A 144,179-nucleotide genomic window follows, 5' to 3' on the forward strand; every position below is an offset into this window, starting at 1 on the left:
GAGTCATGGCTCCTTAGCTTCTATTAAGAAAGTTAGCAATGGTGTTAAAGAACTGATGTATCAAGAGTTTCAGTATCATTTATGTGACAGAAGGGATTTTAGGGAATGGAGTCATTTTAATAGAGTCTGCCAGAAAAGCATGGATTCACTTGTATTTTGTAGGAGATCAAAGTATTGTGCTTAAACAAAATAACAAAACAAAACAACTCTACAACTACCTGAAAGGAAGTTGTAGCAAGAGGACACAGTCTCAAGCTGCACCAGGGGAAGTTTAGGCTGGGTGTTAGGAAAAAATTATTCACAGGAAGAGAGATTGGCCATTGGAATGTGCTGCCCAGGGAGGTGGTGGAGTCACTGTCCCTTGAAGTGTTTAAAAAAAGACTGGATATGGCACTTAGTGCCAAGGTTTAGTTGATTGGATGGTGTTAGGTAATAGGTTGGACTTGATGATCTCTTTTCCAACCTAGTCAATTCTGTGATTCTGGGGGTGGGGGGTGGGGGGGAAAGGAGGCACAGCATCAGGCTAGAGAAAATTCAACATGAAAACAATTGAAATCTTTCTTTTTCCTGCTGCTTGACCATCTGATTCCTCAGACGGGGAGGAAGCAAGAAGCAGGAGTCCCTAGGAGTACAAACTTCTCCTCCCTCTGTAAGAGAGGCTTCCAAGTTCAGGTTTTGTGGAGTATTTTATAAAGAAAAGGTCCTGGCTTCCCAAAGGAATCATGCAGTGGACAAGAATTACAATAATATTGGTGGACACAAAGTCCAAATAAACATGAAAGAAAACTTTCAAACTGTTCCCAAAATGTACTGAATTTTCTCCATGCAAACCTCCAAGGTGACCTCATTGTGGCCTTCCACTATCTGAAGGGGGCCTATAAGAAGGCTGGGGAGGGACTTCTCAGGATCTCAGGTAGTGATAGGACTAAGGGGAATGGAATGAAGCTGGAGGTGGGGAGATTCAGGCTGGATGTGAGGAGAAGTTATTCACCACGAGAGTGGTGAAGCCCTGGAATGGGTTGTCCAGGGGGGTGGCTGGGTCCCCATCCCTGGAGGTGTTTAAGACCAGGCTGGACAAGGCTCTGGCCAGCCTGATCTAGTGTGGGGTGTGTCTGCCCATGGCAGGAGGGTTGGAACTAGATGATCCTTGTGGTCCCTTCCAACCCTGACTGATTCTATGATACTATGATACTTTTAAAAAATAGTTTTGGCCAATGTAATGCAGCAAAATGAGTGTTCAAATGAAGAATGCAACCCAGAGATTTTCTGTGCTAAGCCATCAAAATTCAGAATGAATTTTCTTTTCCACAGAAAATATATTCACTCTTTTTTTTTTCTTTTTTAATTAGACAAGAAAAAAAAAAAAGAGATGGCACTATTTAAAAATTACACTTGTATATATCATAGTATCATAGTATCAGTCAGTGTTGGAAGGGACCACAAGGATCATCTAGTTCCAACGCCCCTGACATGGGCAGGGACACCTCACACTAGATCAGCCTGGCCAGAGCCTCATCCAGCCTGCTCTTAAACACCTCCAGGGATGGGGCCTCAACCACCTCCCTGGACAACCCATTCCAGGGCTTCACCACTCTCATGGTGAAGAACTTCCTCCTCACATCCAGCCTGAATCTCCCCACCTCCAGCTTCATTCCATTCCCTCTAGTCCTATCACTACCTGATATTCTGAGAAGTCCCTCCCCAGCCTTCTTGTAGGCCCCCTTCAGATACTGGAAGGCCACAATGAGGTCACCTCGGAGCCATCTCTTCTCCAGACTGAACAGCCCCAACTCCTTCAGTCTGTCCTCATAAGACATAGAAACAGGTTATAATATCTGCTGTATATATATATATTTATATATGAAAGTATATATATATATGGAATATATATATATATATGCTGCATATATATGTTTATATATGGAAGTATCCTTGCATTCTTACTCCTTGATATTCAAAGCAAGAGCAATTTTAGCTAGGCAGTTCTCTAAAATCTACCTAAAAAGTGGCAAGATAAATCTACCAGCTCTAGGAGGGGATGTAACTTACATGAACCTAACTGTTGCTATCTGGTTTATGGTGAGCTGAAGCACTCCCACGTCTCTGCCAGCTTTATGTCACGCGTAAAATAGTGGTACGGCGGTCCCCAGCACCAATGGATTTGTTATACAGCTAACATTTAGTGGAGCTAATGTCTTCTAATAAAACCTAGATATTTGTATGCTAATAAAAATATGCAAAGATATATAGTTGGATCAGTTATAAAAGCACAGCTTATATGATTCTGATAAACCAATCACATAAAACACAATCAAGCAGAAATTTATCTTGGCTCACGTGGCCCATTAATAGGAGTTCCTTAAGCTTTTTGGATCCACAATTTAAATGTGTTTTCCCATTAGGCATCTGTAGGTAAGGAGGAGCAGTAATCACTTCTAACTAAATCTGTGATGTTAGGTAGGTGACTGCCAATTTTTCATCCTCCTAACTGGGAGCATGTTTTCCAAGCATGGAGCTTTTTAGGTACCTGGCCAAAGAAGCCATAATTTTTCTCAGAATTTCTTAGTTGTTACTTTTCTGAAAGCTCTCATGAGTAATGTTGGGAAATGTTGGGAATCAATCCATGTTCTTTCTCCTTCCATTATGTTATTGTGCATCTGTGAAAATTGTTAACTGTGGGTTGTTAGAAAAGAATATTTTTTTCTTTTCACTATAAAACATGAAAATCATAAATATATTCAGATTTTGAATTCCAGTAATCTTTTGGGCCAACCACTTGCCCTCTTTCCTTCATCTCTCCCTCCAACTCTTACAATGAAAAAAAAACTCAAGCAGACAGCAACTTACCAAAGGAAACCCCACAATATTACAGACAAGCAGAAAAGCTAAGATGCTACTTTGGCATTTAAAACACTGGTATTGTATTATTTCATCAATAAAGCATGCGTTGTTCTGTGGTATGAGGACTGAGCAGGCTAAATTAAGGTACCCTGTGCCATATGAGGAAAGGCTGAGGGAGCTGGGATTGTTCAGCCTGAAGAAGAGGAGACTTGGAGAGGACCTTATCACTCTCTACAACTACCTACAAGGAAGATGTAGTCAGGTGGGGGTCGGGCTCTTCTCCCAGGCAACTAGTGACAGGACAAGAGAGCATGGCATGAAGCTGCACCAGGGGAGGTTTAGGTTAGATATTAGGAAGCACTTCCTCACAGGAAGGCTGATTAAGGACTGGAATGCACTGCCCAGGGAGGTGGTGGAGTCACCATCACTGGAGGTCTTTTAAGAAAAGATTGGATGTGGCACTTGATGGCATGGTACAGCTGATGTCATGGTGTTAGGTCATAGGCTGGACTTGATCTCAGAGGTCTTTTCCATCCTCAATAATATCTGTGATTCTGTGACACTAGAAAATTGATATTTACTGATACTCTGGTGTAACTGAAATCAGAGAAAATAAATCAAGACTTGATTGTTTCCCTTCTATTTATTGTTACATAAAATAAGGTAGTATATATTATTTTTCATATAAAAGGAGGAAAAGATAATAAAGAAATTAAAACTTGGACAATGCATCTTGAGTAAGTGTTCTGAGTGGGTAGAATCATACTTAAGTGTATTAAAATAACTTATATTTTATATTATCAGTTTCCCATCAAAGGTTCTCTTGTTCATAACCCAGTATGTAGGGAGGTAAATATACTTAGTAAACATACATGAGATACACAGTTTAGCTCAGCACAGCAGTTTCATTTACTTGAGTCAGAGCACTTAAGATCATTTGTACTACAGAATATGATAACAATTTTAGCATGTAATTAAAGTGTTCATATATTGTAAGACATTTGCCCAGCACCTCCATTAATTTGAAGGGCAAACAAAGGGCATTTTAGCTTCCTTTGGTTTTAAGCTGCTTCCTAATGGTCCTTACCAGAACTTTACTCATTTGCAGCATGATAGTGGCTGCCAGATCACCGTATGTATAATTTGTACGTACTGTTCTTTTTATTTTAGAATGTACTGTTTCAACAACATGGCTTGTGTCATCATCAGAACCACAACAAAGGCTTATCCAGACTTCATGGTAGTCAGCCAGAAAAATGGGGCTGTGAAAAAATATTGTTAATGAAAAGTTCTGAATGCAGAGTGGGAGAGAGGGCACGATACTTCTGTCCTCTTTCAATCTGCTATTGCTGACATGGGGTACACCTTTGTCAAAGGGCAAAATATGAAGTCTGGAAGGAATAGAATAGAATAGAATAGAATAGAATAGAATAGAATAGAATAGAATAGAATAGAATAGACCAGACCAGGTTGGAAGAGATCTTCAAGATCATCGCATCCAACCCATCACCCAACACCATCTAATCAACTAAACCATGGCACCAAGCACCCCATCAAGTCTCCTCCTAAACACCTCCAATGATGGTGACTCCACCACCTCCCCGAGCAGCCCATTCCAATGGGCAATCACTCTAACTATGAAGAATTTCTTCCTAACATCCAGTCTAAACCTCCCCTGGTGCAGCTTGAGACTGTGTCCTCTTGTTCTGGTGCTGGTTGCCTGGGAGAAGAGACCAACCCCCACCTGGCTACAACCTCCCTTCAGGTAGTTGTAGAGCGCAATAAGGTCTCCCCTGAGCCTCCTCTTCTCCAGGCTAAGCAACCCCAGCTCCCTCAGCCTCTCCCCATAGGGCTTGTTCTCCAAACCCCTCACCAGCTTTGTTGCCCTTCTCTGGACACATTCCAACAAGTCAACATCTCTCCTAAACTGAGGAATGTTCTGAAGGGTTCTGGCTACCTGCATATAAGCACAAACTTTACCCTTGCATCATTATTGACCCACAGGTCGTAACAGTATTTTCATAGAGTAATACCTGCTCCACTAATACTTTCTTGCTCCAGTTTGGAAGTAGTGACTCCAGGTGGGTTATTTTCTGGACATGCTTTCATGGTATCAGAAAGATAGCTCATCAGAGCATATTCTCAGGTGGGGGGTGGTTTGCCAGGTGGGGGTTGGTCTCTTCTCCCAGGCAACCAGCACCAGAACAAGAGGTGCACCAGGGGAGGTTTAAGCTGGATGTTAGGAAGAAGTTCTTCATAGAAGGAGTGATTGGCCATTGGAATGTGCTGCCCAGGGAGGTGGTGGAGTCACCATCCCTGGAGGTATTTAGGAAGAGACTGGATGGGGTGACTGGTGCCATGGTTTAGCTGATTAGATAGTGTTGGATGATAGGTTGGACATGATGACCTCAAAAGTCTTTTCCAACCTGGTAAATTCTTTTCTTTTCTTTTCTTTTCTTTTCTTTTCTTTTCTTTTCTTTTCTTTTCTTTTCTTTTCTTTTCTTTTCTTTTCTTTTCTTTTCTTTTCTTTTCTTTTCTTTTCTTTTCTTTTCTTTCTTTTTTTCTTTTCCTTTTCTTTTCTTTTCTTTCCTTTTCTTTTCTTTTCCTTTTCTTTTCTTTTCTTTCCTTTTCTTTTCCTTTTCTTTTCTATTTTCTTTTCTCTTCTCTTCTTTTCTTCTATTTTCTTTTCTTTTCTCTTTTCTTTTCTTCTCTTTTCTTTTCTTATTTTTCATGTTTGTGTGCATGTGATGAAAATGCAGGATATGTTTTTCTGGCTAGAAACACTGGTATTTCATTCTGCTAAAATATTAATGCGAAGTATTCATATCAACTTGTCATATGCCCCATTGATTCTTCCATGAAAGGTGGCTGAAAAGTAGTGTTTGTTTCCTGCTGCCACATATAAAACCTGAAGTGTTAGTTTCTGTCTGTGGTCAAAAAATGCACACTGCCACCCTAAAAAATGCATATGGGAAAGTAAGCCTCACCCTAGCTCATGCCTCAGAACAGATACAGTGTGCTAGAGGCATGGCCAAAACTCACCAGATGCTGCAAGCATATGATTCCTCCATGAGAGTTTATATGGTACAGCTGTCTTTAAATGTTTTTGTAATTGAAGAGACTTTAGCATCTGGTCCTTTGCTTATTACTCTTAGATCAAATAGTCACGATCTGAAGTCTACTTTTAAATAATGCAGGGGTAAAAAGAGAACTCGAGGCACTAAGGGTACATTTCTCTCAGACAACCCACTTTGAAGTGCTTGCAAAATCTAAGTAAACTGTATAACAATAAAAACAAAACAAGAGAAAAAAAGAAGCAAACAACTCCAGTAGGGAATGATAGGAGTTACATACGCATGCAGATACCTTCATCACTTTAAAAGTAGGTAAATAACAAGTGCTATGCACCCTTGATATTTTTTTCATCATATAAAACCAACATTACTCTTCCCCTTACATGCTATTGTGTAATTCAACACCACCTCCAACAGTTGCAGATTTGCTGTTGTCATGAGCAAACCAGGATATGTGGTATGGTACAAACACCCTGCAGAAAACCCTCACCAACCCTGGACCACCTTTCCCTCTGCTGGTAGAGTTCCCATTGATTTCAGTTAGTCCTAGACAGTTCCTCTGAAGAAAGGTAGACATTTTTCCACACTATTACTTCAGATTTATGGATGAACACTGCTACAGTTGTTTTATGATCATTGCTTATTTGAAAGAATATACTGAACAAAAAAATAATCATAATGATTTAAAAAAATTACTATTATTTTGTGTGCCTACATAAGTTTGGGAATATTAATCGATTTAATCCTCTGTGAAAGCACCTTGAAAAGAGTGGGTAATCTGACATACTACATGAATTGAAGTAGGCTGAGTCAAAGGTGGAATTTCATTATTTGTCTGTGTAAGGCTGACAAACTACTTTAGAGGAAGGTTTAGTCTAGAAATGAATTTCTGTAAAGCTAGCTAGCTTCTCAACCACATCCTAGGACTTTCATATCATGACTGGATGCCATAAAGCGAGGTCTTCATTATTTTGATTGAAAAAGGTAGCTTTAGAGCCGTTGGGTTTTTTTGAGAGGCTGAGATAGCCTTAAAGGAAATCCAAAATAAGAGCAACTGTAGTTCTCCCAAGCTCTTCAAAGCACTTTATGTAATTTATAAATAGGCTAGCATTAGCTTAAAAATGCTTGGGAATTATGTAACAGCGTTTTAATTTTTGTTCTGAAAATAATGTGTCTTGTTACCACACGGCACAGATGCATGTGTTTTACTTCAGCAAGATAATGACTGTCTTTGGTTTAAGGAGCGAGACAGATGCTTTTCACCCCTTCCTAAAGGAGTAAAGGAAAATGCTCCACACTGGATTGGAAAGAATTAGACATTTAAATGGAAGTACTATTTATGATTACATACAGCAGTACAAAAGCATGTAAAATACATGAAATCCATAGTCCAGCTCAGCCGCACTACCCAGAAAGCTCATTAGGCCAAAGCTTTCCACAACCTCCCTCTAAACCAGGCCAAAAACCCCCAGGCCTCAAATGTACCACTCCCCCACCCCTGCTATGCCTCACTATTCCCCCACACCAAACCCAAGCAACACAGCTGAAAATTCAGCTTGCTGGCTCCAGGCCACTGAAGGCCCCACTGTCCTGCAATGCCAGAGATAAGGGAACCCATGCTGGGAAAGGAGGAGGGAGAGAAGAAGGAGGCTGGACAGCTTGTGCTCTTCCTTTACAAAGGGGAGATGCAGGCATTATGGGAATGGAATAACATAATTTCCTGTGCCTACCCACTGGGCTGGACTGTTCAGCTCCTTGTACCCTCTGGTATTCTGGAGGAATCATCTCTATCCTTAGGGCACAGGCCTCAACCTATAATAATGACAAAGTTTGTTACTGGAACTGTACATTTGTTCATCATTTCTAACCACATTATTGTAATCATGGAAGTGATCAAAGAAACAGATGGGTTTGAAACAGGCACACAGATTAATTTTGTACTTCAGGAATGTCAGAATCATCATTATAATTTGGATAAAATTCTTACTAGGTCAAACCCAGACACTTCCTCCTTGAGATTTCTGGTTAGCAATTGTAAACAGTGTGCATTATTATATTGTTTTAAATACAAAAAGACTTTTGATATTACTGAAGTGTAGTACCAACAGCTCTTCACTAAGTGCTTGCAGTTCTGGGAATGAGTTCTAATATAACCTCTATAAATCTGTTTTTCTCTTCTAAGACTGATCCAAAGGTCGTTTACATTTTCCTGTCAGGATTGGCCTTCCAGTTATAGGCATCTTATAGTGATGAATGCCTCTTGGGGAAAAAAAAAAGTCCCCTTTTGCAATATCTATAATAAATTGAAGGTATAGACATCACCCACAGATAGGAGAAAGATAAGTCGATGTTCATCTTTCATGCTTGGAGAGTGAGTGTATGTCTAGATTTGGTTGAAGACTGCAGAGGAAGAACCAACAAATACACATCACTACATCCATACTTCTTGAAAGGCTGATTTCACTGCATGCTTCACTTGTGCAGAGAATTTATTTTATGTATTACTTGAATTCTCATAGTTTAAGTAAATATGAGCAAGTGGCACAATTCAGTGTGAGGTGAATATTAAGTGCTGGGAATAACCTGCTAAATCCATGTGTTGTATGACTTCATACAGTGTCAGTTGATTGTATCATATTGAAGCTTATGCCCTCAGACACCTATATGTTACCTAACAACAATAATTTTAACAAATATTCCACAGGCACAATTTTTCTGTTGCTTGTCCAAGATTCCTCATTTTGTAGGTCTCTTGTCTACGCAAATATGTTCCCTAAGGTTAAGAATGAAAGACGTCTCTACTACAGACACTCCTGATTGAAATAGCAACTAAATGGCTGCAGTAATGAGAAAATTTCCTCTTCCCTTGATAATTCAGCTGCTTAGCATTGAAAAAAAAAATGTTGAGATACAGGTCCTTCATGAAATAAAAAATTAAAGAGTACTTCTTTACAATCAGAATTTGCTAATGACCCCACTATGGAAATGAAGAACAAAACTTATTGTTTTAATGGAAGAATGATCAGGCTATATTAGGAGACATGTCTTCAAAAAAGAGACTTTATAGACACTGTGACATGCAGTAGCCTTAGAAAATGCTGCTGCATTTCTGGAAGAAAGTGGTTAAAAAATACATGATGATGAAGTTAACCTAAATCTTTCATTGGCTTAAAAAATAGGTCAAGTAACACATTACTAGCTCCGCTGTAAGCCTGTACACAATCCCTGCATTCCAAAGTGAAAAAGGTTTTGCTTAGCATTTCTATATCTGCTTTCATTCATGGTAACTCTAGGTTAAAATAGTTGGCTTTTCACAAGCATGACTTCCTTTTGCTTTCTTTAAAGTGGTATTTCATATGTCCCTTAGCGATTAGTCTTACACTAACAAGATGCTTGAATAAGCCATTTATAATTATTTTACATGAGCTTTATAACTAGAATATGTTCATGCAGGTGTTATCATACAGTTTATAAGCGACTTGTAAACAAATTTGTTTCTCTTTTCTCAGTCTATAACTTCTAGAAATATCATGAAGCATTCTGCAAAGCATTTGGCAAATGCCATGCAAAGTGTCGAGACATTTGTTCAGCACAGGTAAACAGAAGATGTGAAGAAGGTCACCCGCTTTGTAGACTCGCCTATACAGCCAAGTTCGTCTTGTATCTGGATACTATCTTCTTTGACAGGAATGAAGGCTTAAGAACAACTTGACATATAATGCAACTTCTGACAGAAGAGGTTGTGAGGGGTGCCACCTACCAAAATGGAGGGCTCCTCTTGGAAGCTCTGCCCAAGGCTGGTTTATCTCGAATTGTATTTATTGCCTCGTGGGCAAAAAAACATAGCTTAGATAGTCGTTTTGTTCCCAGTTATCCCAGTTCCGCGCGGGGGGTGGGGTGACAGTTTCGGAGCCCTGTCTCTCCTCCCACCGCCATCCGCCGCACAGGGACAACGTGGGGCCCGGCTGAAGGCGGGACGGGTGCTCCCGTCGCCCGGGCGCCGTGGCCGACCCCTGCTGCCCGGCCTGAGGGGCAGAGGCCGCAGGGTAACGAGGCGTGCCGGCAGATGTGCGAGCAGGGCCGGCGGGGTGAGAAGCAGGGAGCGGGGGAGAACGGCAGGGCCCTTTCGGTTCCCCCGGGAGCAGCCGCAGGTGCCAGGCCACTCTCTGCCCTTTCCTGGCGCCGGCAGGAGCCTCTCGGCTTTTCGGTTTAAAAAAAAATTTAAAAAAATTAAAAAATAAAAGGAAAGCAATAACGAAAAAAAGAAAAGAAAAGAAAAAAACTTTCTAGAGCCTGTTTTTCGTAAAAAACAAAAACTAACAACAACCAAAACCCCCAACAAAACCCATCAAACTGAAAATACAAGCTCTGAACCGGCAAAAATGCTAAACTGGAAGCGTACTTTCTCCCCCGCCCCCCATTACTCTCAGCAAGCCGACAAAAAAATCAAAAAGGGTTATTTTTAAGCCGCTGCTGTTTTCATTAAATACGGGTCCTCCGGTGCTATCGCTCGTAAGTTTGTTTCCCGGGGGCTCTGCGCTTTCAGTTAGATTAATTAGAGAGGGCAGGAGGCGACGGGACTTGCGTACGTGCGACGCGTTTAGCGGCAACCTGCTCCGCAGCCTCCTTCCCCAAACGGAGCGGGGGTAGTGTTGGCGGTGCGGGAACATCCCTTCCTTCTGCCGCCTGCCCTCCCCTCACCCGGGGTTAGAAAAGGGTTAAGAAACTTGGCTGGAGAGATGAATGGCGCGGCGCGGGGAGGGGCCGGGCCGCGCCGCGGCGGGCGAGGTGGAAGGCGGGGAGGATCGCGGCTGCGGGTTAGGCTTTGAAAGTCAGCCTCACAGGCATTGCAGCAGAGCCCCGAGCCCCGGAGAGAAGCCAAGTGCAGCTCGCCGTGTATGTGCGCGGGGCCGGGCGGGGGGGACGGACAGACGGACGCGGAGCAGGGGGGTGGAGGCGGCGCGTCCTGCCCTCCAGCCGGGGCACCCAGCCGCCAACCTCGGCTTAGGGAAACACTGCCGTTTCCTGGACTCCCGCGCCGGGACTGGCCGCCGGAACCTTCATCTGCTCTGGCCTCTGGGCCGGGGCGGCGTGCGTGATCGCTGCCTGCGAGGGGGCCGTCGCCGAAGTCTATCTCGGAGGCGAGGTCGGTCGGCGGGCACTAGGCAACCCGCCTGGGAGGTGCTGCCACCGCTGCCGCGGCGGGGGGGCGGGGTGGGGGGGGCGATTGCGCGGGCCCGATGCGGGGTGAGTGCGGTGATCTTCCGCTGGCAGCCGTGCTGGCAGGCGGGGGAAATGGCCGAGCGGGGCGGGCCAGGGCCGCGCTGCCGGGCGCGGGCGGGCGGGGAGGCGGCGGCGGGGAACAATGCCCGGGTGAGCCCGGCGCGGGGCGGCCGCGGTAGCGGGGGTTGTTTCCGGTGACGGCTGCCCCTCCGGCACACGTCAGCCCTGGTGCGAGTTGAAAGTTTGCCTAGCTAGGGTGGGCTTGAGGGAACTGGAGGGGTAGAAAAGTTAGTAGCCTTTAACCCTAAGGCCGGTGAGTGTTTTCTCCAGCGCTTGCTGCAAGTCTCGGTCCTCATTTCGGAGGGACACACGCTTCCTCCTCCCGGTGTGCGTGTGAATTATTTAAAGAGCCGCAGGCTCGGTGCGCAGTGGCTGCGGTGGCCGGGGTGGCGCCGGCGGCCGCCCGGGGGTGCGGAGGGACCCGGCCTCGCCGGCCGCGGCCTCGCTGGCCTCCCGCCGCCGCCCGTCTGCTTTCACCGCAGCTGCTGGCAGGGCCACGCTTCCTTTCCTCTTTTCGCCTTGCCCCCGACTGTTTGTTGCCGCCCGCTCCACCGCTACCTGCGAGCGGGCAGCCTTTGCCTTGGGTGCCTATTCGATCGGCTGCTGTTGGTGGCACACGCTCGGCTCCCTGCTTCCCCTAAAGATGCCTTCTCATCGCTTCGGCCCCTTAGGGACGTCGCTGTTTCCTTTCTCGACTAAAGGTTACTTTTCCAGACGTGTTTGTGTGTCCGTGAAGCCTTTGTAAGGTGATTTTTTTTTTAAAGTTGGGTATTTTTTTCCTTTTCTCCCTATAGACCATGTTATTTGAGGCTGTTCTTTGTAAGCGTCAGTTGGTGATTAAGTTGGAAGGCAGCGAAACGTAAAGAAACGTAGCATGGGCAAAATAGGGGACAGCTTTGCAACGTGCGAACAGCCTTGTGCCTGTGCTGCACCTCTCTTTTTTTCCTTTGGTACTGCAGATTCTGGTGATTTATTAGGGTTTTAGTTTAAAGAAGATTTTGGCTAAAATGCCCAATGCATGTCGAAGATACTGGCAAAAACAATGACTTCTGGCTTTGGGGTTATGTTGTTGCTAGCAAAGCTGAACTGGAAGCTGTCCTCTTGTGCCTCATCTCTCTGGAATCTGGACACTATATTAGCACTGATTTTATTTTGAGGGAACCTGCATGCAGTGTCTGACAGCTTACAGGCTGATTAGAATTTAACTGAGTCATGGCACTATAAACGTTCAGAGATACTGTAAAGCTTTATTTAACAAAGAGTGCAAATCCATGCTGCGAAGACCTGTGGGGAGGAGGTAGTCACTTGTGGAAAGAGGATGGTCTGTCCATGAGTGAGTAGTAGAAAACTTTTTAATACTCAGGTGTGATTTACTGTTTCTGGGACTGACTGAATACACTAAAAAGTGACACATCAGGATGTCATATAACAAAGTTTTCTGAGTTGAGGCTATCTTGTAGTTAAAACCTGATTTAATGCTATCTGTGTAATTGCTGCTATACAAGCAGCAAGACTTGACATACGAGACAAGCAAAAGTTCTCAAGCAGAACGACATTCAGGCAGGTTAGGGGTTTTGGCTGCCTGGGGCAGCTGTCTTCCAAATTTGTGTTCAAGCAATCTGACTTATTTTATCAGTGGTCTCTTTGGCTATAGTTAACATTGGCTACAAAGTAAGACAGAACTTTGGCCTGAGCAAAATGCCTGTGTAAAGGGTGTACGTTTTCTGTTGAGTGGGATAGAAGCCGTAACAAGTAGTGACCGCATGTTTCAGGTGGGGGTGAAATCTGATCTCCTGTTAGACTGGCCTACAGTTCTGAGTTACCTAACGAGTGAGAGCTGTCAGTGGTTTGCAGACCTTTGCAGACCATGCATGCACAGAATACTAGAAACTGTCAAGTGCTAAACAGTGCTGGATCAATTTATTATTATTTTTTTTTCTTTAGGCAAAAAATCACCAGATGAAACTATGCTCTTCCTCACTGCTCCCTGTGCTCGTTTCTTTTTCTGAAGTGAAACATGCTAATCGAAATTGGAGGAAAATAAAATAACCAAAATTTAGTAATGCAAAACTATGTCGATAAAAAAAGTAAAAGTCAGCTAATGGTTTTATGTTGTAAACTTAGGTGAGTGATTTAAGCACTGGCTGTTGCAACCTGCAGTGTTTGATGGCTGTGTTTAGGGTGAATCTGTTCTGTAAAAGGCACCAAGGAATCTGTCTGTTTTTAAAGCGATGCAGTAGAGATTACAGAACTCAAACATGAATTAACTTTATGTTGAGTGTATTTGCCTGTAGGTTTTGCTTAATGTGGGATCGGTTTAAAAGATTTGACAAAGGCTTGCTTGCTTAAAGCTTGTTTTGTCTTTTCAGAGCTAACTTTATTTTTCTGGCTTTGAACACTGGCAAAAGGTTTCTGCAAAACTAGCTGCATTATTGTCAGCAGCAAGAGCACTGTTAATTTTACCAGGGACGGTGTGGGACAGTAAATATTAAAAAGACTGTTTTGTGTTGTGCCAAGCATATGTATAAACTTGCCCGAGGCAAAGCCAAAGAGTTGCAGTTCTCCTCGTCAGCTGAATTGCTCAAGGGCTGTGCTTGACACCTCCTTGCAGGGCTATCAACACAGACATGAAAATAAAAATATTTTATTAATTTTAAAATCGCTCTTCAGAACTTCAGTGAACCTCAGACACCAGATGATGTGTGGTTGTGGTGGGTTTTACTTTCCGTTTGGTTGTTTTCCCCTGTATTGGAATGTCTAGGGAGCAGGGGAAGAAGGTGGGGGAGGCAGTCCAGAAGAGAGACAGAGAAGGTGTGGGGGTTCCAGCTGGGCACCTGATATGGGGGGCACAGCTTCTTTTGAGCTTTGGTGGCTGACCTCCCCACAGTGGGGCTCAGCTAGGCCCCTCTTCCAACCTCCGGGCAGCACATGCTGAGCAGCAAGCTATAGGTGGGATAAACAGGAAAACTGTCCTGTGGCTTAAAAAAAGGATAAATACCCTTTTGGGACAAGAGGTGCAGATTTTGAACTATAAATCATTACTTCTCATCAGGGGTTTAATGACAGGCAAGTGGAAAGATAACACAGGCAGGGAATAAAGCCTGAACAGGAGGAAAAGTATAGAAGAATATGCACAAATGTACCAAAAAGATAAATGTAAACTTAACAGCCTGTCTAAACAGTCTTAAACTAAAGGCAAAGAGGTTAATGGTAACAGCTTTGTGGTTTGCTCTGTCTTGCTGCCAACAGGCCAAAAGGATAAGAACACTAGCTATCTGAACTGTGCTGGCCTGCTGTTGGCAAACGTGAGGAAAGCTATGAGGAAAGTATTTAAAAGGCTTGTGACATTGCTTCTGGAGATCATCGTGTTTGTTTTGCTGGTTGCATTTGAAAATACCAAATTAACAAATAAGGTGCTGTGGTTGGCAGGAAGTACTTTTGGTGGGCATCTGTATAAAAACTTTCATGCCTTCTACAAGGGGAAGATCTGCCTCAGGAAAAGCTAGCCAAAAGATTCCTTTTGGTAAAGATGAATACCTACACTTAAGTCTTTCTGGATTATTTATTTCGAATACTTAGAAATGCTAACTGACCTATTTAGCACTTGAAAGCATTAATTTGGTAGTTTATTTGGCTGTCTGTTGCAGGTCACTTGGCTTGATGGTTGGAGAAGGAGAATAGGACTAAGACTCATGTAAATAAATAGTAATGTGTAGAAAGGGAAAAAAGCAGTTGCTTAGCCATCTTAGTTTGGGTCAAGTCCCTCCTGGCATAGTCTTCTCATGTTACTGGAGCTCATCGCTCCTGTTCAATTGTCTGTCTTGAAAGAAACTTTTCATACCACTTATTTCTAAATGCTGTTGTCTTCAGAAGAGGATAAATCAATTTTACTTATAGGCAATATCAGATGAAAACCAGAAGTTAGCCATCTCCTAATAGTTTTCAAGAGGTTGTGTTTAGTGTAGAAAAGAAGATTGGTGTTGGGGAAGACTTCTGGAGGCCTGCTTTTCCTCCTCTGGAGAGAAAGTTATAAAGGGAGTCATCCTGAGAGATCAGACACTAGATATAAAAAGTTGCAGTCCTGATCATAACTATTATTTGAAAACAAATAAGTGTATGTTTTAATTCCCCTCCCCGCCCCCGAGTGCCTAATGCATGTCTGTGTTATGTGTCTTCCTCATAAAACAAGAGTACTTTTTGTTCTTGTTAGTGATAGGCTGATACTGCTCTGATGATGATTCCCCCCCAAGCAAACTTTTAAGATTCATGGCTATGGGCTTTTTATTTCTTCTGTGCCCTATACCACTGTGAAAAAGGAGTGGGAAAGGAAATTGAAAAGTCTTCTTCAGTGATGTAAAAGCAGGGCTTGCCTTAGAGATAGAAATGATTATTCTTGCCTCAGGAGATAGTCCTCTTGGAGTTTTGATCCCACTTTCAGCAGTTTATAACATGAAACAAATCAACATGCAAAACCAAAAAAGGAGGTACAAAGCAAGTGATCCAAGTATGAAGTTTTGAGGAATAAAAGTATTGTAGAAAAGTGGGATATTTTCTTTCCTTTTTTTCCTTCTTTCTTCTTTTCTCTCTCTCAAATATTACTGAAGAAATATTTAATTCTCCCTAGAAACAACAAGTTCTTGTGTTCTCTTTTCTCTCAACTCTTTCAAACCTTTTGTAGCTGTTTGGAACACTGCAAAGAAGGCTGTTTAATGCTGACCTAAAGGAAATTCTGTCTATATGTTGAACCTCGAAGGCAATACCTTGTGGAGTGTTTGTTGTTTTCTTTTCTTTTGAATTCCTCCCCCCCTCCCCTTTTTATTTCTCCTCTTTTTTTAATCCCCCTTTATCCTATTGGAAGTCTACCTTCTCCTGAAAGATGCAATGCTTTTCAAAACCACTTATTAGTAATGGAAAATATCTTGTCTACACCTGTATTATAGAACAGAAATACTGGAATGAAGGATTTTTCTCAAGTTAAGGTGACTCAAGGTGAATATATATTCATATATTTTAAATTTTTTTTTAATGTGGTGTAGAGAAGGCTTTGAACTATGTTTAGTACCACCCTTGTATCCCTAATTTCTCTGTTTATTTTGACTGTAGGTCTTTTTCTTGCCTGCCTCCCCATCCCCTGAACAGAATACAAATGTTGAGGATTGCTACTGCTCTGCTGTACAGAATGCCTTTTTATTTTGTGAGGTATATAAGGGAAGGATTTGAAACAGTGTCTGCATGTAGTATTTCAGGGTATTTACATATTCTTCAGTTTAACTGGATATGTTGCTTTGTTGGGTCTAGCATGATTCTGTCATTTCATGTACCTGAACCTTTGAATTGGTCTTCATTTGATGACAGCCCATTGACTATCAACACCTGTATCTCTCTTTTCCTCTCTTCCCCACCCCCACTCCTGGTAGCACATTGCCATCAGAGTTGAATATTTTCTCTAAGCTGGCTTTTGCCCAAGTGGTTTTGCTGATGGGGGGAACTGCTGAGAGCTGCCCCCAGTGCAGACGCTCCTCACTCTGCCCCTCTCCCCGCTGTATGCTCTTAGCCACCTGCAAGGTCCTCTGTGCTAGGGAAGTTGTGCGTTTGCAAAGCTTTTGTGTGCAGGTTTGTGTTTTACAACGAGAAGCCCAGAGGTGTGGAAAAGAGGAGAGGTGCTCTCCCTCTGACAAGCAAGAGGAGAAAGTTCATCCAAACAGAGGAGATAGTCTATCATTTGTTTATTTGTTTTATGGTGCTGGGTTGTTGCAGTTTGGTGTGGTGGTGTTTTTTTTGCAGGGGGATGGGGGGGTTGGTATCTTACTGTAGTAAAATATGCCTCTTAAAGCATAGTAAACATGCTGTTTGGGTGGTTACTTGGTGACAGAAGAGTGAACATAACCTTTCATGAATGAAGCTTGTCACAAGAACAAGCCTGCAGTAGTGTAAATAAGCGATCTGGGCTAGCTCTAAGTTTGCTGCTTTTAGCAGAAGCTCACTTAATAAGGAAGAAGTTCTAAGGCGTTTTTAAGGAGGTGTTAGTGATAACATCATCTACCTGTAATATTGTATAGGTTTTTATTCTCCAAGGTGAGAAAAAGGACTATTTAATTTTCTGCTGCTTTGGTTTTTCCCGATTTTGTAGACCCTAACATTGCCATCACCAGTTACATATATGCACACTGTGCTCTTCCTTGTGTGTATACTTAAATTAATAGCAGCTCTTTGCAAAATAAAGATTTGCTGTTCAGAGGTGCAAGTTTGAAGTATTATGTAGCAATTGCTTAACATGTCCCAGGTGTTTTTTTAAATGGAAGGAAGGGAAAGGACTGTGGCATAGAATCAGAGTTGAATGTGGATTTTGTTCTTGTGGAAATGCATCTAGATTTGAATTAAGAAGACAGTAAGTTTTTCCTGCTTGTACTGCTGGTTCTGTTTGGTAGATTTTTATTTCTGAAGTTCGGAGCCATATGTTTCATTTGAAATAAAAATGTTATCTCTACTTTTTACTAGTCAAAAAACATGGCTTTCTGTTGCACAGCTGAAGCTGATAGAGGTGCACTGGCTAGCAAAGCTGGTATGCAGACTTTCATAGGGTGATTTCTGCTGTTCTTTTCAGATCAAGCATGGAATTGTTGAGGAGGAAAATCGTTGTATCCTTTAACTCCTGAGGAAGGGCTTTCCTGATGGGACCACTTAAAAGGTAAATAGTTTGTTTGGGTTTTCTTCTTTGACTTGGGGTTTCTTTGTCTTGCCGAATTTGTCAGACAACTGTCTGCCATGAATAAGTCCTTGAGGATGATAATATATTTTAAAGCGATAAACTTACAACTTAATCCCTCTCTTTTACTATAAGCCTTTGTTTAGTGACTTCTGATTAAAGAGAAAGAAGCATTTTTGTTGGTGTTTGAACTTGTATGGAACTCACTGTGAGGTCCTGGTTGTTTGGGAGGCAAAGAGAAGAACTTGAATTACATGTAATTTCAGAGTCAAAGAGTAGACTAAATAATACTTAACATATTGAAATCTCATTTTAAAAATAGATCCAAATTGAGCTTTTGTGGCAAGGGACTGTCACAGTAAAATCATTATTAGATATTCTGTTGCAGTGGCTTGTAGGCACTGCTGTCAGTTTGTTTGGATCTGCTCCCTTGGTTCCCATTTCCTAAATCCTATTTTGCTTTGATACTAGGGAATAATTCCCCAAGTGTTGTCCAGTGATTGCTTATATATATATGCACTTTGGTTTGTGAGTAATTTTATTCACTTGAGTAGCCCCACTGTACTCAGTGGGCCTACATGAATGCCTAAGAACTTGAGAATGCTGATGAGCATAAAGAATACAATTTGGGCATGTAATGGTTGACAAGCAGTTGTTGTTTTGTTTCTGGTCTCTCTTAGGACTCATTTGCATTGCCTCCAGTGGCAACTTTTGTGAGCATTAGTAGGGAAGGTCTAGAAGCCGGAAGCAGTCTATCAAATCCCAGCCTGCAAAACTCCTCTCTGGTCCATTATAATGGCACAGATTGCAAATGGAAAGATGTTTTCCTTTTTTCTTTCTTTCTTGTTTAGTAGTAACTGTTACTTGGCTTCATTTTAATGTAACATTGATCTGCATGCTTCAGTTTGAGTGTCTCCAACACGGTAGAACATGGCAGAGTGAAATCAGTAGAAAATATCTGCGCTTTTTAAAGTTGAGGAGATACAGATTTCTCCAGAATTGGTGTTCTGAAAGTAAAGAGAATCCTGTATTTCCTATTTAGCCACTTAATAAAGAGATTTTTTTTTAATATTTATTTAACATTGCTATAGTGCTGCTTAGCTGTCTGAGCAATTTCATTTACAGGAAAGTTAATTGTGTTGCTTACTGGTCTCCGAGTCAGCAAGATAAAGCACTTTGCAACTGAACCTTAATTAATTAGCTATTTAAAACTGGAGAATTGTGATCAGCAGCAGATGGTCACTTAGGCAGCCTTAACAGATCTTAGTAGGCAGTGACTTTTGTGGCAACAAGCTTTTGAAATCGTTCACATCTTCAGAAAGAGCTTAAGTAATTCAAAGCTTTGTTTCAAAATCGTTACCTCTGTTTAGAGGCAATTCACTTTAGGCAGTGCTGCAGAAGTTTAAGCTGTAAAAAAGGGTCTTGACCAAATATTCAGCTTGTCAGTAAGGAGGTTAAGCTAAAGAGCTGAGAAAACTTGTTTGCCTGTGTATACATGGCTGCTAATACTGGCACACTTTGCACTCATGTTTCCTGTTCTAACCAGCATTATAAAGCTGTTATATGCTATGTCTTGATTAATTCTTTTTCTTTTTGGGATGAGGGAACAACTCTGGTTGTAAGTGCTAATTGTAGAATACCTATGTTGGCATACAAGTTGGCATTGCATACAGCTGCAAATAGCTTAAGTGTGGAGTGCAGTAGAGCCCTGTCTGGATCAGAAGTTTTGGTTTTGTCACTGGAATGAGATTTCTTGTTTTGAGTTCTGGATTGGGATAGTCTTTCTCCAAAAGAGTGCTGCTTGGCAAATGTAAGTGTTGATCCTGTTGATCAACAAGGAGGAAGTTCAGTAAGGGAGCAGTGTGACTCCGCAGTAGGCTGCCCTGGGAGGTTGTGGATGCTCCTTTCCTGGAGGTGTTCAAAGCCAGATTGGATAAGGGCTTGAGCAGCTGAGTCTAATTGAGTGGTGTCCCTGCCCATGGCAGGGAGGTTGGAGTAGATGACTTACAAGGTCTCTTCATCTAGTTTCACCCTCTACCTCCTCCCCCATTACCCCCTTTCATTTTCCCAAAGCAGCCACTGCTCCTCCCCACCACTCTGCTTCATCTTACTAAAGCAGCTCCTGCTCCCTCTATGCTATGCTCCACCCTGCCAAAACAGCTTCTGCTCCACCACCACCACTTTTGCACCCACCCCAGAGCCAGGGACAAGACCCTCAAACAGCCAAGCTGCCCCACAGAGGAGCTCAGCCTCAGTAAGGAGGCCCAGAGAGCACCTACGGATGATATTGGAGTAGTCATCAATCCTATTCCTACCTAGCCGGGGGGCCACCAGGCCCCCCGGCCTTTGTTGTCGTCACCACCACCATCACCCAGTGTGCACCATGAGGACTCACCAGTGATGAGAGGAGGATCCTCAGCCCAGATGGGCTCAGCTTAGGGCTTCTCCCTTACCTGGGGGGGGATTAAAAAGGGGAGTGGGTGGAGAGGGCAAAGTGGCTCACACCTGGGGTGGGAGGAGACTCCAACAGAGCCCAGGTGCTCTGGGATTTGAGGGGAAAATGGGGCAGGTGGGGTGGAAAAGGGGCAGATATGGTGGGAAAGGGGAGGTGGCAGGAGGGGATTTTAAAATAACTTTATTTTCCATAAATCTCTCACAATGTACAACTGCAGTTCATGGTTTGCTTTGCCTCCATGCAAAAAGAACAAACCCACCAATACTTCATAAAATAAAGCACAATGGTGGCTATTACAATGAAATCTTTCCATCGTTATCATTGTGCTTGGCAGGAAAATCTGTGCTTTTCAGATAAAGATAACAAGTTTTAACCAAAAAAAGAAAGTTCTGCAAGAGTGAATTTTTTCCCTGGATACCAGCAGACAACACCAGGATGATTAAGGGACTGGAGCATGTGCCTTACGAGGAGGGGCTGAGAGCCTTGGGGCTTTTTAGTCTGGAGAGGAGAAGACTGAGAGGGGATTTAATAAATGTTTGTAAGTATCTGAGGGCAGGACAAGGGGCAGTGGATATAAACTACAGCACAGGAAGTTCCACCTCAAACTGAGGAGGAACTTCTTCACTGCGAGGGTCGCAGAGCGCTGGAGCAGGCTGCCCAGAGAGGTTGTGGAGTCTCCTCTGGAGACTTTCAGGACCCATCTGGATGTATGCCTATGTGACCTGTGCTGGATTCTATGGTCCTGCTCTGGCACGGGGGTTGGACTTGATGATCTTTGAAGGTCCCTTCCAACCCCTAACATCATATGATCCTAAGATAGAGATGAGGATTGAAAACTAATAGTTGTAACTAACTTCTTAAAAGGAGGAGGTGGTGAGCAGGGTTGACAGAGGCAACCTTTAATTGATGAATTGGTTACTGTAAACCAATTAAGTCCTATTTTTAACTATAGGTTTCAGAGAAGAACAAATGGGTGTCTCATGATCTTTGGCTGATAGTATGTGCTTTTATTTTTGGATAAAACCCCCAAAGCCTGAGGCTATGAAGTTGCAAACAGAAAGGGGATTTTCTGCTGTTGTTTGGGTTTTTTTCCTCTTTCTCCTCCGAAGAGGGAGAAGTAAGTTCCTTCATTCTATGAAAAGCTCTGCTTTGCTTTTTCTGTAAAGCTGATTAATGTTTGGTTATATTTCATCTTTGAGGGCCAACGTAGTGCTTCTGTCTTGTCAGCCTAGGAAATTTGGTGAAGGGATTGGTAACTTGCAGAGTAGAGAAACATTCCTCATTCTTTCTGTAGCTTGGCATTTAATATTTTACAGCAAACTTTTAAGTTTAACATATTTGAACTGGTACTAGATAGGGTTAATAGGCTAGAACAAAAGGTCAAAGCATACGGCATTAGGCTTAATTAAGGGAGAGCAGGAGTGGCAGGAGTATGTGACAGTTAAATGGGTTTCCCACAGACTAATGTCTGTTACAGTGCAACCATGCCTCAACTTAAGTGGGTTATTTTGTGCAAAGGGCAGCAGTGATTAGCAGTTTGACACGCCAGACGTTTCTGGCCAATCCCATCTGTTTTAGAGGTTAAAAAAGCACACCTTTATGAGCTGATAGATTGATTTGTGTGCCTGTCTGGTAAAGATTAGAAGTCCAAGGCCGATGCTGTAAATGCCAGTTATAGAGCATTGTACTTTCTTCGTTGTTCTTTGTTTAAACTGGTAACTGTGTTGTAATGGGGCTAACAGCCATAAAAGTGACCATGCGACATGAAGAACGTGGCAGGGTTGCTGTGGCAAGAGTTTGGAGCCAGAAAGGTCTGGGAGGATCTTAGCCTCTTTCATCAGGTTTGCTTTGAATGTGAGCCTGTAGGCTTCGGTCATCATGCAGGGCTTTGCATGGAAGGGGAATCTAGCTTAACGCACTCCTGTGTAAGGCTCGCCCTTCTTCTGTACAGCAGTTGTTAGTTTACTTGTCCAGAGGTTATCTGCCTCGGCAGGAGCAGTTTTCCAGTTCCCAGCACAATTGGCTTGGGGAGCATTTCAGTACTTACAACATTTCAATATTGAACTTCATTACACTCTGTATCCTTCTCACTCTCCTGCTGAGCTGCAATGATACATGTGTATCCTGGTTTGGATTTTCTGGGTTGTTTAGGTTTGTTTTTGTGGTGTGGGGGGGTGGTTGTTGGTTTTGTTTCCCCCTTGTAGCTGTTACACTGTGGATAGTTTTTTCTGATTGTATCATGAGGTTGCCTGAAGCCTAAAATAAAATAGGTAGCGCAATAAGTCTTGACTGTTTCTTGTCATCTTTATGACTTTGTAAAGTCAAAGTTACATTACTATTAATATAAGACTATTAATAAATCGTTGATGCAATAAAACTGTTTTTGATAATGTTCAAGGTTCATGCATAGTTGAAGGTGATTATCCTATTTTAAAATCAAGTAGAGGTCAGACAGTATTGTAAGATAACTTACTGTGGCCCAAATGATATGTGATAGCTTCAGAACCAATGTTAGTTATAAATGTATTTTCTTGTAACATCAACTTCCTTTGTGTTTTATGAATAGCACTGAGGTGTATGTGCTCCCTTAAAAGTATTACTTAAAGCTGTCACTTTTAGATGACATTGTTTAAGTTTTATCTAGCCTTTCTTCCCTTCAAGCAGTGACACTTGTAGCTAAATATAACTGAGGAATAAACCTGCATGAAATTAACATTTGGCACCTTGCATTTAACATCCCTGCATTAACTTTTGGTCACCTGTTTCAAATTTTTTTGGCTTTCTTCTTCCAGACATGATTATCTTCCTCTTAGTCCTTATTTAAAGTAAAAACCAACCAACCAAGCCCCAAAGCAAACCCAAACACCCCCAACAAAAACTACTGTAGAATAATGACTTGATATCTGTACTGTAAAGACTTCATGTGCCTGAGCTTTACTTTTGCTGTAACAGATGTGGCCTGTTTGTGAAGACATTAACTTACTCATAAATCTAGAATTAATAGTCTTCAACTTAACTATGTAAAAGCCACCTTTAGTTTTTTCTTATGTTTCCATGGACGTCTCTTCACTTCAGTTCTGTTTGAAATGGCTGGAAATATTTTCAGTGTCCTTTAAGATGAGCAAGGCAACATCATTATCTTGAAGTTTATTTAGTAACATGGAGCTGAAATGGGCATATGCAGCATCATGTTCTCTATGGAATAATATCTATTTAAATGATTTGGATCTAATACATATTTACATGGGGGGGGGGAACCCATCTTGCCCTTCTCTGTGGGGAGAGAAGGTGAACAAGCATAAATTTTGTAATACTCATTGCTTCTCTTGCACTAAATCATACTTCAATTGCAGAAGGTTGTTGGCTTGAGACTTTTGTAGAAAGTGCTTGCCTAGTAAAGTGAGGATGCAAGGATATTTATCTAATTTAATGCAAGGAAAGTGTTGTCAGCTGCAGTGTATTGATATGGAATTGCCTAAACCCAAAAGCAGCCTTTCAGGTTATTTTATATACATATCTGTAACATTTTCATGGCTATAATATTCAAAATACAATTCTGAAGCAATCCATTAGGGAAGTGTGCATGAATGCTATATTTTTGGCTAATTTGATTGCTATTGATCATACCTGAGCCATTATCTAATATCTTGGGGAATGGGATGGGCACTGTGTCTGCTTTTCTGCTGTTTCAAGGCACAGCATACTTCATCAAGTTTCTTGCAGCGATCATTGTTAAAATCTTTATAATTGCTGCCTCAGTGTAATTAGCATTTCCTGCTCTAAGTGTAGCACAGACTCAGTAATAGAGTTTTGAGTATCATGCTAAAGATATATTAAGGACTGAGTACAGGGTATTTTCTTCTCATAACTTAATGATATAGACCAGTTCTGTTGATACAAAGTGGAAGTCTAGGCAGTGATACTTAGTTATTAAAAAAACCCCAAAATTTAAAGGGGCTTGGGCTTCTCTTTGAGTCTGTATACTTCATGGAGTACAGGGACATGGAGCTGGTACAGTGAGTCCTACTGCTCTGCTTTCATCATTGAATAAATCTCAGCAAAACTATTTAGAATCATAGAATCAGTCAGGGTTGGAAGGGACCACAAGGATCATCTAGTTCCAACCCCCCTGCCATGGGCAGGGACACCCCACACTAGATCAGGCTGGCCAGAGCCTCATCCAGCCTGGTCTTAAACACCTCCAGGGACGGGGCCTCGACCACCTCCCTGGACAACCCATTCCAGGTCTTCACCACTCTCATGGGGAAGAACTTCTTCCTCATGTCCAGCCTGAATCTCCCCACCTCCAGCTTCATTCCATTCCCCCAAGTCCTATCACTACCTGATATTCTGAGAAGTCCCTCCCCAGCCGCCTTGTAGCCCCCTTCAGATACTGGAAGGCCACAGTTAGGTCACCTCGGTGCTGACTTTTCTCCAGACTGAACAGCCCCAACTCCTTCAGTCTGTCCTCATAGGAGAGGTGCTCCAGCCCTTTTTGCTCATCCTCGTGGCTATAAGGACACTGCATGAAATATTCTGTAATTGTCAGTGAAGCAGCTGCATATTTTGTTTTAAATACCTCTTATTTTCTATTTTTGCCTTTCAGTTAGAATACTATAAAGTATTTGCATAGGATATTTGTATACCTTGATTTGCCATTAAACATGGAAAACAATTATGAAGTGTCCATTGTTTTAAACTGTGAGTAGCCTTAAAAAGAAGGACACACTCGCAGTCTTTGTTGTTTCACAGGACTTGCTTTTCTCATCTGATGAAAAGGTGAGCACTTGATTGCTATCCCTGACCCTATATGAACTGGGTAGAAAGGATGCTGCACCGTGCTTGTGTGAACTGGCCCACCATGGATTTCTCCTTATTTTCCATTTCCATACTCTTTGACCTTGTAGTTGTTGACTTTGGTCTGGAACAATTTCAAAGTCATGTAAATGAATGTAATTAAGGTATTGCTTATCATCTTAGAGTTCACAGAGATGCTTATTGGCTAGAAAGGTTTGTTTACTTAATATGGAAGGTTAATATAAGGTTAAGTTTTACTGTGTAAAATGGCTTCATAACGTTTTTATTCAGCAGCTGAAGAAAACAGTGTTTGAAAAGGCAAATAGTTTGATTTGACCTCCATGTGTTTCCTGCAGCATGCATTATTGGGAAAATTGTAGCTTCATTGCATAGTTTTGTTATAGTTTTCCTTTCTTCTCATTCTACAAAGGGGACCTCTCCAAACTATTTGTAGGCCTTTGTGTAGGAAAGGAGCTACATTTAGGAAGGAAGTGCAAAAATATTTGGCAGTAATTGCTATAAGTACCCCATCCACTTCCACTTAGGTCTTTTGTTCCCCCTTCCTCTTTGCCAGAATGGGATTCATGCTCTCTTCTTTGCTTCTCTTTTTTAACTCTGCTGCTGAAATAAGGTGAAGAAGCAACACACACAAAAAGGCAGCTACTGGTTTCTGCCTTCATTTCTTAGGCATTAGAAAGAACGGGACCTAATCATCCATTTTCTTTTCTGTAGCTCTCCCACACCCTTTTAATCTCCTGCTCTGCTCATGGGCATTTTTTAGACGTGCACCTCCCAGCTGGAGAAGCAGACCTCTGATGGGTGGGGAAGTCCAAACAAGTGTGTTCTGCCAGGCCTGTCTGTGGCTGAGAAGGAGAAAGCTACATGAAACTTAGAAGCTTCTCCTTCTGGAAACATTTGGTCAACATAGCCAGCAGTCCTCCTTGCCCATATTTTGCAGAGTATTTGCTATTGTAGTTTCTTTCTCATGCAACAAGAGTTTTCCATGGGCTCCTTACTGAGGTAGTGAAACTCTGCTTGCTAGAATTGTATGTGCTAAATTAATTATGCAATAATGAGAATATCTTTTAAAACATTCATTAATTCAGTGAAAAGTCTTATCTATTTCTGGCTTGTGAAGATAATCCCTATAACTCATACCCAAGAGCATCTTTCCTCTTTTGTCTTTGTAGGAGCTGAAGGCTCCAGGTTCTGGTTTACGCTTCATAAACATGCAGCTGGGACAATAGCTTGATTTATTGTATTTATTTATTTATTTTCCTGAATTTATAACAACAGTCATAACTTGAAGTTGTATAAAAGTGCTCTCAGAAGAGAGATAAGCAAAGTCTCTCTTGGGCAAGATGTGAGAAAGATAAGCTGAAGTTCAAAACCAGGAGGGTGGGTGGCTGGGAGGAGGAACACCACAGATAAGTGTGGAGTCTTTCACCTTTGAATTTGGAAAGAAGGGTGGTGTTGACTTCAGTAAGGCCAACATTTTGAATTCCAAGATCATGTGTTAAAGTCCTAGAACTCCCTGAATAATGGAGGTGCGTGGTTATGGGGTGGAAAGGCAAACTCAGCTGAAAAATGTCCTTTATTTCAGGCCCTATTTATGGTAAAGGAAGGATCTATGCACCGTTGGCATTCACTTTTGCTCAGCTAACACAGTAAGAGCAAATCTGCTTCAAACTGCTTAACAGTGACCATGTTAGGAGAGTGCAAAACTTCTTGAAGAACAATTTGCTCTTTCTGTTGGAGGTCAAGATGATTTCTCAAGCATACATTCTGGTCCTCTTAAGGTTCTTCTACCTTAAGTTTTCCATTGCTACAAAATAAAATGCAAAAGGAACAGCACCTGAACAAGAGGACACAGTCTCAAGCTGCACCAGGGGAGGTTTAGGCTGGATGTTAGGAAGAAATTTTTCACAGAAAGAGTTATTGGCCATTGGCATGGGCTGCCCAGGGAGGTGGTGGAGTCACCATCACTGGAGGTGTTTAGGAAGAGACTGGATGGGGTGCTTGGTGCCATGGTTTAGTTGATTAGATGGTGTTGGGTGATAGGTTGGACTCGATCTCAAAGGTCTTTTCCAACCTGGTTGATTCTATTCTATTTTATTACATTGTTGTAATGACATTTTGTAACCTCTCTGCACTCTCTCTCAGGTTTTGCTGTTGAGGTGAAAAGATAAGTTTGTGCAGGGTAACTTGTACTGTTGACTGAACTCTGGTTTGATCATGTCTTCTGGATATAGCTCTTCAATACAGCTGTCCTGAGTGTTTGCTCAGTAACATTTTTTTAAGTTAGTCATATGCCCAAGGCTATCTCAGCATGCATATGACTGAACTGGTTTTTGATCTGAAATGTGTAAAAGGTCACTTTCCCAAACTTTGTCTTCTGGATGTCAAGTTTTATCATTAGTTTTCTACTGGGAATTCCCTTAATGGGAAAAGGGTCTGTTCAGTGTGCCCTTCAGGCTTTCCAGGCAATTTCACTTTTGCATTACCCTGTTCTGGTTTTGTTTTCAAAGTATTTCAATGTGCAATAAAGGACCTGAACAGTGTTTGGACACTTCTTTTAGGTAACACTGGATATTTTGGATTATAATTCTGTGTGGTTCCTCTAGGTCTGATGCTTTCAGAGCCTTGTCGAAGTAAATACCAGCTATATTTTGTCCCTCCAAAACTGAACTTAAGCTTTTAAGCACATCTTAAAATACCCTCTTTGTGCTGATGACCATGCTATTTCTGTGTCTTCTACCTTAAGACTTTGTTGTTTTTGAGGAGAATCACACATGCTTCATGAGATACCAGGAGCACTGGAACAATCAAATTTCCTCTGTTGCAGCCTTTTAGTGCTATTGTAGGCCATTGTTTCTCTTGACTGCTTCAGTAGATAATCAGTTACTCTTTTGGATAATGGATTGTATGAATTTAACATATAAACATGCTCATCTCCTCTTCCTGTCCTCCTTAAAGGTCACTGTACAGGAGGGAAAGTTGAGTCATGGACTATAAACACTTGTAGATTGGCTATCTCATCTAATTGTTAATTTGTTGCTTGGTGGTGTGGCAGGTGGACTTCCATCAGGTTTACCCACAGCAGTGCTACTGACCTCAGTGATCTGCTCCATCCCTTCCCTGTAGTAGGATGGCATAAGTCAGGGTGTTACCTTCTCACCTGATGCCCTTCCTCACTGAACAAAGAGACTTGCTTGGAAATGCAGCTGTTCTGAGTGTATCATACAGCTTATTGCTGTGAAAAACTTGCCTTGCTTTTTTTTTTTTTGCCAACTTACTCATGTCTTGTGGAAGTCAGAACGCTGACAGGATGCCCTAGATTGTAGAAATAGCAGTGGTTGTTTAAATAATTCACAAAAGTAATGTAAAATACTGGAATGTTCTTGAATACTGCAGTTATTGTGCTTCAGTATCAGACTGTAGATAAGAAACAAACCCATTGAAAGGGCACGTGACAAGAGAGACACTGGAGCTGGTGATCCCAGGAACATCAAATACTCTTAAGACTGGGAGGGAAGTAATGAATGTTGGGTTTGTGTTTTTTTTGTTTGGTCACTTCCTGAACACCTGTTGTGCTGTACTGGAGATGATGCATGTAGTGTCGGGGTGGTTGTGTGGCAGTTGTTGTATTCTATCTGGACTTCAGCAAGGCCTTTGACACCATTCCCCATAGCAAACTCCTGGCCAAGCTGTCAGCCCATGGCTTGGACAGCAGCACTCTGAGCTGGGTTAGGAACTAGCTGGAGAGCTGAGCCCATAGAGTGGTGGTGAATGGTTCCACATCCAGCTGGCAGCCAGGCACTAGTGGTGTCCCTCAGGGATCAGTTCTGGGTCCCATCCTGTTCAGTATCTTTATCGATGATGTGGATGAGGGGGTTGAGTCCGTCATCAGTAAATTTTCAGGTGACACCAAGTTGGGAGCAGGTGTTGATCTGTTAGAGGGTAGGAGAGCTCTGCAGAGGGACCTTGACAGGCTGGACAGATGGGCAGAGTCCAACATGATGACATTCAACAAGTCCAAGTGCTGGGTGCTGCAGTTTGGCCATAACAACCCCATGCAGAGCTACAGGCTGGGGTCAGAGTGGCTGGAGAGCAGCCAGACAGCAAGAGACCTGGGGGTACTAATTGACAGCTGGCTGAACGTGAGCCTGCAGTGTGCCCAGGCAGCCAAGAAGTCCAATGGCATTTTGGCCTGCATCCGAAATAGTGTAGCCATCAGGAGCAGGGAAGTCATTCTGCCCCTGTACACTGCACTGCACACCTTGAGTACTGTGTCCAGTTCTGGGCCCCTCCGTTTAGGAAAGATGCTGAGCTGCTGGAACATGTCCAGAGAAGGGCAACAAAGATGGTGAGGGGTTTGGAGCACAGCCCTGTGAGGAGAGGCTGAGGGAGCTGGGGTTGCTTAGCCTGGAGAAGAGGAGGCTCAGGGGAGACCTTACTGCTCTCTACAACTACCTGAAGGGAGGTTGTAGCCAGGTGGGGATTGGTCTCTTCTCCCAGGCAACCTGTGACAGAACAAGAGGACACAGTCTCAGGCTGTGCCAGGGGAAGTTTAGGCTCGCGGTGAGGAGAAAGTTCTTCACAGAGAGAGTCATTAGCCATTGGATTGGGTTGCCCAGGGAGGTGGTGGAGTCACCATCCCTTGAGGTGTTCAAGAGGGGATTGGACGTGGCACTTGGCGCCATGGTTTAGTAGTCATGAGACAGGTTGGACTTGATGATCCTTGAGGTCTTTTTCAACCTTATTGATTCTGTGATTCTAATACAAATTTCAATTCTGTATTTAAGACCTCTTATCAAATGGTCTCCTACATTCCTGTTTGGAAGCTTTAGGGCAGAGGGCCATATATAGAAACTTTACCGAAAAGTAATGAAAGAAGTCCTGGAGAGGGTAAGTTGTGATGACTTTGTGTACTTTCCTGTCTTTCTGATGAGTGAGAGCCTTACACTTCCTGGGTAAACCAGCTGTCACTCAGATCAATCAAATGTGAAATTTCTGAATGTGTCCCTTGCAGAAAACAGTCCTGCAAAAATGATGCTTGGAGGCTTCTCATGATTTGAAAAGTACAAATGATGCGGTGCTTTGCTGCTGCAATAAAAATGAGATGGAGAGACAAACACAGGCTTTCAGCCTGCATAAACACACTTACTAATTAAGATAAGGGCAAATATCCCTATGATTTTCTCTGTTATCAGTGGGCTGTATATTTAAAAAGTGCAGCAGTAAACATTATTCATGAACTCGCATTTCTAAAGTCTAGCTCCCCACACATGCACTGATGGTGTATTCCAGCACTGTTCCTGTAGCTGTTATTTACAAGTGAATCACTTGGGATATGTAGAAATAAGTGGTTATTACTAAAATGAGATCACAGAGGAGAATTAAAAGGTATAGTATCTTCTGTATGCTTTTATTAACTCCCTGGTTACTGTTTATGCTCTTTAGTCTTTGCAGATTGCACATGCGCTGCCCAGGGAGGTGGTGGAGTCACCGTCCCTGGAGGCGTTCGAAAAAGGATTGGACGTGGCACTTGGAGCCATGGTTTAGTTGTCAGGAGGTGTTAGGTAGTAGGTAATAGGTTGGACTTGATGCTCTCTGAGGTCTTTTCCAACCTGGTTGATTCTGTGTGCATAATTGTAAATATTTCCCCTACTTGGAAATGCCTAAGTGGTTGGTTTGAGTTTTCAGTGACCATGGCACAACCAGGAGGGTGGTCTCTCATTCACTTTGACCAGCACTGAGTATTCTGATACTATGTGATCTGTGCTGTTAGCCAGTCAGCAATGTGTCTGGACTAATGTCAGGACTTTTTGAGGACTTTTTGAGGTAGCTGTCCATAATTTAAATACTTTTTATGTAAGAGGCTTTAAATAGTAGTATCATAGAATCAGTCAGGGTTGGAAGGGGATCATCTAATTCCAACCTCCCTGCCATGGGCAGGGACACCCCACACTAGATCAGGCTGGCCAGAGCCTCATCCAGCCTGGTCTTACACACCTCCAGAGACGGCGCCCTAAGCAGCTCCCTGGACAACCCATTCCAGGGCTTCACCACTCTCATGGTGAAGAACTTCCTCCTCACCTCCAGCCTGAATCTCCCCACCTCCAGCTTCATTCCATTCCCCCTAGTCCCATCACTACCTGACACCCTGAGAAGTCCCTCCCCAGCCTTCTTGTAGCCCCCTTCAGATACTGAAAGGCCACAATTAGGTCATCTCTGAGCCTTCTCTTCTCCAGACTGAACAGCCCCAACTCCTTCAGTCTGTCCTCATAGGAGAGGTGCTCCAGCCCTCTGATCATCCTCATGGCCCTTCTCTGGACACCTTCCAGCATGTCCTTATCCCTCTTGCAATGGGGGCTCCAGAACTGGATGCAGTACTCCAGGTGGGGTCTCACCAGAGCTGAGCAGAGGGGGAGAATCACCTCCCTTGACCTGCTGCTCTTGATGCAGCCCAGGATCTGATTGGCTTTCCCGGCTGCAAGTGCACACTGAGAGCTCGTGTTGAGTTTCTCGTCCACCAGCACCCCCAAGTCTCTCTCCTCTGGGCTGCTTTCCAGCCAGTCACTGCCCAGCCTGTATTTGAGCCTGGGATTGCCTCCACCCAGATACACTATAAAGTTTTTTTTTTTTATTTAAAAGAATCAGCCTTTCTTTGTCTTGGTAATAATATCCATGCCTGCTCCCTCCCAAGTGTAAGATAAACTTGGTAATTTGTTTTAATATATTCCACAGCAATCATTTTCAGGCATTGTCTGTGGGCATATTAGTAGAGCAATCTGATTAGAAGAGATGTGAAGAGAAGCTTGGCTTGCCTTGAGAGTATATTGAGAAGATGCCTGAGCTGTGCTAGTCTGAAGAACTTGCTATTTTTTCAATGTTTAGGAGAGAGTGAGTGGATGAGGTGGAGGAAGAATGAGTTGGGTCTGTCAGTGGGTGCTCTTTTAGAGGCATGGGGTTTCTGTGGGTTTTTTTTACTTACTAGTCCCTAAGTTCTTGGAACTTGGAGGACATTGTTATTTGTGTCACTGGAAATACCACTTGTTGGAGAAATAAGGATGTTGTCATAATTTGACACCTACACTTCTGTGTGGGCAAGAGGGAAAAGATCCCTTTGGGCTTGCTTGAGTGTCCTTTAATTCTATAACTTGTTAAACAATTCCGAAGAAAGAGCAACCATCTTGAGGGAAAGGTGCTGTGTGAAACGTGCATTAGCAACAGGACTGTGTGCAAGGCTTCTGAGGGTTTTTTTCTCTTGAGGAAGAAGACAAGCTGCTGGAACCCTCTCAGTGTCCTGAACATTGAGTCTGCTCTCATTTCTGAGACTGCATACTGCTAGGAACCAGTGGGAAAACATGCTACTCTGGGGCTGAGAGCACCACTGGGAGAAAGTTGTGTAACTGTGGTGTAGTGTAAAAGGTAAAAAACGGGATGTTCTGTCTTGTGTGAGCTGTCAGCATTGCACAGGACTTGCAGAGTCTCTTCTGCACCACTCCCTACCCCCACAGGCTGCACACCTCTTTTTTGGTACTTTGTTGACATGACCGTAGCTTCAAAACATGTCTAGGGTATGAACTCTTACAAGTGAAAAACAGACAAAATGTGAGGTGTGACCAAAAAATACATAGTAGTTCTAGGCAGCAAAATAAAGCAAGAGATCCATGCTGTACCTCCCAGCTCTGTGCTGCTGTTGTGTTTTCTTTTTATAAGCCTTGCAGCATTTAATTAGATGGCTTTATGTCCCCAACTGTGGCACAAAGTACATAGAATAGCATGCATGCTTGTAGGAAGTTGCAGGTCTTGGCCTGTGAGTGCTGTGTTCTGCTCCTGTATACAAGGGTGACTCTCTCTGTTTGGTGGTGGTTTTGGGGGTTTGTTTGTTTGGCTTGGTTTGTTTTGGGGGGGTTTGTTCTTTGTTTTTTATATGTGGAAAGGGTATGATGCAAGTCTGTGGCAGACTGACTTCCATGTCCTTGCTGCCTCCAGTAGTGGAACAGACAGGCTCAACAGGGATATCTGGGCAGAGAGAGGGTAACAAGTATCCAGACTTGAGTTTAAAAATTAATCTGGGAAGGACATTCTAAAAATAGATTACAGCATGTGACCACTTACCTGTGAGAGAGAGAATGTGGAAGGTTTTGGTCCTAAAAAGAGACTTTTTCGAAGGATAGCTCTGTGTCTCTTTTCAACATGCCAAATTACCTGTTTGTGATGCTTGAAAATTCTATTCCTGTAATGAGGGAAATCTGTCTTGCCTTCACTACCTCCAGCTCTTGAAAGTTTTGATGCTGAGTGTGAGAGAGCAACTAAAGTGTAACACCTCCAGATTTAGGGGAGATAGCCTTGCTGTGCTTGCAGAAAGTGGGCTGCTCGTTAAAGGCTGAGTTTGTACCCAAGCAGTTAACACTTCTTAAGTATGCTAACAAACATGTAAGTACTGCATTTGTTTAATGGCTATATTGCACTAAATGTGCCTTCTCCAGGGAGGATGGTCAGTCCCTTAACCATACTGTGCACCGATTCCATTGTGAGCTCAGCATGAGAACTGGTGAAACTGCAGGATCTTCTGCAAGCTGGTGCTTTGGTTATTGTAATTTGCTGTAAGAGGAACAAGTATATTCTATACAAGGAAAAAGCTACTTCTCCCCTCCCAGGTCTGACTATGGTTTTAGTTTTGTATGCTGATGATTGTTTTATAATACAGAAATTGTAAGAGGAATTAATACTCCACTGTGTTTTGGAGGACAAAACCACAAGCACACAGGAAAACAGAGTGAAAATGGGATTGTTTACATGTGTGGGATTAAAATATGGGGACTTAAGTTGAGCTGAACATCCAGAAAGCAGGTCTGTGGCAAGAATACACCCATTCCAGAGCCCCATAGCCTTACATCACCATTGCTGGATGTATGTTCAGTCCAGCACTGACGAATACCTGACTGTAGTTGCATGGATGAGTTATTGAAATAGAATAAAAAAGTATATAAGAAAAGATGCTTTCATAAAACTAGGGAGGAGAAGGACAACACCTTTCTAGCAGTGCACTACATTAAACTAGCCTGTATATCGGTGAGAGACAAAGGTAAGACCAGGTAAGGCAACAGGCAATCTTCTCACTAGACAGTCTTCACTGAGAAATACATAGAGTAGATATTCTTAGTTACTTTTTCATCTTTTTCTCTCTTCTTGCTAGACTTATGGAATAGGTGGCTCCTTGCATGACTTGTGGGATGCAAGAAATTGAAGTATTTCTCTTACTTGACCTCCTAGTGTAGAGGCAAACATTGTTGCCTGTGCATGTGGCCAAGGCAGTTAGGCTTCAATGTGGTTATGAGCGGGGGTTATCAAAGTAGAAGATGTTTTTTGAGTCAGACATATGAGATATTCTGTTCTAGTTTTGCTGAAGGAAATCTTACTAAATCAAGAAGCCTGACTCCTGTTGCATTCTTTCATTGTAAAATGTGACTCTCTACAGTTAATAAGTGACTCTCTTAGCCTAGAATTGCATGAAAAGGCACATTCTACCACAGTAACCTCTGAATGCGTTGAATCATCTAAACTAATCAACAACAACAAAAGCTTACATCCCCTCCCCCCCAAAAAAAGAGAAAATTAACAGTCTTCCTGAATTCAGCTTGTAAGTTTTTTCATACCTGGTGAAACTTTAAATGACTTAGAAGTTAATGTGCAGGACACAAAAGTTTTAACAAACTCAGGCAATTGGTATTTCACCTAATAAGCCATTCTGTTGTCCAGAAGTACTCCATAGCCAGAAAGAGCAGATAGGCATGGAAATGTTAGCAGCATTTGGATGAGAGGCATCAATTACAAGAAGCAGATTAATGGCATAAGTTCAGGTTCCTAGGACTTTCCTGACTTAAACTGAATTAACAGTAAGGAGAGACAATAGAAATACACTGTTTATTTTGCCACTGTAGAGGTTTTGTGTTTGTTTTTGGTGGTGGTGATGGGGTTTGTTGGGTCTTTTTTTGTTTCTTTTTCTTAGGAGCAACTTCATTCTAATATTGAAGTGTATCAATTTATTTAAGTTCAGAAAACATGCACTGCTTCTTAGGGAGGTATGGCAGAAGCAGGCATTGACAGTTTTTTCAAGTTTTGTGTAGGAGTTCATTCTCTACTTCATCAAATTTGTCAAGAAATGCTGATGGGCAGAGTCCAAGGCCATGAGATTGAACACATCCAAGTGCCGGGTTCTGCACATTGGCCACAGCAGCCCCATGCAGAGCTACAGGCTGGGGTCAGAGTGGCTGGAGAGCAGCCAGGCAGAGAGGGACCTGGGGGTGCTGGTTGATGGTAGGCTGAACATGAGCCTGCAGTGTGCCCCAGCAGCCAAGAGGGCCAATGGCATCCTGGCCTGCATCAGGAACAGTGTGGCCAGCAGGAGCAGGGAGGTCATTCTGCCCCTGTACACTGCACTGGTTAGGCCACACCTCAAGTCCTGTGTCCAGTTCTGGGCCCCTCAGTTTAGGAAGGAGGTTGACTTGCTGCAGCGTGTCTGGAGAAGGGCAACAAAGTTGGTGAGGGGTTTGGAGCACAAGCCCTATGAGGAGAGGCTGAGGGAGCTGGGGTTGCTTAGCCTGGAGAGGAGGAGATTCAGGGGTGATCTTATTGCTGTCTACAACTACCTGAAGGGTGGTTGTAGCCAAGTGGGGTTTGGTCTCTTCTCCCAGGCGGCCAGCACCAGAACAAGAGGACACAGTCTCAGGCTGTGCCAGGGGAGGTTTAGGCTGGATGCTAGGAAGAAGTTCTATACAGAGAGAGTGATTGCCCATTGGCATAGGCTGCCCGAGGAGGTGGTGGAGTCGCCATCACTGGAGGTGTTCAGGAGGAGACTTGATGGGGTGCTTGGTGCCGTGGGTTAGTTGTTTGGGCGGTGTTGGATTGGTTGATGGGTTGGACGCAATGATCTTGAAGGTCTCTTCCAACCTGGTTTATTCTATTCTATAGAAAAGTGGTTTGAAGCCTGCAGCCTCTCAGCTGCTGAACAAACCCAAGCATCTTGCTTTTTAAACTCATTGCAATGCTTCACCTGAATCAAAATGAGATAAATGCCCCTTTAATACTCTTGGGGTTTGTGGGTTTTGTGGTGGTTTGGGTTTTGTTGTTGTTGGGTTGTTTGGTATTTTTTAATGTGTATGGTGTAGAAGCATCACTTAACAGCAGGAGGAGTGGGTTGAGGGTAGGAGGCTCAAGGATTAGATTGCACTAAACTAATAAATCTCTGAGCAGAAATGGGCACTTCCAGAGAGATGAATGGCAATAGGAGAGGTGGAGTTGTGTATGTTGTGGTTTCAGTGGTGCATTGTGTGTTCAGTGCAAATGCATTGGGTTGAAGCAACTTTTTCAGACATCTTAAAGGGCCCTGGATAGTCTAAACATTTGGGTTCTCTGCTTGATGCAGAAGGGCAACTTGCAGCTGTGCAGAAGAGTGAAACCTTGGCCTGTCCCTCCTGTAGGTTGCTGGAATGTAGCTCACTGCCACACATGACAGGAGTGAGCAAAGGGCATTGGGATCTGCAGTTCTGGGGGCATTTTTTCTTTAACATGGTGTGGTGGGTTGCAAATTACCCCCCAACATTAAATATGCCAGACCAGCTCAGTTGGAAGCTAATGAAAGCTGTATTTACAAGCAAAACTGCAATCTACAACAAAATGCAATGAATATGTACAAAACATACAGTACTCACAATTAATGAACAGCACAAGGATCCCTCCTGGTCAAAGACCAGGTGAGCTGCTAATGGCTTCTCCCTCCCTGCCTCCTCCTTACCACCCCCATATACAAAGAGACAAGAGCAGAGAAGTTAGAACTTAGCCAAAACAATGCAGCCAAGGTCAAGCAGAAGCCAGCAGAAGCACAAAGTTAGTATCTCCCAGAGTGAAGAGGCAAGGAGAGAGATTGTTTTGCAAGGTAGTTTAAGTCCTTTATCCCTTCCAATGGGATTTAGAGTTACCATTATTTTCCTTCTTACACCCAATAGTGATTTATTTACATTTTATTACTTTCTGCTCAAGATCTGTGAAAATTTTTTAAAGGCATAGCCTAAAACTACCACACATGGGAACTGGACTGGCTGGTTGGTATTCTTGGTTCCTACCATCAATCTTTAATCTGTGCAGCTGTCATCTGCACTAGGAATTCGTGTATGTAATACCTGTTCGATGTGCTGTGTTCCAGAGCTTTGCCCTGGAGGCTGTGGGAGGCCTATCCCAAAGTATTGATGTCCTTAGAGGAATGTGAGAGAAAGGGCATAATTGCATATTTTCAAACCAGGAGAGCTCTTGTAAAGTACTGCTGGGCTATCAACATCTTGTTGACTGCAAATATGGGTCTAGAAGCATAGAATAGCTCAAGTTGTAAAGATCCAGTCCAATTTCCTGCTCCTTACAGGACTACTATATGACATTCAGATGCTCCTTGAACTCTGGCAGACTTGGTGCCATGACCACTTCCATGGGAATCCTGTTCCAGTGACCAACCACCATCTCAGTGAAGGACCTTTTCCTAATGTCCAAATGGGTAGTTCATCATTCCTGGGAGATTTACCAGGCCTTTTCCCAGTAACACAGGCAGACTGTGGTGCCTCCTGTTGGCTTACATTGAAAAATGTCATGGTGCTCATTTTGCAGATACTAGTAGGGTTAATTTTGACTGTTGCTGTGTTAGGCATAAAATACTCAAATGTGGCTGGTGACAGTATCCACTGGCTAGGATTTTAGGAAATGGTCCTTTACACAGTTTTGCATTTGGCATAAAACTGCTATTCAGAAGGTTTGGACCAAGTATTGGGTAACTTTATTGGCTAAAGAGGCTGTATTTGGGGGGGGGGGGGGAGGTCTTTTTGCAATGTCATTGGACTAATGAGCTGTTGATGGCCCACAGTGCTGTCCATGCTGTAAATGTCAAATAGTTGGCTTGAGTAATACATTACTCCTTTCAAATATCTTTTCCAGCTTTGAAAAGTATATTTTGTCACCTGTATTCTTATACTTCTGAGTAAACTAATACAAATATTGTTGGACTTGCAGCAGACTTTGGGTTTTCCAGCTGGTTCTGAGCCTACATGTAGTTACCAGGTTGAGTGTAAATACTAATTCAGGGTATGTTGCTTCGATTGTTGTATGACAGCACTGTAAAGAAGTTTGTTAGCAATCTATATGGGCACTTAACCCATATGGGGTTAGCAGGGAATGTCAAAAACTAGTCATGCTCTAATATAGTCATAATAAAATGATTTTTTTTTCTGGCATATGGACCTTTAAAGAGCATTAAGACTCAGCAGTGTTTAAATGCAAAGGGAAACATTGATTACAATTTGGAGATCTGCTATGAGTTATGGATACAACTCTATATTTTCATCTGCTACTCTTTAAAAATTAATCTGTTCCTTTTATGTCTGTTGTATAAAGGGCTGTGTTGTTCAAGCTGTGTGGATAAGTAAGATGAGCCCCTGGTTGTTTTCCCATTTCAGCTGTAGCTTTGAAAAATGCATTCATTGCAAGGGCTTGTCAAGTTTCCTCTTCTTTACATGAATTCATTATGTAATATCTTTTTCATCTTGTTTAAGTAATATTTTGAAAATAATTGGAAGAATGTGTGGAAGGAGATATCCCTCAACATGAGCAATGGCTCCAGAATCTGACCACCTTGGCATTGGCTGTGGTGGTAACTCGGGAATTGAAAATGCAAAAACTGTGTTCCTGGTTTTCATTAGTATCACAGAATCACCAAGGCTGGAAGAGACCTCAAAGATCATCAAGTCCAACCTGTCACCACAAACCTCATGACTAGACCATGGCACCAAGTGCCACATCCAATCCCCTCTTGAACACCTCCAGGGATGGTGACTCCACCACCAATCTGGGCAGCACATTCCAATGGCGAACGACTCGCTCATTGAAGAACTTTCTCCTCACCTCAAGCCTAAACTTCCCTTGGCACAGCTTGAGACTGTGTCCTCTTGTTCTGGTGTTGGTTGCATGGGAGAAGAGACCAACCCCCACCTGGCTACAACCTCCCTTCAGGTAGTTGTAGAGAGCAATGAGGTCTCCCCTGAGCCTCCTCTTCTCCAGGTTAAACAATCCCAGCTCCCTCAGCCTCTCCTTGTAGGGCTTGTGCTCAAGGCCTCTCCCCAGCTGCGTTGCCCTTCTCTGGACACATTCAAGAGTCTCAATGTCCTTCTTAAATTGAGGGGCCCAGAACTGGACACAGTCCTCAAGGTGTGGCCTAACCAGTGCAGAGTACAGGGGCAGAATAACTTCCCTGCTCCTGCTGGCCACACTATTCTTGATGCAGGCCAGGATGCCATTGGCCTTCTTGGCCACCTGGGCACACTGCTGGCTCATGTTTAGGCAGCTGTCAATCAGCACCCCCAGGTCCCTTTCTGTTTGGCAGCTCTCCAGCCACTCTGACCCCAGCCTGTAGCTCTGCATGGGGTTGTTGTGGCCAAAGTGCAGCACCCGGCACTTGGATTTGTTGAATGCCATCATGTTGGACTCTGCCCATCTGCCCAGCCGGTCAAGGTTCCTCAACCTCAAGTAAGGTGCATTCTCAAAATTACTGCTCTTCCTAAGTAATCATCTCTGAAACAGAAAATAATTAACAAAGACATGATATTTTTCTCTTTTCATAGTTTATCAGATGATTGTTTAGGAATTTTAGTGTTTGTTTTGCTCTTTGCCTCACCAACAGTGATAGCTCTGGCTGCTTTGTTATTGGATTTCATGTCTGTTGTCTATCCATTCCCAAATACATGGTGTGTTCCTTGGTGGCTCTCTGAAGTGCTGATCTTTCTGTTTCCTCTGGATTCTTCCTCAGTGCTATTACCTATTTAGCCTTAAAAAAAAAAAACACAAGTAATTTTTCTTTCATATAATAATCTAACAGAACTACATTTGCTGGTTAAAAACCCCCATAAAACCAAGAACAAGGAATCCTTCTCTTTGGGAGTGTTTTTTGTTGTTGGTTGGTGGTTTTTTGTAAATTCTGGGTTTAGCCAGCATTTTCATGCATGGTATTATAAAGCACTCATTGAGAGTTACCCAGTCCTGTGCTTTTGTCATCTTTCCTTTTCAGTTGGACAATGTATGTGATTTGCCATCAGAGTTTGTAGCAATAAAAGTAGCAGCAAACAGCAGTAAAGCACTAGAGGCAGGTGATAACGAGTTTGCTAGTAACTGGGATGTTTCATCTGTCCTTTTAAAGCAAGTTGGATCCAATGCATTTGGACATCTCTTCCAGCTGAGGCAATTCTATGATTCTAAAGTTGGGCCAGATGCTCTATGATTCTAAGTTTGGACCTTTTGAGTTCTCTTCCAACTTGGTATTCCATGATTCTTTCTCAAGCATTTTGTAATTGCTGTGTTTTTGAGGCATGTACAGACAGCAGTCTCCCTGCATCCTGCATAAGGACACATAAGAGGGTTTTGTGGGCTGGCTCTGTATTTGTGACCTCTGTGTAAGGCTACAGGCTAGCCTGTTCTTTAGGCTGCACTTGATCTGTACTGAGAAGTAGGCAGCTGCCTGTGCTGAGAGGGCATGGGTGGCAGGAACATGCTTGGGCAGTTCTTCAACAGCTGTGTTGGCTTCCTTTTGGCTTCTAGGTACAATTCAAGGTTTTGTCCTTGGCTGCTTTTAAGTCTAACATGACTTGAGCTCTGGTGGAGAGACTGTCTGCGTTTTTGGTCCAGCATAGCAATTAATGTCAACCAGGATACTTGACCTAGATCGTCCTAGTTTTTAATGTCAAGTAGCCACTGGCAGGAAGCTCTTCAAGAGGGACTTTTGACCGTGGAATGTGCTCCCAACCTGGTCTGGTGGAGTTGGCTTGCTGTGCGGGCTCAGTGCCAGGCCTATCTGATTTCCTTGCCTATGGAGATGAAGAATTGTTCCGTGCTTCTCCTCTTCTCCTTTGCCCCTCAAGAAAGGCAGGTTAATGTGGGTTTAAAATCACTACACTAAGATTTTCCACTTCAGCTATGTGGGAAGACAAGTGAAATATATTTTAAGGAAAAAATAGCACACATGCTGCCTTGATACATGAAAGGGCTTTTTTTTCCTGAGAGAATTTAATTGAACGTTTTGCATGAAATGGAAGTAAGAGATGTGTCCTCACACAGAGCAGTTTGAAAGTATGGCAAGTTAAATTTAGAGAAGTGTTGTTTCCTTGCAGCTTTGTGGAAGTCTCTACAGTTCACTGCCAGACACAGAAAGATTTCTCAAGCCATTAAAACCATTGCCAAGTTCTTTAAACCTCCCCAAGCCTCACAGCTGAATTGACTGTAATAAGGCCAGCTTTACCTCACCAGGTGTTTGATGCTCTTTTTTTTGGTGGTGGTTTTTTGTTTTTTTTTTTTTCCTAGCCATGCCAGTTGTGATGAGGTTGGTTAATCCAGTGAACAAGCATTGGGGAGTACAAGTAATCTTGAGAAGGAAGGTTTTAGTCAGGAGTGCTGCCTGACAACTGCACCCCGAAGTTGGAGTGAGTTGTTGAAATATAAATACAGTCCTAACTTTGGCCTGGAAAAACTCTGCTCTCTTACTGTGAGATATCTGAATGTTTATTGGCAAATGCCCAAGAGCCAACCGGGATAACTGTGGTTATAGGAGGATACAAGGGAGGAAGAAGGGAGATAAATTTGATCTAAAGCCTTAAACTTTAGTTCAGGCAGCTGGGATCAATTTATGGCTACGCTGCTCCTCTTTTTGCTCAAGTGAGAGACTGTAGTCCTGCAGGCCAGGCAGAGTTCAGCTTGCATGTCTGCTTTGGACAGAATAGAAAAAGTCACTTTCCTGAACACATTTTAACCCTTTTCCAGTCACTCATGTTTCTAGAGAGTTTCAAGAACACAGAAGAAGAAAGGAGAACTGAAGAGATTAGAAATGAGGAGAGAAGTTACTTGTTTCCAGAAAGGGTGACGAAATAAACCAGAAGTAGAATTGGAGAACTTGAGAGTATCTATAATATTAGTTCTTGACACCAAGAATGATAAACCTTATCAAGTGGTTAGATTCAAAGTCAATTGAAGATTCACTGATTTCAGTAAATTTTTGGATCATTTTTTAATGTAGAAGAAAAGGGGAAAAAAAAAACCAACAACCTAACAAAATATAAAACTTAAACTGCAAAAAAAAAATAGGTTACACCTAAGGGGAAAGATTGATAGAATGGTTTACATTGGAGGGGACTTTGAAGATCATCTAGTTCAAACTGCCTTAGCATTGGCAGAGACACCTTCCACTAGACCAGGTTGCTGAAAGCTTCGTGCAACCTTGCCTTGAACACCTCCAGGGAGGGGGACGTCTGTGACCTTCCTGGGCAGCCTGTTCCGGTGTCTCACCACCCTTATTGTAAAGAATTTCCTTTAATATCCAGTCTAAATCTATTCTCCTCAAGCTTCAATCCATTCCCTCTTGTTCTATCCATAGCCCCAACTCCTGTAGCCTGTCCCCATAGGAGAGGTGTTTTAAGCCTCTCATCATCTTCATGGCCCTCCTAGACTGACTCCAGCGGTTCAGTGTCCTCCTTATGCTGGGGGGCACCAAAACTGGATGCAGTATTTGAGATGGGGGTGTCACAAGAGCAGAGTAGAAGGGGAGAATTGCCTCTCTCATCCTGCAGGTCATTCTTTTGATACAGCCCAGGATACAGTTGGCCTTCTGGGCTGCAAGCACACATTGCTGACTGGTGGTGGGTTTTTCATCAACTGACACCCCCATGTCCTTCTCCTTGAGACTGCTATTGAACCACTCCTTGCCCAGCCTATATTTGTGCTTGGTATTTCCCTCACCCAGGTATAGCACCTTGCACCTCCTTGAACTTCATGGCCAAAGATCTTTGGTTGTGACTTTAGTAAGTCTGTTTTGAAGACTGGTAGCAAAGAGAGGCAATTTCTGTTCTAATGAGAAGAGTTACTACCTGAATGTAGCAATTCTTGTGACATCTGAGGGGAGAAGTAGTGAAAGAGTAAGTGCAAGCTGCTGAATATGTTGAAATAAGCATGTCATGTAACTAAAAGCAGTTATGTGAAGGGCTGGTGTTAACCCACTAGGAGGCATCCACTGTGGTGAATAGGAAGCTACAAACTCGTAAGATCACTGTTTGGTTAGCTATTCTTAAATGGAGAGGATTAAGCTAGCACTAAGTGTGCAGAATTTCTTGCCTGTGCTATAGATGTTTACCTCTTGAGTGGAAGATGGCAGGAAGAACCTATGTATATATTCAGCAAAGAGAAACAGGAACCCTGTAGAGCTTCTAACAGGTAGGAGTCAGAAATAGGCACTTTCAGAGCATGATTCATTTGACCTCCTTCAGATGTGCTATAGGATGATTTCAGCAGGAGAGCCTAGTTTTTCCCATAGGCTGTAAAGGGAGACCAAAATGACCTGTTCAGATACAGACACCTACACTGTAAACAACTTTATTTGGTCAAGTGAATTCTGGCTTGGCATCCACATCTAAGAATGGGAAGACAAGGGCGCACGGTTATTATGGTTTGTGGTGAAGTGTCAGATGACCTCCATGCTAGTCGAGTAAAGACTTGACACCTTTTCAGAATGGAAGCTGGCATTCCTGGGCCTCCAGAGATCTGCCCAGGCAGGGATAACAATTCATATTCTCGTGTTGAAAGGGCATTACCTCTGTGCCACCTCTTTATGGGCTGCAGATGAAAAACTGTTGTGCGTCCTTGCTGATCTTACGTCAGTGTATGAGGACACCAGTGCTGGATTGAGCTATGAGACTGGGTCCTGCAGCATCACTGGCAAGAAGTGAGCACATGTATGGTTCACATAGCTCTGCAGCAGGAAGCACCTTCAAAGAGCTGGAAGCAGTAGCCTGTTGAGTCGTTTCTGTCTAGTAGTGATTGATTTGCAGGTGAGCTTGTGTTGATGTGACAAGTGGTCAGATGGTGAGCTCCACAGGGACACTTCCTGGACAGCAGAGTATACATTCTGGTGACAGGCTTGGTGGTTACCTGTAAATCACCTAGCATGCATTTGGTGGGCCATGAAAAGTAAATGACTTAGCGATGCTAGTTCCTGGTTGAAATTGGAGTCTTGTGCTGTACTATTAAATAGGTGGCAGAAAATGCAGAATCCATGTTTTGTTCTTACTAAAAGTAATTTTAATCTCTTGTTTGGGACTAGAATGTGCAGATGGTATCATTCTCTTACTTGTTTCTATCATATCTGTACAAATCTGCTTTCATCACTTCAGGGCTTTGAGATTTTTGTTTATAGTGTAGAGTTCCTAATGTAACTGAAACAAAAGATGCATTTATTTACTTATAAACTCCATTTAATTTTTTTCCTGTGGTTTACCTGAAATCCCAGCATGTTGTATGGTGGATGCAGTATTATTCCTCTGGGTGTGCAGTGTAATGACTGTCTCTGGACCAGGGGGTTCTGGTCGATGGTGGGCTGAACATGAGCCTGCAGTGTGCCCAGGCAGCCAAGAGGGCCAATGGCATCCTGGCCTGCATCAGGAACAGTATGGCCAGCAGGAGCAGGGAGGTCATTCTGCCCCTGTTCACAGCACTGGTTAGGCTGCACCTCGAGTCCTGTGTCCAGTTCTGGGCCCCTCAGTTTAGGAAGGATGTTGACTTGCTGGAGTGTGTCCAGAGAAGAGCAACAAAGTTGGTGAGGGGCTTGGAACACAAGCCCTACGAGGAGAGGCTGAGGGAGCTGGGGTTGCTTAGTCTGGAGAAGAGGAGACTCAGGGGTGACCTTATTGCTGTCTACAACTACCTTAAGGGAGGTTGTAGACAAGGCAGAGTTTGGTCTCTTCGCCCAGGTGGCCAGCACCAGAACAAGAGGACACAGTCTCAGGCTGTGCCAGGGGAGGTTTAGGCTGGAGGTTAGGAGGAAGTTTTACACACAGAGAGTGACTGCCCATTGGAATGGGCTGTCCAAGGAGGTGGTGTAGTCACCATCATTGGAGGTGTTCAGGAGGAGATTTGACAGGGTGCTTGGTTGCATGGTTTAGTTGGTTGGGTGGTGTTGGGTGATAGGTTGGACACGATGATCTTGAAGGTCTCTTCCTACCTGGTCTATTCTATTCTATTTATTTGTTTTTAAACCATTTTTTAAATTGTTTTTAGAAACAAAAAGAACATTAAATATTCTTGTGAAATGTGCTAAACTTAATTCTCAGGAAACTTTTGGCAGCAAAGTTAAAGAATGGTTTTGATTTGAACTTACATTGATGTTCAAGGTGCTTGGGCTTACACTTTTATTGTTATGGTTATTATGGATTGTTTTATTAAAGTAGTTTTTAAAAGGCAGCCTTGCTCAGAGGGTCTTCATTTTTACTGAAAAACCCCCATAAACAGCTCATTCCCATTATTGCACCTATTTTCTCAATGTGCTCATTGTCTCTGTGCAGGCTCATTTTATAATGTATGCATCTGGTAATGAAAATAATAATTAAGCTCTTTCACAATGAAACTGATTGGGGGAGGGTGGGGGTGGAGAAAAGTCAGTAATGCTGGCAGCTGGATTCATACCCAGTAAAGCTAGCTAATTGACTAGTATAGGCTGATTCTTCACCTACTGTGTTTTAAAGCCTAATGTTTTATATGTTCAAGTGGTGTTTCTCTTTTTCTAAGAGGCATTCCATGTTTGGAACCGCCACCTTTCCACCCCCCTTACTCTTTCCTTAATTTTTTTTCTCCTTTTTTGCCATCATCTTTCCCCACCCCCATATCTTCCATCACATACACATTCTGACCTTCAGCCATTGAGGAATTGCTCATGTACTGGGACAGTGACACAGGCACTGAGTTGGGAGTGTTTGCAAGTATGCTGCTGACGAGGTTGGAGAGGTCTGAGAGAAAGTGGTGCTGTCCAGGAAGTGTACAGGGTGATGAGCCATGCCATAGCCCAAACCCTAGTGAAGTCTCACAGTCCTGGAAAAGACAAGGATGTAATCTAGAGCTGAGTAGCAAAACCAAACTGAGGTGGATTAAGATAGAAGTATTTCAGTGTTTGCTGGGTTTTATGGTCTCCATTTATACCACTTGGCCCAACATTATCCCTAAGCATTGTTCACTTTCCTGTATATCCTCTGCATTTCTTTCAAGGCATATTCAAACAAGTTTTCTGTTGAGTTAGGTCCTGAGTATAACAGAGGCAGCGTCAAATATTTTGAGAGTTTAGGACAAGTTTTTGACAGTGCCCAAGCTCAGTATAGCCCCAGAGGTCTGTATTCAGGTCATCCTGCAGGCACAGATTAAAGCTGAAATAGTCTCACAGCCTCGCACTGCGTAATGATTCCCCTTGTGTAACCAAGGGGAGGAAAATGAGGTGGAGGAAAACGTCAGACCTTGTTGGATATGTGGGTTTCAGCTGGCAGCAGCTGTCGTTCCAGGGAGCCTCTTTTACATAATGCTTCTGTCATATCTGAGGCTTGGGGTGGCCTGAGTCCACAAAATGTATAGTTTTTGGGAAGGCTGGTCCAATCCATGCATGAGTGCTGCATGTTTGGTATGACATCAGTTTTTCCCTTTTGGGTTTACTCACTATAGTGTTTTAATAAAATGAATGCACAGCCTACTTTATTTAACAAGGCAAGTGCTGTACAATATTAAACACCTAAAAGATGCACTAAAACTATGACATAGTGTTAAGACTTGCAGGAACAAAACCCAAAGTGACTATTTCTGAAGCAGCTGCTCACATTGGAAAGTAAGTTTACGCTTTCTACTTCAGTCAACACCCGCAGTAGTTCATTGTACTACCCTTACTGTTAATACTTCTGCAGGAGCTGTTTACTTGAATTTTCAGTCATTCACTTCATGTAACTTTGAAAACCTCCAGGTCATCTAAGAGTATCTTCTTCCTTGATAAGAAATGAGCCTGGATCATTTAGCCTTTTCATTACAAACGTCTGAGCTCATGTTTTGCCTTTTATTTTTTTAACCTTTTGTTGACATCTCCACCCTGGCTTAAATTAAAAATGAGAACCACAACCATTTTTCTTACTTGTGTGCAATAGCTGTACCTTTCAGGCTTTGTAAAGTGTTACTTATTTGAAATATACTCCTTCTCATCTTTTCCCAGAGTTAAGGTTGGGTTTTTTCCCCAGTAACTTACATGGAGAAAAAAAAAGTAACTTGGTGATGAAAAATGAAGTTTGGCATGGCAGAATTGGAGTTTGAGTGGGGAATTTGTAAATATGTGTACCAGTTGCAAAACTTACATGCATGAGACATAACTTGATGGAAAACTGCAACTGCAGTTTGATTTCTGCTTTTCTCTTTGCCCTTTACAAGAGAAGAAAGCAACCCAGATGCCTAGCTGGGCTGGTGGTGCGCTGGAGGGGTGGAGTAGTGGATGCCAGATCTCACTTCTTGCCCCACCAGCCTCAGCAGGAAGCAACTTCATCGTTGGGTGTAGCTCCCCTTTCCAAGGAGCAACTCTTTCCCTTCTCAGGGGAACAGCAGCGTTCCGCTTCTTGCATTCTCTGGCTCTGTCACAGACATCACAGGAGTGTTTTGGAGAAAGAGCTATCCCTACTGGAAAAAAAATGAAGAGCTTTGGCATCTTTTTCCATATCAAGTTGTCATGTGTGCATCAGTGTATGGACTGCCAAGAACTTTTCTCAAATGAGTCATAATTTTGAGGTGTGCAGTGGAAGACTGCTTATTCAATTGTTGTAGTGGTGGTGCTTCTTTTACATCTACAGAACTAAAGTTTTAAGATGCTATATCTGACTGAAGGCAAAATATCTTTTATGGGGACATTAGTGAGTTCAACAGGCTGTAAGCCTTACTTTTTGGAACTACATTTTTAAAAGAGTATGGGAATGTTTTGTCTTGTGAACCTGTTTTAGCAACAAATGGAGCGGTGAGAGCAGGGACAGAGAAGAAGGTCGAGTATAAATGCCATGTGCAACTGATGGTAGAAGTGGGTAAGGTCTTTTTCCTCTATGTAGCAACAGACCCAGAATAGAGTAGAATTAACCAGGTTGGAAAAGACCTTTGAGATCATCAAGTCCAACCTATCATCCAACAATATCTAATCAACTAAACCATGGCACCAAGCACCCCATCCAGTCTCTTCCTAAACACCTCCAGTGATGGTGACTCCACCACCTCCCTGGGCAGCACATTCCAGTGGCAAATCACTCTTTCTATGAAGAACTTCTTCCTAACAACCAGCCTAAACCTCCCCTGGCGCAGCTTGAGACTGTGTCCTCTTGTTCTGGTGCTGGTTACCTGGGAGAAACCAGAGTTCACGTTCGTGTCCAGCTTTGTACTATTCTTTTAGTGAACCCATACAGACTACTAAGAGTAGTTAAGGTTTCTGTTTCTGAAGAAGGAGCTCAACTGTGCAGGCACTGAAGAAAGCTAATCAGAGGATCTTGCCCTTCCTTGCTACTTTTCTTGTGGGTGTTGGTAGTGTGTACATAATGCTTGTAAGACATAACCAGTGTTTCTGTGTTGGTGAATGAGACTGTGTTACATTTGTATGCTATGTTAGTGGTTGTAAGAAAATATGACTTCAGAAGTGGCTTACATTTAAAGTGCTTTATTAAAATTATTTCCTGTTGGAAACAACTGAAGGCAAGAAATTGTTGTTTTGATGGGTGGATTAAAGAATTTTCTGTCTTCTTTACCATCATGAAAGACCAGTAAATCCTGTTGTCATATGGATTGGTGAATTTTCATGAGTAATTGGTCAAGTGAATTTAAATGCACATTTTGGTGGCTGTTGGTTTGTTTTTATTGGTCTGGTGGGTGGTTTGGTTTGGTTTGGTTTCTTCACATTGCAGATACTCAGGTTTCTAGGATGAGTATGTTCCTTTCAGAACATATGATCTAGTTCATCCTCAGGAAAAACATTGGGAAGGAGTTTGGTTTGGCTTTTTGAAAAACAGAATACAGTGCAGAAGTATATGTGCTTTTGGAATAAACAGTGAGCCTCCACCATTGTTGAACTGATGCCTTTTTTTCTCCTTTGCATTCTTTGATTTCATTGTCTGCCTAAGGAGTGGGGAGATCTTCCTCTCTCTGCTGGTGGTTGTCTGTGCTTTGTCGGTGGTGTTTGGTTTTGGTGTTGTGGGTTTTAGGCTTTTTGGGGTTTTTTTCCCAATCTTGGATATTAATCTGCTCTTGAATTTGTGGACTCAGTTTTGCAAGTTTTGTATTTGTCCCATCTCTCATCTGTCATCCCACCTCCTCATGTCTAACTAGTTTTGAAGCCAGTAGTTTGATTCATGTCATTAGATCTCTTCTGCTCAGGTTCAATCATTGTTGTCTGTGTACTTCCTGATCCATATTCTTGTGGTTAGGCTCAGTAATACAGGGAGGTTGATTCCATAGGCAAAATCATGTTTCTGTATTTTGAAACAACCTGCTGATAAATGGAAATACTGTGGCTAGAATCTGATCTGATCATTAGAAATTCTAGCTCTTGCATTTCAGAAAAACTGTTAAGGTGAAAAATAACTCAGTGCAGTTCCTCACGTCTGATGACAAAGAAACATCTGCCTGAAGAGCTTAGAGTGACCTAGTTTAAATAGTCTGAACTGTGCTGAAACCAGTTCCACAGTATCAGTTGTGAGGTTTTTTTTCCCTCATTTTGAAAGAACCCAAGATAAATGTCTTGCACATTAAGGAGATGAGCTATAATAAAACACATATGGGTAATATGGCAGCAGTTCAGAAGTATTAGTATGCATGCCTTGATCGAGTTGTGGTGGCAGCTAGCAGTCCCTCTCAACTTACAGTTAAATGTTACACAGTGAGCATGGAGAACCTTCCTCAGTCAACTGTGTACTCTTGAAAGCTAAAAGCTAGGATGGACCATTTATGTGTGGTAGCAGAAATGTATGGATAATGTACAGTCATGCTGATACAGGAATCATAGAATGGTCTGGGTTGGAAGAGACCTCCAAAGGTCATCCAGTCCAGTCTTCTCTGCAGTAGGCAGGGGCATCCTCAACTACATCAAGTCATGCTAGCAGGCATGGAGCAAAATTCCCATATATGAACAGGTATATGACATGACCATCATCATTACTGCATGATTTCTGCAAAGATCTTTGGTAAGAGTGGAGGGTGCAGGTTCTTAGGAAACGGAGTGTTGGGAAATTACATGTGAGAGTAACTGCCCTGGCCCCTGTCTGCTTCCTTCTCATATGTAATTAGCCACTGGGGAGGACACCAAGGAGTGGGCAGTTGGCCAGATAAATCGTTAAAGTGGATTGGATCTGGTCAGCAAGCTGCAGCTTGGGCATTCTGGTTTGGATTACCAAAAAAAAAAGAGAAATAATAAATGTTCTGACCCGGCTTGTCTTGAAATGTGTACATTAAATGTTGACAGCTGCTATGTTTAAAGGCCAGGTTCTGTTTCTGTTCCTAAATTAGAAAGCTTTGGAAAATCTTAGCAGTTCCTTTTCCATTACTATTTATTCCCTTTGCTTAGGGAGGGAGTAATCTTTACTGCTTCTCTGCATTATTCCATGCTTCTTGCAATTGTTCAGGCTTTTACTTTATTATCCTTTGGAGACTCTTTCACAGTGAAACAAACCTTAATGTCACATGGTAGTGAGCATGAATATGCCAGAGCCAAATTGCCCCTGCTATGGAAAACCTCATAGATAGGAAGAAAATTAAGAGAAGGAAGTCTTCCATGAGGTGCCTCCCTCAGCCCTTTCTTGTTTGTTCTTTGTATTCTGATGGTGAATGCAACAGATAAGAGAAGGCAGCTGCTTCATGGGCACGGAAGATCCTTCTGGTAATGTTGAGATGCACGATGTAGAGCCCTCTGTGTAGGTGAACAGTATGTACAGTCATTAGATTTATTGTTGTCTCAGGCTTCGGTGAGAGTCCTGTAGTGTTAATTTGGCTGAAGCAGGCAAATCAATTAGATCCATTTATTTTTTCGGTGGCCAATACTTCATTCGTTGATGATACTTGCTTTGATGCCTGTTAATATTCACTCAGAGCATTGCAAGGAGGACAACTTTAGGGGTTTGTGGTGGTTGTTTCTCTACTATGGCTGACCCATTAGCCACTGAAAATTGAAACAGCCTATAGGAAGACTTCTACCTTTTGCCTATGTAACTGTTTTATAAAGTCTGTAAGTTACATTTAGAGTAGTAACCAGAATATTCCATCTCTCTCTTTTTGAAATGGTTGCTCACTTGCTATTTCCCAGTACTGTGTGTTGTGCTTATCCATGATTTCTCAATAGTAGTTCATATAGAAATTGACCAGGTTGGAAAAGACCTTTGAGATCATCCAGTCCAACCTATCTAATCAACTAAACCATGGCACCAAGCACCCCATCCAGTCTCTTCCTAAACACCTCCAGGGATGGTGACTCCACCACCTCCCTGGGTAGCACATTCCAATGGGCAATCACTCTTTCTGTGAAGAACTTCTTCCTAACATCCAGCCAAAACCTTCCCTGGTGCAGCTTGAGACTCTTGTTCTGTTGGTGGTTGTCTGGGAGAGTTGTAGAGAGCAATAAGGTCTCCCCAGAGCCTCCTCTTCTCCAGGCTAAGCAACCCCAGCTCCCTCAGCCTCTCCTCACAGGGCTGTGCTCCAAACCCCTCGCCAGCTTTGTTGTCCTTCTCTGGACACGTTCCAGCAACTCAACATCTTTCCTAAACTGAGGGGCACAGAACTGGACACAGGACTCAAGGTGTGGCCTAACCAGTGCTGAGTACAGGGGCAGAATGACCTCCCTGCTCCTGCTGGCCACACTATTCCTGGTGCAGGCCAGGATGCCATTGGCCTTTTTGGCCACCTGGGCACACTGAGCCCACACAGAGCAGGAAAAATCGCATAACAGGATAATGTTGTTTTTCATCATTGTGGACGTTATGTACATTTCTAATGGCTCAAACCAGTTTTGTGATGTTAATGAATGTCTGGAAAGCTGAAAAATCAAGTTGCTTTTTGGTTTTGTTTGAGGGAAGCAATTGTTCTCAGTGTTTGAATTCAGGAAATCAGTGTTTTTTATGTAGATTCGTAGCTCTTAAAGACTGTTTTATGTTTGTAGTGCACAGGCACTGTTAGTCATCTATAAATTAAAGTAACTGAGAAGTGATAAGGGTCTTGTAAATGTTTGGAAATCTTTGAGTGCATTAAATTTGTGAAAGCCTCCTATTTCAGATTCATTAAATCAGTCAGCCTGGAGGCAGTGGTGGGGACAGTTGTACTCCTGGCAGAATAGTAAGAACTGGACAAACTTAGGTGGACTCTCTTACACTTTGAGAAGCTGGAGTTACATTTTGTGGTGTGCACTATTTACAAACATAATGTGTCTTCTGGCAAATCAGAGCAGTGTTAGTGTGCTCCATATTTTTCTAAGCTAGTAGTTTGTCAAGATCTGTTGTAGCTACAAAAATAGGAGCATGGAGCAGTTGTGCATTCATTTTATTATGACAGTGCGTTTGATTTGAGGGTTTATGTTTACTGTAAGACAAATGAGAGGCTTTCTGCCTAAAAGGGTCTGTCTGGTGTTTTTCAGAAGGGGAAAAGAATAGTTCTGAGTAACTGCAGAAGAGTTTTCTTACTATTTTAATTATTATTTTGTATTGAAAACATTACTGGTTCTGATGATGTGGTCTATACTTAAGCTTATGGCACTCACTTTGACTCACAACAGGGTAAATCTCACTTGCTCCTCCTAAAGTTTATGTTGACTGTGATATTTAATAGCACTTTTAAATTGTATGGTAGGAAACAGTCAAGAGGTCTAAAACTTACAATGGTATTGGGAATACATAAGCATTTGAACTTCTAAGCTGGTGGAGGGAACAGAAAAAAGATAGCGTAATCTGTTGCAAATGTAGATGTATTCAGTAAAGTGGGAATCCCTGCCTTCGGAATAAGGGAAAGCATCTGCAATCTTAATGTTGCAAAGTAAAATTGTAAGAGAATAAGTGTGACAGAAGGATTTCTGACACTTGCTAGCTGGAGAGAAGAGTTTTGAGTCGCTTTATGACCTAGAAACTAATGTCATTGAAGATAAACAAAACCAGCTATGGGAGTTGGCAGTAAGTACCCAAATACACTTGATAACCAAGAATCACAGCTGACTGCTGTTGGCTTCAGCAATTTTATTGGACAGAACGGAAACAGTATTATAGGGTGATCCTTTCTGGAACTGTACAAATGTTAATTATTCTTTTGGGCATATCTGGTTGTCAGCTTCTTAGTCTCATCTTGAAATGGCCCAAGGTACCATGACAAAGTTTACATGTCTAATGTAGAACGTAAACACATAGCAAAGTGTACAGAAGATGATTGCCTGACAGACACATGTAGTATTTCACTTCTCATAACTAGCTGTGTTTTCTGTAATCAGAATGCTGCTTCTTGCTTTGTAATGACATGATATTTCCAAAGACAATTGGAGTACAAGAGTATTTAAAGGTGACTATTGGCAATGCAGTGTTTTGGTGATGATATAGGGACAGGCAAACAACCAAAAAAGCCCCACAAAACCAACCAACCAAACACAAAAACCCCCAAACAAACAAAACCCCAAACTTTTTTGCCCACCCAAGCTTGTAATATTTCTTTAGTAATCAGGTGCTAACAAAGTATTAATTACTATAGCATAATCAAAAGTGTAAACTGTTTACTTTCCCCTCCCCCTTAATCCTACATCCTTAGTTCTAAGGAGGAAATAGTGATACAGCTGGGGTTGTGAAAGAGGAGAACTGGGGAACAGGGAATCTTCTTTAACTTCATAAAACATAACATAAACAAACTTGGGTATTTGGGTTTTTTCAGTCTGTTTTTTGTGGGGTTTGTTGTTTGTTTGGTTTGGGGTTTTTTCAATATGGCAAGTTATTGTTAAATGTAAGCAGCTCACCTCCTTTTAAAGTGCAACTGTGGAAAAGGCTGTGTCTGGTAAAACAAGGAAGGAGCTCAAGGACCTGATTTTATACTGGATGCCTCCAAAGGCTAAGAGTGGGAGGCATATCTTGGAGATTGCAGGGGGTGAAACTGGTTTTTACATGATGCTCATACCTTCTAGATATGGGTGGCTGCGGAGACTGAAGGCTAAATTAAAGCTTACAGTAATAAAGGTAGTCTAGTAGAGTTATTAATAGACAACTGATTAAGGCACCTCTAAAGGATGTTTTTCACCATGTAAAAGTGTTTCCAGACACCACTTTTTTTTTCTGAAATGCACTTTAAAAGAAGAAAGCTCTGCAAATGGCCAAAAAGCTGTGTTTGTGACTGTTAAAAATGACCTTGAGCAGAAGAACTCAAAGGTGGTTGGTGGCTTTGATCTGAATAAAATAGACTGGCACAATGAGAAAAACCTGCATTAAGGTTCAGGACCCTGATTCAGCAAAACACAATCTTGCACATGGGTGGAGTCCTAATTCTGCAAATGTTCATGTAATGCCTGATCAGGACACAAATAAAACGTGTATGAGTGTATGTAATAGGAAGCACTGATAATGTCCTATTTAGATAAGTATCTGAGATGTCTGAAGCAAGAAACTAATCCCCCCAAACAAGTAGTACTATCAGTACAAGTAGTCAGTTTCACTTCCTTGAGATCCACCTTGCAGAGAGGTGTCCTCACACTTGGAAGTTACTGGTTTTTGTCAAAAGCAGAAGATTGTTGCTATGATTATTTGAGAGTTGTTGGGAGACGACAACTCGCGTGGTGCTGAAGATGCCTGGGTATCAATGGAGATTTCAGTAGAATAAGGTTATTTCCTTTGTAACTCTATAAGCACTAATAAACTTCTTTTTTTTTTTCTTTACCCCTGTGGACATGGAAAGAATCACTGTATTGAATCACTTCATTCAGTACTTCTTGCTCTTAAGTGTTACTCTTAAGCAGTACTTCCAATATTGCTTTCTGTTACATGAGTATATTGCATACTAGTGTAAGAATGCTAAACTAGAATGAGCATACTTCAAACCAGCACACTAATAATAAGACTTCTCTGTCTTTACTTTTTTACATCTAATTTCTGTGACTTCAGTTAACATGGGTAGAATTGATACAGGCATTAAGCAGACAGGAAGTGTTAGGTATATATATCTTCATTCTTCAGCTATGTTTTTCCATGTTAAGATTTATCTGTGCTCATGTTCTATTATTTCAGTTTGCAGTTTGTATGTGGTTGATGCATTTCATGAAGCAAGACTTGTTTTTACTATATCAGCACTATAAAGAACAACTTACCAATGTTTCCATTTAGTCAAATTATATCAAATAAATAGCACCTCTTACCTCATTTGCACTTGAAATCATTGTTGCTTTACCTTATAACTGTCTCATAAACAGTGTAACTGAAAGTATAATAATGAAAGCATTATTTTCAACTCTTCTCTCTATACAATTCTCACGTGGTGTTACTCAAAGGGCTGGTTTTGAAGATGCTGGGGAGTTCAGTCAGCAATGTTGGGTCACATGGTGTCAGGACAATTGATACTGTTCCTTGTTAGTACTAGTAGCGATGGGACTATCTGTGTTTGCTCCTAAGAGAATATTTTTGTCAATAGCATCTTTGCTTTAGCAGATAGTCTCATTTAATAATAGGGTCCAGGTGGGAAGATAATAGATCATACTGAATTCCAACATCTTTAGCCTTTTATTTATTTGTTTCTGTGCAGAGGAATACTGTGTATGAGATAACTGCCTTATGCCTAAAGACACGTTGTATATTCAGAATCAGCAGTTAGAAGACAGCAGAATGAAGATTGTGTGCTTGGATAGGTAAAATGCTTGCCCTACCTGTTCTGGGGCTTGCGTGCTTTTGTGCAAGCATGCCCATGTGAAGAGCCAAGCAGGCAGAAAACAACCTTCCTGTCTGCAGTTGCTGACCATGAGAAATCATAACTGCAAAGACCACTTTTTCTCAGATGGTTAGCAGTGAATGACTACCTGACTTCATAGATGTTGTCACGATGGCTGTGTTTTGGGTCTGTGGGCATGCAGGTTTGCTGCTGTAGTTTTTGAGTGGTGGCTGTGCTGAGTAACTGCACTTGCTGCTGCTGTCTGATGTTCTTAGGACAGCCTGGTCTGAAAAATTTTAGTTGGTTACTGTGGTGGCCCTGGGAGAAAGCTGCTAATTGTATTTTTGGGGTTTGGCTTCCACTTTGTGACAGAGCCATGCTTCTGTCCCTTACTTGGCAGCAACAACCACCTGGCTTAAAAGCTTTTGTTGCGTCTTTAAATCACCCTGCTAAGATGGAACATTGCAACACAAGTTCTTTGCTTTTTGTTTTGGGAGTTTTCACAACACTTGGTGTTTGGAAAACCCATAATGTATTTTTATCTTTTTAAATGTTGGTTAAACTTACACTGCAGATGTGTGGTCAGCTGTGTGTACTGTGAAGATACTTCTTAGTATTTTCTCCTAGGCTGATGTGTGATGTACTTAACATGGGCTCTCATAAACCCTTTTCCTGGTAACTCTGGGGTAAACTGGAAAGTCTTCTAGGAAGCACAATGTGGGACCCAGTACTGCAATAATTGTGTAATAGGGTGACTGTGACTAAACTCTTTTTTTTAAGCCACAGCTGGCTGCCTTTATGATGCCCTGTCATTTGAAGGCCACAAAAAGGACCCATTTGTACAGAAAGATCAATGAACCCACATATGTGGATCTACTCAATCTCCATTTGCCAGACGCCCTGGGGCGGTGGTGAAGGTGGTGGTGTGCCACCTCTATCCTCCCACTTCCCTGTGGCTGAGGAGCAGAGGCAGGCTGGGCCTGTAGGACAGAGCAAGCCTTGGGGACCACTCTGGGCAACTGTGAGGGTTGTTCTGACATCCAGGTGCTGTGGGAATGCTATGGCTCTCTGTCCAAGTATAACAAATGCCTTGGAAACTTTGGTAGGTCTGTGGAAAAGCCTCTGCATGGTAGGAATTCCTCCTCTGCTGAAACAGGAGGAGTGGCCACTCTATTACTGAAAACTAGCAGTTACAATTGTTAAAGCTGTCTAACAGGGAGGGTATTTTGTGAAGAGAGTCATGGCTCTCTTGGAGTGAATCTGTTTTGGTGGTAGGTGGATGGTAGCGCTCTAGCAGTTGTGACATAACTGCCAAAGCTGTGTCCTTCTTCAGTAAACGTAAATGTGTTCTGTTCCTACCTATTCTAGTAGGTAAAAAAATGACTATACAAAACCAGACTAAACTAAGTCCTCAGTGCTCAGCCAGAGAAGAATTGCAACACCCTCTGCTGGCATGATTGGCTGCTCCTACTCCTCAAGGACTTGCCTGGCGGTTATCCTAGAAATAGTAAAAGATAGTTCTGAAGTGTGATGCTGGCTTTTCTCAATTAACCTGAGGCTGTTTCAACCCATTTGTATTTATTTATATGATTTTCTCTTTTTTTTTTTGCCAGAAGAAATTTGATAGTTTAATCTGACCAATAAACCTGCCACTAAAACAGATGAGAAGGTTTATGATGGGCTTTCATCACTTTAAGACGGGAGAATCCATGCTGCTTCGCAAGTAAACATACTGAAGGCTATTTCTGACTGGCAGACTCCTCCTAAAGCAAATGTCTCTGAAGAAAATGGCCATCCCTTTGATGTGCTGATAGTGCATTCGAAAACCCTGCCAAATCCATTGGTCCAACTCGTGGTTTCATAGCTTAGCCAGGTGTTCCTGGGGCCTTCCTTAGAGGTTGTCTCTGCATGCTTGCTGAAGTTTTTAGAAAGCCTGTGTGTCACTTGTCAGATGATGAGCAGTCAAAAGGAGGCAAGCTGGGTGATTAATTTTTTTGCTTCCCCAGTGCATACAGTCATGCTCTCAAACTCTTGGTAGGCCTGTCGCATATTAATATCTTCTCTGTTTCCTTCTTAGCTCAAAGTATGAGAAGGAAATCACAGGTTAGGATGAAGAGTGAACGCTGCTTAATGTCTGCTCATTAAACGTGTCTGGTGCTTGCCAAAACGGCCCTCTGCGTTTTCCTGGCCCCCACCCCAACCCTGCCACCTCCTCTTACCTGCCCTGCCTTAGCATACAGTATATTGTGGTAGGTGCTGCCACTTTCACTCAGAAAAATCGTCTTCACCCACAATACTTCTGGGGAGGCTGGGCCAGTGGGGTGCCCAGCACCCCTCTCTCAGTGAGCCTGCAGAGAGCTGGGGCATGTCATTGCAGTGCTCTGACACAGTGTCTGGTGCTGGATAGAACAACAGTTTAAGTTTGGGGGGAGGAGCAGGGTAGGGAAGGCTGTGTGGGGAGCCGGCTAAATGTTAAATTAATAAGAGCACTGTCCCTAGTAAATGGTCACTTACATAATTTCGTTATGAAATAATGCTGGTGGTGGATCTGTGCTCCTTTCTGTGGCTTATTAAAGTGTCCCTTCAGCACGGCAGTGAAGCGCTGCCTCCTGCATGAGAAGGGTTAAGAGGAGACAACATCCTGTCAAAGACCTTGTTTTTAATTTTGCCTCTCACACTGGCACAGATCCGGCTAAGAGCAGCCCAGATTAGTTCGGAAAACCTTTGAAGAGATTTAAGATGTCCTTCAGCCAGTTTGAAGGTTTTTGTCTTGCAAATCCAGTACAAGGGCGCCTGCAGGCATCTCGACCCTTGCTGTGCTGCTGATGCAGCTCAAGGTCACACTAACCCGCCCTGTGACATTCAACAACACACACACAAAATTATGCGGTGAAACTGCTTCAGCATTCAGCCAACCAACAACTTCCTCAGTTCCTCACTAAAGGAAGAAGTCTGTTTTTTTTTTTTTCTTTGTCGTCTTCCCCCCCCTCCTTTTTTTTTTTTCTGGCTTCGTAGATTTTTTGCTGCAGGAAATAATCCAGGATTTCTGGTGTGTGTGATGACAAGGTCATTTCTTAATTAGAACACATGTAAAGAACAAAGCTAAATGGCTTCAAAACAGCTTTGTAGTTGATGGAGAGGATTTAAATTATTTAAAGAGATAGTCACACAAGTATGATGGAAACAGAATTCTAAACACATTAACTCTTTCAGACCGCTACAGTTTCCATATGCTACTCAAAAGAAAATGTCAAACTTGATGAGCATTATTGCAACTACTGCTAAATGAACTTTTTTTCCCCTACATCTGTTTGTACTAAGGGCTGTATTATGCTTTCTCTTCCCCGAGTTTTGCAGGGTTGGTTTGCTGTTTGGTTTGGGGGTTTTTGTTGTTTTTCAAACAGTGAAGTGTTCTGTGCTGGCTGGAGATCAAGACACAGCCATAGGAAATTGCTTCTTGGAGATCAGCGACTTAATTTCAACCCCTTTTCTTATTTTGGTGACTCCATTAGCATAAATGTGTGTGTGTGAATACGTGCATGAATGCAGCACAAGTGGATAGGTGTTACTCAAGAACTGCTGCTGGGAGAAATCTGGACTGCTGTCCTCAGGTACTCAATGTGGTTGCAAAAAGCATAAAAATACAAAGAAGGTGGATTTGAGATTAAGGAATGGATATATGAAAGGAGAGAACTGACAAGATAAATGGCAACTTTGCTTAGTTTGAAATGACTGAGCTGGCTGGAAAGATTAACTGTAGGAGGCATCTTGGAATTTGAATTATTTCTCAGATTGTTTTTTTTTAGTCAAAGCACCTCAATATGAAGACATTGGTCCAGTTGTCCTTTTTTTTTTTTTAAACAAACCAACCAACCTGCTGTTTTCTGTTCTGTAAAAGCCTGGGGCTAGTAAAATGGCCACCCTCCTGTAGTTGCTCTGGGGTTGCCACAGGCAGTGCTTGCTCCTGTAGCTCAGCACCTTCTGCAGGAGAGGCTTGACCCCCAGCACAACCCTCCTACCACTGGAGAAGCCAGGTTTACTGTAGTCTGCAGGATCTGCCTTTCGGTACCAGCACACAGTAACTTTCCCAGTTGGCTGCTTAGGAAAATAATCGGAGGTGGTGGGAAGGCAGGAGAAATACTTAGAAATGATTTGCCGAGTTGTAAAAAGGAGGGGAAGAAGTACTGAAGAGAAACTTTGCTGGCAAACTTAGGGCTCCGTATGTGCTCAGAGGTGCCACTGCATGGATGCATCGGAGAACTGAACTGTGGAGAAGTAAGTCTTCCCCCTGTAGTCAAAAGTCTAGCACTTAACTCGGGTTTAAATGTTTCAAGTGTAAATGACACAATTTACTGAGAGTTTATCACTTGTTTTGGTTCTTATTTTGTTCCTTGGGTTGGTTGGGTTGTTTTGTTGTTTGTTTGTTTCTTTCTTTCTTTCTTATTTTTTTTTTTCCTGGAGTGAATCTTGTTCAGCTGGAACATGAGGCACAGCAAATGTCAAATGTCGGGCTGAAATGGAGTATGCTTACTAGAGAGATTGTGCTGGCTCCGAGGACCTCCTTGTGAGAAAGGAGGAAACTGCATTTGCCAGCACGGAGGGAGGATCAGACGCTGCAACTTCTTTACGATTTGAGTTGTGCTTTTTTTTCTTTCCCTCTGCTATGCAGCTTGTGAGAAGAAAACGATGGAGGAAAACAGGCTCCTCACAGGAAAGATGGATAGGATAGAACTGATGTGCTCTGTGAAATCTGTACATTTCTGCCCTTGCCTGGGGTGTGCTGTGCCCTTAATATTATGGAAGACCTAAGATCACCTGCTAGTAATTTCTAATTTACTGTCCTAATTCATCGATTTGTTATCACTAATTGTACTTCATTTACTTCTGTGTAGTTTCCAGTACCTAAAGGGTTGAAAGGTTGCTGTAATTGGCACCCGCAGCTGCTCTTTCTTTTGACAGGGGATAATTTTGCAGCCTATGCTTTGTGTGACAGCTGCCTAATTGGGCATTCTCCCCTTGTAGCAAGCCTGCCTCCTCCAGCCTCCCTGCTGACAAATGGTGGTGGATTATAGATGAGGACACGCTGACCCGTTCGACCTTGCTGAGACAGCGGGGAGGGGCCTCCTGCTACTTAAGGGAAGCTTTGGGTCATTTAAAGGACAAGGTCATGAGCCAGGTGGGGAAATGACATGATATCACATGACAATAGCCCAATGACACGGTCAGTATGTCAAGGACAAACTCATCAGTATTGATTAATGCTGCTTTTTCCTGGTGTCTCTGCAAAGCCAAGGATATTTCCAAAATGTTTTGCGAATTCATTCTAGGTGAAGTGCCAAACGTTATTTTTTGGGGTTATTTTTGGGAGCATTTGTACACTGCTCTCTCCTCTGCACAGAGAACATGCAAAAGCAGTGTTGTTAAAACTCCACCAGTGATAAATTTTAGGCTCATCTGGGTGTTTCTGGTAGAATGTATGCTTGCATGTACTGTCAGGAAAATGCCACTTAGGATGCATGACAGGGCAGAACTTAAGGAGGGGAAAAACTCCCTTGTTTTAGGTTTCAGTGTTTTACTTTTCACTCCTACTTGAAATGCACATGTCTGAACCTTTATGAAAACACATATGTCCACATATGGCTGACTGTAATGTGGCAAGAGTGCTTAAATAAAGAGGAAAAGTTGAGTATAAATTGAATATTAAAAAGAAAGTCTTATATTACCACAAGGCTGATACAGTTGAGATAATGCCTCGCCTGTTCTGAGAACTAATGCAGTATCCAGCTATGCCAGGCAGTAAAAACCTGCTAAGTGGGTTTTTGAAAATGCTGTGAGTACAAGTGACAGTATTTTGAGAGTATCTTCATGTTGCATTTCTATGCTAATAAACTTCAAGGTAAATGAACAGCTTGTTTGACATTTGCGATGTTAGACTGTAATAAAAAGCTTTCTTCTGAAGTAATTAGACTTGATAGATTGATTACATTAAGAGGTAAAGATAATCAAAAAAGGGAACTCTTGAAGGGAGCTTTTGCCAGCTTTTGAACTTTGTTCAACATTGTTGTTCTGTTTTAGCCAGTGCCTCGTGGCCCCTCTCACATGCATGTGCACACGTGCATGCGGATGCAGACATGCATGTCATGCGCTGAGTTTCTGAAACAGCCTGCTAAGGGGGGAGTGTTCACCTAGGAGCACAGCTCCCATTTCTGAGATCTGATTTGTTGTTGGAAGCTGTTGTGTCTAAACCTTGTCAGTGCACCAGGATGTAATTTTACTCCCCCGAGGTAAAAAGCCGTCAGTGGTAAAGTGTGATAAATTAGTTCACTCAAGTAGATGCGCGTGCGTGTGTGTGTGTTTAATTCTGACCTTGCTGTGCATGTGTTTAGCTGCTCTCAGTGCCCGAGTCAAGCCTGGTGGAGGTTTAATCCTATGCCCTTGTACACGTATACTTGATTAGTAGTTGTGGTTATCTCATCAGAAGACATTCTGCCCTCCTCCTTGTGTTGGTCGGGACCTGGGCATTGGGGAGTCAAGTCGAAGGAGAAAGAAAAGAGATTTGGCATTAGTATTCTATGAAAGCCTTACTGTCTGCAGAACAAATTGATTGCTACGGTGTACCTGTGCTTGGCACCACTGCTGTGAAAGAAAGGTATGGTTGTAATCTGTTTTATTGTATTACATATTGTGGCGCTCCAGGAATGTTTAACGTGTGGCTCTTCCATGGCACATGCTGGAAGTCTAAGTAAAAGGGGGGGGGGGAAATAATGAAAAAAAGGAATGAATGAATGAAAAGTATGTGAGGCTGGTGTATTGGCAGCTCTGTTTACTACAACGAACTTAGTAGCCCCTGCTAATGAGACAAATTTATTGTATGTGCCAATGGCAATGTAAGGAGGTGGATAACTGAATTCCCTGTATTATACTCGGTTATTCACACCTGTGTCAGTAGTTGCTACCTATCTACATAGATAAAATTCTAATCGGTGTTCTAAGGTGGGGGAGTTGGCTCCTAGCAGGGTTGGAAATGTGAAATTTACTTGAACCCAAATGTGTTTGCCTTTTAAAATGCAAACATAGGTGGGTTTTTTGCTGCACTGGTCCTACATGGTGGGGCTATGTGAGGAGCAGTATATAAACAGGAAAATCTTTAGATGTGCTGCTGTGATAAACAGAACAAGAACAAAGCTGAGGAAAAGTCTTGCAGGGTTTTAGCCTTCATGTCTCCTCCCTCCCCCTCCAACATGTAAATATGCACTTGTATTTTAATGAGCAAGCTAGTGCTTTTCATTTCCTTAACTCTGCTGCAGACTTTACACAGCTGATTCTCCGGTGTTTTAGATGCTCAGCTGATGTCAGTTCTGTGTTCAGGAAGTATAAAGCACTCCATCAATAAAATTCAGTCTGTTTTACAGAGAGCTGTGGCTGGTGCTTCGTTCCTGGCATCACTGAAGTTGTGTTGGTGATTATTTGGATGTTTGCTTGTGGTGGCTTGCAAACATCTGAAGTGTCTGCTCTTGTCATGCAGACATAGCCGACTAATTAAGTTTAGGACAGGTGGCAGACTTGTTCAAGACATTCAAATCTGCATGTAAAGCTAATGTAATAGCTCGATGAGAAAATGAAAATCCATCTTTCCTGGTGCGTTATCACCATGCACAAACCACTTTTTGTCTTGGCAGGTGACAAGCAAATGAGTTGCTTTAAGGAAATGAGGGACTTAGAAAATGCTGTATGCTGAGGAGTGGTCATGCACTGCAATAGTTACATCTGTCATGTGGCCTTGCCGATTGAAGATTTAACACTTTCTAGACGTGCAGTATGAGTGCACCCTTGAGCTTACATTTTACACCCTGCAAAGACTGTGAATACAGCCTTATGCATGTAAGCTGCTGATCTTTGAAATGCTTTGACAGCTAAGAAAATTTCGAAGAACCCCAGAGAGGGAGGCTCTGTGATGTGACTATGCTCAAATAACAACGACTCTAATTACCAGCTAATCAGTAACAACATACTCACTTACGACAATGTTTTGTAAGTGAGGTATTATTCTCCCTGGATTTTTTTGTTGGGGGGGGGGGGGCGGGGAATATAAACACATCACAATAACAAAACTGTAAAAACAGTTGTGTAATTTACAGCACATCACAAGAGCAAGGAACTTGACCATATCTAACAAGATACTGAAAGGTAATTGCAGTAATGCTGCAGAAATGGTTAAATCTCATCTTGAATTCTGCGCTGAGGTTTCATAGTTTTTAAGCAGTTAGTGGTAGGTGGTTGAGCTCTGAGGAAGGTGTTAGGTAAATACAGGGCAATACTGCATTTCAATGCAATTAACTTTTGTTCATAAATAATTCAACCTATGACTTTAAATAAATGATTAGAGAAGAAGAAAATGACATGTGATTAAATCCAAGTCCTTGAAAGCATTCTACCAGTCAAGATTGTTGTGACTGCTTTGAGACTTCGTGTAATTCCTCTTTCGAGTAGAGCTGGCTCTGAAGAGTTGTGAAGTTTCTGGTTTGGTTTGCCTTTTTTTGTCATTTATTAGTGTATCAATGGGGATATGAAGGAGATTTAGATCACAGTTAAAAGATTACTGAGTGTGTGGTTCTGATATCTCAGTTTTGCTAGTAACATAGAATATTACCAACTGAAGTAGCGTGCAGTTTTGGGTTGGGTTTTTTAACTAGAAAGTGGGAGGGTGTTTGAAGAATTAAAAGCTTTACTGCTGGCTATACTGAGTCAGCATGGCTGATAACCTTAAAATCTTGAAGAGAATTTTGGAATACAACTTGTCCTGAAGTAGACTGCTATATTTGGCTGGGGGGGGTGGGGAGGGAACAAACCAAAGGAAATTAATCAGATTTTTAAATACACTCTCACATCAGAGGCATACAGTTGATTCTAGCATTAGTTAACTGCAACACCACCTTTTACCTAGAAATATCTAATCAAGTTTTAAGGGTTGATGCCTGAGCATGTCATCAACACAGGTTAATTTTGGAGGCAAATTCTAATCCAGGTAAATTTTTGAAAGGTAGTGGTACCCTGCCTGAGATTGTGCAAGTTTTATTCTCCATCTCCACTCCTTTTCTTTCTGTTACCATGCTGTTATCAAGAAGAGAGGAAGCTGAGGTGTTTCATAGCATCTGTGTAGATACCAAAGGCAGCCTTTACCAGTGCTGTAGCTAACAGATTCCTAATTTGCTACTGCTAAAGGCAGTTGTGTAATTAATGGCCTTGTGTATCGAACCAAGACTGCTGCAAAACCTAGTTGAGAGGGAATTATTTTGTCTGTTGTGTTGGTTAACTTTCCTTGAAAATTAAAATTGTTGCTGGTACTTTGTTGGGGTGATGGGGAAGGGTTTTATAAGGCCTGGTGAAATAAGCTCTGTACCCTGACCACTGGACAAAGCATCTGCAGCAACAGAATCAGATTCAAGGTCTTGAATGGAGCTGCTAATAAATATGTGTTCAGTTTTACTTGGGGGGGGGGGGGGGGGGGGGGAGGGCAAGTGTGGTAAAGAAAGCGGAAAGCTGTACTTAGAAGTGTTTGTGTGTTTTTAAGATGTTCTCTTAAACTGTAGAAAGAATTGGGAACTTATTTTTGCCACTAGCATGCTAGCCTGTTGCATTTGTGATAAACGATGGAGATGGGGTTATTAATCTTGTGTTTTCTAACCTAGGCTCCTGAAATTATTGGAGAAACTGGGGTCTTGTTCAAAGTTCCAAACACCGGTTTTCTTTGCTTGGATCTTTGTGTCTGCAGCATCAACCATAGGTGGCACAGACTATTAGCAGTTACAAGGCTTGGAATACCAACCTTCCTCCTAAACTTATGTTTTCTGAAGTCATTGATATCCCCTTGATCTGTTTTTAATCCTGCTCAGGGGAAGAGTACATGTGGCAAGTATCTGCTCATTAGATGAATGAGTAAGTTATAGGAGCTAAGTTTAATGATCTTGGTCAGTTTGTGAAGATGGAGTTTGTGGGACCTCATCAGGAAAAAATGTTAATACTCATCATTAGGGGATTATTGCTCTTATATGTTTTGTCTCTGTTTAAATGGGAGGGAAACACGGGTCCGCGGTCACTAGTCTGACTTGTGAAGGCTGCTCAGTCATGTTTGGTATAATTCAGGGTTCCAGAGTCTGAGCATCGTAGAGCAGTTTAAGACATGCATAAAAACTGCCCATGTGGATTGACTTGCTACTGCAGCTACAGTCACCTTTCCTTCATTGCTTTGCTTATAGCAGGAGCTGCTGGAGGTTTATTTATACTCCAGTGTATGTGTGGATGAATGCATGCTGTTTGCTAGTCCATCCAACCAACTCAGTGTTGTGAATGTGTTGCAGCTGAACTAAACTAATAAAAAGCAGACCTTGACAGCTTTTTAAAGCAAAGAAATAAAAATGCACCTGTTTGGGAAGGAAGTGCTTAGATGTGTGTATACACATTTATATACACTTCAGTATGAAAGACCCTTACATCAGGAGAATAAGAACGTTTTTGTTCTTTGGAAACAAAGACTGTGCAGTGGATAAGAAGAGCTACTACTGGGCAAAAGTTTTATCTGCTGATGCTGTGCAGTGGTCTTTCCAGCTCTAATCAACTGAATAGTTCTTGCCTGCTTCATTAAGACTATTTCAGCATGTAGGATCTCTGAAAGTAGCAAAGTTGATGGAATTTATTGTTTTAAATCCTAGTGCCATCATTCATCCTCTTAGTTCAATACCAACAAAATTGTTTCTTGAAGAGAACTGTGTCAGCAGATACAGTGGAAAACCTGTATTGACTGTACCTGACACACATCTCCCCCTAAGGGTGGTAGCAGTAGATTGCCTTGCTGGTGATTTTTCTTGGGAAGATAAAAGCATTTCCTGTGGTGTTGCAGGTCCTATTCCTTTAGCAGTCCCCATTGTTTCCTCAAGTTGTGTCCACACAATTGTTGTTCTGTTTCGCCAGTAGGGGGGAAAAAACCTCAACAGCTCCTCCCACACACTGCAAAAATTTTCATCTGTGCTTGCTGTTCCCTGTGTAAAGTGGCAATGCTCTGAAGGACTGACACACTGTTCATTGATGTTCATAGAGTGTTCTGTTGTGTTCAAAGATCAAATCACTTTTTTCTTGCCCTTTTGACAGTGCCCTCCAGTGTGGTTTAGACCCACACAAGTGCACGTAGTGAGAGGTCCAGATGAACAGCAAAGCAGGCAAATTAGTGTGATGATCATTCTGTAAAGTGCAGCAGACATCAAATGGATGTCAGAATGAAATACATCTTTGGTAACTGAAATGTCTTATTTGTAGTTTGTTTGTGGGTGGCATTTTTTGACTTCACATGATGTAAAAGTAATGTGCAGTTGAATGCTGTAGTTAAATCAGGCCTGAAATAGTTTGGCATTTTCCAGATGCATATGGTGGATTAAAAATGTGTCCAGAGAAGGGCTGGTGAGAAGCTGGTGAGGGGTCTGGAGCACAAGCCCTATGAGGAGAGGCTGAGAGAGCTATGGTTGATTAGCCTGGAGAAGAGGAGGCTCAGGGGAGACCTTATAGCTGTCTACAACTATCTGAAGGGAGGTTGTAACCACATGGGGATTGGTCGCTTCTCCCAGGCAACCAGCACCAGAACAAGAGGACACAGTCTCAAGCTGCACCAGGGGATGTTGAGGCTGGATGTTAGGAAGAAGTTCATCACAGAAAGAGAGTTTGGCCATTGGAATGTGCTGCCCAGGGAAGTGGAGGAGTCACCATCACTGGAGCTGTTTAGGAAGAGACTGGATGGGGTGGTTGGTGCCATGGTTTAGTTGATTAGATGGTGTTGGGTGATAGGCTGGACTCGATGATCTCAAAGGTCTTTTCCAGCCTGGTTAATTCTATTCTATTCTATTCCAAAATGCCCTCTATAGTCAGGAATGTTGCCCACTGTCTGCAGTTCGGTAGAGGAGTACATCAAGGCCTGTTTGTGGTTTTGGTTTGGGTTTTTTTGTTTGTTTGTTTGTTTGTTTTTATTATTATGGGTTTTTTAAATCATGGTTGTATGATGGATTGAATAAAAACAAGATACTTAGTCAACCTCAAACACTTTCTTCTCAACTTTTCTACCTGTTACTATCATTTTAACAAAAAATAATTTCATGGAAGAGTAGTTCAGATGCATATTTTGTGGTGTTTGCAAGTGGTGGACTCCTGCATATAGTTCCATCTGACAAGAGAGCAGTCAATGGAGGGAAAAAGTCTCTTGTCAACAGTTTCCTGCTCCTATAAGAGCAGTTTGAGGTCTCCATGTCAGAGTTCTTTGTTGCATTCATGTAGTCATGATGGAGTGCAAACCAATTTGAAATTAAGAATGATTGGATGAACATTACTGTGCAAAAATTAAACTGGTAATTGGAGTTGTCCATCAAATAAAGAGAAATGTTTACTGAGAGATTTCAGTGGCAGCACTTAGAACAGCAAAGATTTTGCTTACCTAACACTTGCTTATCAAATCATCTGAGGTTTTTTTTGGACGTGTTAGAAACAGTGACATAAAGACTACTGCCTTTCTTGGGGTTGTTACCTGTGAGAACATAGATCATGTTTGCTCTTTGAAAAATAGCCCTTTGCTTTCAAGCAGGATAATTAAAGATGAGTACAAGATTTTTGAGGAAAACTCAAGCAAGTTCTTCCTGTAGTATGTTCGGATGTATCAACAGAAAGGAGCCCGTTGTTATTCCATGTTCCCGTTCGTGTCTTGTCACGCAGCTGACAGAAATCATTTACATTCAGTGCACACTTTTGCTGCTCACTTGAAGTGAATTACAAGAATAGTTTAGTCTATTAATTTTCATTTTGGAATCTTCTCCACCCCTCAGTGCATGTGGAGCTTTTTGGTCTGTGTGGTGATGGATAGGGAGTAACTACTGGTTTGGGGGTTTTTTCCCTTTATTTTAGTTTTCTCCTTCCCTTCCTCCCACCCTTTTCTTAACAGATTTATAGAGCCAAGATGTTTTAGATCTTCCAGTCTCATCTCTTGTTCCATTGGTCAAGATCACTCTACAAATAATGTAACCACTGAAGATTTTTTGACTTCCCACCTGTATGTATTGTAACAATGAAAAGGGCTTGGAACACAAGCCCTATGAGGAGAGGCTGAGGGAGCTGGGGTTGCTTAGCCTGGAGAAGAGGAGGCTCAGGGGTGACCTTATTGCTGTCTACCAACTACCTTAAGGGGGGCTGTAGACAGGCAGAAGTTGCTCTCTTCCCCCAGGCAGCCAGTACCAGAACAAGAGGACACAGTCTCAGGCTGTACCAGGGGAGGTTTAGGCTGGAGGTTAGGAGGAAGTTCTACACAGAGAGAGTGATTGCCCATTGGAATGGGCTGCCCGAGGAGGTGGTGGAATCACCATCACTGGAGGTGTTCAGGAGGAGACTTGATGGGGTGCTTGGTGCCGTGGTTTAGTTGATTAGATGGTGTTGAATGATAGGTTGGACACGATGATCTTGAAGGTCTCTTCCAACCTGGTCTGGTCTATTCTATTCATGTTTATTACAGTTCAGTGGAAACACTTCCTACAATGGTGGAGAACCACAGCTGATGTTTTAGGAGCAATGCTACATAGACTTTTACCTCTTGCTTTATTATTTTATTAAGCAAGTTGGTTTCTATCCTTTTTACAGTGTGCAGTTTCCTACATCACCACGTTTCTGCTTGTCTTTTTCTTGCTCATCAGGACTTCATGCTTGCAAGACAGTCTTCCAGGCAGCTTGGACAGCCTCACTGTCTTCACAGATCATTGACACTTTTCTTCCTTACATATGCTTTTTTTTCTACAACCTTTCCTTTCTGCTTAGTTGTCCCCTTTCTCTTGTCATAGTTTGTAAGCACTTGGAGGTTTTAGTCTGAATTTACAGGAGTGTAAAATGTTTTACAATAGTAATTATGCCATGCAGTGTTTCCCAGCAAATGTCAAGCACAGACAGACTTGCTCACATAAACCTGGTGGAATATAAAGAAGGCAAGTGTGGAATTTGCATCCCAGGAGGTTAGGTTATTCTGGGTAAGCCAAACTGCTCACCTTCAGAGGTGCTATAAGAAGGCTCTAGGTTATGTGATTTAGTGGAGAGATGCCAAAGGGACTTTGGAAGGAAGGGTTAAATTATTATTTGCAGTCAAACTGAAATCATAGGCAGACCAAATAAATCAAATTCCTCTGATTCGAGGATCAAGAGGAGAAATTAATGTGCAGGAAAGTGGACAACTTGGGAGAACTTGCAGAATTAAGTCTATGATTTGGGTGTGGGAGGTTATTTCATTTAAGGCAGCTGAGACACAAAAATCTTCCTTTGTTTCACTGAGCAAGGTCTGGATTTATGTTTAACCTGCCCCTGGGATGGGTACTTTCTCTGCCTTCCCCTTCCTCCTCAAAAATGTCTTTATTCATGTCACCTTTAGCACCTTTTTCTGTCATGATTAAAAATAAAGAAATGGTCTGAAAATAAGTTTTCCTAGGAGCAGTATTTCCTATCCATCTTTAGCTTTCTTCTATCTTTGCCCTCTGAAGTGAAAACAGACTGCATTGAAGAAGGGATATTGTCATTGTACCAGCCAGAGAAGAAAAAGAGCTTTCACTGGTTTTTAATAGCAGCAGCTCAAGAGGAGCCCTTGTGCATTCTATTTTAGCCCCTTTGTACCCTTTTCTCCATATCATTAATCTTTGTGTTCTGTTGATCTTTTAGTGTGTACCACTCTTTCCTTTCTCCCTGATCACATGTAGTAGCAGAAAGGTATCAGGTGAAAGCTGTAGCAGCAACGTGCATTGTTGTACTGCAAAAACAAACACTTCTTCTTTTGTAAGAGGAAGGAAAAAACATACATATGCTGGAGGCCACTGTTGCTCTAGGGCTTCATTTAATTGTTTTCCAACTGAACTTGTGTGGTGTATGCACTCAGCATCTCCCAGTTGTCGATGTATTTATTCTGAACTTCATCTAGACTGTGATGAGGGAAGGGGAAGAAACAGCACGAGGTGAATCTGTGAGGCAATGCAAGCAACATGTAGCATTCCTGGTTTGGTTTGTGGTTCTGCAGGAAGTATTTTGGTGGATTTAGATTAATTTTTGCTATGGTGATTTACTGTTGGAGGAGAAAAAGAAATAGCCTCCAGGGTGTAGATGGTCTTTGCCTGGGGTGCAGCACAGAAGCTGGAAATGGAAGTTGCTGTGTGAGAGGTGCCTGAGTATTACAGTAAAAGCAAGTGTTTGTGGAAACAAAAGGGTAAGGAAGAAGGAGACAGTAAATGGTTGGCTTGTTTGGGTGAAAATTCAGGATGTATGATGTCTGTAGAGCACAGATGAGAAATTTTAAACTTTATCTAGAGCAAAACAAAAACAATTACATTTGAAGTAGAGAGTCATATGGTCAGAGTGGCTCGAGGGGAAGGATTACAGTAACAGCTCTGTTTTGTGTAGTCTGGAAGGGTCTTGAGTGTTACTAATCACAGAAGCATTCAGGTTGGAAAAGACCCTCAGGATCACCAAGTCCAACCGATAACCCCACTCCACAACGTTTACCCCAAACCATATTCCCAAGCACTATGTCTAAACGACCTTTAAACACATCCAGGGTTTGTGACTCAACCACCTCCTTGGGCAGCACATTCCAATGCCTGACCACTCTTGCTGGGAAATTTCTTTTCCTAATTTCCAGTCTAAACCTACCCAGTTGTAGCTTTAGGCCATTCCCCCTTGCTCTGTCGCTAATTACCTGTGAGAAGAGACCAGCAGCAGCCTCTCTACAACATCTTTCAGGTAGTTGTAGAGAGCAATGAGGTTCCCCCTCAGCCTTCTCTTTTTCAAACTAAACAGCCCCAGCTCCTTCAGTTGCTTTTCATAACATTTTTTCTCCAGGTCCTTTACCAGCCCTCCTCTGCACTTGCTCCAGCACCTCCACAACTGGACACAATACTCAAGGTGCAGCCTCACCAGAGCTGAGCACAAGGGGACGATCACTTCCCTCCTCCTGCTGGAAACAGTGTTTTTGATACAAGCCAGGGTGCCATTGGCTTTCTTGGCCACCTGGGCACACTGCTTGTTCATATTCATCTGCTTGTTGATTAGAGCCACCCCCGGTCCCTTTCTGCCAGACTGCTCTCCAGCCACACTTCCCCAAGCCTGTAGCATTGCTTGGATTTGTTGTGACCTAAGTGCAGGACCTGGCATTTGGCCTTGTTGACGCTCATCCCATAACATTGGCCCATTGATCCAATCTATCTAAGTCCCTCTGTAGAGCCTCCCTACCCTCATGAAGATCAACACTCCCTAACTGTTACCTAACTTGGTGTCATCTACAAACTTACTGATGACACACTGTCTTCATCAAGGTCATCAATAAAGATGTTAAACAGAAATGGTCCCAACGCTGAGCCCTGAGGAACACCACTTGTGACTGGCCACCAGCTGGATTTAACTCCATTGACCACCACTCTTTGGGCCTGTTCGTCCAGCCAGTGCTTTATCCAGCAGAGAATGAGCTCACCCAAGCCATGAGCAGCCAGTTTGTCCATGAGAATTCTGTGGGAAATGGTGTCAAAGGCTTTTCAAAGTCTAGGTAGACAATATCCACGGCCTTTCCCTCATCCAGCAGTTGGGTCTGCCTGTCATAGAAGGGAGAATGTTACAGAAGTGAGTTGTAGAAACAGGGAGCCAAGATAAGATTAAGCGAGAGTAATTTAAGGATAGTAGTGAGGGAACACAAGGAAGATTTTAAGGAAGTAGAATGTAATGGCAAGGGTGTGTGTTGTGGTGTTGGCTTGGGTTTTTTGTTTAGGTTTAAGTCATTGTAGGTAAATGGATAGCAGGAATGTCAAAGAAAAGGTAATCTGATTACAACTTCCCCCTTCCCCAGAGCAGATAGTATTAACCAGGCAAGGAGACCTATCCCCTCTCCCTGGAATATTACCTTGTCCAGCTTGCTCAGCTCAGTTTCACAGGTCAGGCTCTGATACTGTCACAAACTGACCACAAGTAAAACTACCATCAATGGAAAACTCTGTTTTATGCTGTTGATACCTTGTTAAGAAGTAAACCAGCTTCCTTTTCATGTGCTAACACTGAATTTACAGACTTCCTTGTTCAACTAGAATAACTTTCCACAATAAGTTTCTGCATCCTGATTATAATGTATTTATTTTTTGCCAGGGTCAAGTGAAAAGCAGATTCACAAAGATCCAGCATTGACACTTAAAAGGTATGAGTTCCTGACCCTGAATTTGGAAAGGAGTTTATTAACCTGTATTTTTTTCTCACCCCAGGCATGGAGTGGTAACTTCATCTAATTCACACTAGCTTTGGTTCTATCCCTCCTAAGAATTCTGAGTTGGAGAGTGGTTTATATCACTTCCCCAAACACTCTTTGATCTCTTTCTCCTGAGATGGCTAACTAGGGTGCCAAGCTAACCATTTGCTAAAGGATTCCTGGGAAGCTGGAGACATGGTCACCTGCCTGCCAGAATTTCCAGCTTTTTCTCCACAAATGGCTTTTTTAACTTGTATGCTTTTAGAGCATGAAGTATTTGAGAAGAGTGTAGTTTGGGGATGGGTAGGTTGTAATCTTTTTTTTTCCTTCTGCTTTTCCTATGTTGCCCTTTCCAGTATGATTTGCTTCTGCATTAATTTGGTATTTGTGAGTCATCTTGTGTTTCAGTAAGATTGTGTACCTACGTGTGAACCTGAACTGCTTTTGAATGAAATCACCTTAACACGGTCTACAGCGCAGTTATTTTGCTATCATTCACTGATGAAATTTAGCAGCAAGGGTTGAATGAAAACATTCTTCAGCTTTAGGACAGGTTTCTTAATAAGGCTCTCTACAAAGAACAGACAAACAAAACCAGTAGAGTTTTGTAAGAATACAGGCAGTCAATGAAACTTACCTTCAGGTCATTGACAATGCCTTATTGATTCAGAAAACGTTGAAGCTTCATATTAGTGGTATGTCAAGCTGGGAAATGACTCTTCAGATTCATCAACGAAAGATGGCTTTATATAACACAAAGACAGGGATTGTGACCTGTCAGCCACACTCAGGTCTTTACCATGGGAGATTGAGATGGAAATAATACCTAGCCTGATCAGCGGAATCAATAGAGTTGTGGCTATGTATAATAACTTTATAGAATCATAGAATCAGTCAGGGTTGGAAGGGACCACAAGGATCATCTAGCTCCAACCTCCCTGCCGTGGTCAGGGACACCTCACACTAGGTCAAGCTGGCCAGAACACAACACATAATTTAAGCTACTTTGGAGTTTCACATTTAGATGCTAGTTTCATGACTTTTAGGTCTAGTTTTATGACAACCTCTCTGTCTCCTACTTAATCAGTAGACATTAAGCGAACAGATTAAAACTGTAATTAGGGCTTCAAGATAGTTCTGTGGGTACCCCCTGCCCCAAGCTGAGACGAGATTCACAGAGAGAAATTTATAATTTACCACCTACTTCTCACTGCCTTTGATTGTTACCACCAGCCAGTTTTGTTAGATGATGAATCAGTATCAGATTGCCAGCATGTGGGAAACCAGATCACCTGCTGTGGCTGGTGCATGTTGAACAACTTGAGAAATGGGAAAACTGGAACTTGGAAAGGGAAATCCTATGCTATGTCCTGAATAATAGAAGAATATTCACATTTTGCATGTGAACTAGTTTGCTTTCAATAATCATGATGCTTAAATTGGTGATTAGCATTAGTGGTTTTCAGTGCTGAGGGAGCTGGCAGATGAGCTGGCCAAGCCACTCTCCATCATTTTTCAGCAGTCCTGGCTCACTGGAGACATCCCAGAAGACTGGAAGCTGGCCAACGTGGTGCCCATCCACAAGAAGGGCCGGTTGGATGAGCCAGGGAATTACAGACCTGTCAGCCTGACCTCAGTGCCAGGCAAGATTATGGAACAGGTCATCTTGAGTGCAGTCACACAGCACTTAGAGGATGGCCAAGGGATCAGGCCCAGCCAGCATGGATTTAGGAAGGGCAGGTCGTGCCTGACCAACCTGATCTCCTTCTATGATCAGGTGACCCGCCTGGTGGATGTGGGGAGGCCTGTGGGTGTAGTCTACCTGGACCTCAGCAAGGCCTTTGACACCGTTCCCCATAGCAAACTCCTGGCCAAGCTGTCAGCCCATGGCTTGGATGGGAGCACACTGCAATGGGTTAGGAACTGGCTGGAGGGCCGAGCCCAGAGAGTGGTGGTGAATGGTGCCACATCCAGCTGGCAGCCAGTCACTAGTGGTGTGCCCCAGGGATCAGTGCTGGGCCCCATGCTCTTTGATCTGGATGAGGGCATTGAGTCCATCATTAGTAAATTTGCAGATGACAACAAGCTGGGGGCAGGAGTTGATCTGCTGGATGGTAGAGAGGCTCTGCAGAGGGACCTGGACAGGCTGGGCAGATGGGCAGAGTCCAACGGCATGAGACTGAACACATCCAAGTGCCAGGTTCTGCACATTGGCCACAGCAACCCCATGCAGAGCTACAGGCTGGGGTCAGAGTGGCTGGAGAGCAGTCAGGCAGAAAGGGACCTAGGGGTGCTGGTTGATGGTAGGCTGAACATGAGCCTGCAGTGTGCCCAGGCAGCCAGGAAGGCCAATAGCGTCCTGGCCTGCATCAGGAACAGTGTGGCCAGCAGGAGCAGGGAGGTCATTCTGCCCCTGTACACTGCACTGGTTAGGCCGCACCTCGAGTACTGTGTCCAGTTCTGGGCCCCTCAGTTTAGGAAGGAGGTTGACTTGCTGGAACGTGTCCAGAGAAGGGCAAAGAAGTTGGTGAGGGATTTGGAACACAAGCCCTATGAGGAGAGGCTGAGGGAGCTGGGGTTGCTTAGTCTGGAGAAGAGGAGGCATGACTTTATTGCTCTCTACAACTACCTGAAGGGAGGTTGTAGACAGGCAGAGGTTGGTCTCTTCTCCCAGGCAATAAGCACCAGAACAGGAGGACACAGTTTCAGGCTGCACCAGGTGAGGTTTAGGCTGGAGGTTAGGAGGAAGTTTTACACAGAGAGAGTGATTGCCCATTGGAATGGGCTGCCTGAGGAGGTGGTGGAGTCACCATCACTGGAGGAGTTCAGGAGGAGACTTGATAGGATGCTTAGTTGCATGGTTTAGTTGATTAGGTGGTGTTGGATGATAGGTTGGACACAATGATCTTGAAGGTTTCTTCCAACCTGGTCTGGTCTGTCCTGTCCTGTCCTATCCTATCCTGTCCTGTCCTATCCTAATTCTGCCAGCTTAGCAGACGTTGTGTCAGATGCTTCATACAAATTTGTAAGCGTGCATAACCTTGCCATTATTTTGTTGTCCTACTCTTATTTGGCCTAACATCATTTATAGCTTTTTAAAGAAAACACAAAGTTATAGGAATTCCTATTAAACTATTAATCAAAATGGTATTTTAACACTTGAAAAAACCCAACTTTTTGATTTGCCATTTTGCACATGTAAGTATAACCACAGAAAACACTTTCCCTCCCTCCCCTCCCCCTTTAAAAAAGTAATGAATAAAACAGTGCTTTTACAGATAGGATATTGACAGTAATCTAGTGCTTCAAGATAATGCATTGTTGTGGACTGCTTAATTACTGAATTGATCAGAAGTCTTTCTGCTAGCTGTCATACTCAGTTTTGTTGTTATATTGGCTCATCACTCACTGGGTTTTGTCACTACCCTCTTTTCATAGCCAGCACACATGAAATGGTTTATGTTGGGCACTCCATGAAGCAAACTTGTTAGAGGTTACTTATTAAAGGTTTGGCTATGATGATGAAATAAAATTTGCTGCCCTTCCCCTTTTTTTAAACAATGTAAGCATGAGGGAAGACCTAACATGGTACTGAATGAACAGACACTGATACAGCTCACCTAGTGTAAAAACTTTTTCTTGCATTCAGATTTTCACCTGTTAGTACACTTAGGCTAGGAGTCCAAACATACTTAGAGTCTGAAGTGTGGACAGTTCTATGGCTAATAAACTAACGTGTTTCCTGGAACGGTTTTGGTTGCCAAGTATCTCACGTATGGTTTTGTGTCCACTTGATTCTCACAGTAAGTTACTGATTGGGTTTTATTTATTTGTTTTGGTGTGGATGTTAAGTGAAGGTTTTGGGTTTGTGGTGGTGTTGGGTTTGAGTTTTTTGGGTGGCTGTTTGTTTATTTTCCTGCTTGACATTTCAGTGCAATGAGAATTTCTATCAGCCTGTCACAAAGTGGGAAGGGTAGAAATTCCTCTTAAGCCCCAAACCTCCTTTTTTCTCCTGTTTTCTTGAAAGAGTTTAGAAGAGGGAATAAGGAAGAGCAGAACTGTTTTGCCCTGAGGTCTATAACTTAACTGAATTTGATTTTAAACAGTGCCTGGTTTAAAATATGTTGAATCATTATCAGGGCTGAAAACACCTCTGCTGTTGCACTGAGAAGCTCACATCCCAGGCTTCAGGAGAGATTTGTGTCTTGCTTGCCTAGCTCAAGCAATACTATAGCTTAAAAGTCTAATTGTTGTGAAGGATATTTTCAAGGGAGAGGCATCTTTTAACAGAGTTTTTTTTGGGGGGGGGTTGTCTCTTTCCTTTAAGGCCTCTTTGTTAGTAACTAAGCCAACCCAATCATGCAGGTATAGTGGTGCAAAAGTAATACCTACACAAAAACTGAGAAAATCAGTAAACAAATGTTCAAACACCACCAAAAGAAGCTGCAGGAGGGCATATAATGGCATGAAGGTTTTACTGGCAATGTCTGAGATGCCTGCATGCATGTGGGTTACTCGGGTCACCCCAAATGAATTCCAATAAAAGCTTTATACCAACATGAACGGCCCTATTTATACCCATAGCTCTGTGTCTAAATATAATCTGCTCCCAGTCATGTCTAGACTAGCATCAGTGCTGTGCTGGTGTTGAAAGCAGAGGTCCAGAAGTAAGATTACAAGCCACACTATTCTTTAAAGTTCTACTTATTATAATGAGCAGCTAAACCTTGTGGCAGCAGTACACCTTTGAATGTCACACGGAGTTGTTGCCCAAGATGCCTTTTCTTCTCCTTAAGTGTCAGAAGGTATGTCTTGAGGATGTGACCTATAAACTAAGTATTTTTCAGAATGAGTTTAAAGCTTTGAGAATGTACCCATAGTTGGCTAGGTGGCTGGGTGGTTCAGCAAATGGCTTTCATTGCTAACTATTTTCAGCAGCTGAGTTTTAATGAGTCTTTCAACTGTTGCTACTGTGTTTAATCTGCTCGCTTAATGTTCAGCATTAAAGAAGCTTTCTAGGAGGTAAATGTTGTCCTGATTACAGAAGAGGTTAGTTTGATTGTGTTTTTGCACAGACCTTGTGTTAAGAGTTTGTGGGGTTTTTTTAATTGAGAAATTTATGCTGTGCACACAGATAATTAGAATAGGTAAGAGAGTGTTGTGCTTTGAAGTGCACATCCAAATGTACAATTGCTGTATTAAGATAAGTAACTTAGATTGCATGTAGTTGTAAACACAGGTCCTCATTCTCTAGCAGTAGTCTTATGGCATATCCTGTATTTGTGAGTGGGTTCTTTTTGATTTGTGATTTTAGTATGTATTTAATATTTGTTGTATATAGCTAAGCAGAGTGAAAAGGATGGTAAAAAGCAGTGTCTTCCATTTCTGTTTCATTTAACATGAGTTCTTCCTTGGTAATGCTGCCTAACACCTCCTGTTAAAATAAATGAGCACAGGGCAGCTGCCCTGAAAGGCAGGGAATACTTTAAAGCATGTAAGGTACCAGTGTGAAGAAAATGTAGTGGTATTTCTGGTAAGTGTGCTTAAAAAAAATAAATCCAGGAGCTTTGATCAAATGCCAGCTCTTACATCAGTTCTCTTTGTAATCTTTCTTGCTGATCTGTGACCTTGACCTTGTGTTTGTGTTTGTATGTCAAATCTATTTTAAGGATGGACAAACTAAGTTCAGTTTAATAGGATTTCTACTCCAGCTTCGCAGATTAACTCATTAAAATATAAAAATTAAGATGTTTGAATCCATTCTTTTCAGTTCTCTTTTTCACATTTCAAAGGGCTTGAAAAGAATACCTTTCAACTTTGTAAGTTTATATTTTACAATTCCATTTAGGGATGCTTCTTCTTCACAGAGAGAGTGATTGCCCACTGGAATGGGCTGCCTGAGGAGGTGGTGGGGTCGCCGTCGCTGGGGGTGTTCAGGGCGAGGCTTGACAGGATGTGCTTGGTTGTATGGTTTAGTTGATTAGGTGGTGTCGGATGATAGGTTGGACATGATGATCTCGAGGGTCTCTTCCAACCTGGTTAATTCTATTCTATTCTTAACAGGTCATCTTTTTTTTTTTTCAACCAATAACTTTTTGTATTCAGCCCAGAAATTCTGCCTGGAGATCCGGTTTCCTCTTGAAGAATCTCACCAGTGGCTGTGCTCATCTTTGCTTTCACTTGGCATAAGCACTGGAATCAGGAGGCCCTGCTTTTGTCCTTCCTCATGCCACTCTCACAGCCAGCTTTCCTGCATAGAGATCGGTGAAACAAGCACTTGGATCTTTGGGATTTCTTTTGAAATCCTTGGCCTGATTTGCCTTGTAGGAGCCAAAGATGCTTATGTCATCAGAGCAGGAAAGATGGCAGGTACGATGACTGCAGATCCACAAACTTGGACAGGGCTACACATTTTGGTATCAGTTTCCCACTTCAATGAGACAAAAATTCCTGTGGACCCATGGGTTTTTTTATGCATTTCAGTGTTGTTGCAGTTTGAGCTGGGTGCCCCCGGATGTGTTCACTTCCTGTGTCCAGAAGTCCAGCCCAGAGGGATGGACACAGGAAATTGTGTGTATTTCCTACCATAATTCTTTGCACCACTATAAGATCCAGTGCGGAGTCTAGCACGTTCTCTTTTCTTCCTCCTCCGCCAGCCGGTAACTGGGGGAGATGTCTGCTGGCGTTGGGCCTGGCTAGGCCCAAGGCCACCAGGGGATGGGCAGTCTCAGACCTGGCCAGCTGAGACTAGCCCAGCAGAGGGAGGGGGAAGAAGGAGCCCTGAGGGTCTCGGGTGTCCCCTCAGGTGGGAATGGGATGCCTCTGGGTTTGCTTTGGGATCTTTCTTTGTCACTGAACTTTGGGTTTTCTGTAACATTTCACTGCTTTCTATTTAAACTTTCATCACTTCTGCAATCCGTTTGTCTGAGTGTTTTATTCCTGCCCGTGGTGGGGAGAGAGGGGGTTGCCTCAACCCAGCACATTCTTGGTAGCAGAGGATGGTTGTTGTGGGGAGGGGGTCTGCCTCTAACCCCACCACAAGTGTGCAGTTTCTAACCTGGTGTACTTTATTTGTTACTAGCATTGTTCTTTGTGGTGACTGAGATGGAGCTCACTGGCAGCCACTTGGGCTGTGATGCCTTCGTGCCACATGCATTCAGCAGGGCTCTTGAGCACAGGCTTAATTTTAGACTTATGGTAATATGGCAGTGAAGTTGTTTGGTGTAACTGACACTTTGGACATAAGGCTTTATAAAGACTTAGTTTGACAAGCACTAGGAAAGCTGGCCTCAAATTAGCTAATACTGTTGTGCAAGTATGGAGCCATAGATTTAATATGTTTTTTGGGGGTAATCCTTTTATGGGTAAAACAATCACACACTTCCCTTAGAAATCAACCACATACTGTTTTGTGTTATAAAGTGTTAAGTGGGTGCCAGTTTCAGCTTTCTTTACATGAATGAATGGAGCAAGCAGTAACAACAAATAATCTTCTCTGGCTCTTTTGTAATTATTTCCTTCAGTTAGCACTCATAAAAGACATAAAATGTGTTAGCAAGAACTGCTTTCCACAGCTTTGTGGCAGCATATTGTCATTACTAGTAAAATACTTCCAAAACTTGAAATTCCTTCCAAGTGTAAGTCCTTCCATGAGGGGTGGTTAAACACTTTACCTTGCTAGGCATCAGTTGTTCCTGCCATGGCTTGGTAGCAGTGGATACAGTTTTCATTACTGCTGAGCTAAATCAGTATTTTAATTGTTGTGTTTAGATTCATGCCTAATGTTGAGCTGCAGCCCAGTTCCTAATATTTAAGAGCATTGGTTGTAACCAGGGTGGGGGTTGGTCTCTTCTCCCAGGCAGCCAGCACCAGAACAAGAGGACACCGTCTCAAGCTGTGCCAGGGGAAGTTTAGGCTCAAGGTGAGGAGAAAGTTCTTCACTGAGAGAGTTATTAGCCATTAGAATGGGCTGCCCAGGGAGGTGGTGGAGTCACCATCCCTGGAGGTGTTCAAGAGGGGATTGGATGTGGCACTTGGTGCCATGGCTTAGTCATGAGGTCTGTGGTGACAGGTTGGACTTGATGATCTCGGAGGCCTCTTCCAACCTTGGTGATTCTGTGATTATTAATGAAGTGATCATTTTTACAAGGCTTTTAGTGTTTTACTTAGGGATTTACATTATGTATGTGTTCAGATTAATTCTGGAATGGTGCTAACATCCTGTCACAGAAAATCCTCATCTTAACATCTTTTCTCCAAGTTTTGCTACTGTTCCATCTTTATTTCTACTTGGGTTTGTTCATGTTTTAGAGAGGAGAAAAAAGTATTTTTAATTGTAATTGACCTAGTAGAGAGCTTCTTGCTAATGCAGATTTTTCTTTCCTACTCAGCTGAAATTATATGAGCCTTTTCTGTGTCTACAGGCTTTAGAAACTTTGCCTACAGTATGCTTTAAAATAATAACTCCATTGTCCTTCCAGTCACTTAAACAAAAAATCCCAGATCATCTGAGTCTTTAACATGACCTTATGAGGTTTCACATATGCTTATTAAGTACTTGTGCAATTTTGATCCTGTGCTTCACCTTGCTATAGAATTACTGTGTATTTATGTTCAGTTACAACAGAATAGAATAAACCAGGTTGGAAGAGACCTTCAAGATGATTGTGTCCACCACCTAATCAACTAAACCATGCAACCAAGCACCCTGTCAAGTCTCCTCCTGAACACCTCCAGTGATGGTGACTCCACCACCTCCTCGGGCAGCCCATTCCAATGGCCAATCACTCTCTCTGTGTAAAACTTCCTCCTAACCTCCAGCCTAAACCTCCCCTGGCACAGCCTGAGACTGTGTCCTCTTGTTCTGGTGCTGGTTGCCTGGGACAAGAGACCAACCTCTGCCTGTCTACAATCTCCCTTAAGGTAGTGTCTCTGGACACGTGCCAGCAGCTCAACATCCTTCCTAAACTGAGGGGCCCAGAACTGGACACAGTACTCAAGGTGTGGCCTAACCAGTGTCGTGTACAGGGGCAGAATGACCTCCCTGCTCCTGCTGGCCATACTGTTCCTGATGCAGGCCAGGATGCCATTGGCCCTCTTGGCTGCCTGGGCACACTGCAGGCTCATGTTCAGTCTACTGTCAACCAGCACCCCCAGGTCCCTCTCTGCCTGGCCGCTCTCCAGCCACTCTGCCCCCAGCCTGTAGCACTGCATGGGGTTGTTGTGGCCAATGTGCAGAAGAACCCTCTTCTGGTGAAATGTTTAGAAAGTGGCTGTTCATAACTAGCCATGCAACACTTGGTCGTGAGTGGACCCCAACTACTACTCTCAATAAAAGCTGTGCAAACAGTAAAGTGCCTTATAAATCACCCAAGATGTACAGCTATTCCAACAAATCCAAGAAATACACAGTTTTATTGTAGTGGATAAATGCATGTATCTTTGCGTGTGTCCAACAGGCAGAAGGTCAGAAACTTGGAAATGCATTGTCTGCATGGATTAATCTTAACTCAAAAAGCATGATTGTCCAGAAGAGGACTTCGATTTTTTTCATGTTTTGTTCTTGGGGAGTTGATGTAGGTTAAATGCATGGTCAGTAATTTGGTTTTGTAGCTTTTTTTGGGGGAGAATGTGTATCTGATTGTTAGTTTTCTTTTAATTGCTTATATATAGGCAAGTGGTTTGCAGAGATGCATCCTCTGTCAATTCTGTTGTACCTTCCAGTGTATTATCCACCTCCCTATCCTGAAAACAGATCTCAGTATATATCTTTTTGTGCCTGCTTGCTCTTGGTCTCTTGAATAAGAATTAACTTAGAGGCTTTCTGCTCACTGTACTTTTGAGCTTTGATCAACACACTAGCCCAAGTTAGTTGAGATTTAGTGATATGTGCTATTTCTGGATTAATGTCCTTGTTGGGGATGGGATGTAGCTTTTGTGCCTTATCATTGAGTTTCAGATCTTGTTTGGGTTTGGTGTGTGTTTGTTTTTAATTTTCTCCTCTTAACTTGTAGGTTTTATGAAATAAGCTTCAAAATCGTGAATCCCATGTAATTTAGGCAGAACTGTCTGCCTGTGGCCTTGTGGCATAGCTAGCTGTGCATGGTTTAGTTGATTAGGTGGTGTTGGATGATAGGTTGGACACCATGATCTTGAAGGTCTCTTCCAACCTGGTTAATTCTATTCTCTATCCTATCCTATCCTATATCCTATCCTATCCTATCCACTGCTGGCTGAAAGAGGTAGCCAAGATGGTTTAAGTACCAGCACCAGGCAAGCGGCAGCAGATCAGCACTGTGATAAAGTACCACAGTGGTAAAGTACCCTGGCTCCCTAGTGTCCCTTTCTGCTGGGCTAGGCTTGCTCCAGCTCCTGAGCTGTCTAGGCTCTCTCTGCTTGTGCATGTCAGTCTGCAGCACAGACATACCACCTTCTCTGAGCTCTGCTGCTCTCAGCTTGCTGTTGCTGCACTCATACTGTCACCTCTCAGGGTGGAGCAGCACATCAGACCTAATTGGATGTTTCTTTGCAATGTGCTTCCCTACAGCTGGGTAAAACTTGCAGTGTAGCCAGCACTACTCAAATGTTTGGTCTTTCAGGTGAAAATGCTTTGCTGCTGAGTTGGAGGTGTTCTGAATGTGGTGTCCCTCCTCGCATGGGTGCAAATGTGCGCAGCCAGCCTGGCTTGCTGCCTCCCGGAAAGGCTCTCTGCATAAATATGAAAATCTCTCTGACATTTCCACAAGTCATTTAAGCAGACAGTGGAAATTTTATCTTCCCCATGATATATATTACATATCGTCCTAAAGCTTCTCATTGCCATAAGGTGGCATTGCATGGTCTGGGTGAGTCACAGATTCCCGAACTGCAGAGAATCCCATCTGAAATCTGAGGAGCAGAGGGACACTGAGATATGAGGTGTTTGAATTGCCCTTTCCATACCCCAGAAGGAATATGTAGGAACAGCCTTTCCTCCTTTATGTGCCCCTGGAGCCATGATTAACAGTGACAGCAATTAGCATTTATATTTGAGCAGTCACTTAAAAGCCAGAGTAAATCTAAATAGTCTCTGCTGCCAGAATAATTGAGATTTTTTTCTTGCAGTGGTTAGTTTGCTAGCATTTTAGTCTCGTGGTCTGCCAGATACTACTTGCACAAGAAAAAGTTTTTCTTGTCTGCCATGCAGTTGCTTTTGTGTTCCTGTCAGTTTGATGTGACTTAGGGACTTCTCAGTTACTCAGTGTTCACATACTTCTGTAAAATGGGAGACTTTGCATCTCTTTGAGCTGTTGCATCAGCTGTTAGGGAATCTGTTTTCTGCAGTAGTTTTCAAAACCCTTCTGTTAAAGCTGATAAAATCATCAGGAGGTTTGTTGGGGCTGGTTTTATCCCATTCCCTTCCACTCACCCTCTTCCCCCTTTCCTCCCCACCCTGTGCAGAAGAAACCACCACCCCTTTCTGTTCTCTAAAACTTCTCTTAAGAAAAGCTAAGGACACTAGGAGCATGTTTGTCCATACACAGCTTAACTGAACACCAGGGAAAAGGCTTTTCCATGTCTTGCACCACTTGCACAGCGTTTTGCCATGGAGCCTTGGATGCTGCTAACCCTGCCGCGGCGGCATTTCGTAGAGTGAGCAATGCTGCCGTGTGCTGCCGCGGGACAGGCAACGGGAGCGCACCAGCCTGCAGGGAACACCTCTGCCCGGGACGGGGATGCCGGCTCCCTGTCGGGCTTTGAGCCTCGGGAGCTCCCTCCAGAAATCCTGGCGACAGTGGGAGCTCCTGCTGCAACATGATTCCCTGTGTGGCCTCTCCTGACTGAACTGTTTACAAGTGACAGACTATCCTTTCCACCTTAAAAATGTCTTTTGGAGTCAGGTAGTAGGTCTAGCGAAGGAGTGAATAACGTGCCAAGCTCCCGGGAAGAAAACCCTCTTTTTGCTTTCTCAGGGTGATGTCCTGTGACCGTAGGAGAGGAGCCTGGTTTTCATTTTATTTTATTTTCCCCATTAATTCATTGTCTTGCTGATTCTCAAGTTCTTTGGAATGCAACCATGGAAGAATTCACTCTGTTTGTGATGAATTTTCCCCCACCATCTGATCACTTTTGCCTTTTTTCCCCCTGCATTACATTTGCAAAGGAAACGTTCAAAACGTCTCGACAGCCTGAATCAAAATTGTGAAGTGGTCCCAGCTGCTGTATTCACTTCAATAGCTTTCTGACATAAAGCAGGGATTTAGCAAAGCACTTAAATACTTGATTCTCTTAAAACACAAGCTTAAGTGCTGTTGAAGTACCTGCCTGTTTGTGTGGTTCTGTGGATTTGGTACTGGGTTTCTGAATCACTCCTGTTTCACTGCTCAGAGCAGAAAGAGTCAGCTCAAGTGCTTATATCACCACTCTGAATGCATCCTTCCTGCCTGCTAAAATCAGAGAAGTACAAATTGAGCTTAATAACAAAATAATTCTGGGACAGTTAGTCTCCTCTTCCCTATTCATGTTTAGTTCACTGCAAGATTCCACTGCAACTTCCAGTGCATCTAGGAATCTCTCTGGAGACCTTAATTTCATTGTGCTCTGCAGCATTTCACTGCAGGCAGAAATAAGGATTGGAAATCAGTTAATATCCTATGTTTTGGGTACCTAGTGCTGTTTGTGGAGCTGTTGAGCAACACACAGCCTTTAATATATCTATCCTCAATTACCTTTTTGAAGTCTGCATCTATTATTACTCCATCTGGGAAAACAGGGCACAGAAGAGTAAAACCACAAGTCAGACAGCCCGTCTGCAGCACAGCGGGTAATTGGACTGCTGGATCCCAAGCTGCCACTGTAATCACTGTACTGCATTCCTCAAATCTGTAATAATTAAAATAACTGTCTGAGCCACTGCTTGATGTGGTGGGCCCTAGCCTTTACATTTGGGATTATGAGAATGGGAAGGTAGTGAGCTAGTGAGAGATGATTTCTGGCTCTTCAGTAGCTTCTAGCCATTAGAACGGTTAATTGATTAAAAACCTGAAGATTTTCATTTCACAGATCAGTTTGATTTCAGCTCTACAACATTCAACTCAAAACCAGAACCTAAAATGACTACAGAATTCAGGAGTCATTAAACAACAATGACATGCATGCTTCGTCCGTGCATGTGTGTGTATACATCTCCACCTTTACTAGCCATTCATAAAATGTGCATGAGCATGGATTTCTCTTCCAGTAAGTGTTTGTGTGGGTGATCTCCTAGCTAATGGCAATTTTCTAAGTGAACACCATAATAGTTTCTACAAGTGTTTTTTTAAATCAGGCTGTGAATTAAGACTACAGATGATGACACCTGATACCAAGCTTCAGGAGTTATCTCTGTTAGGTTGTGCAGCCTTAATACTCAAAAAAAACCCCATGTCTAGTGTTGTTAATTTACTGTGTGTCTCTGTTCCACCTAGGCCCTGGATCTGGATGAGGGCATTGAGTCCATCAGTAAATTTGCAGATGACACCAAGCTGGGGCAGGTGTTGAGCTGTTAGAGGATAGGAGAGCTCTGCAGAGAGCTCTGACAGGCTGGACAAATGGGCAGAGTCCAAGAGCATGAGATTCAACACAGCTCAGTGCTGGGTTCTACACATTGGCTACAATAACCCCATGCAGTGCTACAGGCTGGGGTCAGAGTGGCTGGAGAGTACGCAGGCAGAAAGGGACCTGGAGGTACTGGTTGATAGTAGGCTGAACATGAGCCTGCAGTGTGCCCAGGTGGCCAGGAAGGCCGATGGCATCCTGGCCAGCAGGAGCAGGGAGGTCATTCTGCCCCTGTACTCAGCACTGCTTAGCCCACACCTTGAGTCCAGTGTACAGTTCTGGGACCCTCAGTTTAGGAAAAATGTTGACTTGCTGGAAAGTGTCCAGAGAAAGGCAACAAAGCTGGGGAGGGGTTTGGAGCACCAGCCCTATGAGGAGAGGCTGAGGGAGCTGGGGTTGTTTAGCCTGGACAAGAGGAGGCTCAGGGGAGACCTTATTGCTGTCTACAACTACCTGAAGGGAGGTTGTAGCCAGCTGGGGGTTGGTCTCTTCTCCCAGGCAACCAGCACCAGAACAAGAGGACACAGTCTCAAGCTGCACCAGGGGAGCTCTAGGCTGGATGGCCTAGAGATTGAGAGAGATTGGCCATTGGAATGTGCTGCCCAGGGAGATGGTGGAGTCACCATCACTGGAGGTGTTTAAGAAGAGACTTGATAGGGTGCTTGGTGTCATTGTTTAGTTGATTAGATAGTGTTGGATGATAGGTTGGACTCAATGATCTCAATGGTCTTTTCCAACCTGGTTAATTCTATTCTATTTTAAAGGGATTTAACTAAAAGTACTGCTCAGAGATACTGGGAAAATGTCTTGGGAATGCCATTTTGCTAGTTTAAAACTGTAAACTATTCTTCAGTGGCAGCAGCTAGACTAACTGAGAGGCTGCTGTTTGTTTATTCTCCAATTAGGTTTTACAACTGAGATGTTCATTAATTCAAAGAGTTCTTTAAAAGTCAATATGGCTCAGATGTGGTGGTTTAACTTACTAGAAGATGTGTTCTCAAATTTCATTCTCTTTTGCAGCAGTATACTTGATGGCACGCAAAGGATCTTAAAGCTTACTATAATCATTCTCTTCAAATCTTTGTGACTGTAGTTTGCAAACAAAGCAAAACAACAACTGCAGAAGTGGAATTAATATTCTGGGCATACACACTTGAGTGTACATTTTAGTATTCTCTTATCTTCTCTATTCTGCCCACGGCTTCTCCCTAGGCACATTTTAAATGGCTGGAGGACTGACTTCCCATGATGCCTTCCACCTGGGGAGCGTCTCCCCAGGTTACAGCATTTGTGCCGCAGATCCTGCTGCTGCTGCTTTAGTTCTGTCTGGGTTTAACGAGCTGTGATTGGTGTGTGCTCTTGGAGGTTCTGAAAATAGTCTCTGAAAAACAAGTCAGCATACAGAAGTCTGGAAGAAGGTAGTGGAAGCAACACAAAAAGTCCATGTATGGTAGTTATGTGGTCAAGAAAGTGCATCAATGTTAGCAGTTTGTTTTGTCACAGTTCATTTTTTAGGTCTAGAAATTCATAGGTGTTAGAAGTTGATGTTAGAGGCTAATTGCAGCAACTTTACTTCAGCCCTTACTGGGAACTACAAGTTCTATTGCTGTATAGCTCCTCTTTTCTCTTCTTTCTGATGCCTTTTTTCTTTTTTTTTCTTCTCTCTCTCTCTCTTCCTTTTTTTCTTTCTTCTTTTTTCTTTCTCCCTTTTCTTGGTTCTGGTAATACTTTAATAGTGAGAAAAATTACTAATGTTTCAGTGGGTCCTGGGAAATCCTTTGGTGCAGTCTGTATGTTTTGAAAAGGTTATTGAATGGTTTGCCTTTTGTCCAGCTAAGCATCAGTTGCCAAAGCTGGTTTGGATTCCCTTTTGTCCACACTTCAGATAGTGTACCCTGATTCAAAACTCACTGGAAAGGCTTGCTTATGAGATTTGCCCTCAAACTCTGAAATTTGCTGCCAAGTTTTACATGGCAAGTAAGGTGTAGTTGTAGAGACTTTTCTGTGTTTTCAGTTCTTGACAGCTGACTTCATTATACCTGTGTCTTGTATGTTAAGTCATACAAGGGTTTATAATGCTGCAATACTTGCAGCACTAGACAGGATGAGACATTTCGGAAGGATTGCTGATGCCCTATTCCTTATGTGTCTAATGCTTTGCAGATTTCTCTTTAATGAAGGCTCCTTTACATCAAACTCTATTTCTGTAAAATTATCCTTTGTACTGAGTATAGTTACTGTATGCAGACTATACTGGCTACAAGTGTCACCTCCTGCAACAGGATTTGAAGTACCCAAGGGAGTACTCCTTGGGTACTCTCACCTGGAGTACTGCGTCCAGTTCTAGAGCCCCTATTACAAGAGGGATATGGACATGCTGGAACCTTATTGTGGCCTTCCAGTATCTGAAAGGGGCCTACAAGAAGGCTGGGGAGGGACTTATTAGGATATCAGGTAGTGCTAGGACTAGGGGGAATGGAATGAAGCTGGAGGTGGGGAGATTCAGACTGGATGTGAGGAAGAAGTTCTTCACTGTGAGAGTGGTGAAGCCCTGGAATGGGTTGTCCAGGGAGGTGGCTGGGGCACCGTCCCTGGAGGTGTTTAAGAGCAGGCTGGATGAGGCTCTGGCCAGCCTGCTCTAGTGTGGGGTGTCCCTGCCCATGGCAGGGGGGTTGGAACTAGATGATCCTTGTGGTCCCTTCCTACCCTGACTGATTCTATGATTCTATTTGCATAAATGTACTGTATTGGGGTCTAGGTTCTTTTACAGCCATAGGAAGTAAAGTTTAACTGAATATTGGCTCAATGGTCTTTGCTTGTAACCTTACTGTAAAGGTCACCTGTAAGGTTTACTATTGGTGGATAGTAAGAAATTCTGGAAAAAGAATCCAATTTATTTTTTCAACCAGAAAGCACAGCATGAAGGGTTACTCAGTTGTTTTTAAGAATGAAACATGGCTGCAGATAAGCAATTTGGGGTTTGGAAGTTGAGAAAATGTATTTTCTAGACAAACTGCCTTCTCAGGTATTTAAGTAACCCTAGCTGTATTAATGTTGCAGTTGCTGGATACTTGATGTATGAATAGAATAGAATTAACCAGGTTGGAAAAGGCCTTTGAGATCATTGAGTCCAACCTATCACCCAACATTATCCAAGAAACTAAACCATGGCACCAAGCACCCCACCCAGTCTCTTCCTAAACACCTCCACTGATGGTGACTCCACCACCTCCCTGAGCAGCCCATTCCAATGGCCAATCACTCTTTCTGTGAAGAATTTTTCCTGACATCCAGCCTAAACCTCCTCTGGCACAGCTTGAGACTGTGTCCTCTTGTTCTGGTGCTGGTTGCCTGGGAGAAGAGACCAACCCACACCTGGCTACAACCTCCCTTCAGGTAGTTGTAGAGAGCAAGGTCTCCCCTGAGCCTCCCTTCTCCAGGCTAAGCAACCCCAGCTCCCTCAGCCTCTCCTCATAGGGCTTGTGTTCCAAATCCCTCCCCAGCTTTGTTGCCCTTCCCTGGACACGTGCCAGCAACTCAACCTCCTTCCTAAACTGAGGGGCCCAGAACTGTACACAATACTCAAGGTGTGGCCTAACCAGTGCAGTGTACAGGGGCAGAATGACCTCCCTGCTCCTGCTGGCCACACTGTTCCTGATGCAGGCCAGGAAGCCATTGGCCCTCCTGGCTGCCTGGGCACACTGCAGGCTCATGTTCAGCCTACCATCAACTTCTGGTTTAGATATGAGCATTTTTTGACTCCTAGCTGACAGTAGCTTTAAAATTAAAAAATAACCTCTGGGAAATCAATCATAAAATATTTATTCACTTTAAGGAGGCAAGGGTTTAATCTCTCTACATACTTTTTAAACTCATAAATTCAGGTTTTCAAGGGGCTTTTAGTCTGTGAAAGCAAATTGAGTAGTTAGTTCTGTGGAAAGACACTTAGATTTTGCTTGTGTTGAATATTTATGCCAGTTTAGAATGAGTGAAGGAATAAACCTGTGTGGTGTAATGGTCTTAATATGGATCTGTCCGAACTGTTCATGCTGCCATTGACCACTAATATAACCAAAACTGAAGAGATGCATCTGGCATAAGTGCCACTGTACTTCTTGAAACAGCTTTTTGTAGCATACCACCTCATCCAAGAAAGTATTTACTTACTCTTTGAAAGTAACAAGACTTAAAGGGAAGACCAGAGTTTTTTAACCATTGTATGTGTAGTACATGGGAAGAATGTAAAGGTAAAAATCCTCCAGTGAAGGGAGGGCTTTGATACCAGGATTTATGATACCAGGAACATAAGCATCCTTTCACCACTCCTATCTTGTAGGCAGCAGTGATAACTTCGTTTCTCTTTTAGCAGGGTCATCTGCCTGCCAAACAAGAATGTGTTTGCATGTATGGTGCTGTCTGTTCTACTGTTTGTGAACAGATTCAATGTGAACCTACAGGTTGACTTCAGGCATCCCTTTTTCCATTAATTCTTGGAGTGATAGTCTGCATGTCCTCAGTACTTACCTTTTAAGAAAAAAGGTTGTTGCAACTGTGCGGTAAAATCCTGCGTAACTTTTTTTTTTCCAGTGGTACAGTGGTTTCAACTTTTCCTTTCATGTTAGCTATTCCTTATTTTGACCTGCAGGATAGAAAAATTAGATCCCTTGCAGCAGCTGTGCTTATGATAGTTAATTTCTGTATAAAATCTTCTGCCTCAGAATTGCTTTCACAAAGTCCTTTACATTAGTTACTGTGTACTTTGTCCGTTACTTGTGGTTGAATTCTGTCTAGAACGGTGGTGTTGCTTAGATATCCTGAGTACCTCATGTGTCTAAAAAATACATATATATATAATGAAGTTGGGTCTTATCCTAAATCTTTTCTTGTTTGTTTGTTTTCATTTAGGAATTTTATGTGCTTGGTGGAGATGGAAAAGGATGAAAAACAAGCTGGCTTCCTGGAGAAAGAAGGCGTAAAATACTCGATGGAACTTTGTTACCTTGGAACCGCATTTTGAGTGCTCCTCCTTTCGTACATATTCTAGATATCAGATTGATATGATTGGAAACCTGTCTCATCAAACAGTATACACTGGAAGAAGCCTACTTTGGAATATGACTTTTTGTGTTGTTTCTGAAAGTCTGTGAGAATACACTCTAGACATCTACCTGTTTCTTAAATCTGCATCTCAATTCAGCTGCAGCAAAACTAGTCTTGAAGTGAATAGAACCAGAGCCCTTTTGGAAACTCTTATTGAACATGACTCATGGAGAAGAGCTTGGCTCTGAGATGCACCAGGATTCTGTTGTTCTAACTTATCTAGAGGGATTACTGATGCATCAAGCAGCAGGAGGCTCAGGTACTGCAGTTGACAAAAAGTCTACTGGGCATAGCGGAGAGGATCAAAACTTTAAGATTTCTGGAAATATATTTCCTAACTGTCAAAGTAATGGTCCAGTTCTTAACACAAATACATACCGAGGATCTGGCATGCTGCACCTCAAAAAAGCAAGACTATTGCAGTCTTCTGAAGACTGGAATGCAGCAAAGAGAAGGCGGTTGTCTGATTCCATTGTGGATTTAGATGGAAAAAAGGAAGCTTTGTTAGCTGGCATGGTTGAAAATGTGCCTAAAGGCAAACAGGATAGCACATTACTTGCCTCTTTGCTTCAGTCGTTCAGCTCTAGGCTGCAGAGTGTTGCTCTGTCACAGCAGATTAGACAAAGCCTTAAGGAGCAAGGGTATTCCCTTAGCCATGACTCTTCAGAAGTGGAGAAAGATTTGAGGTGCTATGGTGTTGCATCCAGTCACCTGAAGACACTGCTGAAGAAGAGCAAAGCAAAAGATCAGAAGCTGGACAGCAGCCTGCCTGATATAACAAAGAACCTGCCCAAAGAGAGGTTTATAGAATCTCCCCATGTGGTGCAGAGTGGACCTAAAGTGATAAATGAGCCACTGTCATGTGCTGCAAGGTTACAAGCTGTTGCAAGCATGGTAGAGAAACGATCTAGTCCTGCTGCTTCACCGAAGCCCAGCGTAGCATGCAGCCAGCTAGCTTTACTTCTTTCAAGTGAAGCTCACTTGCAGCAGTACTCCAGGGAACATGCTTTAAAAGCACAAAATGCAAGTCAAATAGCAAGTGAGAGACTTGCAGCTATGGCCAGATTACAAGAAAGCACTCAGAAAGATATTGGCCAATTCAGTTTAGCAAAAGGAATGACAAGCCATCTCAATGGTCAAACAGGATCATCAACCAAAACAGCACCTAGTAAAGGCAATATGGCACCATTTCAGAATTCAGTGGGAATCATGCATTCACCTCCCAAAACTATGGGATACAAAAGTACTTTGGAAAGGAGCAACCTGAAAACCTCTCCCAGCAACAGTTTGCTCTTGCATCTGCTGAAAAGCCAGAATACCACCAAACACATAAAAGGGCATGAACAGAGTGAGAGAGCCAGCATTTTTGAAGACAGCAGCACACCAACAACTATTGATGAGTATTCAGACAACAATCCTAGTTTTACAGAGGATGACAGCAGTGATGATGAAAGCTCTCATTCTAACTGTCTTCCTATAGACTTGTCCTTTAAACAGAGGGCAGATAAACCAGATGCCGGTCCACCCGCATCACTGGATAACCTGACTCAGACCTTGCTTCATAACTGGGATCCAAAAGTTTCCTGTCCAGACAACAAGGAAGACAAAGACACTCCAAAAGCTTCAAAGCTGAATCCCCATCAAAAAGTAACGCTACTTCAGTTGTTGCTTGGGCATAAGAGTGAAGAAAAGGTAGACAAGAATAATGACCCTCAGGGACCACACAGTGCAGCTGATGTGGCAAAATTCACTGTACAGACTGGTAAAAGGACTCCTGTTACTGATAGTCCCGGTGCAAATCGCATTACTCCGTTAAGCACTCCACCTTTGCTGGCTTCTGCAAAAGCAGACTCTCCTATAAATCTCTCACACCAGTCGTTGGTCATCAAGCGCAGCTCGCCGCCATATGTCTGCCCCATCCAGCCGGACAGGCTAGTGAATCCTGCATCTAAACACTTGATAGACCTTTCTAAAAGCAAGGAAGTTCAAGGAGCTAAGCTGAGCAGGAATGACAGTCCGCAGAACTCTTCGGCATTCAGCGCCAGCAAGCTGTTGCAGAACCTTGCTCAGTGCGGCATGCAGACTTCCATGTCAAGTGAAGAACAAAGAGCTAGCAAACAGCTGCTAGCAGGGAACACAGATAAACCTGTTGGCTTGATTGATAGATTGAACAGCCCTCTGCTTACGAATAAACTGAGTGCACATGAAGAAAATAACAAAATATTCAGTTGCCAGCCCGCGCCCGCTGAACAAGGACTTCCAGGTTCGGAAATAGAAAATCTCCTTGAAAGGCGCACTGTCCTTCAGCTGCTTCTGGGAACTCCCAATAAAGGAAAAAGTGAAAAGAAAGAGAGGATGCTTTTAAGAGATGAAAGTTCTCAAGAACAGACAGATAAGGCTTTGAATGAGCAAATATTGACGGTGAAAATAAAAACCGAACCATCTGAAGAATCAAATGTTCCCTGTAATTCAAATGCACAAGTGAGAGAGTGCAAGGGTAACAAATTTCAAGGATTTGCTCATTCACTGAAGAGGAACACAGCTGCTTCTCCAGCATCTGAGGAGCTGAAATCCGAGCCTCTTTCACCTCAAGATTTCTCTTTTTCCAAAAATGGCCTGCTAAGTAGGTTGCTGAGGCAGAATCAAGACGGCTATCCTGCGGATGAGCTGGACAGAAGTCACCGAAACAGTGAACTGACACACCTCGAATCCAAGAGTCTTTGCACAGTACCGAAGAAAAGGAAGCTTCACGCTGAGCCTCTGGAAAGTCCATTAAAAAAGATGAAGAGTAATGTGTCTGATGCTGCAAACAATCACTCGTCTTCTACTGAGGCACTGTATGGGCCTTTGCTTAACAAGCAAGAACTGAAATTCAGCAGAAGTGATGCTGAATTTAAATACGCTGTAAGTCATGGTCCAAATAATGAAAGTGAAAACAGGAGTTGGTCTAGAGATGGTAAAGGCTTCAATGTGTTGAAACAGCTGCTTCTCTCAGAAAACTGTGAGAGAGATCTGTCACAACATAGGAACAGCATACTAACAGAGGGCAAGAAAAAAGCAAACAGAACCAGTGCAACAATTAATAAACCTGAATTCAGCATTTCTTCAGTAAATGCATTAATGGGAAGCCCTGTACAGCAGAACAATTGCATAGATCACAGAACATTTCAGTATCCCGTAGCAGTAAAAAGTCCTGCCACTTCCCCCTTTCCTGAACATTTGGGGAGTACAATATCTAGGCTTGAGCCTGACCAGTTTGGCATGTGCCCCATGCCCAATGAAAAAGGGCCCATCAGATGGGTGATCACAGGTATGGACAAGAATGATAATGAAAAAGACTCTCCAAGACTGACCAAAACCAACCCAATATTGTACTACATGTTACAGAAAGGCGGCAACTCTGTTAGTAGCCAAGAAGCACATGACAAAGAGATTTGGAATGAACCTTCATTTGCTGATAGTTCAACTCACGTTACAATCAAAGAGGAGTTGCCATCTGATACAGAGCTTAAAACTCCTTTTAGTAACTTGAGAAGCCCTTACAATAGCCATATGGGGAGTAAGACCTCTCATCAACACGGTGTGAATGGAGAAGTGCATGGACTGCTGGAAAAAGTTTTGTCAATCAAAAAAGAGCCAGAATAAACGACGGGCTCCTCAATGAGTTTACAATCAGTGGTTTTGAATCTTTGTTTAAAAAAAAAAAAAAAAAAAAAAAGAGAGAAAAAAAAAAAAGGCTAAAAAATGAGTATGAACTTCCCTACTGTATAAATTCAGCATGATTTTAGAAGAGCATGGTCTAATGGAAACACGTTTTCATTTGATAAACTTTTTATTTTTCCGGTGATGTTATTTAAAAGGATACATGTAGATAACAAATTTGCTTTATGGTAGTTTGTCACAAGGCAACTAGAAAGGTGGTAATTTGTACAAGACATTTATGTAGCAGATTAAGTTATGAGTACTCTTTGATCAGAGTCCTGTTTGGTTCTGCAAGTTGGGGTTGGGGGTGGGTTTTTTTTGGTATAAGGTGTAAAACGTACAGCCTAGGTGGTGGTAATGCTGCGTTTCCCCCCCCCCCTCCATCTCTGTACAATAATCCTCACTCTTTTTGGTAACCTGAGCGTAGAGGCAGTGTACTTTTTCCTTTTAAATGTTTAATATGTTTTGTGAGATTTTAAGAATAACTTCTAAGAAATGGAGCAGTCTGTCCAAGGTCTTAGCTCATCCTGTTGGAAAACCCGCTGTCAGTGTTACCAGCGCACTGAAATGTATTTTTTTTTTTTAGTGCTTCCAAAATTTGTGTTATCTTAATCTGCTTTGTGGTCCTGCCAGAATGGTGGTGTAAAATCTGGTTTCCTTCCTTGCCCCGCTCCTGACAAATGCTTTCCTCAAAATCCTTAGCCATAGTTATGAGTTTTTATTAAGGGTTGTTTTTCCCCCTAGGTTTTTATATACAAAAGGCAGATTTTCATAGGCCATGCAAGTACTGCATGCGTCCATTTGTCAGCACACTTCCTCTCACTTCCCTGCTTAAAAGGGGAAAGCCAAAATGCCTCTTAATGCAGTGAAGGAAGCTTAGCAAATGTGTTTTGGGGAGGAAAATGGTGGATTGTTTGTGAAGCAAATGAAATACGTTTTCTGTTTACCACCATCCTGCGCTCTCCTTACAGAAGAACACCAGCTGCATTAAAGCAGCACACCAGACTTCCACCTGAAGATGCAATAGGATTTTATTGAAATATGTGTTGGCCTCTTCCTACAACTAAGGAGAAGAATCCATATCCTGCCAATATTTATTACTCTCTCAACAGCTGATGCATGGTTTAATGAACTAGCCTTTCACTGCAGAAAATCTGGCTTTAGAATAACTTTTCAGGTTGCACCAGGGATAAAATTGTGGGGTTTGTCACGTTCTTTAATGGATAGTGGGACATGTCCAAGAAATCCTCCTCTGCCCTTTTCCTCAATCCCCACCTGTGCTGTGATTTGTAACATCTGGCAATATCAGCCTGAGATGGGAGTAACTGAAAATTGCGGTCAAAGCTGTGACACTTTAAAAGAATTGCTGGCTGGGGAAGAGCCATGCAGCTCTGCTTTCCTGTTAGCACTGTCAATGTTAACTCCATTTACAGCTCTCATTTCTCATGGGGGAGGAGGAGGACAAAATCCAGTTGCCCTAAATTATATACATTATTGGCAACCAAAAGTTTTGCTGAACTTTTTACTCCCTTGGAGAAAAAAAAAGCGAGCAACCTCTGTAGCTTTGAATTTCCCTGCTAATCCCCTGTGCTATCAGCACACAGCAGTTACTTACTGTCTTGGATAGGTAAGAAAACCTACACTGTTTTAATTTTGACTGTTTTCACCGTTGAGAGTTGATGGCATGACAAAACTGCTGTTTCTGTCCGTCTCATGTTTGCATACCAGAGATGAGTGATGGGGCATTTTGCACTTTTCTTTCTGGTTTGGTTTCAGAGATCCTTTTCCTAGACCATTGGCTTGTCGAGGCAGAGCAAGCTGTTGTCTCCGCTTCCTCCTCCCCCCGCTGCCTGGGATCAGTTTCCCCTCTTTCCAGTGCAGTCCCTACTGAAAGGGACATCCCTTTGCCAGCTGGAAAATGCACCACTATTCTGTTTTACTCCCCCTCCCCCCAACCTGAGGGATACCTTCTTTTTAGAGAACACAACTATTTGGCAGTATCCGATACGAAGCGTTCCCCCTGGTTTATACGAGAAATAACAGAGCAATTTAAAGATATATTTTTATGTTATTTGGATGAAGCATAATATATTAATGGGCTGTACAAAGAAGATTTCTATTTTAAAACCTTCACACAAATCTAATATCATTTTAAATGTCATTGTCTGAAGTATACAAATAAAATTTTGTTTGTCTTTAATATTGCATTTCTAAGTGGCCCAATGGCAGTTCAGATGTCTCATAGAAAAACCATTACTGGGGAAAAAGTATATTTTGGATTGACAGTGGAACTGAATTCTTTTTATATGAGTCAACCCAGCAGAAATACTAAGAAGATGGTATTTATGCCATCCATTAAATGTCTCTTAAAGTCTTAATTGATTATTTTTCTTGAAACAACATGTATATAGCTAGGAAATGTATACAGTATAGAATAATAGATGGTCCCCAGAGTAAATACAGGGCTACAGGTTACTTGAAGGGCTCCACAGAAAATGCAGCTTAAAGAGGTGTGAAATAATCTGGCTAGGAAAAAAATCCCATCAGAACAACGTTGAGAGGGTTCAAAAAAAGGAGGGTCTAACCCTAACAAAAAATTGATAGTGGAGTCTAGGAGTGTGCTTACCTATGTATTTATTCTATGGTAGTCTATTGTTATAATATATACTTTTGAACATTTAGTTTTTAAAGTTTTATAAAACATTTAAGTTAAAATGCTAAGGCTTGACCAGTTAATGACTTAGCTGTCTTTTTAGATGATGTTGATGAAAGGGTATTAACATTCTCACGGACGTCAGTAAACTAACACACAGGAAGCGGAGTTTAGGACTGCTGTGCATGGAAGAAATCTTACCTCTTCTAGACACTGCAAGGCAAGGCCCTTGAGAGAGGGTAGGGTATGCCAGCTGAAGGCTCTTCAGTCAGCTGCTGAGCAGGCAGCAGTCTCTTGTATGAAATTCTGCAGTATCCAGCAGGTTACCCCTCCCTAGGAACTAGACCTCTTTCAGATCTACCCCATCCATATTTACAACTGTTAAACCTGAGGACCAAAGGCTCTTTATATTTTTTATTTTTTTTAATTGTATCTTTATTTTAATCTGGTAGCATGGGTGAGTAAAACAAGTCACCATCGTTTTCTCGGGGACTTTTCCATCACAACAGCAGGGTGCAGGAGCAGGGTGAGTTGTTTCAGCGGAAGGACTGGCACGGTTGGCCATGTTTTCCCAAGCACCTCAGAGCCTTCATTTGTACTAGTCCCTGTAGATGAATGACAAGCCAAGGTCACCTGTTGAGTAATGCTTGGTAGTTTTGACAACGCCTGTCTGCTTGATTCAGTAGACATCTACCTGCAAGGATATGTGTTTTGGCTTCCTCACTCTGTGGGAGTGGAAGCTTCCAAGATAGCTCTGCAAACTCAGGAGGCTGACGTTTCAGCCAGGCCTTTAGGGTATAGACTTGAAGAAAATGAGGGCCTTCTATGATATTGGCAGCAGTAGCTGTGCAGGATTGCCACCATGCAGGATTGGTGGGTGCTGTTGTGTGATCTCTCTCTTGAAGGAGCAGGGAGGGAGGGAGAGAACATGTCCCAACTGTAGCTAGGTCAGACTCCTAGGGGAAAGCTGCCTCTGCCTCATAGAGCGGTGAAGAAGCGAATTAGGGATATGTCTATACCACATTTATAGCTGTAATTACAGCCCCTTGGGATCTATACCTGAATTAACTTTAACCTCAGTTAACTGAGAACAGTTGCAGCAGCAGCAGCTGGGTTGCTAACTGCCCAATGCCTTGCTTGAGGCTCAAGCCTGTTCACCCACTGGTAGTGTAGCGTTCAAGCCAGCTAGATTTGGGGGCTGACTTGTAATTTCCATGTAGATAGGCCTTTTCTGTCCAGAGGAAAGTGTACAGGACTTAGATAACCAGATTTCTAGTGTCTCCTCTGCCAAAGTTTGAGGAAATAATGGGGGGGTAAGGCATGACCACAGAATCAGGTGTTTTGCTGGAGGGCTTCCCTGCTGATACCAAGTGGCTCAGCTCGAGGAGTTTCTAAACATAGTGAGATCAAAAGGGAAATCAGCCATAATTTTCACTTTTCTTAGCCATTTACTCTTAGTAATGTTTTAAAATTTTTAATTTGCAAATATTTTTAAGAGGAAGAAATGAATGGTTTAAATTTTCCCTGTTCAATGTTGGTGAAAGTATTGCAGCTCTCATTGACGTCAGTGACACGCTATTACCAGTTTGTTCTCTGCCACACCTTAACAGAGGAGTAAACTGGTAAGTATATATTATATATATTTATACATAATGTAAATAATCTTGACTTGTTACACCTATAACATGTTGAAATTGGTTTTTAAAAGGTGATGTAAATAGCGGTTTCCTTAATGAAAAATACATATTTTGTATTGTTCTAATGCAAAGGAAGAAGAGAAAAAAAAACAAACCCCACAAACCACAAAACAAAAACCTTTTAATCTTGTTTGGGGTTGTTTGTTTGGGTTTTTTTTTTGTTATGTATATTCCATGTATAACTGTAAATAGGATCACATAAGTTTAAAAAAGAAAAACCTTTTGCATGTATGTATACAGTTGCAAGTCTGGAAGAATGTATAGAAAAAGAAAAATACTTTTATTTAAAGTTGTGATTACCTGCTGCATGAGAAGTGCATGGGGGAGCCTGTGCATCTGTGCGTTGGCAAAAGCAAAAATAAAAGAAGTAATTAAAGATGTCTTAAGTCAGGTCAGTTCAAAACACAACAGTATTCCACTTCTGGACATGACTTCTGCTGTGGTATTTTAGCTTTGTGAAAGAATGTGCTTCAAATCAAAAAGGGTCTGGGGGGAAAATAATAATTAAATAATAATAATAAAAAAAAAAGACAAAACAACAACAACAACAACAAAAAAAAAAAGAGTGCAAAACTACTTCTGAACCACGAAGTACTCACGCAACTAGAATCGGTCATGTAAGTTCAGGACTCCATTTTGCATAACTGAAATGTTGTACCAGGACTATTCCATCCCTGTGACACGAAGGAATATTGATTCTCATTGCCGTACATAAGCGTTTGGGATTTGACCACAACCAATTTTCTTGTGATGTGTCTGCAGTAATTTATCTGACTGGTCTCATTTTTTTTATTAGAAATTCCTTTCCTCATGTGATGTCACAAAACTGTACATACTGCAGTGTGAGGTTTTTTTAAATCTTTCAGTGTTTACTTCCTGCAGAAGATTTGAATAAATGAGAGAAATACATTGTCTTGATGGGTTTGGAAAGCTGCTTTATTTCGTGTGCGCTGTCCGTCGGCGGAGCGTCGGCGCGCGCTTTGCATCGGCGTTGCTAATGTAAGCCTGACAACTAGAAGTGTCTCAAGGAACTGGGGGGTGCAGCCTGTGGTTGCTTAGCCTGGAGAAGAGGAGACTCCGGGGTGACCTTATCACTCTCTACAACTACCTGAAGGGAGGTTGTAGACAGACGGATGTTGTTCTCTTCTCCCAGGCGGCCAGTACCAGGACAAGAGGACACAGTCTCAGGCTGCGCCAGGGGAGGTTCAGGCTGGATGTTAGGAAAAAGTTCTATACAGAGAGAGTGATTGCCCATTGGAATGGGCTGCCTGGGGAGGTGGTGGAGTCGCCATCACTGGAGGTTTTCAGGAGAAGACTTGATGGGGTGCTTGGTGCCGTGGGTTAGTTGTTTGGGTGGTGTTGGATTGGTTGATGGGTTGGACGCGATGATCTTGAAGGTCTCTTCCAACCTGGTTTATTCTATGTATTCTATGTATTCTATTCTGTGGCGTGGCTGCTGACTGGAAACAGAGTCATGGAGCTGGAAATGAAACAATCTAAATCGCATTAGCAGCTTTACAAAGCACCGTATTATGTTTTATTCAGATACCCTTCTGCTTCTCGACTTAAAATCAGTGACCATAAACTGGAAACCTCTCAGTGGGAATTTTCATGCAAAACTAATTGTAAACAAATGTTGAAGTGTCTTTCAGGTCCCCCCATGCAGGGCAGGAAAGGGGTGTTTTCCCACCAAAATCTGCTTCGGGCCGTTCACAGAGAGGACTTTTTAGTTACATTCAATTTAAGTACTTGAGCGAAGCGTAGGAAAGTGAATGAATGCACTTTGCCTGTGAAGGCTTTACAAAGATTTAAAAGTGCAACTGCATCGTATTTTGCAGCTTTTAAGTTCATGGTATCAATGGAAAGGGTGGATTGCAACACTAGTGCAAGTGCTGATTCTACAGAGAATTTTTGTGGCAAGATACAGAATATACAATTAACCAGGTTGGAAAAGACCTCTGAGATCAAGTCCAACCTAACATCCAACACTATCTAATCAACTAAACCATGGCACCAAGCACCCCATTCAGTCTCTTCCTAAACACCTCCAGCGATTGCGACTCCACCACCTCCCTGGGCAGCACATTCCCGTGGCCAATCTCTCTTTCTGTGAAGAACTTCTTCCTAACATCCAATCTAAACCTCCCCGGCACAGCTTGAGACTGTGGCCTCTTGTTCTGTCATACTGCACCTGGAGCTGTGCAGTTGAGCACAATCACTTGTGTTATGACTCTGGGGTAAAGGTAACAGCTGTTCTCATGACTCCTGTTTTTTCTCATCTCTTAGCTTTGTATACCTGAAGTTCTCTGGAAGCTTTCTGGAGAGTATAAGTTGTCCATAAAATTAGTTTTGAAACTCTAATTCTAACTCCATGGATCTCAAGCATTTTGTTTGGCCATCACAGAAGGACAGCAAAGCTGCTGAGGGGTGTAGAGAAAATTTCTTACGAGGAGTGGCTGAGGGAACTGGGATTGTTTAGGCTGGAGAAGAAGAAACAACTACTTGAAAAAGAGGTTGGAGCCAGGTGGAGATTGGTATTGTATCTTTAGGATCAAGTGATAAGATGAGAGGAAGTGGCCTGAAACTGCCCGGGTAGGTTTAGATTGGATCTCAGGAAAAATTTCTTTACTGGAAGAGTGGTCAGGCATTGGAGCAGGTTGACCAGGGAGGTAGGGTCCCTGGAGATGTTCAAGAGGTGTGTGGACATGGCACTTCGGGACATGGTGGTGGTAAGTTGATGGTTGGATTTGGTGATCTTAGAGTTCTTTTCCAACCAACATTATCTGACTCCATAAATGGAATAAGGTTGAGATACTGTCTGTTTTCACATATGTCATCTTTGAGTACCACCACTGCTACTCAGCTCTTCAGGCCTCTGCATAGATACTTCTCTCTCTCAGTAGACTTGCCCCTGATTTGAGATATGTCAGAATACATGCACATGAAAAAGTTGTCTTCTAATGGCACTGCAGCTTGGAAATAATTCCTGAAACATGCTTCCTCACTGAATTGCTTCCTTTGGTTTTAATTCTACCCACCAAGCAAAATCAGTGGTGTGCCTTTCTGAAGTGATGATGCCCTGAAACAGTTCCTTGGAGCACCTGAATATCACTGGGTTTTTGCTTTCTTACTCAGGGAGCTCAGGCACTTGTACCAACTTCACTGTATTTATTAAATTTGTTGTGGTATGACACCAAGTAAAACTTGCTTTGTGTCTACCACAGAACAGACAGACCTGTGGAGCTGAGCATATGTTATGTGATACATGTCCAGTGGAGTGATGAGGATGTTGAACAGGTGCTGGATGCTAGGAAAAAGTTACAATGAGGGTGGCTGAGCACTGGAACCTCCCATCCCTGGAGGTATTCAGGCTGAGGCTGGATGGGGCTCTGGGCAACCCGATCTAGTTGAGGATGTCCCTGCTCACAGCAGGGGGTTGGACTAAATGACCTTTAGAGGTCCTTTCCAACCCAGGCAATTCTATGATTCTGTGATAATTATACTGAGAAACATTTCACTCTGAGCATTAACAACAATTTTCATAGTGATTCATCATAAACTCAAGCAAAAATGCCCCAAATCAGCACTGAGCTCTTTACAGACAGACCTGCTGTCGTGTGGAATCTCCTTGCTCTCCTGTTGGTTTCTCACAAAATGGAAGATAAACGTTATGCTGATTATTGTTCACAAAACAGCTGCTGCTTTAAAAAAATGAAAGTTTCTGCTTCAGAGAGTTCAACATATGGTGGGGGAAAAAAAAATACAGCAGTTGTTTGTGGGACTTGCCAGCTCATTCTTACGCTCCTGAAGGGGGGGTTGTAGTGAGGCAGAGGTTGGTCTCTTCTCCCAGGCAACCAGTACCAGAACAAGAGGACACAGTCTCAGGCTGCATCAGGGGAGGTTTAGGCTGGAGGTTAGGAGGAAGTTTTACACAGAGAGAGTGATTGCCCATTGGAATGGGCTGCCCGAGGAGGTGGTGGGGTCGCCGTCGCTGGGGGTGTTCAGGGCGAGGCTTGACAGGATGCTTGGTTGCATGGTTTAGTTGATTAGGTGGTGTTGGATGATAGGTTGGACACGATGATCTTGAAGGTCTCTTCCAACCTGGTTTATTCTATTCTATTCTATTCTATTCTATTCTAAATTATCTGTAGCATCCTGGGCATCAAGGACAGATGTGGACTCTGGTAGATCATTTGCTGGCTCGTGCGTTGTCAAAACCTTTATCAGAGCAGAAAAACTTGTTGCAGTACTACAAACACGGCCTGCCCTAGGTGATCCTCCTTTGGCTGGGGGGTTGGACTTGATCTCTGGAGGTCCAATCCAACCCCTAACATTGATTCTGTGATTATTCTTCATTGGTTGTTAACTTGGTCAAGAAAACTGTGATTTTGGAAGCGAAGAATGCAATGAGAGTGTTTTTATGTATGACACAGCTTGGCACATTACAGATATGTAATGCACCCTTGGGAATGTCTTCAGGGACTCGATGAGAGCCTTGAGCAGTGGCTAGGACATGCAGGTAATAATTGTTGATAATATTTTTATTTCCTTGTGATTGTCAGAGTGACTCAAAGGGACCATGGCATAAATTTAGGGCATGAAAATCCTCTCTGCTGGTAAATGTCAATGCCGGTGATGAAGGACTATACGCTGATCCAAGCTCACAGCAGCTCACTTTGATTTGGCTTTTCAAGGACTGCTTGCTCTTGACAAATACAGAGGTTTGTCACTATTTCTGGATTTCTTTTCTGATTAACTTGCACAGAATTTAACACAAAACATACATTAGTGATTTGTGGCTGTGCTAGTTAGATAAACTTCATGCCTGCCTCTGGTATTAAACTTAGCATATGCCTTTGTTTCATCTTGAGGTCTTGGGGAGAGATGGAGAAGTAACTGTCCTCCATCTTGATTCTTTTTGCCCAGTCTAGTTTGAGGTGGGGGATGCTTTTTCAATAAACAGGAGGCTAACTGGGGTGTTGTGCAAGTTAGTGAGGGCCAGTCTTCACTGAAGATGGCATTGACTTTTAAAGTCATTCCCTCTTCTGTGCTCAGAAATTCTTTGAAGTATTTCAGTACAGACCTCTAAGGTGACTTCTACAAATGAGCTGGGAGTAGCCACCAGGACATGAATACATCCAATCTGTTGCAGTTATCTCTTAATATTTGCCTATCTGTATCCTTATAACTCCAGCAAAAAGGCATCATTTTGTTTTAAGTTTTGCTTGACTAGAACCCATGCAGAAATCTCATTACTGGTACCAAGGGAGAGTAAAAGATTGCATTCATCATGCTTTGGAGTTAGGATGCCCTGACACTCGGTCTGTTGAATGCTGAAACTTGGAAAAGGCTTGCTCGAGTTTCTGTGGAAAATGGAAGTTCTTCTAGTACCTCTGTTGCCTATTAGAACTGTGCAGTTTTTCCCAGATATGTTATTCACATTGTCTCTGAGAGAAAACTTGGATTATTTTTTATCCCTTTTCAAGAAACCCAAGCAACTCTCACATGCCTAACAAACAGCTCGGTGCGTTACTCACCTTTGGTCATGCAGGAAGCCTGTGCTCCTACATGGTACCCCCATGTTTGTACACATCTATGTGTCTTGTCTGTGTTCCCTGTGCAGAACCAGTAATGTTGAAGGTGGTTCTCACCTACTGGGCCCCAGCTAAAGGGGAGGAGCAGGAAAGAAAGGGAAGGAGAATCTCCAGGTCCAGGTTTTGGTGTGTTAAAATGCATAGCCTGTGGTTTGGCCCACCTGTTTAGAGCACCTAAATGTGAAGATTTCTGTTGGATGGAAACATCCCTAGAGATGGTAGAACTTCTGTGATCTCATAACCTGTTAGAAATATCTTTGCATGTGGCAGATCAGAACGGAGGAGATAAATTTCACAACTCTGATCTCTTTTGCTTCCTGTCTGCATTGGTTATTTAAATCACACTCTGTAATCCTGCTTCTACTTGGTCATCTCACCTGGGACTTTTGAGTAAAACTAGGTTAAAATGTGCTTGCAAGAGAAACATCTTAGAAGTATAACTCACAATGCATTAAATGAGCAAGTTTAAAAGCCAGTGAGAATGAAGAAAATGGAAGAAAGGGTTCTGAAACCAGAGAATAACCTGAGCAGTAGCAGAGCACTGGCTATGATTTGTACCTGAAACCTGTGAAAGCTGACCCCAGGCTTGCAATTGTATAGCAGGTCTAACCTCTAATAGGCCTGGACAAGTAAATAAGACCTTGTAGCAGTGAAAGCACATTATTGTGACTATGCTTGTGGGAGCCTGATAACTGTTTTTTTCTCAGCCAGGCTACGCCTCACTCAACATGAAGCTCTCTCACTTAGGCTTAGTTCCAGCATTCAAGATTTCAGTGTCGTTTTAGCATGTGTTTATCTTCTGTGACTTATTTCTTATATCGAGAGCAGGGCAATTTAAACATGGAGTCTATGTCTAAAACAGCTTTTCTTGAAGAAAACAAACAGTGCTTTTATACTCTCTGAAAAGGCTTTTGGGAGGAAATGGGATCTTTTCTAGGGAAAATAAAACAGTGGAAAGTCTTTAAAGCTGCCTGTGACCCTGGCTAATCCAGAATGTTTGGATTTATGTGTAAAATAATGAATTTTGGTGCAGGGAAATAAGGTATTTTAGCATTTCCTTTCAGTGTAGAGAAATGTGAGTGAGTGTGCAGACACAAACACATGCAGAAGATGGGTACAATGGCTCGTGCAGACAAGAAAAATTGAGAAAGCTGACAAAGCAAGGGCTGGTATTTAAAACAGTAGGGGTGTATGGTGAACATTCTTGTAGAGTAGCCATTATTTATTAAGTAGAGACAGAGTGAGTGGAGCTATACAGAAATATAATGAGACATGCTTCAAGGAATTTGTGGCCTATTACAAACTCAAAAAACCACTGCAGGCATATAAAGTACATTAAGTACTGGTACAAGTTAGCAGTAGTGAAGGAATCCGGCTGAGGTCGTTGTTGAAAAGTATTGTGAAAGGAGTGAGTCTAGAAAAGGAGAGAGGAAAGTCATCTGGGGTCAAATTCTCTGGAAGGCTTAAATGGACCTGGCTCTGGCTCCTTTGTCTGGGGGATTACTTCCCATTTGAAGAGGCTGTCAGGCAAAGGAGGAGAAGGAAGTAGATTGGAGCAGTGGGAAAGGTTTTACAGTGGAATTGAAGGCAACTTTTGAAAGCAATGAGGGGAAGATGAGAGCAGGAAGGGGAAGAGGAGAAAATATGGATTTATAGAACTACAAAGTAACAACTGAGATTGATTTGGAGCCAGTCAAGAAATGCTGTCTACAGGTGGTGCTGATCTGATTTTCCAGAGTTGAGTCAAGCCAGAGCATTCAGTATCTTATGAAATGTATAAAAATGGTAAATAAGAGTAGAAGAGGAGAAAGATTTACATAATTGATAAATTCACTACCTAGGCACTCATGTTCCTTGTTTGGGAAGGGAGAGTGTTAGTTTTTAGGTTGAAATAAGAATGATTACCAATGGCCTGTGTCATGGATGTGATCATCCATGGAGAAAAGAAGGCTCAGGGGAGACCTTATTGCTGTCTACAACTACCTGAAGAGAGGTTGTAGCCAGGTGGGGGTTGGTCTCTTCTCCCAGGCAACCAGCACCAGAGGACGGAGTCTCAAGCTGCACCAGAGGAGGTTTAGGCTGGCTGTTAGGAAGAAGTTCTTCATAGAAAGAGTGATTGGCCATTGGAATGTGCTGCCCAGGGAGGTGGTGGAGTCACCATCACTGGAGGTGTTTAGGAAGAGACTGGATGGGGTGCTTGGTGCCATGGTTTAGTTGATTAGATGGTGTTGGGTGATAGGTTGGACTCCGTGATCTCAAAGGTCTCTTCCAACCTGGTTAATTCTATTCTATTCTATTCTATTCTATTCTATTCTATTCTATTCTATTCTATTCTATTCTATTCTATTCTATTCTATTCTATCAGAAAAGGAGTCTGTCACTGGGGGGGGGGGGGGTCCTCAGTAATCCTGTTAAGAAAACCTCTTCCATTAACCCAGGAATGAGTACAAGGGGGAAAAATTAATATTAGTAGTGGGTTGTAAAAGAAGTTAAATCACCCAGAGAGAAAGCAAAGTGAAAAAACCCTAATTTGTTTAATCATTAGGAAATCTAGAATATGCTTTGAGGTGTCTGGCTAAAAGCTCTGATGTTCTTGGAAATGCTGCTGGTGCCCACGCCAACACATTTACAGCTAGTGTGGGTATGTCTCCACAGCGGCAGAGCAGTACTTGGCTTTGCAGGCATGGTCTCAGGGCTTTGCATGAGCCTGACCTTGAGATTTTAGCAGAGGAGTGAAGTGTCATCTGGATCTGAAAAATGAGCAGTACTGAGGTAAAAACAGGAAAGGCTATGTGGAGAGAGCTGACTCTAGGTCTCTGGGTGCTCCCTTTGTTTATACTTAGATGCTTTTAACTAGCACAGAAGTATAGTCTGGTGTGTGGGTGGTCCCTTCACTGCAACCCAAGGCTAGTCTTTGCTTATTTAAAGGTTGGTGCTGACAACACCATCTCATCACTACAAGCTGAGTAAAAATGCAATGGGACTTCCTAGTAGTGAATTTTAGGGAATTTTTTTCTGATTTCTGGTTGTAAGGGACAAGAAAAAATAACTAAATTACAGCTGTTATGGCATAGCTATTGGGAGAATTACAAAGCAGCCATGGGGTTTGTGCAGGGTTGGATGGGGTAGATGACCTTACTTGCTCCACAAATTGTAAAAGAATCTATCCACATCTTCTTGTTTGATAATATTGCTGTGTGCTCATTGGGGCTGCACACCTACAGGGGCAGGAGCCAAGCAGCTACAGGTAGATGAGACTGCTTGTTCTCTACAGCAAACCGGGACAGGTGACCTTTAATCCAAGTCTTCAGATCACAAATTTCAGGAACAAATTCTTTTTTTTTTTTTTAAAAGGACCCAAGCACATTTCTGGCCTTGGAGCTGTTAAACTGTGAATGCCTAGCTTTTGCTTTTTCACTGTGAAAACAAGCCAGGCTTATTTCTTTTGAGTGTGATCTTTGGCTAGTGAGTGTCAGTAACACCTCGCTCCTGCAAGCTGACCTTGCTTGCCTCTTTTATGGAGAACACTGAGAGTTAAACTAAACAACGGTGCTTTTAGATATACATGCAGATAAACCACATGCTGTTCCACAGCTATCTGTCTGTGCATTTTGGGGGGGGGGGGTGCTATTATCTCATTATCTTCCATTTCACAGTATCGCAGTATAACCAAAGTTGGAAGAGACCCCAAGGATCATCAAGTCCAACCTGCTCCAACAGACCTCACAACTAGACCATGGCACCAAGTGCCACGTCCAATCTCCTCTTGAACACCTCCAGGGACGGTGACTCCACCACCTCCCTGGGCAGCACATTCCAATGACAAATGACTCGCTCAGTGAAGAACTTTTTCCTCACCTCGAGTCTAAACCTCCCCTGGCACAGCTTGAGACTGTGTCCCCTTGTTCTGGTGCTGGTTGCCTGGGAGAAGAGACCAACCCCTTCCTGTCTACAACCACCTTTCAGGTAGTTGTAGAGGGCAATGAGGTCACCCCTGATCCTTCTCTTCTCCAGGCTAAACGATCCCAGCTCCCTCAGCCTCTCCTCACAGGGCTTGTGCTCAAGGCCTCTCCCCAGCCTTGTTGCCCTTCTCTGGACACGTTCAAGTGTCTCAATGTCCTTCTTAAATTGAGGGGCCCAGAACTGGACACAGTGCCTCAAACCCTCAATTTAGAGCATGTGCTCTGGAATTTATGGCCCTCCTGCGTTTATTTCGTAACAGTGAGGACTCTTTTATGTCAGTGAATTCAGCTGCCCTGATTAAAAGTTTGCCTATTCCAGCTGTCTTTTCCAGGGATGCTCGGTGTCCCTGTGGCCCTAGTAGAAAAATACCTGCTGTTGGTAGACAGTCACTAAAGTTTTTTTTATGGGCTGTGGGTAGAAGATGCAGGAAGACTTGATGAAACAGGAGAAACGTTTTGAGACCGTTTAGATTTAATTGCATAGCAGATGACTTTTCATCTATTTAGCATTTCAGTTGGTGTGAATATACCCTCTGCATGTTTCCTCAGCAAAATATGTTTAGAACAGCCACACAGATCTGCAAACTGGAACTCACACGTTGGGGGGAAAAAAAATGCATCTGTGGACTGCTGCCCCTGCCACATTACAGGAGTTTATTACTCATAGGGGAAAGCTTAATAGTCTGTTAATTGAGAAGACAGGGATCTTTTACACTTGGCTGCACACTATTATTAGGAGCATAGCAATAAAGGGAGCAAACCCTTAGCCTACATGTTCAAGTAAAATTTTGCAAAATAAGTTTAACAAGATCGTGATGGATTGTCTGTGCCACAGCCTGCGTGGCTCTCTGCAGAGCACAAAAGGGCTAGTAGCAATAAAAGCAGACGGAGATTCTGCTGATTTCAATTACCGCTATGGGCAAGGGACAGTTGCCTAAGCAAGCCACATGTTTTTGCAGCGTTGCGTGAGGGCAAGCACTGTAAGAAGAGCTGGGCTGTTTCTGGCGCTTCTGACTTCATATACAGATTGCAGAGTTGCAACTCTGTAATTATCGCAGCAGGGTGGAGTCAAGCCTAGCTTGCAGAAAATTACCCATTTTGCCTGAAATCTCACCCCTTTTTAAGCACTGGATCTGGAGTACTAGATCAGAGTGAACGCTGAGTTCCTTGAAAGTACACAGCAGCTTGTTCCAAGATTCTTCTTGTTTTGTATGCAGGCAAAACCACTGCTTTTCAGAGTGTGATCTGGTGGTGCAGTGATTCACACATAGTAGCACTGGTACCATGACAACTCCAAACTCAGCCATGCTTGTGAATTTCAATCTCAGCTTCCAGTGCCAGGCCCATCTTGTATGATTCCCATGGTCAGTTTTACATTGTATAGTGTCGCTCTGAATGGCTTCTAAGATTTTAATGCAAATTTTTACTGCTGCAACTTAAACAGAGAAAAGCACACATCATCAAACCTGCAAACACTTCTGGGGCTGGCATTTTTATGACTAAGTAAATTCCAGCTGTGTAAACAAGAAATGGAATCACAGAATCGTTAGACCTTTAAGATCATCGAGTCCAACCACAGCCCAAACACCATGACCGCTCTATCCTGAAGCGCCACATGCTTCTTGAACAGCTCCAAGGGTGGCAACCCAACCACCTCCTTGAGCAGCCTGTTCCAATGCCTCACCACTCTTACAGTAAAGAATTTTTTCTTAATATCCAATCTAAACGTCCCCTGGCACAACTGAAGCCCATTTCTTCTTGTTCTATTGCTAGTTACTTGTGAGAAGAAACCAGCCCTGGCCTCCCTACAACATCCTCTCAGGTAGTTATAGAGAGCAGTAAGATTATGATTTGATGAGCTCTATTGTAAATGATTCTTATTGACTTTAAAAGAAGTCAGGCAAGAGGCTGTGCTGCCAGTATGAAGTCTATGAAATTTAGTTCTCAGACATGCTTGTCAATAGCTCCTAGAGTTTGTGTGTGGTTTTGTCTGGGCAGCTCCCCTGAGCCCGTGTCTCCTTTCCTGGGAAACACAGGGGTCTCTTGCAAGATTAACTGGGGTTTTGAATCTGTGTTTTTAAACCTGGCATGTCTCCAAAGGATCTGTGTCATATACCATGTGGGAGAAGGTTATTTTAAAGCAATGTTTAGAGCATCTGCACTGAGGAATGTAGAGTGAGGAGTGTAGAGAGCTTGCAAGCGTTGTGATGCAGGGATAATATTTCTGTTCATGTTTGTACATTTCTTTCCACTGTGGTTTATAGATGCTACTACAGGCTTTACAAAACTTGGGTTTTTTTCACCCAACAGAGTAAGTTAATTTCAGTACAAATACTCTTATCCTTTGGGTATCTGCTATGGGAAAGAAATTTACCCTTTAGGAGTACTTAACACTAACACACGGGACATACACCAGTCTTTCCTCCAACACCTGGTTTAATCAGACCACCATCTCTATTTTCATAGACAGACAATTGGTTCTAGTGCTGAAGGCACTTCTGCAAGCATGCAAGTGTAGCTTAAAGCACAGGAACTGGCTCTATTGCTGTATCACTCTTCTGTTGACCAGCAGGTTACACACCTGTTTGAGTCCTTGCTGATGCTAAATAGCCAGTATTTTTTCTGTGAAGTTTTTCATTGATATCATTGTACATACAATCAGGGCCATTGATGTAGATGACTGCTTCCCTGGAGGCAGACACAAGACCCACAAGGGCAAAGCCCTGTTGACTCTGCTGCTCCATCCCTATCAGGGCAGATAGAAGGTGCTGGCACCACCATAGGCTCATCACTCTGTCTGCCTCCCTCACTTCAGTTCTGATCCTGCTCCATGGTGGCCATCAGGGGAAGAGGGGGCAGGTGCTGATGCTGCCTCCAAGCCACCCCTGCTCCTTGTGGAGCCAGTGGAATGGGTCAGGCCAGTGAGGACCTGTTATGCCTCCACCATCCCTGTAACATGGTGAGAGTGGAGCAGAATAACATCTATCAAGATCTCAGATGAAACACTTTTCCTCATTTTGGAGGAGCAGAGGGTCAAAGCCCAGGCAGTGGTGGTGATATCTGAGGGCACTGGCAGATGCATGGAATTTGCCTGCAAGACACACACTATCCACTGATGTATTTTTGTAAATCCCAAAAGGGGAGGGTGGGAACTGCACACACACACAAAAACCCCAAACAAACCAACCAACCAACACAAAACCCCCAGACCACCAAACCCAAACAACTCCAAGACGAGAAGAGGAATTTTTCAAGCTTTTCTTTCAAAAGCATTTTAAAAGATTGCAGCAGCTCCATTATGTCTCATGGCAAGTGCTGAGTAGCCTGAAGTCTCCTGATATAAATTCTGTCAGCTCTGCCAAGAGATTATTTTTGATCTCATCCAGATTGTGTCAAACCCATTTGCACCCTCTTATCCTGGCACCAAATGTACCAATATACTGCTCTGGCTGGGTCATGCTGCTGCTCTGACCAGGTCAAGTACGATGCCAACATATAAACCAAACAGGTGCCTGGCACGGGAACATGCTGCAGACAGCATTTACTCCTAAATCCTCCTGCCCTGGAAGTGAGAGGGATTCACTGTACCACCCACAGGAGAGGGTTTCTGGGGGCCAGAGCTCACAGAAGCACCTGGGAGCTGCCTAGAAAGGCAAAATGGGGCTTGAGGAGATGGTTTCTGCTGGTGGCAACTCTCCTCCAGCAAGAATTCAATAAAATCCTGCAGCCAGCTGAATGATCACCAACATGATGTCCTTAGGACAAAGCTGAATACTGCAGCTAGCATGGCATCTCTACCGTGCCCAGAGCTATGAGCTACTTAACAGAGTTAAAGAAATGTGATGACTGCCAGAGTTGCCATGGAGAAATCTGGAATAAGACAATAGCAAAATACAGGAGGCAGTGCACAATCTGATACTGCCAAAGGTTTCACAACCTGTGTGTGGAGAAATGATGATATAGCTAGCCATCAGTGTCACCACCTAGGAAGGAATCAGCCACTCCACAAACAAAGCAAGTGATGGAGACTTAAACGTGGCCAACAAAGGGAGGGGAAGGTTCTGTGTTTGAAACTGCTCTTCTTTTCACATTGGTGAAATTCAAGCCTGCACAACTGTGCCTGCAGTGTGAAAGCTCCTCACAAGAGAAACTTGTGATAAGGGTTGGTGTGCTTCACAGACTAGGGATAGGATAGGATAGGATAGGACAGGACAGGAGAGGACAGAACAGAATAGAATAGAATAGAATAGAATAGACCAGACCAGGTTGGAAAAGACCTTTGAGATCATCGAGTCCAACCTATCAACCAACACTATCTAATCAACTAAACCATGGCCCATCCAGTCACTTCCTAAACACCTCCTGGGATGGTGACTCCACCACCTCCCTGGGCAGCACATTCCTATGGCCAGTCACTCTTTCTATGAAGAACTTCTTCCTAACATCCACCCTAAGCCTCCCCTGGTGCAGCTTGAGACTGTGTCCTCTTAAATGTCGACAGATGGTTCTCAGAAAATTAATGGTAGCACCACACAAGAATATTAACATCTGCTCACCAGGAACAAAGCTCTGGGGCCATGGTTTCCAACAACTGGAATGAACTGATAGAGTTTGGGCAGCTGCCTTTGAAACTGGAGTGTTCAAAGATTTGCATCTTCCTTCTGCAGTTTGACAGCCCAATCATGTGTAATGCTCCTGGTGGCCAGTCTTTACTCATACACTTGCTTTTCATTGCTGCAAACTGACTGGGTGCTCTGATAGGCTGCCAGCTGTTGGGATGTTAAGACAACAAACATCTTACAATTATTCTTTTTGCATGTACTTGTTTTAATAAGTTCAGATGTGCACAAGTTCCTAACTGCATAATGCCCTAGATGCCTGAAGGCCTCTTGGGGCTGAGAGCGTGCGCTGCTGATTTTGTAGCCTGGGAGAGTTCTTTCTGTGTGCATTGGGAATGACTACAATTAGTAATGGAAATTTAGGACAGGAAACCACCTACCTAGATAAGAGATTGACTACAGGCAGAGCCACGCACAATAATTCTGAAAACTAAGCAATATTCAACATTCAGATGAAATGAAGATAAGTCTGAAACTCAGCCACTCAAAAAGCAACTTAAAGTAGGTCAGTGAGTTTAGACCCCGCACTGCAGTTTGAGCTGTTCAGTTTGAACAGAAAGTATCTGCATATTTTTCAATACATACAGGCACTGCCTAAAGCCATTGCTTTGCAACAGATCCAGAAGCTGACTGAGCATCCAAAAGTCTCATCCAAAAATCTTCTAATGTTGCTGTAATATAGAAAGTGTGGCTAAATGATCATCCTTTCTTAAGAAGTGTTCTGTCAGGGTAAAACATTTTAAAGGGTTAAGCTTTGGCTGACACATGCCCTAATTCTCATATGAGCTTACGAGGAACAGCAGTAAGAATACACCTCTGGGAGAGTAAGTTTTGGCCTTTGAGTCATATTGTTATGCCCCACCTTGGGGTTTATGTGTGCCACAACACTTCTCTCCAGCTCAGTCCCACCCATCACTGACTTCTTCATGCAAAGAGCCTATATACCAAAACCCTCTCTGCATGTGACAAGGCTCATTCAGTATTAGAGTGTGGAGTGTTGGAGTGTTAGAGTGTTACAGTGTTAGAGCAAGTACTCAGCCCCCTGGGCAATGTGGGTTATTCCATGATCCCTAAGATCCCAGCAGGGCACCCAAAAACAGCAGGCTGGGGCAGTCCTATGAGAAAAAACTGTACTGGTCACCATTAGGAGAGCATGCAGCAGTATCACTGTGTCCTCAGATGGTTCCAGTGCTAGTAATAAAAATAGAGTCAATGTTAACTTGCTAGTGGGGAAGTGCAGAAGCACTGGCCAATTACTGGGGCTAGTAGATGATTTCTCCCTTTTTGTGTTGGTATTTCTGCTCTCCTGAAAACACAGAAACCTCTGTTCCTGGCAGGCTGTTTATCTGCAGGTCTTCAGCCCCAAACAGGAGAGTTAGTTTGGAGGAAAAAAAAGTAAAGAAAAAAATGACACAAAAAGGAAAACACTCAACACAGAATAAAGTGACACCACCTAGCTGGCTAGAATCCCTAATATCTCTTGATAGCACAGGAAAGCTTGTCCAGGCTTTCACAGTGAGTGACTCAGGTTGGTATTTAAATTTATTTGAGAAGAAATCAACCTAAAAATATAAGTGAAGACTGATGAAGTTTTCTAGGTTAGGTCTGCCTTATTTAGTGAGCCTCATTACATGTTCAATGACATAAAACCAGGTGGCAGTTGACACACTAAACCAGTCTAAACAGGTCACAGTCTGCTCCAATGTCAATCATTTGCCTGGGGTCAGGAAGTAAAAGTAGGCCATGACTTCATTTCTAAACCCATCAGATTTGGTTTTGTTCCTTGTTAGTTTTGTTCAGCTCTCATGTTGAAATACAGTACTCGCATGCACACACGTCAGTAGCTGAACCTGCAACTGTATCTTCAATAGGAAGCCACTGCACAGGTCTGCTGCTGCTCTTTGACTGTATGGTGTCCACCCTTTCCTTGCTGAAACAGTGATTGTTTACTATCCCTCCAGCCCCAAGTGAAAATCATTTCAAATTTCACAGAACAACTCCCTTAAATAGCTCACTCTGTGTATGCCAAAGGTATACACAACCAGGAAACAGCCTGGGATGGGAGTCTTAGCTAAATGTAATGTCTTATCTAACAGACTGGCGTAAGAATCTTTCCTTTGGTGCACCTCTGCTGATTTACACCAGCTGATTGATACATGTGGTGCTTCTCTTTTCGGTTATCAGGGTAACTACAATAACAGACCTTTTTGCAAAAGCAAAGCTTTCTGGAAACACACTCTATACAGCAGCCAGCAAGAGGTGATGCTGTGTGGAAAGAGAGCTTCTGTAAAGCTGCATCTTGGATGAAACAAAGACATAGATTTACTTCAACAGACAGCTCTTAATTGTACAGTCCTACCAGGTTCATTCCTTGACATGCTATCTCCAAGTAGACTCATAGAATCATAGAATCAACAAGGTTGGAGAAGACCTCAAAGATCATCAAGTCCAACCTGTCATCCAAGACCTCATGATTACTAGACCATGGCACCAAGGGCCACATCCAGTCCCCTCTTGAACACCTCCAGGGATGGTGACTCCACCACCTCCCTGGGTAGCCCATTCCAATGGCTAACAAGTCTCATTGTGAAGAACTTTCTCCTCACCTCAAGCCTAAACCTCCCCTGGTGCAGCTTGAGACTGTGTCCTCTTGTCCTGGTGCTGGTTGCCTGGGAGAAGAGACCAACCCCCTCCTGGCTGCAACCTCCCTTCAGGTAGTTGTAGAGAGCAAGAAGGTCTCCCCTGAGCCTCCTCTTCTCCAGGGTAAACAACCCCAGCTCCCTCAGCCTCTCCTCATAGGGCTTGTGCTCGAGACCTCTCCCCAGCCATGTTGCCCTTTTCTGGACATGTTCAAGCATCACAATGTCCTTCTTAAACTGTGCCCCGAACTGGACACAGGACTCAAGGTGAAAGTGAAGTAGTTACTCCACAGGAAAAAAAAATATTCCTTAAAGTATAAAAAGATAAAATACACCATTTTACTTGCTTTTCACCTCCAATCCAGCTGTAATGCCAAGAATTAAAGAGCAGGGTTTTGCTTTTTCCTTCCATCTTAAAGCAGTGCTATGTCAGGAGAAAATCGACTAGAGTTTTCCACTGGGGACGTACCTGAGTCTGGGTTTCCTTTAATATGCATCACCCCTTTATCTGTGTGATGCTTCATCATGCCAGTGATCTGTCACCAGGTATTTTGGAGGCTTTACTAATACATATGCAGCTGCTGAATGAAGTGAAAATTGATCACCATCCTTTTGGATAAGATGCTGAAGAACCCTTGACACAAGCCCTCCGTTGGTAAATTTCCATTGTGTGTTAAATACAATTACTTAGAATCATATCCCAGGTTTTAATTCCAGGCTGCTGTGTGGATCATCAGCATTCCTAAAGGATCTCAGGTAAATTCAATTACTGGGAAATGTTTCACCTGATACAGAGAAGTTGAGTGGTGTGCATTACATTATTAGGTGTTGGTTTATTGATTTCTGAGGAGTTATCCTATTAGAGTTTTTTAATCCTGCTAAAGACTGCCTCAGGTTTTTGAAAAACACTTTGGGTCTGAACAGCTGTGTCAAAGGAGTGATTTGTTTGGTCCTAATGTGTGTGTGTGGGGAAAAATCATTATTTGTCAATTTGCCACCAGTTGGAAACTAAGATTGAAATTTGACAAGGGGAGAATCTGGATTAAGTATTTTAGATGTATTTAGAGAGTGAACAACCAGAACAACTCTGAGACATGATCTCAAAGGTCTTTTCCAACCTGGTTAATTCTATTCTATTTCTATTCTATTCTATTCTATCACAGTCTCACAGTATAACTAAGGTTGGAAGAGACCCCAAGGATCATTGAGTCCAACCTGTCCCCACAGACCTCATAACTAGACCATGGCACCAAGTGCCACATCCAATCTCCTCTTGAACACCTCCAGGGACATTCTATTCTATTCTATTCTATTCTATTCTATTCTATTCTATTCTATTCTATTCTATTCTATTCTATAGATGGGAAAATATATTGCTGTGCAAATACAAAGAGAGAAGTTTGCTGGAAACCGAGATGGAAGCTTTCCCAACTCTAACAGGCACTGTACCATAAAATGTTGCAATTAGTTGTTATCTGCATCACAAGTCTGTGTGGATCACAGAATCAACCTGGTTGGAAAAGACCTCAGAGATCATCAAGTCCAACCTGTTACCTAATACCTAACACCTCCTGACAACTAAACCATGGCTGCAAGTGTCACATCTAATCTTTTCTTGAACACCTCCAGGGACAGTGACTCCACCACCTCCCTCCACCACATTCCACTGGCCAATTACTAAGTGCCTCATCCAGATCTTCCCCTACTCAAATTTGGATCTGCTGCCCATGTACTAGGACCAGAAAACTGCTCATAGTATACTGGTGCAGCTCTCCTTCTGGAAGAACTCTCTCTTCTCTTTACTATTCTTTGTAACTCCTGCACTTGTGCCTGTAGAACAAGGGATTTCCATCTCATACTCATATTATCTCCATACTGACACAGGAGAGACCGCAGGGTTCATTGTGGCATGGACTGTTCCTGTTTAGCTGTAGGAGAGTTAAACTCTGCCAGCTAAACCCATTGGCTCCTCTTCAGTTCAGCAGTGTCCTGGCTTCACACAGCCTGCTCTCAGAAGCAAGCCCCCTCCCCCACACACAGATGGGGGGGAAACAACCCCCCAAAACCCCTCTGGGCAGAGATCAAGAGTTTGCTGAGATGGTAATGCTATACAATTACCTTAGCAGAAGCTGTGTGGGTTTTTCTTGCTTGTTTATTGAACTCAATACTGGCCTATCAAAATCATGCTTGGGTTTGTCAATAAATTATCTAATACCCAAGAGTAGTGGAACATCCTGGAAGTAGCCAGATTAAGCATCTAGCAATCACTAAAGGTCAATAATCCCTATGTGAATATTATTTTAATATCAATTCTTTCTCAACAACAAGAGTTTCACAGTCTACCCCTTTTCCACCCCTTTTCCCCCTCAAATCCTGAATCACCTGGGCTCTATTGGAGTCTCCTCCCACCTCAGGTGTGGCCACTTTGCCCTCCCCACCCATTCCCCTATTTAATTCCCCCGAGGAAGGGCAGAAGCCCTAAGCTGAGCCCATCTGGGCTGGAGGATCCTCCTCTCATCACTGGTGAGTGCCCATGGTGCGCACTGGGTGATGGTGGTGGTGACAACAAAGGCCGGGGGGCCTGGTGGCCCCCCGGCTCGGTAGGGAGAGTTGCTGGATCACTAAACTCATTATGCTATAATAAAAGTTCAGCACCTGGATAAGTAATGCATTGAGGAAGCAGGCATTTTTCATGACAGTAAAAGTGATTTGACAGCTCCCAACATAAATGCCACATCCTCTTCCTGGTATTAGGAAGGCACTCCTGGGTTGAGCTCAGCATATTAGCAGCTTCTATTCTATATGGAGATACTAACTTCTTTCCCCAGATTCCTGCTGCTTTGAGATGTGTGAGCTGTATGCTCTATCTTGTGTCAGTATGTGGTTACAGGCAGCTGCTTTCTGGAGCAAGCAGCAGCAGAGCAAGGGTTGTTCAGATGGTAGGCTTCAATCACAGCTCTCAGAAAGTGGCTAAGGCCTTTTGAGTTACGACTGCAAGTCTGGATGAGATGAGTCATGGTGCTGCTTAGCTGTAGATGCAGTTTTCATCCAAAATCATTGTATGTGGGATTTCCACAGATATGATTTATTTCCAGACCTCTTTTGAATAATTGCTTGTCACCTGCTCAGAATAAGGTACATCAGTGCCATCTCCTCCTCTTCTCTGTTTCCAGTAAAATAAACTCTCGGTCAAAATCAATACCACTTATTTTGGCCACCCATGTATTTTCTTTGCTTGTGGCTGATTCATAGTCCACCTTTGCACACCGGAGACCAAAACTAAATCAATTCTCTGATTTCATGTGTCTATCTAGAAACCTGTGACTGAGCTGTAAGCAGTTCATACCCAAAATCCTGGGACCAAAGAAAGAGACTTAAGCTTCACAGTTCTGTAAACACATAATTTTTGCAAAGCAGCATAGCATTAATGCTTGTCATTCCCTGGTAAAATTAAATGTATGTGATTTGGGGCTTTCTGTTTATTTTCTTGCTAGTTTTCTTTTAAATAAGTGCTTTTATACTTGTATATGAATCCCCAAAGCATGCTAAAGCTATTTGTGGGAATATTTGGTGGGGGACTGAAGACTAAATGGAGATTGCTTTCCCAGTTGAATTGTTGTTGATTACTCTTTTTGTTGTTGTTGTGTTCCTTCACAGAAACTCTCTCCAAGGTTATGTATTTTAGGATCATAAGTGTAATTATGTCCTCGGAGTATATCAGTTCAGTTTATGTAGAGAGCATCATGGCATGTGTCATATGAATTCACTGGTCAAATGCTATCTAATGCTGGTCCGTTTTAGTTGAGATTATCTGTAGTTTATGAGCATAAGACTATGTTCTTTCTTGTCAGTCAGTAGTGATCTAAAACAGAGATCACTGAACTTTGTTTCAGAGTTACCCTGCTCTTGACAGCATAGGGCCCTTAGTGACAGAAACAAAGTGTGGTCTCTTTTGCTGAGTTTGTTGAAGGTCTGCAGAAAGTAGCAGTGTTCTGTTTATGCTTTCAGAATGATTAGAAAACAACCAGTCATCTTCCATTTAGAGAAGCATGTTTTCTAGAACAAGGCTGAAATCTCTGCCTTGTAACCACAACTTAGCATACACAGCATGGAGTGTAAGTTTTAATGACATCTTTACTGGAATTGAACTTGATTGTTAACACAATGCCACAGCATCTTGAAGCATCCCAGGTGTATATGTTTTCAGTGTAAAATAGTATTGACTTGAACATGATCACCTGCTTTGAAGGGCAACAAAGCTGGTGAGGGGTTTGGAGCACAAGCCCTATGAGGAGAGGCTGAGGGAGCTGGGGTTGTTTAGCCTGGAGAAGAGGAGGCTCAGGGGAGACCTTCTTGCTCTCTACAACTCCCTGAAGGGAGGTTGTAGCCAGGAGGGGGTTGGTCTCTTCTCTTGGGCAACCAGCACCAGAACCAGAGGACACAGTCTCAAGCTGCTCCAGGGGAGGTTTAGGGTGTCAGGAAGAAGTTCTTCACAGAAAGAGTGTTTGGCAATTGGAATGTGCTGCCCAGGGAGGTGGTGGAGTCACCATCACTGGAGGTGTTTAAGAAGAGACTGGTTGGGGTGCTTGGTGCCATGGTTTAGTTGATTAGATAGTATTGGGTGGTAGGCTGGACTCGATCTCAAAGGTGTTTTCCAACCTGGCTAATTCTATTCTATAATCAAAGTATAAGGAGGAAGGATGTTCTATTGAAATACTATTTCTGATTTTAAAAACAAACAACCTAAAAACCTTAAACAGAAGAAGTAGAAAACCTTAGGCCACTGGCCAATTTCTCCAGAGTCCTTAGAAGTTAACGGGAATTGCTGGATTAGATGCAGTCATCTGCAGCAAATGTGAAAGCTTGGTATGACAATACCTCCATAAGGAAGCATGTATGATGTTTGGTGGTTGTGGATGCCAGACAATTGCTTTCCCTGGAGTTCTTAAAAACATTACTTTTCCAACAAATAGAAGTAAAAAAATATTTCATGGTGTGTTTTATACCTGTTTTCCAGGCGCTTTTAATTGTGGCCCACTGACTCAACTAGGAGTGAAGAATTCTACCATGCTCACACATTTCCTCCCAGAATATGTCTGCCTAAAGGCCAATAGAGTAGTTTCACATTTGGAACAAGTTCTGAAATTTAAATCAGGAAAAGACCTTTGCTGTTTTTTCTGTCAACTTTAGAAACTGTCTACAGATGAAATGATGTAGCCTAGATTCACAGTTACAAAAGGATTAATAGTAATATTTTATATTCAAGAGAACAAGAGGCATTGGTATTATATAAGATTTCAAAGCTGCTGAACAAAGCAACTTCATAATGGAGGTAATATGAAGTGAAATATCCAAGGTTTAAAGAAACTCTGATGGAATGATGCTGTTAAAGTCGCCAGGAAGGCTGCATCTCTGGAGATAGCCTTAACAAGGAACTAGGCCAATGAACTGAAGCTTTCAGCTTCATCTTTAATAGATAAGAAGTTCATTTTGCAAAAAGCAGCACAGTTAAACTGAGGTTCTGGTAATTAAAGCAGCTGAAGTTTCTCTGTTAGCTATCTCTTCTATACTTTCTTCTATTTATACTTATGCTGCCCTGCTATCCTGGCCCCTCTTTCCAGTCTTACCGTACCACTGGAGTTCATTGTTTGGACATGATAACCAAGTAAAACCAACTGCTCAACAGTCAGGCAGTAAGTGATGTTTATGGTATTTCACCTCTAGAGCAATGAAAGCTAGAGTGCAAAGGGAGAGTAACAAGAGCAGTCTCAGAGCACAGTATGGAAATATACAGAGCATAAGGCCAAACAATTTTTGTTAACAGATTTACCTATAGTTAGTGGTCTGACTTTAAGTGTAGTGCAGTCAAAAAGCAGTAATGAAGTCTTGGAGCCCATCTATAGTATTAAAAAAATCCTCAAGCACTTGGGGGGGTGGGGGGGTGGAAAAGAGCTTACTGAGCCCAGAAGAACATAAAGCAGATAATGTAGCAGAATTACAAGGAAATATCAGTGCAGAAGTGAAAAGCTGAAAATCAAAGTTAGAAAATATGTAGGGGAAAATCCTCAGAGTATAAACAGGCATGCTGCTGCTGTGGCTGCCTTTTCCAATAAAAAAGAGAATAATACCATTTTCTTAGCTGATTTCCACCTGACAGGATGACAAAAGAGTGCTTGGAGTGACTATGACAAGAGCCTATATACCCCAAATACTTAATAATTCATATATTGATTTTTTGGGGGGAAAAAATTTATAACCTTTCATATCTGGTAAATGTAAACCAGTGCCTTGAATTACCAACTGCTTGCTCTTATATGCATGCAGTGATGCAATAGTCTTCACTAGAGGGGTTTGAAACCTTATTACTTTTTATCTCATTTGAAAAAGTATCAATTGGGTGTTGAAACGGCAATAAACCTTATTGAATGCCTTCCCTATCTCCACTGGCTGCTTTAAGTGCACAGTAGCTCTTTCTTGGTGCTGGAAGAGGGATGAAAGATTTTTGAAGCTCAGATCTACCTGAAAGGCAGCACACACATGCAGATCTGAAGGAGGAACTCTCTCCTTTGTAACACAGCCAGAATTTTATTGTGATGCCTTGGAAGCAACTCTAGGTATTGATTCTGGAAAAGGATGCTGCAGGTTCAGCCCGAGTGAAAGCAATGGAGTCAGGTTATCCAGCTTGCATTTGGGGACTTCAGCTATCTATCAAGTAGGTTTTGCAAATCCAAATGAATCATAACTGTAGAGGAGTGTACAGGGATGCTTAGCTTCATCTGAAAGCTACTAATACAATATCCTTCCCCCCCCCCCCCCCACCTCAGAACGAATGCTCAAAGCCTTTCTGCTTTGAGATTCGTTTGCTGTGTTTCAACTTTAAACAGCTGATCCTTATTGTCAGGGCAGCTGCTAGCCTGTCCACTATTAGTCACAGGGATTGTCATGTGCTCCTTCCATTGTGCCTGTGAGACTTTTTCCCGTCTTCAGTTCACGCTGTGTAACCTCCTTTCTCTCCTACGTCACAAGCACTACAATCCTTTTCCTTTTCTGTTACATGCACAGCAATAATCTCCTGCTAACGCACTAGCCCTGACTAAGAGAATAAGCTCTGTCACCCCCAAGCTCAAGCAGCTTCCTGAATAATACCACATGATGGGAGATTACATGCTTAAAATGTGTTTCAGTCAGAGTTCTCTTGCTTGTTGTAATTCAAGCCCTTCCTTGCAGGTTGTGATGTTGCCCAAATTCCTTCCCTGTGGTCTCTTCAAGCTGTGCCAGGGGAGGTTTAGGCTGGGTGTTAGGAAGAAATTCTTCATGGAAAGAGAGAGTGGCCATTGGAATGGGCTGCCCAGGGAGGTGGTGGAGTCACCATCACTGGAGGTGTTCAAAAGGGGACTGGACATGGCACTTGGTGCCATGGTTTAGTAGTCATGAGGTCTTGGGTGACAGGTTGGACTCCAGATACTGGAAGGCCACAAGAAGGCTGGGGAGGGACTTCTCAGGATATCAGGTAGTGATAGGACTAGGGGGAATGGAATGAAGCTGGAGGTGGGGAGATTCAGGCTGGAGGTGAGGAGGAAGTTCTTCACCATGAGAGTGGTGAAGCCCTGGAATGGGTTGGCCAGGGAGGTGGTTGAGGCCCTGTCCCTGGAGGTGTTTAAGCCCAGGCTGGATGAGGCTCTGGCCAGCCTGATCTAGTGTGGGGTGTCCCTGCCCATGGCAGGGGGGTTGGAACTTTGTGGTCCCTTCCAACCCTGACTGATACTAGTCTTATTGCTTTGCCATTGAAGTTTTTGTTAGCCTTTTCCCTGTTTAAACTCCTTTCCTTTTTTTTTTTTACAAGATGGAATGATGCAACTGTCTTTCTGGCTGGGGACTTTCAACCAATGCCAACATAAAGGATAGACAATAGTGTTCTCTTTCAGTCTGCTTTTCTTGGCAGGCACATGACACTAATGGAATCTGGAAGTATATGGAAGAGTTTTAGGGAGGAATTAATTAATCTAAAAGTTTGCTGTCTAATTGAGGTTAATTGTGTGGACAAATATTTTCTAGTGACTACTTAAGTCAACTGCCAGTCTTCCCCATACTCTGATTACTCTTTCTGAATCTGTAGAAACACTGTAATTATTCCAGCACAATGCCTATTTTCACATGTGAAAAGAAGAGAGTTTCCTTTCTGTTGTGGAGTTGTGGGTTTTTTGTTTTCTTACCATGGATGTACAAGTTTCTGCATTTAAAAAGTGTAAGTAGTAGTGTAAGGGAGGTCAAGAGCATAGAATTCCTGTGATTTCACTTTGTGGCAACCAAGAGTATGTGTAGTCAAGAGGCAATTATTGCTCCTCTGTTACATACCTATTAAAAACTGAAAGCTCAGTGACATTTATTCACAGAGCTGGAGAGATTTCTAGGCAGAACTTGGTTTAGATGTATTAGCTGAGACTTAAATCTTTTGCCTGAATTTTGCTCTGAAGTGTGAGCCCATAGCAGGTTAAATGTGTGATTTGTAAAGTAAGGTGGTCAAAGAGGGAGGTCTGTTCTGTTTTTCGGTGTCTCTGGACTAGAGCATGTCACAATTCAGGCTAGCAGAATTAAGTTGGAGGTTATAAGGTGGAAGCTGGACTGTAGTCTCTATACCATGCTGAGTTTTATTATTCTGGATGAAATACTGTGGCTTATTTAAGGTTGGCTGGCTTCTTTGAAACATTAGTAAAACACAGAGCATACTTCTTTCAAGGTGCCACATGAGCTTTCACTTGAAGTTTATGGACTCTCAGGTGCAGAAGCTTGATCATCCACTCTGACAGATGTATGGAAACTCCACGACTTCAACATAATTTCTTCTTCATTTCCAATGGCAAAATCTCTGACACAGGCAAGTGCTGTACAGTTGAATGAATCAGACTATAAGAAGTCTGTAACAGAGGTCTATTTTTCCTGACTCCTACTCCACAGATATACCTTTCCTTACTCTGCTGTCATACTGTGTCACCTGGGCTTTGTTAGAGGTACAATGGCATTGCAAAAGAAATCTAATTAGAAAACTGAGTTCTCTTTTAGCCCTGTTAGAAACTCATACCAAAGGTAGTGAGAGACACTGTAACACCAACACCACAAGTTGTAAAGAAATAAGTTTTCTTCCTGGATTGATTGAGAAATGTTAGTAGATTTGGAGCATCAAATGAGCAATTAGGTAATGCAAGGAATAAGACATTGACAGCAAAAAATAGATCAGAGTAAACTAAAGCAGAGTGTTAATTACAGTTGGAGAGGGAAAGATGTGAATAGGAGAAAAGGTAAGAAATTATAAATATTATTTTCAGCCAGTCATGTACTTAAGATCTTTCACAGGATTTTAGGGGTTGGAAGGGCCCTCCAGGCATCATTGAGTCCAATCCCCTTGCCAGAGCAGGACCATAGAATCTAGCACAGGTCACACAGGAATGCATCCAGATGGGTCTTGAAAGTTTCCAAAGGAGGAGACTCCACAACCCCTCCGGGCAGCCTGTTCCAGTGCTCTGTGACACTCACAGTGAAGAAGTTCCTCCTTATGTTGAGGTGCAACCTCCTGTGCTGTAGTATCTATCCATTGCCCCTTGTCCTATCACAGGGTGCAACTGATAAGAGCCTGTCCCCTCTCTCTTGACCCCCAGCCCTCAGATAGTTATAAACATTTATTCAATCCCCGCTCAGTCTTCTCCAGGCTAAAAAGCCCCAGGTCTCTCAGCTTCTCCTCACAGGACATGTGTTCCAGTCCCTTAATCTTTGCTGAAAGACATCTAGAATGTTATTTGACATTTCAGTTTTACAATTATATTGAGTAATTAGGAGCCTAAGGACATGGTCAGCCAATGACTGCAAACACAACCACACATACTTAAGATGCTATAGCCTGACCTCAGTGCCAGGCAAGATTATGGAACAGGTCATCCTGAGTGCAATCACACAACACTTAGAGGATGGCCAAGGGATCAGGCCCAGCCAGCATGGATTTAGGAAGGGCAGGTCCTGCCTGACCAACCTGATCTCCTTCTATGATCAGGTGACTGCCTGGTGGATGTGGGGAGGCCTGTGGATGTAGTCTACCTGGACCTCAGCAAGGCCTTTGACACCGTCCCCCATAGCAAACTCCTGGCCAAGCTGTCAGCCCATGGCTTGGATGGGAGCACACTGCGATGGGTTAGGAACTGGCTGGAGGGCCGAGCCCAGAGAGTGGTGGTGAATGGTGCCACATCCAGCTGGCAGCCAGTCACTAGTGGTGTGCCCCAGGGATCAGTGCTGGGCCCCATGCTCTTTAATATCTTTATTGATGATCTGGACGAGGACATCGAGTCCATCATCAATAAATTTGCAGATGACACCAAGCTGGGGGCAGGAGTTGATCTGCTGGAGGGTAGAGAGGCTCTGCAGAGGGACCTCGACAGGCTGGGCAGATGGGCAGAGTCCAACGGCATGAGATTTAACACATCCAAGTGCCGGGTTCTGCACATTGGCCACAGCAACCCCATGCAGAGCTACAGGCTGGGGTCAGAGTGGCTGGAGAGCAGCCAGGCAGAGAGGGATCTGGGGGTGCTGGTTGACAGTAGACTGAACATGAGCCTACAGTGTGCCCAGGCAGCTAAGAGGGCCAATGGCATCCTGGCCTGCATCAGGAACAGTATGGCCAGCAGGAGCAGGGAGGTCATTCTGCCCCTGTACACTGCACTGGTTAGGCTGCACCTCGAGTACTGTGTCCAGTTCTGGGTCCCTCAGTTTAGGAAGGAGGTTGACTTGCTGGAATGAGTCCAGAGAAGAGCAACAAAGTTGGTGAGGGGTTTGGAACATAAGCCCTACGAGGAGAGGCTGAGGGAGCTGGGGTTGCTTAGCCTGGAGAAGAGGAGACTCAGGGGTGACCTTATTACTCTTTACAACTACCTGAAGGGAGGCTGTAGACAGACGGATGTTGGTCTCTTCTCCCAGGCAGCCAGTACCAGAACAAGAGGACACAGTCTCAGGCTGCGCCAGGGGAGGTTTAGGTTGGATGTTAGGAAAAAGTTCTATACAGAGAGAGTGATTGCACATTGGAATGGGCTGCCTGGGGAGGTGGCAGAGTCGCCATCACTGGAGGTTTTCAGGAGAAGACTTGATGGGGTGCTTGGTGCCGTGGGTTAGTTGCTTGGCTGGTGTTGGATTGGTTGATGGGTTGGACGCGGTGATCTTGAAGGTCTCTTCCAACCTGGTTTATTCTATGTATTCTATTGTCCACAACACAGCCACTCCCCAAGCTGAGTGTGAAAAGCAGAGGTCCCTGGGAAGGAGTATGAATTCTCCTAAACTGTCTCAGTACAAAGTTGGTTGAATGAGTTTAAACTGCTGCTGAAAGCAGTTTAAGCAATAGGTAATTGACAGCTATTGTACTTACATTGCTATGAAGCAAGTGATGGTAAACATTTTAATGTTTGTTTATGAGACAGCTGAAATAGAGTTCAAGCTAATAAACCGGTAACAATGGTCATAAACTTCCTACCAAGTATGCAGAGTGTACCAAAGACTTGAACAATTCTCAGATCTATTTTTGTGCTGTAGTGCTTGAATCTTCAGAGTTGGCAGCAACAGTAAATTAATGCTGGATTACAGTGGAATTCCTACAAACGTGTATATGACATCTAGATTAACACCAAATGAAACCTTCATGATTAATGTCACCATGATGAACACTGAAGCTATTAATAAAGATTAGGCTAATTATTAGACAGTGTCAACCAAAAGAAGATAGCTTAGTGCAAAAGATGATGTGCACAGAATCACAAACCTATAGAATGTTAGGGGTTTGGAAGGAACCAACCCCTCTACCAGAGCAGGATCACCTAGAATAGGTCACACGGGAGTGCATCTAGGTGAGTTTTGAATGTTTCCAGACACAACCTCTCTGGGCAGCTTGTTCCACTCTTCTGTTACCCTCACAGTGAAAGTTTTTCCTTATGTTCATGTGGAACCTCCTATGCTCCAGCTTGCACCTTTTGGCACTCTATGGGCCCGTGTCCTATCTCTGGACATCACTGAGGAGAGTCTGACTGTGTCTTGCTGACATTCACCTTTTACATATCACAATCACTAATGAACTCGCTCTGCACTCTACTCTCTTTCCAAATTAAGGAGACCCAGTTCCCTCAGCCTTTCCTCACCACCTTTGTGGCTCTGTGTCAGACTCTTTGAAGCAGTTCCCTGCTCTTCTTGAACTGAGGGGTCCAGAACCAGACATGACATTTCAGGTGAGGCCTCACTGGGCAGAGTAGAGGTGCAGGAGAACCTCTCTTGACCTACTAACCACACTTCTAGTACATTCCAGGATGCAGTTCACCTTCTTGGCCTCAAGGGTACATTCCTGGCTCATGGTCATCCTTCAGTCCACCAGGATCTCCAGATTCCTTTTCCCTACACTACTCTCACAATGACATCCCTTAACATTCTTGATAGCAAAATGATAAGCATTTGGCTTAGAACTGCAATGCCCAGACTGGTCTCTTAAAAATGCTGCAGCTTGAACCTTTCTGATGAGGCAGGTGTACAAGTTTCTGCTGTTTGAGGGACACTCTGCATGGTTTGACAGAGATATATGCTGTATACTGTATTTGGCATGACCAAATCGGGGTCCACCCTTGGACCACCAGCAGCATCATTATGCACAGAGGGGGGGAAAAAAAAACCCTCATACCCTGGGTTAATAGCCAAGCAGATGGCACATGTGGGTAGTACATGAAAAGGGTTTTCTTACTATTTCTTTTTTTTCCATGTTATCTCCTTATAACCTTTCTTCTGCCTTGGTAACCTTCTCACCTTTACCTCCAATTTTTGGTAGTTTATTTAAAGGATTACACTTAAAGTAATACATTATCTGAGGGTTTGTTTTAAACTATAACTTACTGGGCTATAGTAAAGTTTGCATGTGTGAAATGAAGTTTGGGTTTAAAATATGCTCACATATTTAAGTTGCTGATAAATGTTCCTAGGTTTTGGTGAAGTCTTGTGTCAGGTAGTTGATCAGTTAGTTCATGCAGATGAACTGATGGAACCAAAGCAGATATATCCACTGGGAATCATACAGTGCTGTAGAAGGAGAGACAATGTTTGGAGGTTATTTGCAAGGAGAGGAGTGCAAGGATACCAGAGAGCTTGATCCAGTACACTGAGGGAATTGTTACAGATGAAGATGTATGGAAGAGGTCACAGAACTTCGCACACTCTTCCTACCCTGTATCTGAAAACATATCCTCTACAAAGGCATCTGGTGCAAGAGGAGAGCTTGGAAGATTGGCAAGGAGTCAGGGACGTGGCTCAGCAAGCACTGTCTTGTCCCAGTTCATGAAGTGACCATTAGGTCAAGGTGACCCTAGCCTCTATTTATTACAACAATGTTTTGTTTGTTGTGTAACCATGTGGGCATGATATATATCATGTGCTGTTAAAAAGGAAAAATATATAAGCTGAGGCAGGGTCATCCCTGAGTAGAGCTTTGACTGGATGCCTCACCACTTTTCACCTGCAACTCTTCACATGGTTATCAGGGCTCCTTGCACTGGTTGAAGTGTGAGAAAATGATCAATAAAGTAGTAGCTATCCCCTGTTGTGGTCCCACATTGCACCTGATAAAATGGAACTGCACAAACATATCTGAGAATCTTTCTGACTACATCCTTCATTCTCAGAACACAGTGTTCTTGATTTCCCCTCCCCATTTCTCTGTTCACCAGTTTAAAAACAAAGCAACCTCTATGATGGTGAGCAAGTGTTACGAGCTAAGCAAAAGGAAGATACACAGTTGGGAACACAAGGGACAACTAGATGAGCTACAGAAAAACAAAGAGCATGATCCAATTTTCAGAATGTGTTTTAAACCACTTTATGTTACTGAAAAGCAGCAGTGATAAGGAAATCCTTCATGCTGCAATATCCAGAGAGGTTAGAACGACTTAGAGGCAATTAGTACATCATTTGATTAATGTAACTGTTCTCTGCGTGGAATAGCTCTGTGAAGTCTGCAAAGTCCTTTAACACATTTGTTGTTCAGGATTATTTGACAAATTGTTACTTCACTGTTTCTGTTTTAAATCAAGCTTTCAGTGAGAGATTGGAAGTCCTGTTGGTTATGTGTGAAAGGTAAATTATGCTGTATTGCAGTATCCTGTGATTGCATTATCCTTTTGGTGCAGGCAAACCACTCCCCCATGCTTGTAAACCTTTCTTCCTATAAACCTCCTTCTTTACAGGAAGTTTAAACATCACTGCTTAAGTTTACACTGTGCAGAAAGCAAATAGGAATAAGTTTTAAAACCTTTTGAAACAGTATCAGGTTTAACCCCTCTTCAGCAAATCTGCTGCACCTCACTGCATATGATTGGAAATGCAAGCTGAAGCATGGGGGAGAAGAAAGATAGAAGATGGGTCATCATCAGCTTCAGTGAGCACCTCACCAGATAACTTCTGTGCTCTGTTGCTGCAGTTCAGCCAGAGGGACAGTGATTTCTGAGCCAGGAAACAACTTTGCAGCAAAATCCAAATTCTGCCCATTATATATATATATATATATATGTTTACATAAAGCATCTTTCTTTTGAAGTTTGATGTAAATCTGTATTGTTGTCAAGCAGCACCTTCTTACCATGGAAGGAAAATGGCTGCCTGGACATGGTGGCAGGGAAAGCTACAAATGGACACTTAAGGGTCTTCCTTAGGTAGATTACAGGAAAAACAAGGTGCTAACTGAGCTTTCAAAGTTGCAAAGCAGCTATAGAAATCCTTTACATTTCAAACTGGTTTTGAGACCAAATGTCCTAATTGTCTAAGGCCAAAATTCACAGCTGAAAGGGGTCTGCAGTGCAGCTCTGCTGCCCAAGTCCTGCTGGTAGCAGTGTTGTTAAGAACTGAAAAGATTGACTTTTCCCAGCACAGCCAGTTCTGACTCACTGGGAGAAAGCTACCAACAAAATTATACTTTTAATGAAAAATGCCTAAACTTCTGCTACAAAATAGCATTGAAATGAAAATTTCCACTCCAAACTCTAATCTTGCAACAGTGAAAGATGTTTATGTTGAGTCTCTGACCCTTGAAAAGCAGCAGTGAAGTTTTATGCTCTTCAAAGCATAGGTTTCAATCCAGAAAGGAGCCTTCCAAGAGCTTGCTTTGTGTTGAATGACATACTTGTTCACTCAATAACATGATACCATGCCCAGGACAGTGAACCCTGCTGAGAGTTAAGCTGTATTCAGTCAGGATAGGTTTACAGTTATTCTAGTATGATTGCACCTCTCTTGACTTATTTGTATTGTGGAGAGAGCAAACTCACATTTGTGCAGAAATGGTTATGTGGACATATAGTAAAATGCAGCTGCAACAACGTGTTTCCTTAAACAACAGATTAGCAGTAGAAATGGTCCCAGAGAAATACTGGGGTAGAAGGCATGTCTGAAAACAATAGCAGATGGGATGAGAATCACAGAATCACCAAGGTTGGAAGAGACCTTTGACATCAAGTCCAACCTGTCACCACAGACCTCATGGCTAAACCATGGCACCAAGTGCCACATCCAATCCCCTCTTGAATGCCTCCAGGGATGGTGACTCCACCTCCCTGGGCAGCACATTCCAATGGCGATCAGCTCTGTCAGTGAAGAACTTTCTCCTCATCTCAAGCCTAAACTTCCCCTGGCACAGCTTGAGACTGTGTCCTCTTTTTCTGGTGCTGCTTGCCTGGGAGAAGAGACCAACCCCCTCCTGGCTACAACCTCCCTTCAGGTAGTTGTAGAGAGCAATAAAGTCTCCCCTGAGCATCCTCTTCTCCAGGCTAAGCAACCCCAGCTCCCTCAGCCTCTCCTCACAGGGCTTGTGCTCAAGGCTTCTCCCCAGCCTTGTTGCCCTTCTCTGGACATATTCAAGTGTCTCAATTCAACCACTTTAGAACTCCTCTCATTTTTAGTGCTCTACGATGAAATAATTTGCCTTTAAAAGAACCAAATATCAGTGGATTTTCCTAACTGACTGTATTTGCTGACCTTTGCATTGCTTGTTCTCCATGAGCCTTGGAGATGGAGATCATGCAGCATGTGGAGTCCCATGTCACGTCGGTCATCATTCTCTGCTTGGCATTTCTTGTGTTCTTAAGCTGGTGTGTTCCAGATTAATGAGGCATTTGTTCTCAATCAAGAAGCTATTTAAGAATACACTTCTAATTGTAGTGGGTTGTATATGATTAATTATTTCTACATGGCTTGCTCATATTTTTTGATACTTCAAAGTGGATTTTTTTTCCCCCCTACATACTGCCCTTTTTTTCCCCCTCTCTTTTCAATATTCATATTATTTATCAGCCAATAATTTATGGAAGTGAATTGTCTTTGTGAGGGGTTGTGAACTTCTTTGAGAAGTTTGCCTGGAGCTCTTTAATGTGATGGCCTTCTCTGCTCTTTGCCTGTAAAGGAAATGAGGGCTAACACCTAACTCACAAAAGCTCTGTGTTTAAGTTAATTTCTGTTTTGTTGGTTGGGGTGTTTTTGGTAAAGGCTCCATTGTTTTAGGACTGTTCATCTCACAGCTGGCTCTCATGAGAGTATGTAGTATTTTTTCTGTGCTCACCAGTCTGTTCTGAGCTCTACACTTTTAATTTGGACATCTATTTAGAAGAAACTGGGTTTCAATGGCCAGCACATTCCAAACTGGACTAAGTTGTTCCCTACCTGTGTGCTCCCTGCATGGGGAAAAAAGCAATGTGCTATGTGTTTTTATTTGCTAAACTTGAATAAAACTTTTTTTCATACCCTGAAGAATGTCTGTGTGTTGCTGTTCCTGACAGGACAAAAGGCTCAGTCCTCCAAGGCTCTATGTCTTGAGAGATTATTTGAAACCTCTGATTTTATGACCTTTCATTTCTCTTGGTTGCACTCCAGCAAGTGAAACCATGAGCCTAACAGTGGTCAGTACACTAGACTGAGTTGAGAAGGGAGTTTGTACTCACCAAGAGGCAGAATAGAATCAACCAGGTTGGAAAAGACATTTGAGATCAAGTCCACCTCATCCAACACTATCTAATCAACTAAACCATGGCGCCAAGTGCCCATTCCAGTCTCTTCCTAAACACCTCCAGGGATGGTGACTCCACTCAGAAGGGTTGAAGAGATTTTCTTTCCTCTGAATTAGTAAATAAGCAAATTAGCGTTAATCCTACCATCAATCTGTTGTTTGTGGCTACATAAATTGCAAATTAGTTATCCTTTTACTAAGTGGGTCTAGTTTAGTAAAATTATGGCCATGAAAAAGCTACAATAAAATAATAAGAATCCAGAGTTTCCATTAGAGCTGTATCATGTGAATGGAGGATCAGATTATCAATCTGTAGAGCTGCAGACAAAAGTGATGCAAAAGTGGACAGAGGCTTGCTATGTACCCAAATCCTTCTACAAGTAATTAATTCACAATTTCATGCAGAAAACATCCAACTGGCCAATGCTCTATCACTAAACAGACACTTGGATGGTGGCAGATGCTTTGTGGGTGCAGCTAGAGCAATGGTGCCCTTTGCCACATCTGAGGACATCACCCAGGGCCTCAAAAAAAAATGTCCTGTGGCAACATGGCACCCCAGAAAGAACACAGATAATGGAACTCATTTTTGAAACAGCTTCATAGACACTTGGGCTGAAGAGCAGGGCCCTGAGCAGGTGTATCACATCCCCTGTCATGCACCAGCTGCTGGGAAAGTCAAATGTTACAATGACCTACTAAAAACCATCCTGACAGCAATAGGAGAAAGGGTCTTTAAAAACTGAGATGCACACCTAGCACTAGCCACTTTGCTGGTTAACACCAGAGGATCTACTCATCAAGCTGCCCCCGCCCAATCCAAACTGCCATATGCTGTAGAATGAGATAGAGTTTCCCTGGCATGAGGAACATCCTAGGGTAAAAGGTGTGGGTTAGTCCTCCTTTAGGCAAAGGCAAAACCACCCACAGGATTGTGTCTGCCCTGGTGTGTACCATTGTACCTGATGGGTGATGAGGAGGGATGGAGAACTCTATTGTGTACTACAAACTGATCTCATTTTGGGTGGGAATAGACTGCAAATGATGTATATTGTATGATAATAATTGCTTCTGAGCATAGCATAAATAGTATAGGTTAAGGAGGGGAGAGTATGGACTTTCTTGGTTTTAACTTAGGTGGCAGCTGAGCTCTGGTAATCTGCTCATGAACCGAACAGGAAAGTTTACAAGCTCTAGAATAGGCTTCAAGTCCCATAAGCATCAGCCAACCCCTTCCTGTCATGCAGTGAGCATGCTGCTAGCGTGGTGTAGAATAACAATTCAGCTTGCACTGCACCACTGTCACTTGTCCCTCATCCCTTCTAACAGGGTCAGTCAGCTTAAACAAATACAGGGACCCTAAATCAAAACTGAGGGGCTACAGCATCTGATGATGTGCGCTCTGCAGGAGGCTTTTTATAGCATATGGTGTTTGAATCTATGTTCTCTCCTGCTCTTACACAGAAAAAAATCACAAAGAGCAGCTTCTCCAGAAGAGCTTTCTCTGTAGGAAATAAATTCACATTACTTTGATTTTCCTATTATTTATCATGGCAAGATTTTCCTGCAGGGCAAGAGGCAGAGCTTTGTCAGTTAGGTTTACATTAAAAGGGGGCAAGTGGTGAAGAATGACTTAGCAGAGAATTAAAAGGAAGAATTGCAAATGAAATAAACTGTAGAGTATTTACATCTAACAACCAACTCTAACTCCCTCAATATGATGTGTCATTCAGGGTTCTTCTCACAAGTGCCTGTGACTCATTTCAAAGGTTAGCACCCTTCCTCATTCCTCAGTGGAGGTCATCCCCCTTGATGCAGAGACAACAGATCTTCATAGGCTACTGCAGCTCATGGCTGATTTGTTTTAAACTGCTGCATAGTATATTAATACTCAGAGCAGTAAAATGGGACAACAGGAGAGCAGAAACACTTTCTTTTTTGCCAGCAGGAGGGCAGGTGAGAAGCATAATCTTCTACTCTTCCCAGAGTAACTGGATGGTGCCTGTTGGTCAGAGCTATGGTTGTACAAAGCACTTCTGTCCCAGCTGTCAGAGGCTGAATTTTGTGCTCAGATGTGCTTTTGTATAGGTGCATGCCCGTGAAGGGGGTGAGATGATGGCAGAGATGAGCAAAGAAACTCTCTGAAGTACTGGTTTCGAAGCCTGTGACCTACAATTGCACTGTTAAAAAAGCCAAACCCCAGCTTCAACAAAGTCCAGTGCACATTAGCAGTTTTGCCAAGAAAGTTTATTTTACTGAAAAAAAAAAAACCAAACCAAAAAATTGGGGTTTTTTAGCCTGAAGGTTGAGACACAGCAAAAGCTTGTTTGGGTTAACATGTAGAAAGGCAGAAGTAGGACACAGAATAGCTATGGTTAAAGGCCAAAGAGCATATAGAGAGACTGACAGAGGAGTAAAAGTGAAGGAAAATACTTCATGTCTCACTGAAGCTGAAAATGTATACTCCATTTAAGATTATAATTTATGGAGGTCTGATTGCCAGGTACTCAATTTGATCCTGGAATCACTTGAACTAAGATTATATTTGTGAAACAGTCATGCTTTGCACAGTGTCAGCTCTTTTGACAGTCTGGATTTAGTTTTTCTAATTGGTATTAAGCATTATTTTAATTAATTGAGTAAAAGGACAATTATGTCCAAAAGGGACTTCTTCCAATAAAAAAATCATGCTATGCCACCTCTTGCAAGTCTCATAAATGGTTTCACAACCAGATTCCATCATCCTTTCCTCTATCTGGATGCCCTGTAACCTACAGAATCTATTGTTAACTTGTGAGTTTAGGGGTTAGAATAGAATAGAATTAACCAGGTTGGAAAAGACATTTGAGATCACCAAGTCCAACCTATCACCCAACACCATCTAATCAACTAAACCATGGCACCAAGCGCCTCATCCAGTCTCTTCCTAAACACCTTCAGTGCAGGTGACTCCACCACCTCCCTGGGCAGCCCATTCCAATGGCCAATCTCTCTTTCTGTGAAGAACTTCTTTCTAACATCCAGACTAAACCTCCCCTGGAGCAGCAGGGGGAGGACACTTGAATGCAGCTTGCTGAGGAGGTCATGTGGAGATAGTGCCAGGCACCCTTTTCAGAGAGGCTGATATAAATATGGCTGGGCTGATGCAGCCAGACCCTCTCATAAAGTCACTGTCTTTAGCTGGAACCAGTACAGTGGTTCTGCCATAATGGCAAACCTTTCCTTCTAAACTCAGTTTGAAACAGTTCTTGTGTTGGAGTCAATTGCTGTTCACATGAAGGAGGGAGGAAATGTCTCTCAGAATATTCAAACAAAACTTATCTCTGCTCTAGTCTTCATCTGGCAATGTAATCAAGTGAACAAAATGATAAAAAATAGGTGCTTGTAGAAATTGCTTGGTGAATAGGTTAAATGGAAAGACAGGTATTGCAAAGTCTGTAGAACTAAAACTCCTAAGTACAAGCTTCCTAATAGTGAAGATGTGCAGGTCCATTGCAAATATAATGATAGTAGTGAGCATCATGCTATGAGAAAGGCTAGAAAATGAAAAGGGTAGCTTACACCCCCATGAACAAAATTATAGAGCAGAACTAGATTTAAAACTTCACTTCTCGAAACTGCCCTCCAATGCATGGGTCACATGGAGCAGGAGGGAAAAAACCCTTCAGTTATGCTCCGAGAGTGAGATGTGCGTTTCTCAAAGTGAGAGCTCATATTGATTTTACTGAGGTTTGTATCAGAGAGTCAGAGTCACAGGTGTCAGTCAGAGCAACACTTTCAAGCACACAGTGAAAGATATTTTTGCTTGGAGATCCAGCAATGCTGAAATGGTGCGCTTCACCTTCTTTCCAAATGAAGCAGGACTGAACTGTTCTGAGTCCATTTGAAATGTAATAAGCTGATCTGTAATAAACAGACCACTCACACCATCACAACACAAAACTCACGTTATGAAAAAGTCCCTAAGGACAGCCCAAATTAGAATGTGTTGGTTTTAAAAGATGGTGGTTATCCCAAATTCATGAGTAGCATCTATTATATTCCAAGCCAAGGTCACTTCCCTTTTCAGTTCCATAAATGCTTATTCTGGCCATTAGACATGGGCCAAAGACTCAAAACAAAAGTAATATTTTTGTTGGGTTTTCCTCCTTTTGGAAACCTTTTGACCCACACCAATTAGTATCAGTCTCCTTGCACCTACTGAACACTCCTCAGGGGACTCCCTTCGCATAGGTCTGAACTGTGTTGTCTGAAAGCAGACATGCTTTAGATTAACTGTTTTAACCAGACGTATTGTAGATTAACTGCTTTGTGTACTTTCTAGCAGCGCAGTCGCTGAAAGGTCAGCGTGGGAATCTGACTCTTTAGAGAATTAAGATAATGAAAACGCCTATCCTTGACCTATTTGCCATTCACAGAACTGGTGAACGTGACCTTGTGTGAAATAAACTGTGCAAAAAGCCCCGGCAGAGAAACATCTGCCGTAAGTGCTTCGGTGAGGAAAAGATATGGCCTGGTTGGGAAAAAAAATGTAGGCCAGATTGACGAATGCAGCATGTTGGTGTTTAACAGACCTACGTGGCCTTAGGGACCTGTGTGGCTCCATTAGCCATCAAAAGTCCAAAATAAAAGGAAAATAGATTTTGGCAGTCGCTTCTGAGGGAAGTGATAGCAGATCAAAGGACTTTCTCTCGTTGCGATATTTTCATCGTTATGGAAAAGACTCGCTTTGGACTTTAGCTGCTGTTTGAAATCTTTACCTTTTAATAAGTGAACTCTGTAAACGCAGCTCAGAGAACAAAGGTTCCTCTTTTACAGTTAAACTTTTAACCCTTGAGGTTGAATCGGTGGAGACCAGAGGGAAAATCCACTGTGTTTTCACTGAACTTTTTACCCTTTGAAAAAAGCTGAACAAGTTTAAAGTTCATACACTGAGCAAGAGGTCTCTACTGGGGATTTCTGGTATTATTAACTTCCTGACCTCAGATAATTAAAAGGGAAGAGTGGAGGCAGTGCAGACTTTGACTCAACTTTGAACTTTTAACCTCTTGAGGAACATTTTTAGTGTGCAAGCGGTACACACAGTAAACTCTCTTATTAACTTTCTTTAACCCGCCAACACAAAAAAATGTCAGCAGGCCAAAATTATCCTTTGTCCTTTACATCACATTTCTATTTGTGTACCAGCTAAAACTCAAGGGAGGTGTTGTTTGGATGCAAAAAGTGAGGGAGACAAATATTTTCCAGTAACTGGCAGGTACAGTAAGCAAGCAAAAGGGAGAAGAGCCATGAATCTGTCAGACACTGCGGCAGGGTTTGTAATTCAGACTACCCTGGGTTTTAGCTTTAGGACATACACCAATGTTTTAGTGTTTCCCCTTAGCAAAGTTTTCTTCACAGAGTGAAGGTATTTTATCTCTTTATTCAACTGGGCTTTGCTTCCTCAAACATTAAACTTAGTGATACTCAGCAGCCGAGGAGATTATGGATTTATTGACTAGGAAGTAATCAAATAAGTAGCATTGTGGATACTGTATTTGAGCACCTAAATTGTACTTTCTCGTGGCTATAACATATATGAAAGAAAATAATCTTTGCTTCTTGTCTCAGCAAGATGAAGATTATCTGCAGCCAGTAGTTTGTCAGGGATACTGTCTTCTATGAAGTAGTCTGGGAAACAATGTGGGAAGCAGTAAAGGCTTCATTTCAACCTCCTATCATTAGTGTTATTTAGGTGTAAAATAGAATTATCATGGATCCAGGTAGTTATAGATAAAAGAACATATGTGAAAAAATGACAAATGCAACAATGTTAAATGAAAAGATTTCCTGTAAGAGAAAGATGCAAACTTCTGGGGCAAAATGTAAATAATTGGCATCCTCTTGGGTTTTTTTCACCATAAGAAGAGGAAGAACAAAAGTGAGTTTGTGTCTTATGCTTCCCTAAATATTTATTGCATGTCATGGTGTCCCAAACCATAGCAAACATTTGTCTGCTCTACTACAAACTCAGCAGAGTTTGATGTAAATTGTATCATTCATTTCAATTGTCCTGAGATGCAGAACCACAATCAGAAAAAAAATATGCAAAATGCCTTTTAGAAGCAGATGTGCTAGGGCATGAAATTGCCACATTAGGATTATTAGAAGATTAGCAGAAAAATATTGAGGCTGTCTGGATGATATGGCAAGTATGGATGTTTAAAGTTTTGCAGTTGTTTTGCAGATGTTTGAAGTGCATGTTTGAAGTTTTGAATTTGGGGGACTTTTCAAACCCTTTGATTAAAGCCAGATTAAAAAATAACTCACTAAATAAATCAGTCTCTTTCCAAACAAACACACCCATCAAATAGTTATTTAGGGGATCATCCTATACCTCCTGGTGAAAAGAACTATGGAAGACACAAGCCTTGCACACTTTGCAAAAATGCACCTTTGCTTGGAGAAGCCCAGAGTACAATCTCACCCTTGCAGCTGTGCAGGGGAAGGTGCACCGGTGTTGGGCTTTGCTCATAGTGAGCTTGGAGAAGTGGGCATCCTTGGGATCATGCAGTAGGATCCAGTGGTTGGTAAAGAGCCACCCATATCCCTCCTTCTACAGATGCATCTATAATGGCTGATGTGCAAAGAGGATAATCAAAGGTCACATTGAGACGCTTGAATATGTCCAGAGAAGGGCAACAAGGCTGGGGAGAGGCCTCGAGCACAAGCCCTATGAGGAGAGGCTGAGCAAGCTGGGGTTGTTTAGCCTGGAGAAGAGGAGGCTCAGGGGAGACCTTCTTGCTGTGTACAACTACCTGAAGGGACATTGTAGCCAGGAGGGGGCTGGTCTCTTCTCCCAGACAACCAGCACCAGAGTAAGAGGACACAGTCTCAAGTTGTGCCAGGGGAAGTTTAGGCTCAAGGTGAGGAGAAAGTTCTTCACTGAGAGAGTCATTAGCCATTGGAATGTGCTGCCCTGGGAGGTGGTGGAGTCACCATCCCTGGAGGTGTTCAAGAGGGGATTGGATGTGGCACTTGGTGCCATGGTTTAGTCATGAGGTCTGTGGTGACAGGTTGGACTTGATGATCTTTGAGGTCTCTTCCAACCTTGGTGATACTGTGATTATTAATCTTTCATTACCAACAGCTGGGATGTTATTTGTGACCTTTAGTGGTTTTCTCAGCAGCTCACTCTGGGATGCATGGGGCCAAAACTCTAAGTAGAGGGATGCTGAACGACTGCATGGGCCCAGTGGTCAGAAGCACTTTCTATTAAGCCTCCACAGAGGTGTCTGTTATTTTGTGCTTGAGGTAAGACTGTCACAGCAAGTCTGAATTAAATATGTTGTATTGAACCTGAAAGAAGTGTTGCCCTATGTCTGTGAAGTGCTGACTCAGGAAGGCTGGAAAAGTGAAAATATGAGTAGACTGCTACTAGTCAAAAGCTATAGTGGAGGAAAGAACACTTGAGTTCATAGAATCATAGAATCAATAATGTTGGAAAAGACCTCAAAGATCATCAAGTCCAACCTGTCATCGAACACCTCATGACTACTAAACCATGGCTTCAAGTGCCAATCCCTTTTTGAGCACCTCCAGGGATGGTGACTCCACCACCTCCCTGGGCAACACATTCCAATGGCCAACAACTTGCAACATAAAAGCAAATTCATAACATTTCATTATCTGAAATTTAGATTTAAACATGAATTTTCTCATGTGAGGCCTGCAGCTAAGCTGTAGGTCTTGTTGAGCCTTGGCCAGCCAGATGCCTTCCCCCTTGACAGGGACATGGCCTTCTTTTTAGCATTCAGTAAAGAGAGGTAGGGATATACTTAGGGAAAGCCAGCTTCCTTCTGCACCTCCTGCAGAGAAAGGTCAATCCTTTCATTGTGTCCTGGCCTTGGGGGAGTGCATGAAGACCATGACAATATCTCAAACTGGGAACAAACTGGTTTATCCCTTCCTGTAATAGTGACACTAACCAGTCTGGAGGTTGGGCAGGATTTCCTGCACTCCTTTTGCAACTTTTAGCTCTGAAGATTTTCCAGATTTTCCTCTGCAGGGTAGGAGGCTTCAAAGTCTGGTCAGTGGGCCAAAGCAAGCAATTTTTCATGTGGATGACAAAAAGCACTCTTGCAATAAAGGCCCTAGTCCTCCAGACAAGCTTAACTTCCTGCTGCAAAGCATGGAGTTAGTAAGAGCATCCCTGCTAGCAGGTTACCCAGATTTCATTTTTGTTTTCAGCATAAACACGAGCAGCACATTTTCCCCTGATACAGATCACTGAACCATTTGAACTGCTTTAGTGCAGGAATTTTCCAAGAAGCTTTCAACTTGTGGTATACAGTTGGCACAGAAACCTTCAGCTGGATCTAGACAGAAGAAGTTTGGCAAAGTTACAGGCAATCGATAGCAGAATGTGTATCAAAACAAGCATCGGGAAACCTTGGTGCCAGCCCCTCCTGCAATCTCACAGCTCATACACAGAGACAGAATATGTAAAATCAGCATGAGTGTGTATGCATGTGAGCATGTGGATGGATGGAAAGTGTCAGCCTGCATGGGTGTTTGTGTACTGCAGAGCTACTCATGTGAGAAAGCAACTACCAGAGCCTGTCCCTAGGCATGAATTAGGGCAATTAGACACAAGCTTAGACACCGGGAGTGCCTTCCACTATGAGACCTTTCCAAACTCATCTGTCCTTGTGCACTGCTGTGCCTGTGGAAGCCCTGAACTTCTGCTTTTCCATAGATATCAGCACTGGTGAACCACCAGTAGCTGTTCTCTGTGGCAAGACCCTTGGATCTACACCTGCTGTCCCTCACAGTAAATGGTATCTGATCTGTTTTCTGCAGACTTACCTCCTGAGCATGGAGAATATAGTCAGCTTCTAGTGAGTATGGAGATACAAGCAGAAAAAAACCCTAGTAATAGAGATACTTAGCACTCATAGGGCACTTCAGGAGGTAAACATATTAGGCTGGATGTGAGGAGGAAGTTCTTCATAGAAAGAGTGATTGGCCATTGGAATGGGCTGCCGAGGGAGGTGGTGGAGTTACCATCAGTGGAGGTGTTTAAGAAGAGACTGGATGGGGTGCTTGGTGCCATGGTTTAGGTGATTAGATGGTGTTGGATGATAGGTTGGACTGATGCTCTCAGATGTCTTTTCCAACTTGCTCTGTTCTATTCTATTCTAATTCTGCAAATACAATGATCATTGGACTTCTGTTTCTAGATTTCTAGATGTAGATGGAAATCAGAAATGAAATGGTTTACCTGGACTTTGGGATAAAACCATGCTGGGATGAAGTTCAGAAAGTCAAGGCTTGGATCTCAGCCCTGCACCCATCTTTTCCCTCGTTATGGGTATAGGCAGCTCTTCTTCACTATGTTTTCTGCATGGGTGTGTGATGGACAGAGTCTGTAAAAAAAACAGATATGCAAAATTCTCACCTTACCCTGCACACTGAAACAAGCAAAAGAGAATCGTGGTAAATGTCACAACCCACACACTCTGCCTTGGAGTCTTCAAAGCCAAATGATCAAGGCTGAAATGTATTGCGTGCAAGGTAGGAAGCAGAAATTAAAAGCTTTCAAAGGGATACTTACAGGTTAAGTTCTGGCCAAGGTGAGGGACAGAAAGGAGATATAACTGGTTTTCAAACCCTGCTTGGGCATTTAAAGGGAATAGCACCCCACTTACTAGAGGTAAATGGACCGTCTAAACCATAAGAAACTTCACACTTTCCCCCCACCACCACTGATACACCTAATGTAAATAGCCTTCCCCAAGGAAGAAAGGGGGAAATTAAGAATGCAAAAAGCTCTGTAGGAAAACTTTGGCCCATGCTGAAGCTGCACGGCACTGCGCTCTCCTCGAGTGTGCTGACATTTCCTCCTCTTAGGGCAGCAAATATCCTGACCTGTAAAGTTCACAGTGGCACAGGAGATGCAGCCTGTTCCAGGATTCTGCTGCCACTCCCTGGGTCAGTTCAATGTTACTTTCATCAGGAGTGTCATTGCAATGGGGAGAAGTTGTTATAACGAGTTTTAGGAGGCATTGACATAATTAGGTCAGCTGGAGGTGCATAAAGAAGGGGAGAGGGGGGAACAAAACCCATAGAGAAATGTGTATCTTTCCCTCCTGTCCCTTGGAGACAAAAAGCAAAAAAGCATTTCCTCTCACCTGCTAACATGGCATCTTTGCTCCCCCTTCTTTTTTTGGCTGTAAGGCATTTTCTTCACTGCAACCTGACAGACCCAAGGACATTTTCCTCTATTGTACAGATCTTAGACATTTTCCCCCTTCTTCTTGTTATTGTAGCAGGCAGGTTTCTTTTAATTGGCTGCTTAATGGCTAGGTATCCTCACTGAGGGGGTATCTGTCAGTGAGATGGAGA

The 144,179-nt window shown here is 42.8% G+C and overlaps 1 protein-coding gene across 8 annotated transcripts; it reads left to right on the forward strand.

Annotated features, from left to right (window-relative positions):
* The first annotated feature begins 10,416 nt into the window (after positions 1-10,416).
* Positions 10,417-95,582, forward strand: NRIP1 (nuclear receptor interacting protein 1). 8 transcript variants are annotated; one of them, XR_008462491.1, is made up of 3 exons: positions 10,417-10,811; positions 17,803-17,886; positions 41,365-41,493. XR_008462491.1 is itself a non-coding variant. In XM_054165787.1 (3 exons), exon 3 carries the CDS (start codon positions 92,034-92,036, stop codon positions 95,517-95,519), a length of 3,486 nt encoding a protein of 1,161 aa, XP_054021762.1. In that variant the 5' UTR covers positions 10,417-10,811; positions 17,803-17,886; positions 91,680-92,033; the 3' UTR covers positions 95,520-95,582. The 8 variants fall into 8 exon arrangements, 7 of the variants coding, with proteins under 7 accessions (XP_054021762.1, XP_054021764.1, XP_054021766.1 ...); XM_054165787.1 differs by lacking the exon at positions 41,365-41,493 and adding an exon at positions 91,680-95,582; XM_054165789.1 differs by lacking the exons at positions 10,417-10,811; positions 41,365-41,493 and adding exons at positions 10,838-11,061; positions 91,680-95,582.
* Positions 95,583-144,179: the final 48,597 nt, after the last annotated feature.

This window comes from Dryobates pubescens, chromosome 12, assembly GCF_014839835.1.
Source record: "Dryobates pubescens isolate bDryPub1 chromosome 12, bDryPub1.pri, whole genome shotgun sequence".
In the NCBI taxonomy this organism is placed as follows: Eukaryota; Metazoa; Chordata; class Aves; order Piciformes; family Picidae; genus Dryobates; species Dryobates pubescens.

Bases quoted from the DNA above. Each gene is read 5' to 3' on its own strand.
- NRIP1 (XM_054165787.1), top strand. From the start codon at position 92,034: ATGACTCATGGAGAAGAGCTTGGCTCTGAGATGCACCAGGATTCTGTT.